We start from the raw sequence: 120,447 nt of genomic DNA, 5'->3' as shown, positions 1-120,447 counted from the left end.
ATGAAATTTTCCATTATGTAGTCCCATAGATTGTCTATAGCATGGCAGTAAAGTTTTTAGAATTGTGCCAATTCATATTCATATTTGTTTTTAAATGAAATTAGATTGAATTTATGCCTATTCAGTGAAAAGAGCCTTACTTACCTGTGGCAAGAAGTCTGAATAGTAATAATGGTTCTTTCCCCTCAATGTTTGAAATATTTTCCTGAATTTTTGTCAGGAGTTTTCTCATAACTGATCAAGAACCTTTTGGTTTGTATCATAAGTGGTGATCTATCAATTATGTTTCATTTTTCAGGTTTCTAGAAGCTGATTGTTCTCAGCAATTACGCATGATGCTCAGTGCTAACACTACTCAGTTATGAATAAATGCCATTGTGTTAGGGCTTCATCTCTTATTTTTACCTTCAGCTAGAATGACAACTGGTCGTATGCTGTTTATTGCAGACCTCAGATAAATACCTCAGTTATTACCCACAATTTAAAAGCAATGAAATCAGCATATAAAGCCCAGCTTTATTTTTTTAAGATTGTATTTATTTATTTGACACAGAGAGACAGCAAGAGAGGGAACACAAGCAGGGGGAGTGGGAGAGGGAGAAGCAGGCTTCCCGCTGAGCAGGAAGCCCGATGCAGGGCTCCATCCCAGGACCCCCGGGATCATGACCTGAGCCGAAGGCAGACGCTTAACAACTGAGCCACCCAGGCGGCTCCCATCTTTAACTTTAATATCACAATTTCCACCTACATTAATCAGTAGAATGTTAAAAACAAGCATGTTACTTCTGCATTTTGTCTGAAGTCAGATGGAATCCTATTCCCTATTAACTGTATAAACAAATGTAGACAAGGCAAGCAAGAATTGGAGCAGAAAGTTGTCCAAGTTTAGAGGCCAGCATGGACAAGATCGAAGACAGAAGGCTGAGAAGATTGAAAGTGTGGTAATTGGAAGGGGGAGTATATTGAGATGGACATCTCAAATTCAGCAAAGACAATTTATGGATTCAATTACAAGCAATATAAAGGGGCTGTGATGCAATCGAAGCTGTAGGTGGAAAATAGTAGCAGTAGAAATTTAAGATGGAACATGTAGAAAGAGATTGTAGATCAAATAGAAATTGTAACATGGATTACATTCTGTGATTGCCATGGAGATTGAGCCAAAGCAAAGGGGTCATGGGGAGAGATCTAGATTGCTAGATCTGAACCACTACTGTTTTTGAGTATTTGAAGTTATTCTAATGTTTATAATTATTATTGTCACTTACTAGGTTTTGTATGATTCCAGTAGAGTTCAAGATCAAACAGGCTTTTGATTTAGCATTTGAAAGATGTGAGGTGCCCATAAGAATTGATCCTAAAAATAAGGAATGGCATAGGTGGCAAGTGGGCTGCTTATGATAACGGCTGAATTGGACAACTGGATTTTTTTAGAAAATAATTTTAGAATAGTTTTAGATTGGGGCACCTGGGTGGCTCAGTCATTAAGCGTCTGCCTTCGGCTCAGGTTGTGATCCCAGGGTCCTGGGATCGAGCCCCACATCGGGCTCTCTGCTCAGCGGGGAGCCTGCTTCTCCCTCTCCCACTCCCCCTGCTTGTGTTCCCTCTCTCGCTGTGTTTCTCTCTGTCAAATAAATAAATAAAATCTTTAAAAAAAAAAAAAGAATAGTTTTAGATGTACAGAAAAGTTGCAAAGATAATATAGAGTTGGCACTGGGTTTTTATTTGGAGGATGTGGGTGTTGGGAGGGCAACAGGGGAAGGATTGTATATATAGTTTTCTATTCAGCAGGACTTGAATGGAACACATTTGAAAGGGACTGGGCACAGCAAATATTGTGTCTAGAATCTAGCCACGCACGCATAGCCTAGGTGATCCAGGTATCAAGCCATGTAGTGATACCTCTAGATAACTGAGTTAAACTCATTTCTTCTCTAGTGGAAGGTATTTCCATCCTAGATTTGATGGAGACCTCATGATTTTGCAATGACCAAACATAGGCAAAGATAACCAAGCATGTAGAGAAACCACCAATAAGAAAGCAGAAAAAGTCCTATACTGGTTTCAGGTGTTGACATTATCAGACATTGTAAAACAAATATACTTATGTTTTCAAAGAATAAAAGATAAGCCTGAGACTATCACAGGAAACTATAAAATAATAGAACTTCCAGAAATGAAAGTACAGAAGTTAGAATGCACAGTCACAATGGCAGATTGGACACAGAGAAGCAGTGAACCTCAAAACAGACCCAAAGAAACTCTCTTACGCAGCAGAGACAAAAAGGTAGAAAATAGGAAGGTGAGGGTAAAAGTGTGGACTTAACATAAGACTAATACATGTTTGATCATCAGAGTTATAGAAGAGAAAGAATGGAGCATAAACTATTTTGAGACCATGATGCAGAATTTTCCCAAATTGATAAATGGTATCTATAGATTAAAGAAACTCAATTCTAAGTAAGAAAAAGTAAACACCCACACCTAGACTCATTAGTGAAACTACTGAGCACCAAAGACAAGGAGAAAAAAAAAAGTAAAGCGGTCAGAAAGAACATAGAATTCTATATTGAACATACCGTTCAAGAATAAAGGTGAACTTCCAGGTAACTGAAGTCATTGGTGGCAACCTAAGCTACCTGTTTCCCAATATTTCATTGCAAAATAATGCAAAGAACAAGAAGGAAAAAGTAAACCTACACAAAAGCCACACTCTCAGCGTAACTTGAAGTCGGAGAATTTTGAAACGTCAAACTACCTGAATAAAATGAGAAAAATCACCAAATCTTAGCATGTACTCTCATATGCCTGCCCCAGCACCACCCCAGTGCAAGGTTTTGTGGAGCAAAGGCAGAGGGAGATCAACTGCAAGAAAGACAGAAGGAGGATGCCTGTGCAAGGGCATTGCAGACGTTAGTCCTGTAATTACTGCCAGAAAGACCAAGTCCATCTTCAGTCTGAGTCTAAAAACATGTCCAAGTAGGGCGCCTGGGTGGCTCAGTTGGTTAAGCGACTGCCTTCGGCTCAGGTCATGATCCTGGAGTCCCGGGATCGAGTCCCGCATCGGGCTCCCTGCTCGGCGGGGAGTCTGCTTCTCCCTCTCCCGCTACCCCCTCTTGTGCTCTTTCTCTCACTCTCTCAAATAAATAAATTAAATCTTTAAAAAAAAAAATGTCCAAGTAGATCAGAGCACAAACTATAGGCAAGGGGCTTCAAAGTGAGCACAATTCACAGGGGGCAGGCATGATTTGAAGGGACAGCACTGAAATGTAGCTTCTGGTGGAGGAAAAAAGTGAAAAAGGAGAAGCACCCTTTGACAATTAGGTGATGAGAGGAAAATTTAAGAGTCTTGCAAGATAAATGAGTATTGCAAAATCGGAGCACTTACAGCCCCTCCCTATCACCAAAAGAAACCCACAAAAAACCCACTAAAGTGCCTGAATTTCACTAGCTTGATGGAAGAGACCTCAGACATGAAGCATGAAAATATAAATAACATATGGATATTGACAAGGAACAAGCAAATTTGTCATCACTTGCAGATTTGATTGTGCACGTGAAAAATACAAAATAACCAGCAGGTAAATTAGAAATAATAAGATAATTCAGTTCTACTTCCAGCTGTGGGTGAATTGGCTTGAAATAAAAAGACCTACCCATCAAGAACAATTAGAAAAGCTGGATTTAAAAACGAAACAAAACACTTGTTTGAAGGATTGAAGAAGTACTAAGGTACCAAGGACTTATGGGGTCGAGATCCTAGAGCAAAGGGAATTCAGGGGTGAACATGATAGTAAAGTTTCACCTTGAGGCATTTGTTGATTCATAACCGGTGACTGAGAGAGATACCTAGTAGCAGGGAGGTCAGTCAAGAGGCAGAGACCTCAAGCAGAAGCTGTAGGCAGTATCACTGGGTCGGGGAAAATACAAATTTGGCATCTATCAAGGAAGGGGGCACTGTTCAACAGGCTTTCAGTTAGGACACTTGAGCGGCTACATATTAGAAGCAAGGGCTAATCAGAAACAGACAAACTGGTACAAACCCAGAGTCCTACGTGGTCTTAGTCCCACCCCGGACTGAGTAAGCTGATGTGCCACTACTCAAACTGCCTGCACGAAGCAGCAGTAAACCGTCTCTGGAGGAAGATATCATCTGAAGCCTCAAATGATTACCACAAATTTTAATTTATAATATACAGCATCCAGCTGAAAGTTACTTCCTTCTGACAATATCAAAAGATGAAAGATCAAGGAAGAAAAATAGAAACAGTCCCATGGGAGTTACAGACTTTTCATGTATCAATCAGAAACTTTAAAATAATGGCAATGAATAAATTCAAAAAGAAAAGATGAAGAATTTTAGCAAAGAATTAAAATCTATTTAAAAGTAAGTTGAGGCTTTTGATTCCAGACAAAATGGAGTGGATGTATTTCTCTGCTATTCCTCCCAGTAAGCAGAGCAAAAAACCTCATGTATTGTATACAAAACAAATAAGACTCAGGACAGTGGAGAGAAGAATGCAGACCAGTTAGGGACCTCAGGATCCAAGCAATGATATGTGGTGAAGTCCTTGGGTTTTCTTTCTGACTCATATATCCTACAGTGGGCGTTGCATTATATATCCCATAATGGAGGAGCTGCAATCCAGAGACGCCAAATGTGCACACAAAAAGCCCAGGAGAAAATACTCTGTAGCCAAAGGACACAGAAAGGGGCAGCCTACCAAGATGGACTAGTTTTAGACAATAATTGCACTGCTCCAACCAAATGCTACCAAGAAAACTGAGGCCCATCTCTACCCCTTACAGCAATGGCTGAGCTGGAGGTGTAGACTCCACCCTCACCTAGCTGTAAAGAAGCCAGTGTGGTGGGTGGTGTCAAAGGAGGCTCAAGTCGGGGCGCTTGGGAGTCTCAGTTGTCTGAGCATCAGACTCTCGGTTTCCGTTCAGGTCATGATCTCCACGTCTGGAGATGGAGCCCACTTCAGATTCCGCACTCAGCGGGGAGTCTGCTTCCTCTCCTACTTTTCCTTTCTCTCTGCCCCTCACCCCCCAACACACACACTCTGAAATAAATATTTTTTAAAAAAAAGGCCCAAGTAGAGAGCCAGGACCTCCATCACAGCACAGTGGTTATAAGGCCCCCTGTTATAATGTCAGTGGAGGCCATCTGGGGAAGAGTCAGGGCACCTCCAACATACCACCTGGGTTATCTACAGAGGCCAGGGGAGAACCTGAACTTCTCTACTTCAACCTTGTGGCAACAGGCAGCTCCCCAGCACCCCCACCAGCACAACGTCAGAGGAGTTCTGCTTAAACAGAGTATATGAATATCCAGGGTCTTATAATACCTTAAAATATCCAGGACTACAACTTAAAAATCATTCATTATACCAACGACCTAGGAAATTTCAACTTGAAGGAAAAAAATATAATTAACAGGTGTCAATATCAAGATGACACAGATGTTGGAATTATCTGACAAGGACATAATAACAATATTTTAATGAGCAATTACAAATAAACTTAGAACAAATGATAAACAGAGTCTCAGCAAAGAAATAGAAGATATGAGGAACCAAATGGAAATTTTAGATCTGAAAAACACAATAATTGAAATAAAAAAACTCAGTGAATGGGCTCAACAGCAGAATGGAGGGGAGAGAGGAAAGATATGCCTGTCAGTGAACTTGAAGACAGAACATAGAAATTACCCCATCTGAACAACAGAAAACAGACTGAAAAAAATTAGTAGAGCCTCAGGGATATGTAGGCCTCTAGCAAAAGATCTAGCATTTGTGTCATCAGAGTCCCAGAGGGAGAGGAAAAAGAGTATGGGGCAGAAAAAAATATTAGAAGAAACAACGGCTGAAAATTCCCCAAATTTGGCAAATGACATAAACCTAAGATTCTAGAAGCTTGAGCAAATCCAAAACAGGATAAAACCAAAGAAATCCACACTAAGACACATCTTAATCAACTTTCTGTAAAGTAAAGAAAAAAGTTTTGAAAGCAGTGAGAGAAGAGATACCTTAGCTATAGTGGAAAAACAATTCAAAGAACAGCCTATTTCTCATCAGAACCCTAGAGGACAGAGGAATTGCACATTTTTTCCAGTGCTGAAGAAAAAAAAAATTGTGAACCTCAGATTCTATATCTGGCAACAATATCTTTCAGGAATGAAGGGGAAATCAAGACGTTATCAAATGAAGGAAAACTAGTAGAATCTGTCTCCAGCTGACCTGCTTTTTAAAAAATGGCTAAACAAAGTTCTTGAAACAGAAAGGAAATGATAAACGAAGGAAGCCTGCAACATCAGGAATGAAGAAAGAAAAATGGAAAGAGTAAAATATGGGTAAATACAGTCGGCTTTCCTTCTGCTTTTGAATTCTAGAAATTATCCTTGACAGTCGAGGCAAAAACGATAACATTACCTGGTGTGGTTCTCAATGAATGTAGAGGAAATCTTAAAGACCGTTATAAATGGGAGTGGGTAAAGGGACAGGTATGATTTAAACCCCTTTACGGGAGGTAACTTTTCCACATTTCACTAGAACTGGTAAAATGTGGACACAAACCGACTGTGATAATTTGTGTATCTATTTGGGTGGCTTTGGACAGCTGATGCCAACAGGTTGAAAGGGGGCAGGATGAGGTGCGTGGAAGCAGTCAGCACACACTTCAGGATGAAGGGCTGGTCTTGGGAAGAAAAGAGCCTGAGGTTGGCTGAAGACACACCTGGAGAAAAGGCGAGGGAAACAGAGACTTGCTTCTGACGATGACTCTCTTCTCAGCCAAGCAGCCAAGAGGGGATTAGCCGAATTGAGGGCGATGATGCGCGTTTGGGGCGCCGAGAGAGGATATGAGCACCAGAAGGACAGACAACTCAGGGAGCGTCTGGAGTTGACGGGTCTTCAGCCCCCCGCTCAAAAGCTGGAAAATGATGAATTGACCGCCAGGTGGCGGTGTCTGTGGAAGCTCACGTATCCCATCGGCCCTGGCGCCGGGGCGGAAGAAGGTGCGGAGGTAATTCTCTGGCTCGCGTCGCCTCTACTCTCCTTTCCCGACTGACGTTGGACAACAAAGATGGCTGCAGGAACCAGCAACTACTGGGAAGGTGAGGGCGAGGCGTCCGTGTTGGTCTCGCCAGGAGGCAGAAGGGCTGGGTGGGGACGGGTCTTGGGGGAGGCGGCAGAGGAAAGAGCCTGGCCTCCGGAGCGGCCGAGCCGACGGGTGGGGCTTGTCTAATGGGAGCCCCGGCCCTGGGGGCTGAAGAGACGGGACGGTCTGGGGCAGGGGGCTGACCCGAGAGGCAGCGAGACCTGAAGCAGGGGTTGGGCGGAGAGAGCGCAGCGGCGATGGAGTGGAAGAGGGTCCTGAGTCACTGGAGGAGAACTGGGTTGAGGGGCTAAGCGAACTTGGACGAAGGGGTTTGGGGCACGAACTCTCGAGAGGAGACGGATTTTGAACGAGAATATCCCGAGCCCAGGAGGCTGGAAGAGTCAGCGTTTTAAGAGTTGAGGTCACTCACTGTTGGACGGTTGAGTAGGGTAAGGGAAAGAAGGAACTTGTCAGTCCGGTCCATCGAGGGAAGTTATATGAACGAAATGTCTCCTACTGGGTCCCCCTGGGAGCTTCAGGCTAGGACTGCGAGGATTGGGTGTCGAGTCCCGTTTGAAGGCAGAGGAAATAACTTTACGCTCTGCTGTGGATATGAGTTTTGTTAAAAAGAGAACGTTGAGAGAACCAGTGTGAATTGTAATGATTGCATTTGCTATACCTCTTCTGCAAAAAAAACCCAAAAAACAAGAAACAACAACAACAAAAAACCGTCTTGTGATTTGACAAGTACGTTTATTTAATTGCTGAAAGTATGGGGGCGCCTGGGTGGCTCAGTCGTTAAGCGTCTGCCTTCGGCTCAGGTCATGGTCCCAGGGTCCCGGGATCGAGCCCCGCATCGGGCTCCCTGCTCGGCGGGAAGCCTTCTTCTCCCTCTCCCACTCCCCCTGCTTGTGTTCCCTCTCTCGCTGTGTCTCCGTCAAATAAATAAATAAAATTAAAAAAATAATAATTACTGAAAATATGTTCCGATAAAGTGGGCTCATGTAAAACTCACTCCTGGACCATGATGACGACCAGGGATCAGAGAAGGCTCATCTTTTTCTTTCAATTGTCTCTTTGCTTTATTACAATAGAAACTACTCTCCGAAGCCACTTGGAAACCACAAGTAAGAGTATTGTCACTATCAGCCCCTTGGTCTAAGAGCTTAATTCTAAGTTCATCCATATTTGCTTCTTACACTTTCAGAAGGCCTTTTACTTGATGTTTTGTATTAGGGAAGACAGTAGTTACAGAGAACCATGATTATAGTTTAAAACATGCATTTAAATGCCTATTTGAAATGTGTACTAGATAGAAAATATTTTTAAATTATGTACAAGTGACTATTGGTATCTTTAATGCTAGTCATTAGGCTATAGTTTTTTGAAGCGCCGTGCTATAATAATTATAGCAGCGTATTATTAACAACCTACTCTGTGCTTTAAGCATATGGTTACTAATGCACAGAAAAACCCTGAAGGTAGGGTCCTGGGATCCAGCACTATGTCTCACTCCGAGCTCAGCGGGGAGTCAGCTTGAGGATTTCTGTCCCTCTCCCTCTGCCCCTCCCCTGCTCATGCTCACACTTGTGCAGGCGCTCTCTCTCTCAAATAAATAAATAAATCTTAAAAAAAAAAGTGGAGGTTCATAGGTTAAGTAGATTTTCAATAAATCTCAGAGTCAGTTCTCGGAATCTCAGAACATTAGGGTGAGCTAAGATTCTGAGACTTGGTCGTCTCTGACAAAATATGCTCCACTATATTATACTGCTTCCTACTTCTGGTTGCTGATAAATATATTGAAATAATGTTTTGTAATCCTCATTCCTGAAAGATGAGATCCTTACAATATTCCTTTCTAAATTTCAGCCCTTTTATTTTGAGGTCCACTTCCCCATGAATGAGAGTACTCACGTCTAGATGTAGGTTTCCCGCCTGGGGCTTCTCTTATACCAATGTTTCTGTTTGCTTCTATTCTTTTAAAACTTAGGCCCTTATTTTGCCATACTTATATTTGACCTTGTTAGTCACATAGTTTATTATTAATTTAAGAGTCTCTAAATTTCTTTCAGTAAACTTACTGAAAGACCAATTTTTAATCCTTTGTTAATGATTATTTTTCTTTAAGCTTCAGTTGCTAAGTCATTCTACTAAGAATTTCATAAGCTTTGGAATATAAAGAGATAGGAAAATCTCTGTCAAAAACAGTGATGGTTTCTTTTTAATGAAGTTAGTTTATAAATTGATATAATGCTGGTCATAACCCATACTCAGTTTCTTTATGATTTGTATTCTCTTCTGTTTTCCCCCCAAATTACAGAATTTTAGGCATTGTTACAGAAATAATTTCAGAGATGTTAGAATGTTTGTTGTCTAGCTATCTTTGGAATACAGGTGAAATTTTCCACCTCCCACTGTTTCTCCCCTTCTTGACCCATCTGAAGTTTAAATAAGAGACACTTTGCTTTTCTGGGTAAGTCTTTGGCTCTCTCCTTTTAACACTTTTCTTTATGGGGAATCTAGATCAATATATGATTATTTTCATAGTTTGTTTTCTTCAGAATAGTTTTGTAATTTTTATGCCCGCTGATGGACTTTTGTGTTTAATTATTTACTTCTGAAATTTTGTTAAAGATCTCAGGAAACAAGCTCGACAGCTGGAAAATGAACTTGACCTGAAACTAGTTTCCTTCAGTAAACTATGTACAAGTTACAGTCATAGCAGTGCCCGAGATGGAAGACGCGACAGGTATAGGTACTACCAGATTCTGTCTCTTATGCCTTAAACCATAGAATGTTTTAAAAGCATTAAAAAATAAACTAAAATATATAACTCTGTAACTTGACCAATTGGTGAATTTTTGGTATTTTATTTTTTTGTTACTGTTTATTTTAGTGATTTATAAAAATTCTTCTTAATTCTTGAGACTAGCATTCATTTGGGATCCTTAGGCAAAGGTTGTGATGGTGTTAGGAGGAAAATGCTAAGGCTTAAGAATGAGTTTCTCATTCTTTTTCTAGTTCAGCCAGTGTATGGTATATGGTTGATTTGCCCACATTGTATTTCTTATATCTCCTGGTTGCTAACTGGATCTGAGAAATTACCCAAATGTAAAGTATACATACTGCTATTCTGGTGTTTTAGAATGAATCTAATGCAGTGTGCATCCTCACTATTAATCATCCAAGCTATTTTTAATTTTGGTTCTTTTTTGAGAAACCGGAATACTACTGTATTGAACATACGGAAAATGTAATCTTATCTTTGAAACTTAGGCTCACTTTAGGCCATCTACTTGTTTAAAAAAAAATTAGGAAATATTTAGGACACTTAGAGAGGTATAAAGAATAATGGATCCTTATGTGCCTCTCTCCCTCTTTAAGAAATAATCATTATCAGTTCAGTTGATATCACTTATCAGTATCCCATTTTCTGCTTCCCCATAATCTCCTTTTTTTTTTTTTAAGAAAGATTTTATTTATTTATTTGACAGAGAGAAAGACAGTGAGAGAGGGAACACAAGCAGGGGGAGTGGGAGAGGGAGAAGCAGGCTTCCCGCAGAGCAGGGAGCCCGATGTGGGCCTCGATCCCAGGACCCTGGGATCATGACCTGAGCCGAAGGCAGACGCTTAATGACTGAGCCATCCAGGCGCCCCCCCATCTTCTTATGTTTTTACTACATATGTTTGGTTCCTAAACAATTTATGGTATCTTACTATAGTCATTTTGCAACTTGGTTTTGTTTAACATTATCTTTGTGATTAAGCTTTGGATACATTTAACTGGTATATTCATTTGCTACGTATAGTATCATACTGTGATTGTGTAGTTGTGTATTGTAATCTGTAGATGGACATTATTTCTAATTTTTGCTAATAATAGTAATAATTTTAATAGCTGACAGTGTTCATCATGTATCAGGTACTGGTTTGTTTTTGTTTTTTAAGATTTTATTTATTCATTTGACAGAGATACAGCAAGAGAGGGAACACAAGCAGGGCGAGTGGGAGAGGGAGAAGCAGGCTTCCCACGGACGGAGCAGGGAGCCTGATGTGGGGCTTGATCCCAGGACACTGGGATCATGACCTGAGCCAAAGGCAGATGCTTAACAACTGAGCCACCCAGGTGCTCCCCCCCCCCTTTTTTTAAGATTTTATCAGGTACTGTTTTAAGCGTTTTATATGAAGACTGCTAAGAACATTTTTACCTTTAAAAATATTGTATATCTAGCAGTGGAATTGCTGGTTGCAGAGTCGTTAGTTGTTACCCTTTTTTTTTTATTTAACATACTTTTTTGAAGATTGGCAGTGGGTGGGATTTTTTTTCAGCTAATAATAATAGAACAATAAAAATTGAGCATGGGTTTGAACCCAGGTCTTTCTATCTCCAGAGCCTGTACTCTAAACATGTCTGTGAACATTCCAACAAAAGACTCATTTGAACACCATAGCCAAAGTATTGATTCTTTTTAATAAGGGCACACGGAAAGCCTGCTTCTCCCTCCCCCACTTCCCCTGCTTGTGTTCCTTCTCTCGCTGTGTCTCTCTCTGTCAAATAAATAAACAAAATCTTAAAAAAAAAAAAAAAGAATTTTAAAGAATTAAAGATAGCGAGGCCAACATATTGACTATAGGACCTAATAATAAGCCATTGACATGTCACATAGGTTTGACTGCAGTACATTGTTTTGGACTTACCTTTATTTAGCAAGTAAAGAAAATGAGGAAGGTTCTTTTGTATGTGTAAACTTAATTTTATCACTAGAAAGCATTTTTCCGAAATTTAAGTCTTCCACTTGACTATGCCAGTGAGTGTGCAATTTTAAAACTCTGAATTGTCAGGAGACACAATTACATGATGCTTTTTCTATATTTTCTGTGCTTCATGAACTTAATACTTTTACAACTCCTTTAAAGGGAAAACTATCTTGAAGACATTTCCTAAGAAATTCTACAGCAAATTGGGACTGACTTTGTAGATTCCTACGGCCCAACTCTCCCTTCAGTAAGAAGCCTAAGGCCGTGAGGATCAAGATCCAATGTTTATTTTAAAGTGTTTTGTTATTGCCCAAATTGCCCAGATTGTCATAATGCATAATCTTAGTGATGACCAGAATTTTTCATCTAGGAGTAACTTTTTTTTTACTTTCTGTATTTTGAGAACTTTATGGTCTATGAATCATCACATACCTATAAAATGAATTCTAAAATTTAACTGAATCGTAGTATTACGGAGAAGAAGTTTTTGACCATTTCCCTGGACTTGTATACTCTGAGAATGGTGAATATAGAGATTGTTTCCTCATTCATTCAAGTATTTAATGGGTATCTACCATGTGCCAGGCACTATTCTAGGTGCTTGCCATATGTCTGTGAACAGGCAGTTTACCTCTTCATGGAGCTCACAGTCGTTGGCCCATTGTTCTTTTTCATATATCTGGTAGGGGAGGATCTGTATTAGTAGTATTTAGAGCATTTTTGCCTGGGCACATTCTAAGAGATAACCACAGAACTTTGGGTTGGCTTTGAAATATAAAGAACTCGATATTTGGATATATTTTAAGGCAAGTAAATTGAAATATTTTAAGAAATACAAATTTGGACCTAATTAAACATCTTAAAGTAAAAATCCTTTATATTAGCTACTTTTTGGTTATTTCGTTGCCCATTACTATTGCTGTAGAATTGTATGTGGAGAAGGGAAATAGTAGCTAAAGTGTTTTTTTGATGTTAAACTGATGATTTAATCAGTTTTCATTCACCACACCCAAGCACTGTCACTGAGCAGGACAAAGTCTTCAGTAAGATTGAAGACCATTGTCATTGCCTGTCTACTTATCTGTGTTCAGTATAACTGAGATCTCTATTGAGCTGCTCACATGATAATGCATACCATTTGGGGACCAAATGAAGGTTAGTGGTTCTTCAGAAGAGGCAGGACAAATTTCCTGGACATCTGGTTTTGGAATTTGAATCTGTCAAACATAAGTTTCACTTGTAAAAAGTTAGATTTTTGACTGACTATTCAGGTTAGAAGACAGTTGACATTTTTGTAAAAAAAACCCTGAAACGATTGCATAATACAAGTGGAAATGTAGAGAGTTGGTACTGAAACTTACCTGCTGGACATGGCTATCTATATTAGACTTAAAGCCAGTTCCTGATTACTTAATAACTAGGTATCCAATCTGTGGATTATGTAAATCTCAATTTTATTTCTTTTTGGTTAAGAGTCGAGGAAAGAAGAGAGAACTTAATTTGAGGAACCATTATTGCTTTGGAGTAAAAATTTAAAAGATTGTTCCTCACAGATCCCATAACATAATCCATAATACCTTTTATGCCTCCTTTTATTTGTAGTACTACTTAGTTCTACACTTTTGTTTCACATACTTTTAGATTCAGCATTTAATTGGGCACTGCCATTGCTTAAGTTACTTTCATTTGGGAAATAATAAACAAGCATTTGGAATTTCTTTACATTATTAAGGTTAGATGTATGTGTTAAAGTTCAGGAAAATCTTATAATTATATTTTATACTGGGGGTACTTGGGTGGCTCAGTCAGTTAAGCATCCGACTCTTGATTTCAGCTCAGGTCATGATCTCAGAGTCATGAGATCGAGCCCTGCATTAGGCTCTGTACTGGGCGTAGAGCCTGCTTAAGATTCTCCCTCCCTGGGGCGCCTGGGTGGCTCAGTTGGTTAAGCGACTGCCTTCGGCTCAGGTCATGATCCTGGAGTCCCTGGATCGAGTCCCGCATCGGGCTCCCTGCTCGGCAGGGAGGCTGCTTCTCCCTCTGACCCTCCCCCCTCTCATGTGCTCTCTGTCTCTCTCATTCTCTCTGTCTCAAATAAATAAATAAAATCTTAAAAATAAAATAAAATAAAATAAAGATTCTCCCTCCCTTTGCCCCTTGCTGCCTGCCCCCCCCCACATGTATGCATGGGCTCTCTCTCAAAAAAAAATTATATTTTATACTGAATTTAATATTTAGAATGTGTGTGATCTTTATAGGAAAACTTCTGTAAAAGTTACAGCTTCTTAAACAGAGAATGTCTGTGGGGTTCCACTTGACTTCTTTAAGAATAATTACCTTATTATTTTAAGTATGTTTATAAAGGATTAGGTTTAAGTAATGGATTCTCTTTAATGGAACTTCTCTTTAGCTCTGACACAACACCCCTTTTAAATGGATCAAGCCAAGACAGAATGTTTGAAACAATGGCAATTGAGATTGAACAGCTTTTGGCAAGGGTAAGTACTTTCTGTTAAATGGCTATTTTACTAGTTAACTGTGTTAATCAGTTGTTAGATATGGTACTAGATTATATTAATGCAGACCTGTTTATTGAAATCACCCTTTCATCCAAGATACGTGCCTGCCCAGGCCCCTTGAATTTAGATTATAGCCATTCTCAGGTCTTATGGGTATTATTTTAGGCTTTCTGGACTATTGGGAGAAAATACTGAATCCTTATCTGTCATTTTGGCTTTGGTTTTGGGGTGGTTTTTTTGTTTGCTTTGCCAGTAGCTGAAAGAGCATACAGGCAAATAATTTACTTTTATCTCTTTATAGTGCTTTTTAAAATATTTTGATTGGTTTTCTTTTTCTTCCTCTTTTTAGCTTACAGGAGTAAATGATAAAATGGCAGAATATACCAACAGTGCAGGTGTCCCATCTTTGAATGCAGCACTGATGCATACGTTACAGAGACATAGAGATATATTGCAGGTAATATATTGGGCTTGAGATTTTTAAGTTATTGTAGTGTTTTTTTTAAATCTCTGAATAGAATGTGTATACATGTATTTAAGAGAATAAAGAGAAGAATCTTCTGAGATAATAATATTATGCTGTAGAAATTTGTCTTGTTTCACTTTTTTTTCCCTTGGTATAATAAAATTCTGAAAATATCTGATAGCTCTTGCTTTGCTTGGTAAAAATGAACAATATTCATCACTAGGTAAATATACTTCTACTCTGGGAGACCTTGCTAGCTAGCAATAACAGTGAAATAGCCAATGGTCATGCATAGGCCATAATATGTTGGTTTAGAGTATACTTTCATCAGGCTTTGAAGATAATGTGTGGAAGGGAGGTAATTTACTATATTCAGTATGTTGTTTGGGAAAATATTAAAAGTGTACCAACAAAATGAAATAAATTATTACATACAGATGTGTTAAAAATAGAGTAGTACAAATAGGAAGGCAAATTTTTTTTTTTAAAGATTTTATTTATTTATTTGACAGAGACACAGCGAGAGAGGGAACACAAGCGGGGGGAGTGGGAGAGAGAGAAGCAGACTTCCCACTGAGCAGGGAGCCCGATGCGGGGCTCGATCCCAGGACCCTGGGATCCTGACCTGAGCTGAAGGCAGACGCTTAACGACTGAGCCACCCAGGTGCCCCGGAAAATGTTTTTAATATTGAAAAAATTCAGCCATCATTTCTAATTTTTAAAACTCTTGTAAAAATAGGAGTAGGAGGATACTTTATTTACCTAAGGCAAAATGTGTATATCAAATTAAAGCTAGCATGATGCTTAATGATAAAGCACTGAAAGCATTCCCCTTGAAGAAAGAAACAAGATAAAGAGATCCCCAATCACCACAGATGTTTATTATTGTTTTGGAAGTTCTTGGTGGTACAGTTAGACAGAGATTTAAGTAAACAAGATCTAAATAGTGACAAAGAAGAGGCAAAACTTATATTATGTAGCAGTGAAACGATCTAACACAACCAAGAAAAACAACTAAAAAAAAAGAAACAAATTAAGATGGTAGATTATAAAATTAATGTATTAAAGCAGGTAGTTTTCCTACATAAAACCAATAACCTTTGAGAAAATATAATGGAAGAAACTAAAATCCTAGTGTATAAATTTAATAAGAATGACTAGGAGTTGCATGTATAAAACTTTATTGAGGAAAATAAAAAAAGATTTAAGTAAAGGAAAAAATTACTCTGCCTTTGGATAGGAAGATTTCTCTCTAAATCAACCTGTAAATTGAGTGCCTTCCAAATGGAAAAAGAGGTTTATGTTCTTTTTTTTTTTTTAATTGGCAAAATGACATCAAAGTTCATTTGGAATCACAGACATATGAGTGTAACCAAGAAAAAAAATGTGAGAATGAAGATAAGTAGTAAAGGATGCCTAGTTCTGCCAGATATTAAAACCTATTAAGATGGTAGAAGAATTAGGGGCACCTGGGTGGCTCAGTCCTTGGGCGTCTGCCTTCGGCTCAGGTCATGATCCCAGGGTCCTGGGAGCGAGCCCCACATCGGGCTGCCTGGTTGGCCAGGAGCCTGCTTCTCCCTCTCCCACTCCCCCTGCTTGTGTTCCCTCTCTCGCTGTCTCTCTCTCTCTGTCAAATAAATAAATGAAGGGGAAAAAAAAAAGAAGCTAGAAGAATTAAGACAGTTTGATTCTGGAGAAAAAAGATATACCAATAGAAGAGAACAGAGTTCACATGGAATTTAAGTTTCTGATAAAGGTGGTATTTTATTTAATTAATTAATTAATTTATTTATTTATTTTAAGATATTTTCTTTAAAGATTTTATTTATTTATTTGAGACAGAGAGAGAGTATAAGCAGGGGGAGCCGCAGAGAGGGAGAAGCAGGCTTCCTCCTGAGCAGGGAGCCCAACATGGGGCTCGATCCTAGGACTCTGGGTGCCTGGGTGGCTCAGTCAGTTAAGCATCTGCCTTCAGCTCAGATCATGATCCCAGGGTCCTGGGATTGAGCCCCACATCCGGCTCTCTGCTCAATGGGGAGCCTGCTTCTCCCTCTACCCCTGCTTGTGCTCTCTCTCTCTTTGTCAAAGAAAGAAAGAAAGAAAGAAAATCTTAAAAAAAGAAAAAAAGAAATTCTACATTTCTAAACAATACCTAGTAACAGAAACTAAGAAATGTCTGATTTGCTTAATGTACAGAGAACTAATAGAAATAAAAAGATAACCTAATAGGAAAATGGGCAAAGTATACGAACTGGCTGTTTACAGAAAATGTCCCAAACCATAAAAAGATGTTTCCACATGCCAAAAGGAAAATAAACAAATTAAAATGAGATAGGATTTTTCACCTGTCAGAATAGCAAATATTGAAACATCTGTAGCACATTACAAGAATATAGAAAAATGGACCTCATCCAGTATTGCCGGGAACATAAATTGGTGGTCTTTCTAGAAGGCAGTTTAGCACTATCAAAATTTAAATGTAAGATTCTTTGATCCACTTTTGTTAGGCACTTACTCTTTAAATACACTTTAAAAAGAGTAAGAGTACAGTAAAATATATATACAGGAATGTTTATTTTTCAAACAGCATTTTTTAAACAAAAACAGTAACTAAAATGTTTACTGGTAGGGAATTGACTAAACTATGGCAGTCATAAGATAGAATTCGGTACAGCTATTAAAAAGAATATAGATTTCTGTCTGTTAATATGAAAAGATTACTTGATACCTTATGAACTACTGAAAAGAAGGTATATAACAGAATACAGCTGACCCTTGAACAATGCAAGGATTAAGGGTGCTGACACCCTGCCTCTGCACTCCTGTGCAGTCGAAAATTTGCATGTAACTTTTGACTTCCTAAAAACTTAAGTACTGGTAGTCTCCTGGTGACTAGAAGCCTAACATAAACAGTTGGTTAGCACATACTTTGTATGTTATACGTATTATATACTGTATTCTTACAATAAAATAAGTTAGAGAAATGTTATTTAATAGTGATGAGGGGCTCCCTGCTCAGCGGGGAGTCTGCTTCTCCTTCTGACCCTCCTGCCTCTCATGCTCTCTGTCTCTCATTCTCTCTCTCAAAGAAATAAAATCTTAAAAAAAAATAAAAATGATAAGGAAAGGGGCGCCTGGGTGGCTCAGTCAGTTAAGTGTCTGCCTTTGGCTTAGGTCATGATCCCAGAGTCCTGGGATCGAGCCCCGCATCGGGCTCCCTGCTCAGCGGGGAGCCTGCTTCTCCCTCTCTCTCTGCCTGCTGCTCTACTTACTTGTGTTCTCTCTGTCAAATAAATAAATAAAAATTTTCAAAAATGGTAAGGAAAATGTATTTACAGAACTGCACTGTAAGAAAAATCCGCATATAATGGACCTGCGCATTTTCAAATCTGTGTTGTTCAAGGATCAACTGTAGTTTGATTTCTTTAGCATAAGTGAAAGAAAAAATAGGAAGCTTGTATACACAGAAACATAATTCCTGAAAGAAAATACAAGAAAGTGATCCGAGTTATGAGCTGTAGAGCAGGATGGTTTTTATTTTTGTTCCTTTTGGTGCTCTTTTAGTATTCTCTCCATGTTCATTTATATTTTTGTGTTTAGAGGGGAAGTAGGGGCTTTCTGGGAGATGGGATTATGATTTTCATCTTCTCTATACACATTTCTGAATTTTAAAAAGTAATGAATATTCCTTAATCTCTTAAAAGTATGGTAGTAGAAAGAGAAAGGAAAATATTTGAAGATTATTTTGTTCTTTACTTTTGGTTCTCTTCTTCCTTTGACTGGTTTAGGAATTAAATTTCTGTGGAAATTCCAAAAAGATGAAATATGAAAATAAGCCCCATTGGGTGTACACTAATAAGGAGAAAGAGCCCCTCAAGTTTTATCCTAGGCTATTTGGAATCATTTATCTTAAAGTTGTTTTTTTCTTTATAATTCTGTCCCGTAAGACAAAGTACTAGAAGATACAAAGGATAGTGATTTAGTGGTACTGTTACCCTAACACTGAATTGTTTTCATTTGAAAGAAATTGGTCACTCTTCAGGAAAGGGATTATAATGTTATTTTTACTTAACTATTTGATTCTTTTTTTTTTTTTAAGATTTTATTTATTTATTTGAGAGAGAATGAGAGAGAGAGAGCATGAGAGGGGGGAGGGTCAGAGGGAGAAGCAGACTCCCCGCCCGATGCAGGACTTGATCCCGGGACCCCAGGATCATGACCTGAGCCGAAGGCAGTCGCTTAACCAACTGAGCCACCCAGGCACCCAACTATTTGATTCTTAAATAGCAGTTTTCTTGACAGAAATTTATAATATGATGACAATACATAATTGGTTCAGTAAGAGGAAAATATATAATGAGCTTATGTTGAGATTGGATATGATTTATTGCAGGATTATACACATGAATTCCATAAAACCAAAGCAAACTTCGTGGCAATACGGGAAAGGGAGAATCTCATGGGATCAGTACGAAAGGATATTGAGTAAGTTACCTTTTATGTTATTTTGTAGGATGTTTATTCGGATTTAGATTTAGAGCATATCAGTGATTAACAGTAAATTAAGTAGCACAACCATGATTTCGATTTCAAGGTTTCTAATTCTCATTTTATAGAGAATTCTCTGAATCTCATTTCACTGTTCTTTAAACATTGCTGAATCTAATCTACTTTCCTGGTCTTCTCTCCAGCTTGCCCTAGTTTTATCATTGGCTCCTGCCAACCTTGACTTCACTGTGTTAATTCAGAGTCCTTAGATGCTATATTCACAAGTTTTTCTCTGATCTCCTAACATCCACCTTAATAATGATATTGCCAATAACTGAAGCTCTCTCTGTTTCCCTTTCTGATTACCACCTATCCCCCTACCCTCTTTCTTGCCCTAACACTTACATATATATGTATCTCAGAGTAATTTCAGTAACCTTTATTTCTCTGGAATTTGAAGTATCTGTGCTTTCCAGGTTTTATTCAGGCTTCATAGCCACATGTCAAATTATTTAAGAACTTCCAATGTTTTTATGTTAATCTCAATCCATAATTTTAAAGATTTGTTCATCCATCCCTTTACCTCACTGAATCTAACCCTTGATCTCAGGTTGTGAGACCCAGCCCCCACTTTGGGCTCCGCACTCAGCACAGAGTCTGCTTGTCCCTCTCCCTCTCCTTCTTCCCCCACTCCCTCCCTCTCTCTCTCTCTCTCAAATAAATAAATAAAATCTTTAAAAAAAAAAATGAAATGTTTTTCACAACTGAACACAACTAATAAGGTAAATCCATTGGGCATCTAATTAAAACTGAAGACTTTCCACTTTTGGACCATCTATTGATGCCTATCATTGTCTCACTTGTGATAAATTTATGATACTTACATATCATAAGTAATTATTACCTTGTGTTTCATAAACATATCTATGATATACATTACCATATCATAAGCTAATCCTAGAGATCCTTTATTTTGTTACAACAGTAAGACAGTTTTGCAACAGAAATAATTTCATATTCATTGCATTCATACTTTTTGCTCAAAACTAATCAAGGATTATCCAACCATCAGAGTTATGTTCCTATCCCCAGAAATTATCTTGGAAAATTAATTTTTGTTTGTCTCTGTTCTGTTTTTTTAATGTTTAGTCTTACGTACTTTGTGGAACATGTAGGAGTAAAAAAAACATTTTTGCCATAATTAGATATTTTGTAATATTTTTAGTTCTCAGGAACATGTAAGTCTTTTGTTTAATATCTGTACAGACTATTTATGTATGTATTTTCAGGTATACATTGAAAACCAGTGTAGGGGACAGCCTTTAATGTTTAGGCATTTTCCTCCCTCAAAATTTGTGGGAATTGTTAGAATATAGCCCACTGTAGTAACTTGCTTTCTGAAAAACAGTCATAAAAGGGACATGTTCATCCATTCATTAAACTGTTTCCTGATTACCAGCCATGAGTTAAGACTCTAGATCAGTCACAGTAGAAGCTAGAAATGAAAAGACCAACTTGGCCCTCCTGGAGTTTATAATCTAGGTGCTAGAAGGGAGTAAGACATGTATTCAAATTAATATAATATGAAGCAGAATATGATTAGTGAGATGAGATATAGTAGTAATAACTGACATTTTAAAGTTTTTTGCAGTTGTACACTACTTTTCCATATATTACCTCTTTTCTGGCTTCATATAGTCTTTTGGTATAGATAGAAATTATTAGTACCATTTTATAAAACTAGATATTAAGAGACTTGTATAAGTTTAACTGGGTAATAAATGATGCAAGTATAGATTTAAATCTAGATCACCCGTCTTCAGGGCACCTGCCTGGCTCTGTCAGAGGAGTGCGTGACTCTTGATCTCGGGCTTAAAAATAAAAAATCTTAAAAAAAAGTAAATCATCTGTCTTGCAAGTCCTGTGTGTTCTTGGTTATCTCATGCTGCTTTTCCTGGGGTTTTCTTTCCTTCTGTGCTTTGCAAATCAGCACTGCCTCTCAGCCAGTAGTTTAGTTTTATCAGCGTGACCCTCTTTTTTTTGTCTTACTATACATGTGTGCGGTTTCTTGAATTTTTTATTTTGTTCTTGTTACTTTAATGTGAGTAAAGAGCAGAAACATGAAAGTGGTGATAGTAACGATAAAAAGCATTTTCTTGTAAATTTTAGTGCATTTAAGGCCAAGACAGAAATCCTTAAGTATGCCAAAATTGGCAGATCTTAAGCTTCATTTTAGCTCTACAGGCTCTGGTTAATAGACTGCACATACCAATGTGAAGGAAAACATTCCATGGCAGTAGCTTCCTGTCCCATGGGCTATGTAGTAATAAGTTTAAACTTCTACGTCCACTTGGAGAAAGAAAATAAAGATATAATAATAGACAAAAATAATAATAATAGACAAAGGCAAGTAAGGTTTTTGTTTGTTTAAAATGTTGGGTTATTTTGGTGAAAAATAATAAACAGCCCTAAATTAGAGAGGCAATTATATTTATTTATTATGGATGTCATTTTTAGAAGATGAAAATGATCAAACATTTTAACTTCATTCAAAACTATGGAGAGGATGGGGCGCCTGGGTGGCTCAGTCGTTAAGCGTCTGCCTTCGGCTCAGGTCATGATCCCAGCGTCCTGGGATCCAGCCCCACATTGGGCTCTCTGCTCCGCGGGAAGCCTGCTTCTCCCTCTCCCATTCCCCCTGCTTGTGTTCCCTCTCCCGCTGTGTCTCTCTCTGTCAAATAAATAAATAAAATCTTAAAAAAAAAAAAAAAAACTATGGAGAGGTTCAATTTCCCTACTTTGGATATTACTAGAGTCAGTCACTTCTGTTTTGCAGTATCTGCCAAAGATGTTCTTGAATTTTCTCTATTTTATTCTAGGTCATATAAAAGTGGGTCTGGAATAAACAACAGAAGAACTGAACTATTTTTGAAAGAACATGACCACCTTCGAAAGTAAGTATTATTGTATACATACATACCATGCAGCTTCCCATACTTACTAATTCCTTTATTGACATAACAAACATTTTTTGTTTTTTATAGCAAGTGTTTTATCAGTGCTAACTCATTTAATTCTCCTAACGACCCTATTTGGTAAAAGTGGAATTGTAACTGTTCCAGCTATTAATTAGGAAAGATATTATGCTATCGAATATCCAAAATCTGCATTCACATCACTTAATTGTTACTTGTAATATATCTTTTATTGCCTTAATGTTTCTTTTCTTTAGCAAGTCTATCCCTCTAATAAATTTGTTCACTACTGTAGATTATTACTGTAGATTATATAGTAATGATGCTGATAATGACTTATGTTTGAATGGCCTGTTACCACTTATATATGCCAAGAAGCTTTATAAAGAGTAATAGGCTATACATCAAATCCAAAGAAATTATCTGATTATCCAGGAATTCAGAAGAAAATGCCTAAAAACTTGGATGAACTATGTATATGTTGTAAAACAAGTCACCATATTCTGTCCCTTTTTCGTGTATGTTTTTCTCTTCAAGCTACTGGTTTCTGTAATATTTTCTCTGTGTTTTGTTGTAGAACTTAAGGGTCAGAAAGTTACTTATCTCTATTCAGCCTCTAAGCCCTTGAGCATCTAGTATCCATTATAATTAAATGTTACAAATTATGTTGATATTTGCTGCTGAATGTCATAAATTAATCATGTCTGTATGAGCTTAATGTACTATTCAATTTATTTTTCTTTAAAAATCACTACTTTACATATAAGGTGTTGTAATCAGAACACGGAAAAATCAAAACCTTTGTAGAAGCCTAGGTTCTAAAAAAAAATTTTTTTTTTTTTTTAATTTAAAAAATTAAAAAATAGAAGCCTGGGTTCCTCTGGTGTTGGATATAGTTTAGTGTTCTTTCTTAATCTGTTGAATGTTATTGATTGGCACAAGGGGGCAGTCTTTCCTAGAGTATGTTTAGTTTATACTTAATTCCTAGCTTTGGTAGTTCTTTTTGTATTTGATAAAACCATCATAAAAGGAAGAAAGAAGGGGGGGAAATCGGAGGAGGAGTCGAACCATGAGAGACTATGGACTCTGAGAAACAAACTGAGGGTTCTAGAGGGGAGGGGGGTGGGAGGATGAGTTAACCTGGGGATGGGTATTAAAGAGGGCACGTACTGCATGGAGCACTGGGTGTTATACGCAAACAATGAATCGTGAACACTACATCAAAAACTAATGATGTAATGTTTGGCGATTAACATAACATAAAAAAAATATAGTCACCCAAAAAAAAAAAAACCATCATAAAAAAAGAATTTTGCATTACATCCAAAGCTATATTAATACATTCTTTATTTATTTATTTTTTTTAAAGATTTTATTTATTTATTTGCCAGAGAGAGAGAGAGAGAGAGCACAAGTAGGGGGAGCAGCAGGTAGAGGGAGAAGCAGGTTCCCCGCTGAGCAAGGAGCCTGATGCGGGACTGGATCCCAGGACTCTGGGATCATGACCTGAGCCGAAGGCAGACGCTTAACCATCTGAGCCACCCAGGTGTCCCAATACATTCTTTAGTTACAGAGTAAATTTAAAGGATAAGATACTCAAGTAGCACAAAATAAAGGTTAGATTGCATCAGTGTTTCTGTATTTATTGCCTCAAAAAGATGTTAAAAAGTTAGAAATGCAGTAGTTGAATTACTTTAAGAATAATTTGTTGCTGAAGAGTATACCAGAGTGATTATATAAGTTAATATCCTTTATTTCATAATTTCAGAACATACTGCTTATTGTAATTGTATATGAAAATTTGGAGTTTGCGTTTGTTTTAATAATTCAAAGAAAAGCCACCAGGAGTTTTATATTGTCCATTTTACAGGAAAAAATACATCAGTTCAGGGACATATAACAATTTAGGTTATAAAAATGATGAGAAGATTGGAAATCAAAAGGTGTTTTCCATTTTCCTGTTTTACATATGATATACTTTATATATATTCCTTTTAATATTCTTATAAGAAAGTTTGTATGTGCTCATTCTATACAGAGAGAAACTGAGGCAGGATGAATTGAATGGAATATGAACTTCTGATGAATTAGGGAAGTTGAGACTGAGAACAGGGCTCAGTCATTGCTTTCAATATTAGAACATAACTTCCAAATGCATTTTGGAAAAATCAATCTTTTGTGTGTAAATTATGAATATTTGTTAGGTAATAACGTAAAATCATGGATGATATGTGTACAAATAATATGGAAAACTTTTTCTGTTTTTTTCAATGTCATCTCTATGTCTTTGGCTAACTAAGTGCTTTAAGGAAGAATTGGCAAGATCTTTTCAGAACTTTTTCCATACAAAAGCTGTAAGTGCTCATTATAATAAAGTACTCAGAAAGTATGGATAACACAAAAGAGACAATTCAAATCACTCGTTAGTACAGATTCTGTAACCATTTTCATTCATCAGTAGATTGGGAGTCTTTTGCATGTTATTTGATTATTTGTTTGGTTTTGCATCTGTTTCATAATACAGATAAACCATGATGTAACCATTTCCCTAATGTTGGCCTTTTGGCCAACATTATATTCAGTTTTTATTATTATACATATTGAAGTCTTTACAGGTATCCATAATTATTTCCTTATGATAAATTCCTAGAATTGGAATATATTCATTTGTAAAGCTTTTGATACATTATTGGCAAATTTCCCTCTAAAGGTTAGCTGGAGTCCCATTAGTACCATATATATAAACATTCCCCAGTGCCCTCAGTAACACTGATATTTTGATTTTTTTTTAATTTATGCCAAGATAGGCAAAAATACTCCAGTAATAGATTTTTTTTAAATATAAGGGATACATTTTCATTAGAGAAAACATAGGTTAAACAGCCAAGCAAAAGAAGCATAAAGTAGTAGTAGTAGTTAAATTAACCTAAAAGTGATTATAGAAACCTATAGTGATTATAGATTATATACTCCTTCTGTAATTAATAGGCCAGATTTGCTGCTAGGGTAGTTTTTATTTTGATCTTCCGTGGATAAAGGTTTTTAATACCCAATAACTGAGATAATTAGTTTGATTTTGTACAGTAGCATTGGACTTTTTATGGCTAGAAGCATATGTAGATTTTTATTTGATTCTTCATAACATTTTTTATGGTAATTAAATTTCTTGTTTCAAAAGTACATATTTTTGCCTTGAAAGAGAATAAAACAATTTTTATAAATGAATGCCAAACTTTAAAAAAAAAAACAAATCTAACTTTGTAACTGTTTTTACCAGTTCCGGTTAACACTTTTTGTCTTAAAAGTTAATATTGTTGGCTTGTGACAATTTATCTTATAAAAGACAATAATTTCTCTTCCTGTGGATAAAGTAGCTTTCATTTTTGAGTCGTCTTTCTCGGAGTCTGTTTTTAGTACATCAGTCAGAAGAAAATGGCTGACTTTGAATTAGTGTCAAGCTTGTAGTTATTTGTTTTTTACTGGGCTATAGTATAGATGCATTTCTATGAACTCTTTGCTTCCTATTTAGATTAATTTCTCTTCCTTTATTTAACCATTCTCTTTCATTGCTCTTTTATATTTTCCTTTTTGAAAGAAGTGTCTGAATTAGTTTTGTATTTTAAAGTTCTTTTTTTTCTTAAAGAACTTTTACCTCTATGATGTCTCTCATCCTTTACTTTTAAAGGATGTAGTTTTAACAAACATGTATATATATGTATACACACACACACACACACACACACACACACACTGGTTTAATTGCCCCATTATAGTCAAGATACAGAACATTTCTGTCCCCCCAAGTAAGTTTTATGCCCTTTTATAGTCAATTCCTGTCACCTAGTCCCAGGCAACTGCTTACCTGCTTTCTGTCGTTAAAGATTATTTTACCTTTTCAGAATTTCATATAAATGAATTCTTACAGTGTATACTTTTCACTTAGCATAGTGTTGCTAAGATTCATCTATTTGTTTTTGTTTTTTGTATCCGTAGTCAGTTCCTTTCTGTCACTGAATAATTTCCATTGTTGATATACCTCAGTTAGTTTATATATTCACCCATTGTGGATATTTAGGTTAATGTTTTAGTTAAAGCTAGTATAACCATTCATAGACAAAATATCATGTGGCTATATGTTTTCATTTCACTTGAGTAACTACCTAGGAGTTGTATTGTTGGGTTCTAACGGCAAGTGTAAGTTTATGTTTCATTTTATAGGAAACTGTCAGATGTCTTTAAATGGTTTTATCATTTTTGCATTCCTGACAATCCCGTATTGAGAGTTCCAGTTGCTTTAAATCCTTGCCAGCATTTGATGCTGTCAGTCCTTCTATTTTAGCTATTCTGATAGATGTGTAATTGTATCTCATTGTGGTTTTAATTTGCACTTCTCTGGTGACTAATGATAAGCATCCTTTCAAGTGCTTATCAGTCATTTGTTTATCTTTAGTGAAATGTTCATATATTTTGCCCATTTTTCAATTGGGCTGTTTGTCTTTTTACTATTGAGTTTTGTTTAGTTTTGTTTTTCTTACTATTGAGTTTTAAAAGTTCTTTCTGTATCCTGGATACAAGGTCTTTGTCAGAGGTTTTGCAAATATTTTCTTTAAGGCTGTGACTTACCTTTTTCGTTTTCATTATGGTGACTTCCAAAAGAGCAGAGGTTTTACATTTTGATGAAGTCTAGTTGATCAGTTTTTCTTTTATGGTTCATTTATTTTCAGTCTAAGAAATCTTGACCTAAGTTTGCAAATATTTTGCCCTTTGTTTTCTAACAGAAGTTTTACAGTCTTAGAATTTTTACTTCATTTTTGCATCTAGTGTGAGTAAGGTCGATTCATTTATTTGTCACATGAATGTCGTGTTGTTTCAGCACTATTTGTTGAAAAGACTCTACTTTCCCCCACTGAATTATGTTGGCACCTTTTATTGAGAATTAATTAACCATATGTTACTTGGTTTATTTCTGAACCCTGTTCTGTTCCAGTTGACCTTTTTATAGGTCCATCCTTATGCCAATACCTTAACTTTTGATTACTGTAGCTTTAAGTCTTGAAATGAGGTAATGCAGGTCTTCTAACTTTGTTCTGTATTTTCAGAATTGTTTGGCTCTTCAAGTCCTTTGCATTACCATATAAATTTTACAACCAGCTTGTAAAAAAAAAAAAAGCCTGCTGGCATATTAAATAGGATTACATTGAATCTATAGTAGAACCATTTGGGGAGAATTGCCATGTTAACAATAGCAAATCTTCCAACTCAGGAACATGGTATGTTCTTCTATTTATTTAGGTCTCCCTTTATTTCTTGTAGCATTTTATGGTTTTCACCATGCAGGCCTTACACAAATTATGTCAAATTTATCTTTAAATATTTCCTCTTTGGGGATGTGATTATAAATGGAATTTAAAATTTTTAATTTTCTAATTATTTTGTCTAGTATGGAAAGTAATTGATTATTGTATATAACTTTATCCTGTGACCTTACTGAATTTACTTATTATAGTAGTTTCTTGGTAAATCTTTGGGATTTTCTATGTATGCAGTCCTGTTATCCAAGAATGTAATTTTATTTCTCCCTTTCCAATCTGTGTTCCTTCTATCCCTTTCCTCATTGCACTGGTAAAACCACCAACACAATGCTGGATAGAGGCAGTTAGTGCAAATATTCTTGCCCTGTTTTGTATTTAGGGAGAAACATTTATCCTTTGATATTAACAGGTTTTGTACATGCCCTTAATCAGGTTGAGGAAGAACCTTTCTCTTCCTGTTTTACCAAGAGTTGCTTTTTTTGTTGGTTAGGCTTTTTAGCTTTTTATTTTGAAATAATTTTAGACTATAGAGTAATTGCACAAATAGTACAGAGAATTTTTGTATACCCTTCACCTAGCTTTCCTAATGTTAATGTCTTATAATACCTTAATACAATTATCAAATTCAGCAAATTATCATACAACAATATTAACCAAACTACAGACTTCATTCACCAATTCTTCCACTAACGTTCTTTTTATGTTCCAAGGTCCAGTTTAGGCTCCTATGTTGCATTTAGGTGTCCTGTCTCCTTAGTCTCCTCAGATTGGTGACAAAATTGTCTTACCTTAATTGTCAAAAGAAAATGTCAGACAAACCCAAGTTAAGGGACATTCCACAAAAATAACTTCTCTAAAATGTTACGGTCCTGATTTTACACAGTTTTGGCAAGAATACCATATGGTGATGTTGGGCCCTTGGGGCATCATGTCAGGATGTATGTCATGTAATATGCCTTGTAATGTTAATCTAGATTGCTTCAAGTGGAGTCAGTCATGTTTCTCCACCGTAAAATTGTTTCCCATTCTCTGCAAGATTTTTCCACTGATTTTAGCATCACCTAGTGAATCTTGTTTCCCCAGTTATTCCTGGGTTGTTTGCCTACTGGTGATTTTCTATTTCCATCAGTCCTTGTACATTTAATAGTTGAGATTCTCTAAGGCCCCTTCTCCATTATTTATTTTACTTAATTATTTATTTATCAATGTAGATTCATGAATATTTGTTTTATACTTCGGGTTATAATCCAGCACTATCATTACTTTGTTGTTCACATTGTTCCAGTTTGGCCATTGGGAGCTCCTTCCCTTAGCTTCTGTCATTTGACATGTCCCATCTTTTTTTGATCACTTTCTTTACAATTTGTTACCACACAGTTTTCATGGCTCTTGTATTTTCCCTGCCTCAGCCCTGGAATTAACCACTTCTCCAAGCAGCATTAGTTCCTATTTTTGGAGAATGGTTCAGAAACTAAGAACTGGGTGCTAATTGTGCTTATTGCCATTGAAGTGTTACTGCTTCTAGGCTCTCTCTTGCTTAAAGTTTTTGTCATGGATAGGGTTGAACTTTTTCCATATCTTTTTTGCATCTATTAATGTAATCAGTTTTTTTCCTTTGTTGCTGTAATATGGTGAATTACATTGATTATTTTCAGACATTAGAGCATTCTTGATTCCTAGAATAAACCCCTTTGTCATGATATACTTATTATCCTTTTGATATATTTTTGTATTATGCTTGTGAAGAATATCTTTAGTTTTCTTTTCTTGAGATGTCTTTGGCCCCATTAAATGAGTTGGGAAATGTCCCCTGTACTGTTTGCTGAAAGAGTTTGTACAGACTTGGTGTTACTCCTTCCTTAAATGTTTGATGAAATTTACTAGTGAATCTGTCTCAGCCTGGAGTTTTCTTTGTGGCAAGATTTTTAAATTACAAATGCAGTTCTTTTGGAGATACAAGACTGTGGCTCTGGATTTATCCCTGGGGTGGAAGTGTGGGAGGCTGGGAGGGTTACTCTGATTGGCCCAACTGGTCACAAATCCATTCCTGTGACTTAGAAAGTCTGTTATCAGAAGATAATGTTGTATATACAGGGCTCCAGAGAAGTTATCAGCCAACTTAGTCACTTCAGTTGGGTTTACTATACTCTCTTCTGTATTCCAAGCCATAAACATAGAAATACTTGGTTAAACAAACTCTTTTTTCCTAGTGATATTTATTGAGGTGGACTTTTTTACTTTTACCATTCTCCCCCCCCACCACCACCACTAATGAATTAAAAAGTTTTTATGGGCCTATGGAGCCCTTCATGATCAAAATCTCCAACTTCATCTCCATCCCTTCATCTATATTACTCTTTCCCTTTACTTATCAGGTACCAGCTATACTGGCCTTTATTCATTTCCTTCCCCAGAGATACTAAGCCATTTCCCTTCTCAGCCTCTTTGTACTTATATTTCGTTCTATCTGCTTAAAGTACTCTTTTCTTAGCTTTTCATATGGCTTATTCATTGACATCTTTATAGCCTAAGCTCACTTGTCAGCTCTTCAGAAAGGACTTTTTAAACTATCTTATCTAAAATAGACTTTCCTGGGGCGCCTGGGTGACTCAGTCGGTTAAGCGTCTGCCTTTGGCTCAGGTCATGATCCTGGGATCAAGCCCCTCATCTGGCGCCCTGCTTAGCGGGGAGCCTGCTTCTCCCTCTCCCTCTGTGTCCCGTTCCCCTTGCTTGTGCTCTCTGTCTCTGTCAAAAAAATAATAAAATAAAATAAAATAGACCTTCCTTTTTTATTACATAAAAAAGTGGTTTTTTGGCTTCTTTGATAGCATTTATGAGAATCTGTAATAATTTGTTGTGGTTTTTTATTTTTTTTATTATTATGTGACTCTCCTTGAATGTAAGTTTCATAAGAGTAGGGGACCTGGTTAATCTAAGTCTAGTTCTTAGCAGTGTTGTGTCCCTAGTTCCCGTTATATCATAGACACTTAATATTTATTTCTTGTATAAATGGATGTAAATAGAAGGTATTAATTTTTGTTTCATATATATGTATATGTACAACACCTGTTTCATTCATTTACTTATTCCCCAAATACTCATTGAATACATACTATGTATACAATATTGGTCTAGATGCTTTATATACATATGAAATCTGATTTTGAGAACTAAAGGGGATATTATTAATGTGATGAATTATTAAAAATCAAATTCTTCGGGGCACCTGGGTGGTTCAGTTGGTTAAGCGACTGCCTTCGGCTCAGGTCATGATCCTGGAGTCCCGGGATCGAGTCCCACATTGGGCTCCCTGTTCAGCGGGGAGTCTGCTTCTCCCTCTGACCCCCCCCCCCCCCCGCTCATGCTCTCTCTCTCTCTCATTCTCTCTCTCAAATAAATAAAATCTTTAAAAAAAAAAAAATCAAATTCTTCTATGGTATATACTAACAGTCTTTGGCAAGCATCTCTCTTATTTATGGATAGGAAATAAGATTCAGAAAGACATAGGCCAAGGTTTCGTAACTATTCAGTAATATACTAAACCCACATTTCCTAACCTATTTCCATATTTGTCCCACATCATACTGCCTTCCCTGTGACTTGCTGCTTTAAAATTTTATTTTTCTTGTATTAGGGATTCAGCATGCATAACGCTTTTGAGGTTTGAAAGATCAGCTGCTTTACATTTCTCTGAAAAGCATGTGACCTGGCCTCTCTGTGTCTGTTTTTGGTTTTTTTTTGTTTGTTTGGTTTTGGTTTTTTGTAATGGGATCGTAGCTGTCCCTTTGTATTACATGATTTTTGGGAAGAATGGCTTAAGAGTTAAGGCATTTTACAAAATTAAAAGCACTTAAAAATTTTGAAGAATTTGTTTCACATAACTTCAAAAACAGGACTGTTGTATAAAGCAAGTTACACTTAAATAAACAGGATCAGTTACAGTATTGAGAATTTGTTTTGTTTTCATTCCATTGACTTCAGCAGATACGATTGTTATCCTCTGAGATGGCACACATATCTCTATTGTAGTTGTACACATATGTCCATGAGCAAGTAAAGAATTATTATATTGACAGAGGCTTACCTTTTCTCTGCTAACAATTTTTCTTATGACCTTTCTTTCTTAGCCTATGTTTAGACTATTAGTATTTTGAATTTTTTTAATTCACCAGCCTGGTCATTTAGGTTAGGTGATCCAAAGTTGTGGTAGGGGAAATATTTTACATAGGCACTTTATTATATTTATTTGTTTATTTTAAAGATTTTATTTATTTATTTGACACAAGCAGGGGGAGTGGGAGAGGGAGAAGCAGGCTTCCCGCCGAGCAGGGAGCCTGATGTGGGGCTCGATCCCAGGACCCTGGGATCATGACCTGAGCTGAAGGCAGACATTTAATGACTGAGCCACCCAGGCGCCCTACATAGGCATTTTAAAAACAATGATAATGGTTTCACTTTTTGTTTGTTTCATGATTTTAGCCAGATTTCTCTGAGGTCTCACAGCTAGTAAAAGCTGAGATGCAAACCCAGGTGCTCTGCTTGTGTTGCTTCTGTGATAGTGCACAGCCTCTCTGAACCAGTTCTTACAGTATCCGCATCACAGAGTTGCTAAGATAATGCACGTAAAAAGCTTTGTAAACTGTGAGACACGTCTGTATAAAGCAGAACATAATGAAGGTTTTCGGAGTAAGAAAAGCAAATACTAAAGAAGAAAACCTTTTATATACACTGTCAGTTTACATGTCTTAAATATAATTTGAAATACTTTTGATGCCAGGATAGTCTTTGTGAAATTAAATTCTAATTTTATTAACGAACCATGACTGTATTTGAAAAGTATGAGACATATGAACACCATAATTTTTTTTTAAGATTTTATTTATTTATTTGACAGAGAGAGAGAGGGAACACAAGCAGGGGGAGTGGGAGAGGGAGAAGCAGGCTTCCTGCTGAGCAGGGAGCCCGAAGTGGGTCTCAATCCCAGAACCCTGGGATCATGACCTGAGCTGAAGGCAGACGCTTAACGAATGAGCCACCCAGGCGCCCCATGATCACCATAATTTAGTGACTTTTACAAGTAGTGGCTTTATCCCAAAAGTTTTTGTAATCATATATACATTTATTGTTTAATAAATAGCATATGACTCCAATTAAATGGATGGTCAGATTATAACATCTGTGAATGGGATAATATAATAGACTCCTGGTATTTAGGATTTGACATTAGCTTTCTCAACTATTCATGAAACCTAAAGGTTCATGATGTATAGTTTTGTTGAGATACAAACTTGAATGTTACGAGCTAATGAGCTGGTGTTGAAGAAGTCACTTGGCTAACAAGTATGTATAACCTACATTTACACTTCATCTTCACTTCTGTGTTCATATTTGCTGCTTGTTGTTATTTACTTGGTACCTACCTGAAATGACTTATACATACACATACATATACTTTTGTTTTTTTGTGAAACATCACTCCATGGAGAAGACACCATTAATAGGTAATGCCAGTATTTTATATATTTTTTATATTTATATTTTTTTTATATAAAGGTAATGCCAGTGAAGTGAGCCTACAAAAAGTGGTGCTCCTAAGTAGAAAAATGGGAAACTTATGGAAGAAGCTACGTGTATTAGTAGTAGCCATAAGTATGGGAATATGCAAAGATCTGGAGATATATCCCTTACCTATCTTAGGGGTCTTTCGTATAATAGTTAAATTTTTAACATATGAGGACTGGTAGCATTTGATTATTTCACTGTGTTATCTATCATTTCATTTGTGGGATATTTTAAAATTACATGTCAAAGCCCCATTTGTCTCAGGTGGTGCATCTGTCTGCCATATTGAAATAGATGACAAAGCAAATTAATAGAACCCTGAATAATACTTATTTTTATATTCATGTGGTAATAGAGTTTTACAAGGCAAAATAATCTAGTTTGAAGCTTTTTTTTAAAAAGATTTTATTTATTTATTAGAGAGAGAGCACAAGCAGGGGGAGCAGCAGGCAGAGGGAGAAGCGGGCTCCACCCTGAGCAGGGAGTCCGATGTGGGGCTCGATCCCAGGACCCCGGGATCACGACCTGAGCTGAAGGCAGACGCGCAACCGACTGAGCCACCCAGGCGCCCCTCTATTTTAGAGCCTTTATACAGAACTCATTTTTCTTCCCCTGGAGCACACTGAAATCAAATCTGTCTTCAGTTGGTATGTGGCTTTGTTATACAATAAAACTTGAATTGGAGATGCTCTGCTATAGTGAGGAATTTTCTCTCTCCAGATATATGTTTGCACAATGTGACATATATATCCTCTTTCTGCCCCCCTCCTGTGGAAATTTATAAATTAACTCTGTTAACTCTGATCGATATTTTATTAATCTAACAAGTATCTGCTACTCATTTACTCATTCATTTATCAAGCATTTAATGAGTGTCTCCTGTGTGCTAGGACTCTAGACACTAGACTCTAGGGAGTCAGAGATGAATTAGACTCAGCCTCTGCTCCCTGGGAATTCATTCTGGTTGGAGAAATAATAAACATAATTATGGTATCTTGTGAAATGTTGTATTTTTAAAGTTTTTTTTTTTTTTTAAGATTTTATTTATTTATTTGAGACAGAGAGAATGAGAGAGAAGAGAGCATGAGAGGGGGGAGGGTCGGAGGGAGAAGCAGACTCCCCGCCGAGCAGGGAGCCCGATGCGGGACTCGATCCCGGGACTCCAGGATCATGACCTGAGCCGAAGGCAGCCGCTTAACCAACTGAGCCACCCAGGCGCCCGTATTTTTAAAGTATTAAATGAGATAACATATATGAAAAAAACTTTGTAAGCTTTACAAATTTAAGATATTTTTCTTCCACTGCATAGTACAATGTCTGATGTATCTTAAATGCTTGTTTATTCTTGAATGAATTGATAAAGAACAAAGAACAAGGAGAGCATAATATTATAGTATAAAGAAGAATTAGTTCTGCCCAGGTGTATAGATGATGGGAAAGGCTTCACAAAGGATGTGACTTTTGAGCTGAACTTTAAAAATATAAGCAATTTATGTTGAGAATCAGGTAAAGGGATTCCAGGGCAAGAGAAAGACTAAGACCTGAAAATGCCTTGATCTATATCAACCATATATGTGAAGGCTTATACAGTTTACAAGATACTTTTGTTTACATTATCCCTTTTGAGCCTTATGAAAATTTTGTGTAGTGAGTTCATACAGCCAAGCGCTTGAAGCCTTGACAAGAACCCAGGTCCTAGGGTGTAAGAGAGAACAACTAGCCATTTTCTTTATAGTTTCATGAATGTCATGATTGCTAGTATTACTGAATTTCTGTGGTTATATTTATGAAAGAACTGTTTTCTCAGTTATAAGTAAGTGGGAGAGAAATATACATAAAATGAAAAGTATAGTACCATTTTTATGTAAGCAGATTAGCATATATTGATACATGAGGGGGGTTTTTTAGAGGTTTCAGAAACATTGGAAAATGCTTCTTTTTTTTTTGGAAAATGCTTCTTTAATATTTCATAGATTCTTTGTGACTCAGGTAGTATTTTGGGATATTCAATCTTCTTAAACCATTTATCTAAAGAACAGACAATGGAAACTGCCATCCCCACATTCTTTCTTAAGCTTTCTGTTTCTGCTATAGTTGAACAAATTTGTTGACATTAAAAAAATTTTTGCACCAAAATGTTTGGTTAAAATACTTTGAATAGGGAAAAAGAAACAAAACTCCTCCATTTATTTTGATTTCCTCTTGTATGTATATTGTATGTTGTATGTAATCAAGACATTGTGGTATTGGTGAAAGAATAAATCCATCAATGGAACAGAATAGAAAGTTCAAAAATTGACCTACACAAATACAATCAACTGATCTTTGACAGAGGAACAAAAGTAATTCAATGGAGAAAAGAGTTTTTCAAAAAGGTGCTAGAACAACTGGATATCCACATGCAAAATACATATATTTATATTTTTATATATATATATATTAATATAGACACTGACCTTTCACATTTCCCCAGAATAACTCAACAGATCCTAGACCTAAATGTAAAATACAGAACTATAAAAAACTAGGTGATGTTGGGTTTGGCAATGAGTTTTTAGATGCAACACCAAAAACACCATCTATGAAAGAAAAAACTGATAAGATGGATTTCATTAAAATTAAACACCTCTGCTTTGCCCTACCAGAGATAGTTAAGAAAATGAAAAGACAAGCCACGGACTCAGAATATTTGCAAAACACATATCTGATTGTCTGTTACCCAAAGTACACAAAGGACTCTTATAACTCAACAATTAAAAAAAAAAAAGGCAAAAGATCGACAGTTCATCTGAGAAGATTAAGCAGATGGCAAATAAGCATATGAAAAAATGTTCAGCATCATGTCATTAAGGAATTGCAAATTAAAACAACTAGATACCACTATATATCTATTAGAATGGCTAAAATCCAAAACACAGCACCAAATGTTGGCAAAGATGTGGAGCAGTTCCTACTGTAGGAACTCTCACCAGTGCTGGTGGGAATACCAAATGGTACGGCCACTTTGGAAGCCAGTTTGGCAGCTTCCTTAAAACACTAAATACAGTCTTACCATATGATCCAGCAGTCGCGCTCCTAGGTATTTATCTAAATGAATTGAAAACTTATGTCCAAACAAAAACATGTGCACAAATGTTAATAGCGCTTTTACTCATAATTGCCAGAACTTGGAAGCAACCAAGGTGTCCTTCAGTAAATGAACAGATAAACTACAGTGGAATATTATTCAGTGATACAGGAAGTAAGCTAGCAAACCCCAAAAGACATGGAGGAGCCTTAAATACTCTAAAGAAGCCAGTCTAGAAAGGCTACATGCTGTATAATTCCAACTATATGACAAAAGGCAAAACTAAAGACAGTAGAAAGATCAGCCTTTTCCAGGTCTTCAGGGTGGGAAGAGGAGGAAGAGTAAGTAGGTGGAATACACGGGACATTAGGGCAGTGAAGCTCTTCTGTTTGACACTGTAATGGTGGATACATGACATTATGCATTGATAAAACCTGTAGAACTGTACAACACAAGAGAGTGAACCCTAATGTAAATGATGGAGTTTATTTAATAATTACCAATATTGGTTCATCAGTTGTAATAAATGTACCACACTAAAAGATGTTAATAATAGGCAGGGGAGAATGGGTACGTGGGAACTCGGTACTTTCTGCTGAATATTTCTGTAAACCTAAAACTCATCTAAAAAATAAGTCTACTAATTTTTAAAAAATGGAAAAAGTGACTTTCCAAGAACTCACTGCTAATAATTTAGCTTTTACTGTTCTTTTTTTTTTCCTCCCTCAATTAGAATTTTGAGTCTGTCAGATGCTTTACTTTTTGTCCTTAGGTAACTTCATGTAATTATAAAACAAAATTCCTGTGCCAAATAAACCATAAAAGAAACAAGTAAAGGGGCGCCTGGGTGGCTCAGTCGTTAAGCGTCTGCCTTCGGCTCAGGTCATGATCTCAGAGTCCTGGGATCGAGCCCTGCATCGGGCTCCCTGCTCTGCGGGGAGCCTGCTTCTCCCTCTCCCACTCCCCCCGCTTGTGTTCCCTCTCTCGCTGTGTCTCTGTCAAATAAATAAATAAATAAAATCTTAAAAAAAAAAAAAAAAAAAGAAACAAGTAAAGATATTCTTGGTCTACCCAGACTGGAAGGAAATAAGCCACCATATTAATGAAATAGGGATTACAAATAATTTATACTTTCATCTTTGTTTTTCTGTATTTCCCAGATGTTATCTGTAAAATAAATATTTGTTAACACTAAAACAGTTTTTGTAGTCTATTGCAGCTTAATTGTATTCACTTAACATGTTTTAAGAGATATATATACAGGGGCACTGGGGTGACTCAGTCGATTGAATGTCTGACTCTTGGTTTCAGCTCTGGTCATGATCTCAGGGTCCTGAGATTGAGCCCCACGTCGGGCTCTGCGCTAAGCTCAGAGTCTGTTTGAGATTCTTTCTCCCTTTCTCTCCCTCTCCTGCTTCTCCCCCTGCTTGTACTGTCTCTCTCTCTCAAATAAATAAAATCTTCTAAAAAAGAGAAATATATACAGAAATAAATAAGACATAGATCTTAGGGGTCTAAGTAAAAGATTGCATCACCACAGTGTTTGATGTAAATGATACGATTGGTTGGTGACAGCCTCACCAATTGCAGTTTACAAAGGGATCAATTTTAAAATTGTTATTTATTATGTACTTGGTTATTTTCTTATTTATTTATTTGTTTATTATTTACTTATTTACTAGAATAAAAGAGGATTCTAATTGTGATCTAAGTGATTTTGCCAAATTCTTATATTTTGTTGGCTTAAATTGCTTTAAAATATGTGCTTGAAATCCCATTTTTATTCCCGAAATTTGTGCCATTTGCAGTATGTGTGTTGGGGGAAATGAATTATTATTAAAAAGAGGATTATTTTGGGCGCCTGGGTGGCTCAGTTGGTTGGGCGACTGCCTTTGGCTCAGGTCATGATCCTGGAGTCCCTGGATCGAGTCCCGCATCGGGCTCCCTGCTCCGCAGGGAGTCTGCTTCTCCCTCCGACCCTCCCCCCTCTCATGTGCTCTCTCTCTCTCAGTCTCTCTCTCTCTCAAATAAATAAATAAATAAAATCTAAAAAAAAAAAAAAGAGGATTATTTTAATGTGGCTTTAGTGATTCCTCCATACAACCATTGTTGATGAAATTTGGCTCATTGTTTTCAGCTAGTTTAAATTGGTCTTGAGAGAAACAGAAACTTGTTGCTTAATTACAGACTCCAAATGACTTTATGGAATGCCTCTGAGCTATTATGAAGTACTGGTTTAAGAAGGATAATTCCACTTGATTGTATATGTTATGCCCCAAAGGAAAGCAATTTTAAATTCAACTTTTACTAGATTATGCCACCTTTATGGAGCCACTCTGTTGTTGAATTGGTATCCACACTATCCAGGATGCTTTTAATGAATGGTGTTTATTCAGTGGAGGGCTTAGCTTAAATGAGTAAGGTCTTGGAGACTTTGGGCAATCTGAGAAGAAACTTAAAAATCACTGGACTTCCTCTGTCTATGCCACTATATAAACTAAGGATACCACAGGGAGGGAAGACCTCCTTCCTCCATAGGGTAGAATATTTGGGATTATAATTTTAGTTTTCTATGTAAGTAAAGCCTATTAGTTTGGTTTCCTTTTCAGGGGAATCCAGCAAACTCTTTTCTTTGCAGTTCAGATGATGCTATAAAATTACCATTATATGAAGATAAATTGTGAATTTCAAATATATAAAATGACCTATCTCACTGAAAATGTATCCTTTTAAGACCTATTATTGAAAATCTAGTTTTGGGGCGCCTGGGTCGCTCGCTCGCTCTCTGTCAAATAAATAAATAAAATCTTAAAAAAAAAAAAAATCTAGTTTTATACCAAAAAAAATGGAGAATGAAGGCATGAGTATTTGCCTCGTAAGATTTTTAATTTATGTAAATAGAATGGTCTTATTACATTTAAAATATGACTTAAATTGGCCAAAATGTTACTTTCAGAAAGGATACCTTTTAAGGAACATACTCATTGCATTAAACAAGGATTATATCTGTGTGCTACAAACAACATCAAAGAATTTTCTTCCTATGAAATGACCCAGATAGTTGTTCCTTAGTGGCCATTTCAACCTCACTTCTTTTTTTTTTTTTTTAAGATGTTATTTATTTATTTGACAGGGAGAGACACAGCAAGAGAGGAAACACAAGCAGGGGGAGTGGGAGAGGGAGAAGCAGGCTTCCCACGGAGCAGGGAGCCCAATGTGGGGCTCCATCCCAGAACCCTGGGATCATGACCTGAGCTGAAGGCAGACGCTTAACGACTGAGCCACCCAGGCACCCCTCAACCTCACTTCTTCAAGGACATTATCTTTGAATAGAAAACACAATCACTTTGTTTTCCAATCAAAGTCTAGTAGTTAGGCTGATTTATTAGCTAGTGTAGTGAACTTCAGCTCTGACATCTGTGGTTGAGAACAGATACAAAAGAAATGCTATTATATTTTCAATCTTACAGAAATCAGATGATTTTAATAATGAAGTGTATCTGGCTGATTTTCTGAAGATTTGTGTGAAATGCTTAGCTTTCTATTTTTTCATTGCTGTCTAGGCAGATTCACTTGAGTTTAGTTAGATAGAAATGTATTGTCCACATAGTAGTTTCTCTTGTTTTGTTTTGTTTTGTTTTAACACTGATTCACCATTGTATACTACTTAAGGTATGTACCTTTATATTCAGTCTAACTTGGAATTGGGTTTGTGTTATTACTGTATGATTTCACTCATATGTGGAATTTAAGAAACAAAACAGAAGATCATAGGGGAAGGGAGGGAAAAATAAGATGAAATCAGAAAGGGAGACAAACCATAAGAGACTCTTAACTATAGGGAACAAACAGGGTTGCTGGAGGGGAGGTGGGTGGGGGGATGGGGTAACTCTTGATGGGCATTAAGGAGGGCACTGGATGTAATGAGCACTGGGTGTTATATACAACTGATGAATCACTACACTGTGTGTTTAAATAAAATTTAAAAAAAGAACAAGAATCTAAATGTAAAAAATACCTAGTTTTAAAATTATTTTCCAGAGCACATTTAAATAAAAACTTTAAAATTTTACATTTTACATTCCTGCTAATAATGTGTGAATGATCTAGTTTCTTAATATCCTCACCTGCATTTGATGTCACTTATTTTAGCCATTGTGACTTCAATTTCTATCTCCCTAATGGCTAATGATCCTGAACATCTTTCCATGTGCTTATTTGTGGTCTTTCCTCTGGTGAAATGTCTCTTCATGTCTTTTGCCCATTTTCTAATGGGATTTTTTTTTTTTTTTTTTTTTTTTTACTGTGGAGTTTTGAGAATTCTTTATATTTTCTAAATACTAATCCTCCATCAGATATGTGGTTTGCAAATATTTTTTTTCTCAGCCTGTAATTTGTCTTTTCATCTTCTTAACGGGGTCTTTCCCAGAGCAAAAGCTTTTAATTGTGTTGAAGTCCAAAGACTTTCTTTTTTGTTTTTGTTCCCTTAAAAGTTTTGTGATTTTATGTTTTACATTTAAATCTATGATCCATTTTCAGTTAATGTTTGTGTAAGATGTGAGACTTAGGTCAAGGTTCACTTTTTTGCCTATGCGTGTCTAATCGTCCCGACACGATTTGTTGAAAAGGCTCTCTTTCCGACATTGAATTGTTTTGCATTTCTGTCAAAAATCAGAATTGTTTACTGGGTACAGTTTTCTGTTAGGGTGATAAAAATGTTTTAGAACTAGACAGAGGTGGTGATTGCACAACAATGTGAATGTACTCTAAATGTCACTAAATTATATACTTTATAATGGTTCATTTTATATTACATGATCTCACTTCAGTTTTTAAAAATCAGCTCTTAGATATCCACCTCAAGTGTTCATTATGAGATCCAAATGAGAAAAAAATCAGTTGGACTTATTTGTGTGGGACTGTTTCTGTTCCATTGATCTCTGTGTCTGTCCCTCTGCCAGTATCACACACAGTCTTGATTACCATAGCTATGTAATAAATACTGAAATTGGGTACACTGATTCCTCTCATTTATTCTTTTTTCAGAGTTGCTTTAGCTATTTTAATTCTTTTGGCTTTCTTAAAATTTTACAGTAATCTTGTCTATATCTAGGAATTGCATTAAATTTGTGAATCAGTTTGGGGGGAATTGACATCTCTACTATGTTGAGTTTTCCAATCCATGAATGTGGTGTGTGTTTCCATTTATTTAGGTCTTTGATTTCTTCATCAGTGTTGTATAGTTGTCCTATACAAGTTCTATACAGGTTTTGTTAGATTTACACCTATGTTTTTCTTCTTTGAACAGTTATAAATGGCATTGTCTTTTTAAGTTTGGTGTCCACATGTTTTTTGCTAGTACATAGAAATACAATTGATTTTTGCATGTTTATATGGTATAATGCAACCTTGCTGAACTCACTTATTCTAGGAGTTTTTATATAGATTATTTGGGATTTTCTATGTAGACAATCTTATCATCTGCAAATAAAGTTGGTTTTATTTCTTCCTTTCCAATCTGTATGCCTTTTATTTCCATTTGTTACTTTATTGCATGGCTAGAACTTCCAGTACTATGTTGAATAAGAGTGGTGAGAATGGAGTTCCTTGCCCTGTGCCAGATCTTACAGAGAAGTGTTCAGTCTTTCACTGTTAAGTATAATGCTACCTGTAAGTTTTTGTAAATACCCTATCAAGTTGAGGAAGTATCCCTCTATTCTTATTTTTCTGAGAATTTTTCTCATGAATGGCTGTTATGTTTTGTCAAAAGCTTTTTAGCCTGTTCATATATGGTGGGTTACATTGATTGATTTTTTAGTAATTTTTTTAAAGTTTTTATTTAAGTTCCAGTTAGTTAACATACTGTGTAGTATTAGTTTCAGATGTACAATATAGTGATTGAACAGTTCCATACAACACCTGGTGCTCATCACAGCAAGTGCACTCCTTAATCCCCATCACCTATTTAACCCATCCCCCCTCCCACCTCCCCTCTGGTAACCATCAGTTTGTTCTCTATAGTTAAGAGTCTGTTTCTTGGTTTGGCCCCTCTCTCCCTCTTTTCTTCCCCTTTTTTATTCTGTTTTGTTTCTTAAATTACACATATAAATGAAATCATACAATGTCTTTCTCTGACTGACTTATTTCACTTAGCATAATATTCTCCATCTAGCTCCATCCATGTCATTGCAAATGGCAAGATTTCATTCTTTTTTATGGCTGAGTAATATATATATAAATATTCATACACACACACACACACACACACACACAAATATCCAAGACTGGATACCATTCTCATCATTTACAGATAAACTGAGACTGAGGGAAGTAACTTGATCATCGGTCACACAATTAATAGCAGAAGTGGGATTCATATTCAAGCAGTCTGACTTCAGAAATTCGGCTCTCACTATCTCAATAAATGATAGCTCTCTTCCCCTCTTTCTCCACAGTCAGTTTTAGTTTCCCTTACTACTTCTAGATTATGACTTGTCTCTACTTTAATAAAAATCTATACTCTTAAGGTTCATTCCATCTCTCTATCCTTCCCCTTTCCTCTCATCTAGCAACCTCCATGTCAGTGGAGGATCTCTCCATTCTAAATTTTATCATTCTAGGAAGCAATTTAAATAGCTACAGAGGACAGACTATCCATATTCTAGACTCAACAGTTCTTTGACCCTTCACTCCAAAGAATGAACATATGAATGCTCTTATAATTTCTTTAGTCTTTCTCAGATTTGGTAACTTCTTTCCTTGTTCATAGTCATCATTCAATTTTTGTCTTTTTTTTAAGATTTTATTTATTTGAGAGAGAGTGAGCAAGAGAGAGAGGGAGAGCACACAAGTGGGGGGAGGAGCAAAGAGAGAGGGAGAAAAAATATATATATATATATACATTCCACATATAAGAGAGATCATGTATTTATCTTGCTCTGTCTTGACTTATTTCACTTAGCATAATGCTGTCATGGTCCATCCATGTTGTTGCAAAGGGCAATGTTTCATTTTTATTACCACTGAATAATATTTCATTGTATATATCACAATTTATCCATTCACCTGTTGATGAACTTAGGTTGTTTCCATATCTTGGCTTTTGTAAATAATGCTGTGGTGAACATGGGGATGCATATATTTTTTTGAGTTAGTATTTTTGCTTTCTATTTTTTGCTTTTTATTTCAGTTCCTAGAAATGAAATTGCTGGATCATGTGTTCTATTTTTAGTTTTTTGAGGAAATTCTATACTGTTTTCCATAGTGGCTGCACCAGTTTACATTCTACCAGCAGTGCACAAGGTTTCCCTTTTTTCCACATCCTTCCAACACTTGTTATTTCTAGTCTTTTTTAAAATAGCCATTATAACAGGTACGAGGTGGTATCTTACTGTGATTTTGATTTGCATTTCCCTGATGATTATGATGTAGAGCATCTTTTCATCTATCTTTTGGCCATTGGTATGTCTTTTTGGAAAAATATTTATTCAGGTCTTATGCCATTTTTTATTCAGATTGGGTTTTTTGGTTTTGTTTTGGTACTGAGTTGTAGGAGTTCCTTACATATGTTGGATACCTCTTAGCAGATACATGATTCGCAGATATTTTCTCCCATTCAGTAAGTTGCCTTTTCATGTTGTTGATGGTTTCCTTTGCTGTGCAGAAATTTTTTAGTTTGGAAAAAAAAATTTTTTTAGTTTGATGTAGTTCCTGTTGTTAATTTTTGCTTTTGTTGTTTTTGGTGTCAGATACAAAAAAATCATCACCAAGATCTATGTCAAGGAGCTTACTGCCTGCATTTTCTTTTAGAAGTTTTATGGTTTCAGGTCTTATGTTCAAGTCGCCAATCCATTTTGAGTTAATTTTGTGTAGGGTGTATGATAGTGGTCCAGTTTCATTCTTTTGCATGTGGCTGTCCAGTTTCCCCAACACCATTTATTGAAGAAATGGTTCTTTCCCCGTTGTGTATTCTTAGCTCCTTTGTCATAAATTAACTGACTATATATGTGTGGGTTTATTTCTGGGCTTTCTCTTCTGTTCTATTGATCTATATCTGTTTTTATGCTAGTACCATACTATTTTAATTACTATAGCTTTGTAATATATAGTTTGAAACCAGGGAGCATGATGCCTCCAGCTTAGTTTTTCTTTCTCAAGATTGTTGTGGCTATTCAGGGTCTTTTATGATTCCTTACAAATCTTGGGATTATTTGTTTCATTTCTGTAAAAAAAATGCCATTGGAATTGTGATAGGAATTGCATTGAATCTACATATTGCTCTCGGTGGTATGGACATTTTAACAATATTAATTCTTCCAGTCCATGAGCATGGAATATCTTCCCATTTATTTATGTCATCTTCCGTGTCTTTTATTAATGTCTTGTTTCCAATATATAAGCCTTTCACCTCCTTGGTTAAATATATTCCTAGGTATTTTGTTCCTTTTGATGCAGTTGTAAATGGGATTTTTCTTAATTTCTCTTTCTGATAGTTCATTATTAGTGTATAGAAACAACAGATTTTTGAGTCATGGGTTTTGTATTCTGCAACTTTGCTGAATTCATTTATTCTTTTTTTTTTTTTAAGATTTTATTTATTTATTTGAGAGAGAATGAGAGAGAGCACATGAGAGGGGGGAGGGTCAGAGGGAGAAGCAGACTCCCTGCCGAGCAGGGAGCCCGATGCGGGACTCGATCCAGGGACTCCAGGATCATGACCTGAGCCGAAGGCAGTCGCTTAACCAACTGAGCCACCCAGGAGCCCTGAATTCATTTATTCTAACAGTTTTTTGATTGAGTCTTTAGGGTTTTCTCTATATATAAATAAATGGCTATATGTAATATGTCACCTGCACATAGTGACAGTTGCTTCTTTCATTCCAATTTGGATGCTCTTTATTTCTTTTTCTTGCCTAATTGTTCTGGTTAGGACTTCTAAAGCTGTATTGAATAAAAGTGGCAAGAGTGGGCATCCTTGTTTCTGATCTTGGCTTTTAGCTTTTTATCGTAGATGATATTAGTTGTGGGCTTGTCCTGTATGGCCCTTATGTTGAGATACATTTCCTCTGTACCTGCTTTGTTGAGAGTTTTTATCATAAATGGATGTTGAATTTTGTCAGATGCTTTTTCTGCATCTGTTAAGATGATCGTGATTTTTATCTCTCATTTTGTTAGTGTGATGTATCCCATTGACTGACTGTAGATGTTGAACCATCTTTGCATCTCTGGAATAAATCCCACTTAATCACGGTGTATGATCCTTTTTTAATGTATTAAATTTGGTTTGCTGACATTTTGTTGAGGATTTTTACATCTGTGTTCATCAGGAATATTGGCCTATACAGTAGTCTCCTCTTATCTGTGGTTTCACTTTTCATGGTTTCAGTTACCTGTGGTCATCTGTGGTCCAGAGGCAGGTGACCTTCCTTCTGACATATTGTCAGAAGGTCAGTAGTAGCCTAACGCTACTATTCATTCCCTTCACTTCATCTCATCACATACGTATTTTATCACCTCATATTATCACAAAAAGAAGGGTGAGTACAGTACAGTAAGATATTTTGTGAATGAAAGATGACATTCACATTACTGTTATTATAGTATATTGTTACAATTTTTCTATTTTATTCTTAGTTATTGTACTCTCTTACTGTGCATAATTTATAAATTAAACTTTATCATAGGTATGTAGGTATAGGAAAAAAAACATCGTACACATAGGGTTCACTGCTCTCCATGGTTTGAGGCATTCTCTGGGGGTCTTGAAATGTATCCCTCATGGATAAGGGGAGACTAGCAGGGAGCCTGCTTCTCCCTCTGCCCCTCCCCCTGCTTGTGCGCTCGCTCTCACACTGTCTTTCTCTCTCAAATAAATAAATAAAATCTTAAAAAAAAAATGGTTTGGGGGCGCCTGGGTGGCTCAGTCGGTTAAGCGGCTTCCTTCAGCTTGGGTCATGATCCCAGGGTCCCAGGATCCTGGGATTGAGTCCCATGTCGGTCTCCCTGCTCAGTAGGGAGTCTGCTTCCCCCTCTTCCTCTGCCTGCCATTCCCCCAGCCTGCCACTCGCCCTACTGAGTGTGCACTCTCTTGCTCTCTCTCTCAGATAAATAAAATAAAATAAAAAATGGTTTGCTGAGATTGGCAATTTAATTATTTACTTTCATTTATACTTCCTGCATCCTAAAATGTCTTTTTTTTTTTTTTTGCCCTTCAATACACTAAAAGGCTCTAATGAGGACAGTCAATCAAAAACAATTGTGTTGAACAAGGAGATATTAACCCAATTCTAGTTAACCACCCCCTCTTTTGTGAGTTTATGACGACCTTACGAAGACACCTGTAGGTGTATATATTGTCTGTCTCCATAGTACGGTCTGTAGAAGTTAGTACCTTATCTTTGTAGCCCCTGTCTGATGCAGTTCTCTTCCAGGGCACTTCCATACACATTTGTTACCAAAATAAATGCATACTTATCAATAGAAATCACCAGAACAGTGAGTTTATATGGAAATTTATATCAACTTTATGCTTAGATTTAGAATTAGTCCATAGTTACTGAGAAACTACTGTAATAATAGCAAAAAATACTTAGTGTTTACCATGTACCAGCTACTGTTCTAGTCACTATATATAAACTTCTCTAATCCTCTTAACAGATAGGGCTTTTTTTTTTTTTTTTTTTTTGCTTGTCTGTCATTCCCATTTTACAGGTGAGAAAATTTAGCCATAAAGTAATTTACCTAATGTCAGATAGCTAGTAAGTAGTAGAGACAGCATTCAAAAGCCACATAGTCTGGCTCTTAATTCCTCCACTATCTTTGTAATTTTTGGAAAAAAAAAATTTTTTTTTTTAAGAGGGGGAGAGGGGTGAGAAGGAGCAGAGGAAGAGGGAGAGAGAGAATCTTAAGCGGGCTCCATGTCCAGCATAGAGCCCAACTTGGGGCTCCATCTCATGTCCCTGAGATCATGACCTGAGCCAAAACCAAGAATCAGATGCTTAACTGGCTGAGCCACCCAGGCTCCCCATGTTATTTTTGAAATTCTAATCACAGGGCTTATATAAGGTATTTATGACGTTTTTTAAAGTTCATCTTTGTCCGCTAATTCCTACAGTAACTTAAGATGAAAATTATGTATGGTAGATGAGTTAAATTTATTTCAGAGCCTAGAATATTCTCCAGATGCTTTCAAAAGTCTTGGGTATTCTGTTTATATAAGTGGCTAAGAAGTTAATCTCTAAAATGTAGAAAAATTGGGGTGCCTGGGTGGCTCAGTCGTTAAGCATCTGCCTTCGGCTCAGGTCATAATCCCAGGGTTCTGGGATCGAGCCCCGCATAGGGCTCCCTGCTCGGCAGGAAGCCTGCTTTTCTCTCTCCCACTCCCCCTGCTTGTGTTCCCTCTCTCGCTGTGTCTCTCTCTGTCAAATAAACAAAATCTTTAAAAAAAAAATAAGTAAACAAAATTAGAAAAATTAAGTACAAGTTTTAAATGTGCCTTAATAATTTCAGAATTTTAATTTCCATTTTATTTGCAGCTCAGATCGTCTGATAGAAGAGACAATAAGGTAGGAAAAAATTTTTGTTTTACTTTAGTGTGTTTTTTGTTTGCTTGCAACATAAATGAACAGATTAGGTTAACCCTGTAACTAGAGTTAAAGTTAATTTATCATTCTTAAAGATGGGAATTTCACTGGATTGTGATGTATTTTTACTGCATCCTTCTCTTATCAGAGACATTTGAATCCCAAAATAATTGTTTCTAGAATTAGGCTGATTTACCTAGGTTAATTTTTCTGATTAATTCATACTCAGTACTTTCAGCTTCAATTTTTTCATTCTCACTTTTTAATGGAAAACCATCTTAGACGTGTAATTTGGTGTCTTATTTATACCATTTATGTAGATTTGGTTTCTGTCGCAGCAGCTACAGAAAATCTTCTGCAGTAAGATTTAGTATTATCTGTAATAACACTGAAGTAGTTTATTGTTTAAGGTAAGGGACATTCATTTGTTGGTTTGAACTGCTTTAATTCTCTAGGTTTGGTGAATTTTTAGATACTATCTTATGACAGTAAAAAAGTAAATGAACTAGATCTGATCTCTACAGTTTAGAATTCAGCAATGTCTAAAGCATTTTTCAGGAAAGGTATAATAAAGTACATGGAAACTTCAACAAACATATGTACCTTTACCGGAGGCCATGGTATTGTGCTCAAGTGCTTTACATGCTTTATTTTATTTAATTTCTTCAATAACCCGTGAAATAAACACTGTGTTCAAAACAAAAAAGAAATTAAGGTAAGTAATTTGCCTTTGATCACATGACTGATACATTGTGTTGAGGATTCAGATCCTCAGATCTGAATCTCTATAATTCTAGAACCAGAGCTCTATCTAAATGACTATTATATTTACCACCTTGTAGAAAGAGTACAAGCTTTGGAGTGTGATTTGGTTTGTGCCACTTATCAGATCTCTGTTGGATAAGTTACTCCGGGCCTTCATTTGTTATGTGTTTAAAAACAGGGATTGATGATAATACCTACCCTAAAAGATTATTTTGAAGATTAAAGATAGTATGAGGTAAAATGCCTAATACAGTGCCTGGCTGATAGTAGGTAATCTGTAAGTAGTAGCTGTATTATTAATGCAGACTTTTTTTAAACTTTTTATTTTGATATTTCAGATTTCAGAATAATTCCAATAGTACAAAGAATTCCCATATACCCTTTACTTAGATTCCCCACCTTAACATTTTGCCACATTTGCTTTTTCACTTTTTTTTCTGAACTACTTAAAACTAAATTGCAGACATGATGCCACTCTACCACTAAATATTTCATCGTTCATATTTTAAATATGTATTTATATTGATAATGGACTCATGGATTCTTATTTTATTCAGTAGGTTATAATGTTTCTATCATTATTTAATAAAGTATAATCTCTTACAATAATACACAGTTATCATATCTGTGGAGATTTTGTTTAAATTACATGCACTGGGTTGTCCATCTGAACAAAGTTTTTGCACCATTGGCTAATTGTCAACTGAAATATCTTCCTTGTGACTCCTTTCCTTTCATCAGCACATAAAGTGAAACACATTTGCCAAGGTTTGTTTGTTTCTAAAGATTTTATTTATTTATTTGACAGAGACACAGCCAGAGAGGGAACACAAGCAGGGGGAGTGGGAGAGGGAGAAGCAGGCTTCCCGTCAAGCAGGGAACCCGATGCGGGGCTTGATCCCAGGACCTCGGGATCATGACCTGAGCCGAAGGCAGACGCTTAACGACTAAGCCACCCAGGCACCCCTTGCCAAGGAATTTTTACTTAAAGTTTCCCTATTATCCTTTTCCCTTTTTTCTTCCTTTTATTTCCTCCTCTTTCTACCTGATCTTCTTTGGACCAGGCTGCCTTAATTAAGCTTTTCAACTCAAAGCTGGACTACTTAAGGGCTGGTAATTATGAGTATAAAAATTTGGAATACTTCCTAGCATAAGAACATTTGAGAACTGTTGAATCACTGCTACTGCTATTTTGCTAATTAAAAAGCAAAAAAATGTAATTATAAGGTTTTTTTTATTTTACTATTTCCCTTTATTTCAAAATCTGGTAGGTATCACAGGTGAAATTTTATTGACTTTTTTTTTTTTTACATGGTCAATGGTCCTTTTAATAGAAAAGGCAATAATATACAGTTGCTTGCACCAACTAAAACTCGCCAGAAAGTATCAGTTTAGGGTAACAATTCAACAGCCATTAACAAGTGCAAATGTCTAATTGCCTTTTAGTGACATGGGGTCCTTTCAAAGCTGTTTTTAAATTATTTATATGGTTTAGCATATTTGAAAATACTTTTATAAATAAAGTTTACAAAGAATATAATTTTCAAAGGCAAACTTTTTCAATAATCACCATTTTTTTTTTACTAGCATAACATTAGAATTGACTTTTTGTCTTGCTGACAGAGCAACTAAGAAAGTACAGTTGCATTGGGCGCCTGGGTGGCTCAGTTGGTTAAGCGACTGCCTTCGGCTCAGGTCATGATCCTGGAGTCCCGGGATCGAGTCCCGCATCGGGCTCCCTGCTTAGCAGGGAGTCTGCTTCTCCCTCTGACCCTCCTCCCTCTCATGCTCTCTCTCATTCTCTCTGTCTCAAATAAATAAATAAAATCTTAAAAAAAAAAAAAAGTACAGTTGCATTGACCATATTGATTGTGAACAAAGCAACCATCAGTGGGACTCTGCACCATATATTTTCAATATTGACCTCCTACTTCCTTTTCCATGGCTTTCTGGGTTGGCTATTGGATTTGGACTGCAGTGTAATAAACAGCTAAAGTTTAATTAATGGTAAATGAATACAAGACATAGGTTATGACTTTAGGGAATTGTTGAATTAAGTCTGCGTTGGAATGCAAGGCAGTACAATATCCAATAAAAGGACTATGTATGTAATTTACCTGCAAATGTGTTTCCAATACCGTCAAAGTGAGTTTAAATAAGTAAGATATATGAAAGGCGACTAGGAGAGATTTCCACAAGTTAACACTTTATAGTTTCAGAAAAGATTTCCTTATTGTTGAGAGAGAGTATCTTCTAAAACTCTGATAAGGGCCTGGTGAAAAACAGGAATAATTCTTCCCATGTGCACTTTTACCAAATCTACTCCCTAGTGGGCATCCACGCTGGTAAACTCTACTGTCCCATTATGGCCTTTTCTAGGATTTCCTGATGCTCTTTGTGGTTCACATTGGGACATTATCTGTAGCAAAGTCCGTAATCTGCAAGATAAACCCGATCAGGATTTCTGTAACCTAACAGTAGATTCGCTGCTTTTATATCACCATGAACATACTCAATTTCGGATACCTAGCTGCAGGACATTGACTTTTTAAAAGTACCATTCTGGTCTGAGATCTTCTGTAAATCTATTCCTGGTCTTTCCATTACCATAAATCTGTAACTTCTGCCCTTGAATTTAGTAATACCGGATCCATAAAACGGAGGAATTCCTAGATAATCAAGTTGTTTGAATTCTATCCAGTTTTTGATATAGTCTTTTTTTGCAGCTCTTTGATAAAATTTAAGTTCTGAAAATAAAGGGCCACTTTCTTGATACTCCACTTTTACTACATGTCTTGCATCTTTATCTGGTTTATTTGTGGGGAAAGCTAAATATATCAGTCCAAATCCTCCAGAGCGAATCACTTTGCCTAGCATCCATTGCTTTCCTTCCATATCATCCAGAACCTTGCCTTCTGGAAGTGGAACAGGAAGTTTGTATTTCTCATTTCTTCTTGGTGGCATCACTTCCCGACGGCAGCTCCTCCCGCGGCACGGAGGGGCAGGCGGAGAGTGGGCCACAGAAGTGCCGCTCCACCCTATGCCCAGGACTGGGAAGGAGAGAGGGCTGGCCCGGCCCTGGGTTTCCCTCACCCGAAATTTTATTGACTCTTAAGCTAGTTATGATTACTTATAGATAATATAAAATTTAAGTGTCAGACAGTATTTTTGCATATTCTGTATGTAACAATTTACTTTTTCCTTTTGGAGATTTTAAGAATATGTGCACAACTGAATATAGACTCTGGCATCAATTAATTGAAAAGAACTAATATTTTTAATATTTATTCTTAAGCTTTAAATGTATAACTAGTATTGTCTGTTGTTGAAAAAATAAATGTCTGAGTTTAGTTTACAGAGCAGGTAAGAAAATTCCAGTAAGCACATCAATGATTTATCATTTTAAAAGCATTATATATTATTTGGAGCTTCTGTTTTGCCTCTGAGTATTTGACCCTTGAAATAACAACAACCTAGATTTCACTCAGTGACTCCAAATGATGCAATGAGATGAGAAAGTATGTCTAGATATACTGTGTGTGGTACTGGCAATCATGCATATTCAATAAGATAATAACATAATGTATGATGATCATATCCATTCTCTAAGGAATACAAAGTGCTTTGTGGAAATTATTTTTTAATCTTCTTTATCTACTTCTGAGTCAAAGTGCATGGGAGATGGTGATAGTCCCAGTGTAAAAAACAGAGGCATATATGATTCAAAGATTGCCTTCAGAAGCTCAGCCTCTCTTTAAATGAAATTGTGTTACTTTATACAAGACCATAATACCCGTTTTAAAGTACATTATAAATTTATGTTAAAACAACCACATTTTAAATGTATCATATTCTATCACAGACATAATTATGAATAAGAATGATGCAAAGGATGTTGTTAGTTTGGACTCTTGTGTTCTTTTTGGTTTTTGGATCTAAAATTCAGTGTAAAATTAACATAGCCAGCTTCCTTCTGTTTTACTCTTATCCGGTTGTTCTCCAGGCCTGCTCCACTGCACTGGTCCTGGGGTGCCCTTTTCCTGTTGCCTTCAAATAACCTCCTTTATTGGATCACCTATTTCTTGAATTTAGTGTCTTCCATATTCTTAGTTTATTCCCTCATTATGCTGGACCACGTTCTTTAGTAGTTTCCTGAGAAAGAACAGGAGGTACAATTTTAAACTTTTCACATCTATTCTTGATTCATTGTTTAGCTAAGTTAGAGTTCTAGGTTAGAATTAATTTTGAAATTTGTGAAGGTGGCTATTTTCAGTACTTTTTTTTAAAGATTTTATTTATTTATTTGACAGAGAAAGAGCACAAGCAGGGGGAGTGGCAGACAGAAGGAAAGGGGAAGCAGACTCTCCACTGAGCAGGGAGCCCAACACGGGGCTCCATCGCAGGACCCCGGGATCATGACCTGAGTCGAAGGCAGACACTTAACTGACTGAGCCACCTGGGTGCCCCTTCAGTATTATTTTTTAAGTCCAGTGCCAGTTAAGATATCTGGTCCTTAGTATGTGATGAGCTTTTTTCTTCTGGAAGCTTTTAGGGTCATCCTTTTTTCCCCATGTTTTGGGTGTTTTTTAACCTCCCCATAGTGAGTTTAGCATGCATCTTTTCCAGTTCATTGCACTGGGCATTGGGTGGGCTCCTACCATCTGGAAACTCATCTTCAGTTCTGGGAAATTTTCTTAAACTATCATTTCCCCACCTCCTCTTTCACTGTTTTGTTTTCTGGTTTTTGTTTTTAATTTTAAAAGGTAATAAATGTGTTGGACCTTCTGTTTTTCCTGTCTTGTCTTCATTTTCCATTTACCTTTTTTTCTACTTTCTGAGGGGTTTACTCAATTTGTCCTTTCAACGCTTCTATTACGTTTTAATTTCCATTCTTTTTTTAAATTTACACCTGCTCTTTTCTAAGGGGTGAGTACACTCTTACACACACATATACACATGCATATATACATGTATTTATATGTTTATATGTTTCATGGATGTGATGCCTTCTTTTCTCTCTCTGAAGACATTAAATATAATTTAATTTTAGACTTTCTTGAGCTTCTATTATTGCCTCTGTTTCCTCAGATTCACTTTTCTGTTTGCTGGTTGGTTTGTTTGGATCTCTGTCTTTCATTAGAGGCTCTTCTCAAATTTGTAGTGATTCTTTGTTCTTTGTTCATATTTATTTTTTTTTTAAGATTTTATTTATTTGACAGAGAGAGAGAGTACAAGCAGGGGTTGCAGCAGGGAGAGGGAGAAACAGACTCCCAGTGAGCAGAGAGCCCGACGTGGGGCTCGATCCCAGAACCCTGGGATCATGACCTGAGCTGAAGGCAGACGCTTAACCAACTAACCACCCAGGCACCCCTCTTTGTTCATATTTAAGGGTAAGGCTCCAAAATCCAGTACTTGGAAGCACATTCTGTGTCCATGGGTGGTGGGACACTTGCCAAGTAGTAGGCCTCACAATGGATGATCAGAAGGGGGCCTGGCTGTTTCATTGGGAGCTTCAAAGTGTCATTATCTCTGAGGTCTCTTCTAGGTTAGATCTTCTACTGAACTGGGGGCAGTCACCTGACCTCATGATTCAGGGAGGGTAATATAGGGGTCTGGCAGTTCCTTGTACAAATTTCTAAGGATTTCCATCTCTAGCTGTATTCCACAGTTTTACCTTCAGAGATACCTGATCCCCTCAATTCTTGATCTTTTCTAGGATCTGAGAAAAACTTTTATAAATCATTGCTTGATTCGTAGTGGTACTAAGGTGAATAACTGCAGCAGATTTGGTGCTGATAATGTTATTCACATTTCTTAGTCACTCAAGTGGAATTCCTGCAATTTTCTTTTCAATTTCCTTTATTAGATATGTATGTTTCAGAAAAGTACAATGTTCTTATTGGAACAGTTTAAAAGTAAAATGTATAAAAAGTTCATCTCCTGGTAGTGTCCCTCCATTCCTATCCCCTGAGTAACATGTATTAACTGACAGTTGTTAATGTCTTTCAAATATGCTCTCACTGTCATACAAACATATACAAAGATGTTTTATTGCTTTAAATGAAAAAGCATTCATACTTCACACATTCTGTGGCTTGCTTTAATCATTCAGTATATCATAAACATTCCTCCAGGTTAATAGAAAAATGCCATATTATTCTTTTTAATAACCAAATATTATTTCATAGTATGGTTATATCATAATCTGTTAAACCATTCCAAAGTTGTTTCCATGGGAGGGGGGGTGTTTTTGTGTGTTTGTCTTTTACTATATCAAACAATGTTCTAATATATATCCTTTTATCTATCTCCTCACACATTTTTGTTTCTTCTTCGCCTCCTTCTCAAATCTTGAAATTTCAGTTTTGATTTGCCATTTGCTTAGAGTACTCCCTCTAGCATTTTCCTCCAATAGGATACCTGGTGTTGCCTGTTCAAAAGTACTTTCAGTCAGCTCCCAGATAGGTCAGGCTATTAGAGACCCCTAAGCAGAGGCATAACAGGTGGTAGTGGATGGCCCAGCAGTTTTTTTCTTCTTCAGGGCTTGGCATCACACCAGCTGGTGGACTGTCAGCTCTCAGCTTATAGGTTCCTCTGGTTGTGCATAGCAGCCCTTTATCAGCTGCAGGTACTGGGAGCAGCTCCGTCCATCACTGCAGCTCCCATGCATGCAGGTCCATCTCTTCCACTCTCTGGGCTCCTCACTATGCAGTGAAACCTAGGTCTTTGCCCCAGGCTTGAAGGAAAATCTAGTCTTCCCTGCCATCAGTTCCTTGGTTCTTCCCTTGCTTGAGAGAGTATAGCCTACCTGGCTTTCTTCCCTGGAGATTTCAAAAGAACTTGGGATCTCAGATGGACCCCTCCCCTTCATATCTGCCTTGTTCTTGTGTTCCTCCATGGAGGAAATTAGACCAGAGATGAGGTCAGGAATATGTGCTCTGATCATCATCTTCCCAGAATCTCTTCATCTCTGTTGCTATTTTTTTTTTAATGTTTCATATATTTTCAGAATTATTCAAGAACATTCTGTTTCCTGCTGTTTTTATAACGTCAGTATCTATAGCACTCCCCTGTGTGTTACGTATCAAAATGGATACTGACCCTGCCCTCTAGGTTTCTAATGTCCAGGGAGATAAGGCTGTTGAAAGTTAATCCTGGCAGTGAAAGTAAAAAAAATTAACTGAGATTCTTTTAAACAGTACATCAGAGTAGTCACGTGGAAGAGACTGTTCTCTTTGTAAGAGAAGGGACTTTACCCCATCTCTCTCAGTCATTTAGTGAATGTGTAACCTTTGTCAACTGGTTTGGAAACCCAGCAAAATGTTGAATGTGTCTCCTAAAATCTGCCTAGTTGGGGCGCCTGGGTGGCTCAGGTTGGTTAAGCGTCTGCCTTCGGCTCAGGTCATGATCCCGGGGTCCTGGGATCCAGCCCCTCATCAGGCTCCCTGCCCCACTGGGAACCTGCTTCTCCCTCTGCCTCTCTGTCTCCTCCCACTCCCCCTGCTTGTGCTGTCACTGGTGCCTTTGGCTCAGGTCATGACCCCAGGGTCCTGTATTGAGCCCCATGTTGGGATCCCTGCGAGAAGCCTGCTTCTCCCTCTCCCTCTCCCACTCCCCCTGCTTATATTCCCTCTCTCACTCTCTCTCTCTCTCTCTCTCTCTCTCTGTCAAATAAACAAATAAATAAAAAAATAAAATCTGCCTAGTTGGTTCCCAAGTAGAATTCTGGAACATAATCTTTTCATAAATTAAGGACTGGTTATATATGAATATTTTGTGATGTGTTACACTTTTGGTTCTATTTTTATGATCGTAATTTCCTACTTTCCTCTCAACAGTTCCTGATTAAGGATATTTTAGTAGCTGGCCCTTTGAAAACCATTTTTTTTTTAAAGATTTTACTTAGAGAGAGAGAGAGAGAGTACAGAGGGAGAGGGAGAAACAGGACTCAATCCCAGGACCCTGGGATCATGACCTGAGCTGAAGGCAGATGCTTAACTGATTGGGAAAAATCACAGGAAATGGCCTACTGCCTTGTCCAAAAAGACATCAGAGGATAGCAGCGGGGCTGGAGTCGTCATTTGGGAAAAGGACAATGTGAAGGTGACTTGGGAAATGATTTTTATTTTTTGCCTGTGCTTTTCAAGGTGATGTTGCTTATCTTAGTTTTCTGTTCACTTTTTAATAAGAGTATGGTGGATCCATGCAGGGTAATTTTAAATGCCAATGTAATTAATTATCTTCTCTTTTACCCCTTCAGCATTGCTATGGCAACAAAAGAAAACATGACTTCCCAGAGAGGAATGTTGAAGTCGATTCAGAGCAAAATGAATACTTTGGCCAGTATCCTTTTGAAAGTTTGAAGTCTCTAGTTTTTGGCAGGGGGGAGGTGTCTGTGCTTGCTTTTTTTTTTTTTTTTTTTTTGGTCAGGTTGCCATCATCAGCAGTTGAGGCCATTAGTAATTACATAATATGAATATGCCTTGAATTCCTACTTTATAAAAGTTGATACTGTTTAGTGCCATTTGTAAAAGATTATACACGAGAAGTCTGATATTAGTAGATTTAGAAAAAAATTATAAATGTGAATTTTCAAATTACTCAGAAAATTATTTTACATTTTAAAAGCTCTTGAATCCACGTTAGAACGCTACAATATATATTATTCTTACCTCAACATTGTAAATGACATGCTTTTTCTTCTTTTTCCAGTTTGGAGAATTAAGTCAGTGGCAGATGCTTAGAAGAAGGAAGGAGACAGACAGCCATGCACATAGATGAGTTGTAACTGCCAGTAGAGTATTTTCATGTGACTCTTCATGCACAGGCTGAATGCTAGGATAGTTTATTGTGACCTCTACCTTTTTAATTCTTGAGTTTCCTGATTACTGAATTAGGATTACTAATATTTCCATGAAACCCAGTGGAGAAACTGGTAAGCCTGCTACTCTGAAACATTTTGTTTACTCTCTGAAAAGTCAAGCCTTTTGGAGGAAAAAAGCTTTCTTTCCCAATTACTAAGGGAGGAAGGATCTATAATTTTCAAAAGTTGAGTACCTTCTGGTCCAAGATAATTTTTTTTTTTTTTAAGATTTTATTTATTTATTAGAGAGAGTGAGAGAGAGAAAGAGCACAAGAGGGGGGAGCGGGAGAGGGAGAAGCAGACTCCCTGCTGAGCAGGGAGCCCGATGTGGGACTCGATCCCGGGACTCCAGGATCATGACCTGAGCCGAAGGCAGTCGCTTAACCAACTGAGCCACCCAGGCACCCATGGTCCAAGATAATTTAAGATCACTTTTAGTTTGATACTTACTTGCCTAAGGAGTATCCTGAAGTGTATTGGTATTTTCCAGTTTTTTGTGAATTTTGTTCCTGTTCCATTACCCTAAGTATAAAACCACACATCCACAATCATTTGTATTTTATATAGGGCTATACAATTGACAGAGTACTGCTATATACACTGTATCATCAAATTATAATACTTCCAGAACAATGTGTGTTCAAAAAAATCAAGTAAAATGGGTATTAGTCAGGACTCCATAGAGAGGTAGTAACAGAAACCCAATGCAGACTGACTTAAGGAGGGAAAGGAGGGAATTAATTTGTTTATATTTATCTAAAATTCTCGGGTAGAATTTGGCTTAAGGCATGGATCGATTCAAGAGCTCAGATTTTATTGTCAGATTTTATTATTAATCTGCCTTTCCTCTCTCTTTTCCCCCTACCTACTCCATCTCTTCTTTCCTGTGGTTGGCCTCATTCTCAGATTTTCTCCTCATGGTGACAGAGATGGCTATACGAGTCGCCTTCTGTTAGTTCAGAAATCCCCATGGAAAGGGGGGTCTTTTCTAATAGCTGTGATAAAAGTCTCAAAAAGACTGTAGTTTCCCCAGCTAGAGTCACTATAAATATTCTTCCTAGCCAATCCTGAGTTTGTACATATACCTGATGGCAGAGGACAAGGTCAGCCCACACTATTACATGGACTGAACTAGATTACTATGTAGGAGAAGGAGGGGGCTCCCTAAAGGTAAACTGGACAGAAAGGTGCCCATTAGAGACAGGGCTTCCTAATGCCAGAAGTTTGCGTACTCCTTATAAGGGGATTGTTGATCCTTTTACTAAGCAAAAAAAGATTAAGCATTTGCTCTATTTGAGATTCGTACCTTGTAAAAGTTTTTTTTTTTTAAGATTTTATTTATTTGACAGAGAGAGACACAGAGAGAGAGGGAACACAAGCAGGGGGAGTGGGAGAGGGAGAAGCAGGCTTCCCGCCAAGCAGGGAGCCCGATGCAGGGCTCAATCCCAGGACCCTGGGATCATGACCCGAGCCGAAGGCAGATGCTTAACAGGCAGATGCTTAACGACTGAGCCACCCAGGCTCCCGATACCTTGTAAAAGTTTTTGCCTATTATTTCATGCTTCCTGTTCTTGTATATTTTAAAAAATTATTTCTGCAAATTTTTTTTTTCGTCATTTCAAAAAACACATTAATGCTTACGGTATGTGAAGCTCTATTCTGGGTAGACAGGGAAATTCAAGATTAGTAGAAGACATGGTCCTAATCATATAATATGTAGAATATATAAGTGCACGAATATAGTCCCTGCTGAGTAGTTTAGTTACAGGAAAATGCAATCAGGATTCACAGCGTGGAGGTATTATTCCAGCTGTCCAGTATTGTAGGTGGTTTTTGTTGGTGGTTTTTTGACTTCGATAGGATATCTCTCTGTTAAAGAGGATGCACTGCAGGTATATTGTTGGACGTGCAAAACAATACAGGATGCGCAGGCATTTGCTTTGGTCTACAACATACAAACTAGAGTATGAAGATACTTTGAAATACTAAGTAAAATATAGTTGTGACTGTTTTTAAACCTTTAAAATTGGAAATTTCCTTTTTTTATGTTTCCCAAGTAGGACAGCTAGAACAGTGTAACCCACTTTCCTACCATATCCTACCTACTGCTGCAAAGTAAATTAAAAAATTTAAATAATTCACCAGCAACTGATTTATTCAGACCCTAGAGTTGGTTCCCACCAATTGTCCAATTCTAAGGGGGTTGTCACCCTGAAAGAGAAGATCAGTTACTTCTTCAAAACTCTTCTGGCAAAATTTCCTACTCTCCTCAGAGAAGGGGGTTTAAAGAGCGATGGAGAGGTGGGGGAGGGGGAGGGAGCCGAAGGAGGGAGTTGGGGGGTGCGGAACAGGGTGGCGGCAGTGGGAGGTGGCTGTTACCTGTGCCTCCCTGCCCTGCATTGTTCCTCCATTCACACACTGGCTCCCACCCTGACCTGAAGCTTGGTAGTAATTCCTCGATTTGTTTGGGTCCTTGTTTAGTAGGACACCCCCAGCTGGGGCATATGTTTTTTAAAGACTCCCTCAGTGTAATTTTCTTCCCCTGTATTTCTTCTTCTTATTTATTGTTTCTGGACTACACTGATCTCTATTTTTGTGACTCCTGTGACTTTTCACTAAAGAGGCTTCTTTAAATATGACCTTAATAAAGATTTCCCAAAGATCATTTTCCTGCTGTGAACAGCCTGATCCAGCGGATCAATCTGAGGAAGCGGCGAGACTCCCTCATCCTGGGCGGTGTCATTGGCGTCTGTACCATCCTGTTGCTGCTGTATGCTTTCCATTGATGGAACATCTCCGGGGACTCTGGACAGCCACCACTTTCCCACCCTGATCTGGAATAAGGAAAAGTAGGAAGGAGAAGTTGATTGTCCTGATGATTAGCCTCACCAGCAGGATTAATCCACGACTGATAGCCCTGGACTCTGTCACGTGGTCAGATTGAGCTGAAGCCACAGCTTTTCTGTGCTCTCTTTTCTAACACACATTTCCTTCTGTTTTTAGTTTAAAAAAAAAAAAAAGTTTTCAGTTGCTTTTGTCCTCCCAGGAGGTAAGTAAACCAATCAGAAACAGAGTTTCTGTGCTTCAGTAATTGTGTTGAAGGCTGATGACAAGCCAGGTCTTAGAGCTGGACTCCTCAGAAAACCAGGTTTCTCTGTATCCAAAGACTGCTTTCCTTTTAGCCCCCAGATTGGGTTGTGAATAAAAATAGTTCTTGTCCTTTTATTTTACACTCATGATGAGAAATCACAAGTCATTTCTTGATAAGCTGTGCTATAAATTTCTACTCTGCATCCCTGTTTTGGTATTCAAGGAAAATTACATTTTTCACAGATTCTTTGAGATGCCAACAGGTCAACTTCAACACAGTTGAGGTTGTCTGAAACAGAAGACAAACACTGCAAAAAACCTTTTTTTTTCCTTCTTCTTTTTGTAAATTGTATGCACACTAGGGTTGACTGTATTACTGGAAAAGCATCAAGAATAACAGGCTTTTTTTGTCAGTCATTGTTTTGATTTTTTGTTTATATCTTCCATTGGATTAATATTTCCTACTACAAGTAAATGAAATTTCGGTTCTACCATGATAAAAGTAACTAATAGCCAGTGTCTGTCATTGCCCCCACCAATTCCTCATCATGTCAGGATTAACCCTGAATGAGGGGACTGCTCAGTTTTCAGTGAGATCTATTCAACAAGTCACATGTAAAAAGACATTGATTTGCGGGGTCACCATCCAGATAATTCCATTTATAAATGCTCCATGATCTAGGAGCAAAAGTTTGAGAACTACTGCCTGATGTATTAGGAATTCTGAGTTTTACGAAGATCTATTTACTCCAAATCTGTTTTTTTCCAAACATCCAGAGAATGGTTTTACTGTTGAAGGTGCATGTGACAGAATCTCTCTCTGCACCTGTCTTCTATCATCTGGACAGTGACAAAATTTTAAACTACCCACCAGAATTCTTTTCAGGTTTAACCATTTCTCCGTTTCTGTAAATGTATGACTTGTCTAACTGAACTACCACAAATAGCTTGAAGACTTCAACATCTGCACTCCTCACCAAGTAAGAAGGTCGCTCTTCACCATTGGAATTGACTCTGGTACTTACAGTATTGGCTTCAGACTGTGCCACAGGGAATAAAATGCTATTAGCATGTAGTTCTTAACTGCATTACAGTGTGTAGGTGATGACATTCAGATGAACTTAATACACAGGCTGATGGCTATGCTAACCGCTGGTCTGGTACAGAAACTGAGAGGTTTTTTCTTCTGGTGTCTAAGTTTTATTATGCCCTGGGTATGAAAGGCATTTGATACCTTTTTTTCTTAACTATGGGGTTTATTTTTCTAAATATGGGTTGATCGATCAGTTACTTGATTGGGGATGCCCTTAAAAGAAAGTAAGTTTTCCCAACGTGACCCTTAAAGGATTAGAGAAGTTCATTTATTAAATTCTCTGTTGGGAGAACAAAACTTCTCTCCCCTGACACTTTATTATTATCTTTGATTTTTCAAAGGGCCTTGATTGGTGGTTGTGCCTCAGCTAGAATCTATGGGACTTTCGTTGCTGTATGGTTGGCATTTATAAAATCTGAAGTATCATAAATAAAGTTATTTATTTAATTATACTACCAGTGTTTTTTACTGGTCTGATTATTTGGTACAGTCATTAAAGCTGATTGTGTGAGAGTAAACTGAGGACCTGAGCTAATTTAGCTTGCTGCACTAAGCAAACACATACTTTTGATGGGTGATGAGCCTTTCAGTTAGGGTTATGCTTAAATGAAGTAATAGAATTATGTTGGTTATTTTCTTTATGAAAAGAAACTAGTTCTTCCAAGGAAGTTGAAAAGGCTTGGTGTAGATGTTGGTGTCAGGTAGGTCTGTCTGACTAACCGCCCAGGGCTGCAGCCCATAGTGAGGTGACCCAGGGCAAATGTAGATAGCTAGGACAGGGCTCATCCTCTCCTCTTACAGTTCCTTCATTCGCAGAAACAAGCCCTGGAATAAGGAAATAGAAGTATGCCATTTACAGGAAGAGGATTTGAATCCCATGATAGCTGATTTGAACTCTTTCAGTTTCGTGCCATTCAACTTTTTTTTTTTTTTTTTTTTAAACCATCCTGGTTTCCTCCCCTTTCCTTCTGCCCTTACAGACCTGCTGCTAGGCTCAGGGGCCAACTGTAAGTTGCTATTTAAAGCTGGGAGGTCAGAAGGAAGTTGCCTCTTAGGGGAAATTATTCTCCCTCAGCCATTTTCTTATATAATAATGGCTCTTTCCTTTGGGATCATTTTAGTAACTATTCAGAACTATCTTTTTCACTAAGAGGTATGAAAAACCGTGGCAACACAAAGGACAAAATTCCCAAAAATATACTTCTGAGATTTTGTTTTAATGTGTGCTGATAACTTTAGTTAAAAATATTTAATTGACTAAATTCAAACCCAGATCTCCCAAGTTCTTCAGTTGATCTGTCCTGGCTCTCTCTATGTTCTTCTTAGTGTTTTAAGGATGCTGAAGGATTCCCTGTAACCTGCATTGCTCACCCTTTATTTTTCTAGTGTTAGAAAAGGGCTTTCCTTCTTCGCTATTCCTCTCTCCTTTGTACCAAAATTCACTTGTATAGAGAATGCCTTTTTCCCTACTGCAGATCAGGCATGGAAGTAAAATCCTAAGAATTGAGACAAGTGAAGAGAGGAGACATCACGCGGGCACTTTTTATACCTGAAACCAAATAATATTTACTTTAATTCTTTCCTACTGGATGCTGAATACATCTGACTAGGAAAATGTACTTACTGAGCCTTTTGATGTCATGACATTTGGCCTCTATGGAACTGAGGCACCTTGGACTTGCATTCCCACCATTGATTTCCTATTTCACTGTTGTTAATCTCAACCTGATGAAAAGGACTTTAAAGAACTGGACTAACCTTTCTGGTTTTCTAATACCTCATGTTTGATCATTAGCCAGATATGATTTCTTAGAAATTGACCCAGTTCTCTAACTTGCTGTGGAGGATAAATGGCCATGTCTAGGATGATACCAAAGTCTGTGGCAAATGTAACTAACGCACAAATGGATTCCACTCAGAAAAGTAAAATGATTGCGCTCCATTCTCCTTTTGGGTCAGAGATTATTTAGCCTGGTCTCTACTCAGATGCAGGGCTTTTCATCATGGTCTTTATAAACCAAGCTTGTCATTCTTTTATAAACCTGCATATCCTTAAGCTTCTCTGGGAAAAGAAAATAAGGAAGGACTAAGTGACTGAGGGATGTTTATTGGATAAAAAGCTGAGACAAAGCTGAGCCATGTCTTGAGGGATCTTAATCAATTCCAGTCACACTTTACCATGATGAAAGATGTTTCCTCATGAAAAATGCCAATACAGATTTTTAAAAATCTATTCCAAATGCACTTTCTTATGTTTTTGCTTTTAAAATAGCTTCTTGGAACCAGATTTATTGTATTTGTACTTAATTTTTGTTCTCATCTAAATGTGCATTTTCTGACTGTATAGGAGAAGCTTTGTTATGTAATTTAATAATAAATTAGAAATCTAAATGGTTGTGTCTGTGGTTGTTTATATTGAAACGGTACCATCGAGGCAGTTTGCAGTAGTAATTATGAAATCTTTGGTATCTGTAAGTATTTCTCATGATGTCCTAAAACCCAGGGTGAAACACCACAGGTACTGAAAAGCTGCCCATCACCTATTGTTCGAAAACATCATAGGAATATTCCACTGATAACCCAAGAAATGAAGGAGAATCTCTTCTCAAAATGAAACTTCAGAAGGTATGGTGGAATGTAAAATTGTAGAATTTAGCAAGAGAAATGGGTTTTTATCCTCCCTAAATAATGACTTTTTACACTACAGACCAGAACTTGATTCTCTACCCCACCAGAGAATTTGAAAATCCCTCATGTTCCATTACCTCTCCAAAATGTCCTTATTCATGTTTTCTGCATCCTTTTTTAAAATAACAGTATAATTGAAATAAAATGCATGTACTATAAAATCCGCCCTTTTAAAGTGTACTGAAGGGTTTTAGTTACTATTAGTTGTGCAACCAGCACCACTAACTTCTAAACATTTCATCATCCCAAAAAAGCAGCACTGTCCCCATTAGCAGTGACTCCCCACCCCCATCTCTGGCCTTTTTATCCAACCAGACTGTTCCGTTTTGGCCACCCCAGTTTTTTGCTCTCATCCATTCACATGGTTTCCAAAGTACCCCCTTCTTTCTTGAGATCCTAACCTTTTGGCTATGAACCTGTGCCCAGCCCTGTATGTGTGCATCCCCACGTAGACCTACATGAAATCCAACACCACTCTTAGTGAGGTGAGCCATCCCTTTTACAGATAAGGGGACAAGCCCAGAAGGATTCAGTGATTTGCTCAAAAGCAGAGTGAACAGTAAGTAAAGCAAGGATTGAATCTTGAGGGCTTTTTGATGCCAAATACTGTGCTAGTTCCGCAAAATACCATTTAATCTGTACTGCATGATTATGAGAGAAGATAGGAAAGAACCACCAATTTTGCCTGGTTTTAAAAGTGATACATTAAAATATTTAAAGTCCTACAGCTTGATTATTTTCAAGGAATACTAACTAGTGGCTGAGTGCTTAGTAAAGAGAATTTGTTTGTAAATCACTTCCTTTATGAGAACTAATGTAATGCATTGAAGTTGTTTAAAAAAAAAAAATGGTTTTTAGTGGCTTTAATTGGACCAAACTTCCTGTTCAACTCTTCCTACCTTCTAGTGTAGAACCTCACAGTTCTTCCTAGAGATGGCCAACTGGCCGAGGTATGCTCCATTTTCCTTTCTGGTTGGAATGGCTTTGATGGGCTGCCACTCCTATGGAACCTGCCCTTTCCCTGGGAAAGGATCTGAAGCCCTGCCCCAACATGCCTTGTCTGATGGCAGAAATGCCTAGAATTTAAATTTTAAAAAAGGGGGGTGGGTGGCTGGAGAATCTCACTGAAGATATTATCAGGACATTTTCTCTTGTTTCTCTACAGCAAAAGCCAGGAGAAAAACAAGTATAGTCATCCTGAATATATTTGCTGGCTGAATTGGAACAAAGAGGAATGCACTTTAGCCTGATGCCTTCTGCTCCGCCCAGCTAAGATTCCTCAGCTTGCAGAGCTCTTTATTACTAAGCCTCCGAAAACACTTAAAAGCTAAGAAGATTGGGTGCTGAAAATCTGCAACTGCTTAGAGGAATCCCAGAGATCACTTGACAATGTTCTGCTGCCCTCGTCAAATTATCATCTAATTTGTTATCCTGATCTGTGGTATTCAGTTTCCCTCTTTGGGATACAAAGCTCTTAGGAAACCGACACTTTCTCTTAATTAGTGCATTTCTTCTAGATATTCTCAAGCATCCAATTAGTTCATGCTTTTACTGGTGAAATTGCTTACAGCTTGAGGGTGAGCAGGCAAATATGATTGGTAACTACTTTTAAATCACTGCTGAAAAAGTATGGTTTAAACATAATCATTTCCCCCAAAGTGACTAGTTATCTCTATGAGTGTGGCACATAATTCATAATTCTCCCGGATGTATGTGCACTCATGGATAATGTGCTAAGAATATGGCATTGTGTTTTTCACTCTGGAATAAGTCCTCAGTCCCCACCTTGTCCTGTCCTGTCCCCCATTGCATGTCCCACAAGCTAGGGCCCTATTGTTCATTACTAACCGCATGTGACCGTCCTGAGCTGGGTGTCCTACCTCTCATGTACCCTCTTTCAACGTGCTCTGCACACAGCTGCCTGGTTTATCTTCCTGAACAACTTCCAACCTCTCATCGCTCTGTTCAAGAATATCTGGCAGCTCCCTATTATGTTTGCCAGTGTGTTATAGTGAGTTAACACTCGGAATGTACACCCAGCACTTTGCTACATTCATACATCACACAAAATCCTGTTCACTTCATGAGGTAGTAGTCTTTTACAGATAAGGAGACAAGCCCAAGAGACCAGAGTACTCTTTTTTTTTTTTTTGAACACCACGTGAGCTTTATTTGCACAATCTGTGTAAGATTTCTGAATCTATCCCGATGAGGGAAGAAGGGGCCTTCTCACACCTGTTAATTAAACTGCAAATTAATTGCTGATCAAACTTACCGTTGACAATTTTTAGCCCGCTTTAATTACTGTGATCATCAAGGGGGGAAAACCTTTTCGTAAGACACAGCTGCAAAGGGCAGGCAGCGTGGGACCCGCCCTCAGTGATCCTGCGCCGCCCTGGAAAATGCGCCTTCGGGCTCTTTCCCGCCCCCCAGGGCGGCCGCAAATCCTGCCTGTCGCCTCCTTTTGGCCAAAGCCGCCAGAGATGTAAAAGTCTTCGCTCCGTAGACGGCTCCATCCGCAAGTACTGTTGCGCTCCGCCTGGCGCTTAACTAAACGGACAGTGAACGCTGGGTCCTGGGAGGCAGCTGTCATGGGACTCATCCAGAGTGTCCCCGCGTCCCTCTTCAGTCTCCCTGCTTTGGCGCATTCCACAAACGCTCCGGCCACAGCTCTGAGCGCCGGCCTGAAGCACCGAACCTTCTTGGCCGGGAGTGCCGCGCGCCCTGCAGCCCCTGGACCCGCGCGTGGCGGCCAGTGAGGCGGCTCCGCAGCCAGAATTACGCCCCCACCGCCACCCGCCCCCCCCAGCCCAGCCCCCGCCATCCGCCGCCCTTTGCCTTCGGAGCGCTTCCCCATCCCTGGCGAGCTGCACGCTGCGGGGCCGCCCAATGCACTAGCAAGAGCAGCCGTCCTGTACGGTGCCACCGGCTCGGACACTTCTAGGCCATGGGCCAGGGCACTGAACCGCTCTCAGTTCAGCTTGCTTATCTGCAAAATGGACTCTAGCAACTTCGCGCAGTTGTAAAGATTGAATCAAGTAAAAGATAACAATGGTACAGAATTCCTCAGAATGTCCTCAAGAAATAATGGGGGGTGGGGAGAGGGAGTTTTCCAGACGACCGCAAGTCCCTGGGGAGCCAGGGCAGCGTCTGTTCCTTAATACCGTGTGCATGAACTTTATGCAGAAACTGTCACGTAACTCTGCTAAATTCAGCTAAATCTGACTCAGGGCCCCATCCTCCGGGGCTTAGCAAAAAAAAGAAGAAAAAAATAATAATAATCTTGGTCATAATTGAATCTCCTTCCCTTTGCCTCTGGGTCGTGCAAAGCTTCCAAGAGTCTTTCAATGTCCAGAAGGTGCGGAGCAGGCGCTCTGATCCACACTGAAGCCCACTGATGTGTGTTCACTATCTGAGCCCACAGAGTCAGTCCTCCTTGAAGCCTCCAGCCGCTTTGCCTCCACGTCACCTTTGGGCACACGGATCTTTGCCAAAGAGCTCCTGGGCCTGGGGCTTAGCCTCCCTGGCGCACCCCAAACCACAGCCATTGCCCTGAGCTGGGGGCACTGTGAGGGAGGGGGACACTGGCAGAGGACGAGGCCCAGCTGGTACCAGGGACCACCCCCCCACCTCCCAGTCTGCCAGCGTGCTCCCGAGGTTCCCTCGCTCCTCCCACCTTCCTCTTGCCCCTCCCACCCCCCACCCCCACCCCCACCCCCACCCCATGAGATGCCACTCTCCCAGACACAGACTGCTGAGGTCTCCTCTGTGGGCTGGTGAAGTGAAAGAACGAGAGGCTAGCTCCCTCAGGCGCTCCTCCCCCGCGGTGGTAACCTCAATACCTGGCACAAGGTAGGCATTAAGTGCTTGTTGAGTAAATGGAGGAAGGAATTAAAACAAAAAACCCCACAGTTTTAACCCTAATTTGCTGGGTCTGGAAGCTCAGGACCCACACCCCAGCTCTCAGGGGTAGTCCTGCCCGTGTCTTCTTGTCCCCACACGGCTCAGAGGGAGGGCCTCCCAGAGCAGCCTGGGATTGGGCAGTACAGAATCTGAGTGCTTCCAGGCCCCTCCCTCGCGGGACATTTAGCAGTGTCTGCAGACACCTTTGCTTGTCACAACTGTGGCCGTTTGTGGGTAGAGGCCAGAGATGCTGCCAAATATCCTACAGTGCACAGGACAGCCACCCCCACCTGTGGCAAAGAATCACCCAGCCCCAAGTGCCAGGAGCGCCAGTGTTGAGAAACCCTGGCTCAAACTGAATTCATGTTAAAGTTGACAGTATCCCTCCAGGGATGAAGATTACTCAAAGACGTTCCCTAACCACCGATTCCTCCTCACTGCCCTTGGCTGGCTCCAGCTGCTTATAGGACAGAGCGGGCCCCGTGATCTTCACTGCCCCTTGTTCTACCTTTCCCTCCTTCACCCCATTCCTTCCTCAGCCCCACAGCATACACACTGTCACCATCCCGAGTGACTTGATGTGCCAAGGGCTTTGTAAAGTTCCTCCTTTGGAATGGCTTCCTTTCCAAGCCTGCCTGTGAAACACGTCCTCCTTGTTTGAAAACCCTACCTGTGGGAAGTAACTGCTTAATGGGTACGGGGTTTCTTTTTGGGGTGATGCACTGTTTCAGAACTACATAGAGGTAGTGGGAGCACAATGATGTGAATACACTAAATGCCATTGAACTGTACGCTTTAAAATGATCTGCGTTGGGGCGCCTGGGTGGCTCAGTTGGTTAATCATCTGCCTTCGGCTCAGGTCAGGATCCCAGGGTCCTGGGATTGAGTCCCACATCAGGCTCCTTGCTCAGCAGGGAGCCTGCTTCTCCCTCTGCCCCACCCCTGGCTTGTGCTCACTCTCTCTCTCTCTCTCTCTCTCTCTCATAAATAAATAAATAAATATTTTAAAAAGTGAACCATTTGATCACCATAATCAAGATAGTAGACATATCTATCATCCTCCAAAGTCTCTTTGTGCCCCTTTGTAAATCCCTCCCTCCAACCCTTCCTCACCCTCTCATCCTCAAGCAACCGATGCTCTGCTCTCTATCTCTATAGATTAGGTGACATCTTCTAAAGGTTTATACCAATGGTGTCATACAATATGTACTCTTTTGGAGTGGGTCTGGCTTCTTTCATCTAGCATAATTATTTTGAGATGTATCCATGTTGTGTGTACCAATAGATCATTTCTTTTCTTCTTGCTGAATAGTATTCCATTGTATGAATGCAGGACAATGTGCTCATCAACTTCTCTGTTGTTGGGCATTTGGGTTGTCCCCCGTTTGGGACCATTACAAATAAACCTGCTGTGAACATTCACACACCTGTCTCTGTATGGGCATGTATTTCCCTTTCTCTTAGGTAAATACCTAGGAGTGGAATGACTGGATCCATTGGCCAGTGTGAATTTAACTTTTTAAGAAATTGCCAGGTTGGGGCGCCTGGGTGGCTTGGTAGTTAAGCGTCTGCCTTCGGCTCAGGTCATGGTCCCAGGGTCCCGGGATCGAGCCCCGCATCGGGCTCCCTGCTCGGCGGGAAGCCTGCTTCTCCCTCTCCCACTCCCCCTGCTTGTGTTTCCTCTCTCGCTGTGTCTCTCTCTCTGTCAAATAAATAAATAAATAAAATCTTTAAAAAAAGAAATTGCTAAATTGTTTTCCAAAATGTACAATTTTATTTTTTTAAAGATTTTATTTATTTATTTGTCAGAGAGAGAGGGAGTACAAGCAGGGGGACGGAGCAGAGGGAGAAGCAGGCTCCCCACTGAGCAGGTAGCCCGATGTGGGGCTCCATCCCAGCACCCCAGGATCATGACCTGAGCCAAAGGCAGACGCTTAATCGACTGAGCCACCCAGGTGCCTCCAAAGTGTACCATTTTATAATCTAGTCTATGAGAGTTCCAGTTCATTCACATCCACATTGACATTTGGTATAAGTCTGTTAAGTTTTAGCCATTCTCATGGGTGTGTAGTAATGTCTCGTGGTTTTAGTCTACATTTCCTTAATAACTAATGATGTCGAGCTCTTTCATGTGTTTATTTGTCGCCTATATATCTTTCTTGGCGAAATGTCTGTCTAAATCTTTTGCTCACTTTTATGGGTTATTTTGTGTGTGGAATATCGGGAAAGGTATTGGAGACGGTAGGAGCTGCCGCCTCTGGGAAGCAGAACGAGCAAACTGGAGGCCACAGTCGAGAAGGACTCTTCATTTCTCACCCTGCATATGCTGCATCTTATAATTGTTTATATTTTTTAAAAGGGAGATAGGCTGCTTAGAAAAATGTCACTATTGAAACCACGTTTTAGAACGGACGGATGGGGACTGTTCTGTTTAGCCAAGAGCAGTTCAGAAACTCCACACTGGTAGGAAATTGGAGCGCTGAAGCCTTAATGGAACCGTGAGCTTTTTACATCACATCATATTTAATCATTCCTCGTGACACACCAGTAGCGATGCTGCTGTCTGGGCCAGGACTCCTCTAAGACCCCATCAAGCAGGGCTTGGTATGTATGCTTCTGGGTTTGTTTTTTAGTTATAAAGATTTTATTTATTTATTTGTCAGAGAGAGAGCACAAGCTGGGGAGAGAGGTGAAGGGGGAGGGAGAAGCAGACTCCCAGCTGAGCAGGGAGCATGACGTGGGACTCGACCCCAGGACCCTGGGACCATGACCTGAGCAGAAGGCAAACGCTTAACAGACTAAGCCACCCAGACGCCCTGCTTTGTATTTATGTTTAAGCGGATATTGTTCCAGCTTGTTAATTTCCTCCTTCTTCCCTGCTGAAGCTGGCCTATGGAAAGAAAACCCAAGACTGGCTCTCTCCCCCCTTGTCTGTGATAGAAGATTTGGTAAAGTCTCCTTCCCATACCCTGCTTTCCACTTCCAGCCCTGCTTCCCACCTGGGACATGACTTGAATTTGTAGGTGTTCTGATCCAGGGGAGATTTCCTCGTCCAAGTTCATGTCCTTTTAAGAAAGCAATGGTGAATTAATAAGAAATGCTTTATCTTCTAAGACCTCTATGTGACTCTATTCTGGTCCTGCTCTTTGATCCAACCCACTAATCAGTTCATAAAAATTTCACATAAACTAAAATTCATCTCCTAGGCTGGGCTGGGCTCTATCAGATTAATATTTAACTCCAAGGAAGCATGGACATTTGCCTTAAAGAAGTTCTTTATTGTAGAGAAGGATCTACATTGTTGTCATTATTTGAATGTCATTGACATTTTATTTCAACCTACAACTCCCTGTATTCCTCTGTTGAAAATGGGAAATTCTTATGGAATTTGAATTGTCACTGCTTCAGCATCTAAGGGTTTTTGTATTAGTTTTTTCCTGACAAAAGAAATGTGCATTTAGGGACGCCTGGGTGGCTCAGTCGGTTAAGCGTCTGCCTTCGGCTCAGGTCATGATCCCAGGGTCCTGGGATCGAGTCCCGCATCGGGCTCCCTGCTCTGCGGGGAGCCTGCTTCTCCCTCTGCCTCTGTCTCTCTCTCTGTCTCTCATGAATAAATAAATAAAATCTTAAAAAAAAAAAAAGAAATGTGCGTTTATTATGGAAATAAGGATCATTAGAAAAATTCAAAGAAAATAAAAATTCCCTGTTTCATCAACATTCTATGATAACGACTAACACTTGAAATGTTTTTCATTTTTGAAAATATCTGAACACTTATGTGCATATTTTTTTAAATTTGGGATCATGTGGTACATATTGTCAGAGTTTTTTCACGGACTAGAGCATACACAGCTTCTATATGATTACATTTGCATATGCAACATACTTTTCAGTGGCCGCACTGAATTTCATTACGCAGACACCCAACTCCTGATTGTTTAATTATACAAATACAACCAACACCCTATTTTTTAAATTTTTTATTTTATTTATTTATTTTTGAGAGAGAGAGAGCACAAATGGGAGAGAGGGGCAGAGAGAGAGGAAGAGAGAATTCCAAACAGACTCCACACACAGCGCGGAGCCCAACACGGGGCTTGATCTCATGACCCTGAGATCATGACCTAAGCTGAAATCAAGAGTCAGACACTCAACTGACTGAGCCACCCAGGGACCCCACCAACACTCTGTTTTTTAACTCTAACATGGTTTCCAGTTTTTACCCCATTATAGATAACTGAGCACACTTGATTTTTCTTTTTAAAAATCTTGAAAGAAGGAAACATTCTGCCAATTCTCAAGACATCTGTAGCTTCTTGGCTTCTTTCTGTGTGTGTGTGTGTTTGTGTGTGTGTGTGTTTTTAATTGGACTTAGTTGAGCTCTCCAATTTGCCATGAAGAATGTCTAGGCTATTTCTTGTGGATATAAACAAAAGAGATCCCAAGGAGGATGACACCAGATTAGAGAGAGTAGCACTCGCCCATTTAGAATAGTTTTCATGGAAGAAGGGCTGCAGAGGACCAAATGACCTCCTCCAAAAGGTTCCTTTTAAACTCTAAGTCTGGGGTGCCTCAGATGGTTAAGCATCTGCCTTCGGCTCAGGTCATGATCTCAGGGTCCTGGGATCGAGTCCCGCATCGGGTTCCCTGCTCAGTGCAGAGCCTGCTTCTCCCTCTCCCTCTGCCACTCCCTCTGCTTGTGCTCTTCTGTCTATCTCTCTGTCAAATAAATAAATAAAATCTTTTAAAAAAATTAAAAATAAAAAAATAAACTCTAAGTCTTGGGGAGCTTAGGTGGCTCAGTCAGTTGAGCATCCAACTCTTGATTTGGGCTCAGGTCATGACCTCAGGGTGGTGGGATCAAGCCCTGCTTTGGACAAGGAGCTCAGCAAGGAGTTTGTTGGAGATTCTTTCTCTCCCTCTCTCTCTGCCCCTCCCCCCACTCGCTCGCTTGCTCTCAAATGAATAAGTAAATCTTTTAAAAATAAATAAAATAGGGGCAGCTGGGTGGCTCAGTCGGTTAAGCGTCTGCTTTCGGCTCAGGTCATGATCCCAGGGTCCTGGGATTGAGCCCCACGTCGGGCTCCCTGCTCAGCGGGCAGCCTTCCTCTCCCTCTCTCTCTCTCCATCTGCCCCTCCCCACCGCTGGCTCTCTCTCTGACAAATAAACAAAATCTTCAAAAATAACAATAAAATAAATAAAAATAAAAACAAATAAATAAAACTCTAAGTCTCATGGTCACTGCCTGTTCTTTGGAACACTCCCCCTCCTATTTGTTGGTTCGTTACTATGACCATTCTCCAATCCTTGTTGCATACTGGAATCATTTGGGAAAGAGGGGTTTTAAATATACATATTTGCCAGATCTACCCCAGTTGGACTTGGGGTGGAGCCCAGACATTGGAATTTTGTTTTCATCTCTCTAGATGATTCCAACTTGCAGCCAGGACTGAGAGCCTCAGCTTTTATGGCGTTTTACTCCTCCAGTGGGGCTGGAGGTGCTGCCCTTGGTGCTGAATCTCTTTAGGCCACAGGCTACTCTCAGGGAGTCGCCACTTCCCACTTTGCTCTGCCAAAGTCATAAGCAGCTGTTTCAGAAATGCTGATGCACAGAGGAAACAGTATCCCAGCTCACTCCTAGTGATTAGGGTGGAAAGATCAGCATTTCACTACAGCTGCATCCACCTCCCTAGACAGCCAATTAGCCACAGAAACGGCAGACACTGCCTAAAGGAGCTCTTTCAGGGCTGAGCTTCTAATGCCCAGAGCACATTAGGTAGCTAAACAATACTATATTCACATCAGGCAAGGCCATCTTGCTTTGGGTTTTAGTATTTGCTTCCTGGAGAAAGGGGGCCTCACCTTAGAGGTGGAACTTGGTAGCACCTGGATAGATGGGGAAGAGGGAGGGGCGTGCCTTGCATTGTGGGGACATGGCCGGCTGTGAAGGAGGGAACGTTAGACCCAGAGTCGGAAGATGTGGGTTTGAATCTCCTCTCTACTTTTGTCTAGCAGCAGGACCTTGCTAACGGTCAATTCCTTCTCTACAAAACAACAATAAAGATGGGCGCCATAATTGTGCGCTAATTATGTTGTCAGAGTTATGGGAGGTAACGTTCATAAGCATATCAACAAATCCAGGGGTGCAGGGCTGACCTGACAGAAGAGAGATTTTTGAGTTTGTACTAATGGTCAGAAACCAGGCCTCTTATGCTTCTTCAGTCCCCACTCTTGCTGATGTGGGGGAGGAGAGAATACGCAGGGGGTGGCGGCAGCGATCTTCAACAATAGTAAGAGCAGCTAAGGGGGAGAAATGTGAGATCTATTCTGTGTGGTGGCAGGGGAGAGACAGCTGGAGGCCAGCAATCAGTAGTTTAACAAGCCCTCCAGGTGAGTCTAACACACACAAATAGCTGAGAACCATTGCCCTGGAGCATTTCTTTGTATGGATACCCACATTCTGTTTAACCATCCTACTGTAGATGGATAATTGTTAGTTTGGAACTGTTACAAAATGGGCTGGTCTGAACATCGTTGAACATAGGTTTTGGGACACATATGTACACTTTTCTGCTGGTTATATATACCTAGGAATAAGGTTGTTGGATTATAAGTTTATAAGTATATTTAGAATACTTAGCCTTAGGATATACTGTCACAGTTTTCCAAAGTGATCATACCGGGTTTCCATCCCCACCAACGATGTATGAATATTCCAGTTTCCACATCCTCACCAACACTTGGCTTTGTCAGTCTGAATTTGCATATGATCCAGCAACTCCATTTCTTGGTATATGTCCCCAAAGAATTGAAATCAGGGTCTCTAAGAGTTATGCATACACTGATGTTCATAGCATTATTCACAAGAAGCAAAAGGTGGAAGAAACCCAAGTATCTATTGATGGATGAATGGATCAACAAAATGCATTATGCATGTCCAGTGGAATATTATTTAGCCCTAAAAGGGAAGCAAATCCTAACACATTCCACAACATGGATGAACTTTGAGAACATTAGGCTGAGAGAAGCCAGTGACAAAAAGACAAATACTGTATGATTCCACATATTATATGAGGCACCTAGAGCAGTCAAATTCTTAGAGACAGGAAATAGAATAGAAAATAAGTGGTTGCCAGAGGACTCGGGGAGGCAGAGGCGGCAACGTGGAGTTAGTGTTTAATGGGTGCAGAGTTTTAGTTTTGCAAGATGAAAGGAGTGCTGGAGATGGGGGGTGGTGGTGGTTGCCAAGAGGTGAATGTATTTAACACTACTTACTGGACCGTACACGTAAAAATGAGTAAGATGGAAGATGGGTGCTTGATTTGGCAGCGCGTAGACTAAAATTGGAATAAGGGAAGATTGGCATGTCGCTGGTGCAAAGATGACATGAAAATTCATGAAGCGTTTCATTTTTTCAAATGAGTAAGATGGTAAATTTGATGTTACATGTATTTTACCACAATTAAAAATGAAGAATAAACACTGTGGGCTTAAAACTGAAGAGAGATTCTCTGCTGTCAGGGTCAAAGCCAAAGATGTCATTTTCATTCTGCAGTGCTCCTGGCTGTGTGTAATCACAGTAACTTGGACATTTATAAACCTTTGTGTTCTCATCTGTAAAATGGGAAAACGAATTCCCCTTTAAAAGAGGTTGTCATGGGGATCAAATGAGTATATAGGAAAGTAAGTGATACATAGTAGATGTTCAGTAAATGTTAGTTGAATGTGATTTGTTCATCTAAAATAGAGCTTCTGGGAGTGGAATTGAGGATCTTATGATTTGGTAATTGGCATTAAGAAGGAGACTTAAGTTGTTTTTTTTTAAGATTTTATTTATTTATTTGTCAGAGAGAGAGCACAAGCAGGGGGAGTGGCAGGCAGAGGGAGAAGCAGGTTCCCCGCTGAGCAAGGAGCCCAATGTGGGACTCGATCCCAGGACCCTGGGATCATGACCTGAGCCGAAGGCAGATGCTTAATCCACTGAGCCACCCAGGCATCCCCAGGAGACTGAATTTTTTAGTGAAAATGAAAATCTGCAGTTTGCTATTTAACTCATCTGTGTGCTCTACTAACCATCTGTAAAGGGGGTGACTTCTTCATGTCTCTTCTCTCCAAACACATGCCCATGTCCCCAGATGGAGGGTTTTCTTAATTTCTGCCTCACTGAATTCCTACTTTGAGACAGGAGAAGGCTCAAGGGAGGTGGTTTTCCTTCCCTGCAGGACCAAATATCCTCCTGAGAATGAGCCTCCAGGGCTCAGCTTCCCCCAAACATAAGCCCCACCTCCCTGCACCCCTGATCTGCCCTGGGAGATTCCCCTGAGCCAACGGAGGCATCCTGGGGCAGAGGGCTCTCAGGACTGCAGCTGCTGGGGCATGAGTTTTTCAGGGAGGCTTCTCTGGCAGGCAGGACTTTGCCCTTGACATGGGTGGGCCAATCAGAGCTGCCACTGGGGCCAGAAGTGGGCTGGAGGAAACCTTTAAGAACAGATTCCCCAGAAACCCCAGAAACATGAGCAGCAATCCAGAGTTGAAAACTCTAAGGCCTCTCATTAAAATGATGCTTTGGCTTGTGAAGTTCTCGTATTCTGGTTTCATAAGAGCTGATGGCTGTAAGTGATCAGAAAGAAGACTGAGAGCCTCAGAGGAGGCAGCTGGGAAAGAGCCTGGATTTGGGGAACAGAAAGACTTATGCTGGATTTTAAACTACAAATTGTCAGGAGCTGTTGTGTTGGATCACACTTGTGAACTGTTGCTGGTGGGAGACAGCAGGTGCAACAGTCATCTCAAAACCTGCTCTGAGATACTTTTTGGTTTCGAAAGAGCAAAGATCCAGAGAGGTAGGGAAATTTATTTTTAATTAGCAAGTGCAATTGACAGATTTCATTTGAAGTGAACTATTACAATTGGTGAACTTCTACCCTCTCTTGCCTACTACCATCTCCTGTGGGTGATCACAACTGAGTGAAAACCTATACATTGCCCTGCATTCATTCATTTGTCGGATATGCAATAAAGCACCTCCTCTGTGCCCAGCCTTTTCCTGGGCCCTGGGCATTAACTGGGTACAAGAGAGACTGAAGACAGATTTTTGGGCTTCTGTGCAACTCAACTTATATACACTGCATACACACAGCCAACCAAACAAAAACCTGGCAGCAAATGCTTTGAAGAAAGGAAGAAAGAAGAAGAAGAAGAAGAAGGAGGAGGAGGAGGAGGAGTAGGAGGAGAAGGAGACGAAGGAGAAAGAAGAAGGAGAAAGAAGAAGAAGAAGAAGAAGGAGAAGGAGAAGGAGAAGGAGAAGGAGAAAAAGAAGGAGAAAAGAGGTGCCTGGGTGGCTCAGTCAGTTGGGCATCTGCCTTCAGCTCAGGTCATGATCCCAGGGTCCTGGGATCGAGCCCCACATCGGGCTCCCTGCTCATTGGGGAGTCTGCCTCTCCCTCTCCGTCTCCCTCTGTGCTCTCTCTCCTTCTCTCTCTAAAATAAATAAATGAAATCTTTTTAAAAAATTAAAATTGAAATTAAAAAAAAGATTTAAGATTGTGGTGGGGGAGAAATCGACAGTAAACAAGCAAAACAAATAAATCAGTAAGATGAATTCAGAGGATGGTAAGTGCAGTACTGACAATAAGCCTGCTGAATGTGAGAAAGAGTGACTAGAGTATGCAATTTCAGGACATTTCTGTCTTGTTCATTACACTTTCTGCATTTTCCAAGTCTGTCACAATGAAGTTGTATTAATTTTGTAATCAGAATGAAATTAAGGAAGGAAGAAACAACTGCACACTCCCAAGAAGTCACCCAGAGGGAGCACAAGGCAGCCCATACACACCCAGCTGGGGGGGGGGGGTGGTAAGGGGTTTTTCCCTCTCCCCCCGCCCACCTTTGAGGCTGTCGTCATTATAATGAAACCCTCTGCACAGGGAGCCCAAGTTGGTCTCCTCGGCGCCTGTTTACCTCCTGCCTGTTTAACCAACAGAAGAGCAGCTCCCACGGGTCGTGATCAAAACATGAGTTCATCGCGCGTGGTTCCTCTGGGAGGGTGAGCTGGCCCGCCCTGGAACCGCGTGTCTCCGTCTCCGGGGGATGTCCTGAGACCCTAGAGGGAGCCTGGCCTGGGACTTCCCTCAGCTTCCCAAAGTCCCCACAGATGGATGGGTTTGGAGAGAGCTATGAGGTGGTTTGAGGGGCATAAAGAAACCACAAGGGCCAATCCAGGTTGAATCCCATGACATGGACTTTCCAGCATCCAAGTTGTCCCTTATGTGGACATCTTGCTATGGCCACAGGCCCTCAGAAAGCTTGGCAAATAGAAAAGGGCCTCTGACCTCAGTAGGGGAAGGAGGTACTGGAGGTATCTGCCTGCAGCTGGGGCAATGGGAGGGCAGGGCTCCAGCAAAGGGAAACTGGGGCGGGGGCTGAGAGAAGATTTGAGACGAGAGCCAGACAGAAGCATCCAGTTCTAGGTCGGGGGCCAAGAGCAAGAATTGAATCTGAAGCAAAGGTCGGAAGAAGTAAAGCCTGGAGAGGTCCCTGGAGGCGATGCCCAGGCCAAGGGAGGGAGGTTTTCTGGAGATCAGCCCAGTCAGTCCAAGGAGAGAGAGAGCTTCTCTGGGCTTCCAGCCCCTCGGAAAACAGCCACCGCATCCCACCCGCATGGTGCTATTTTGTGGATCCTTTCAGTCAGGTGAGGCTGGGTGAGGAGGCCATTTTGCAGGAAATGGAAGGGGGCTGCTACTTAATCCTGCAGGGGCCAGCTCCCGCGCCAAGGGCCCTTAGCTGAGCCCTTTTACCATCAGGTAACTTACTGTGTATCGAAAACAAATTCCTTTCTGGAAGCCTGGAAGAAAAATGCTCAGGTATTCACATTGATTGCCTCAGCTAATGGATTATGGGGAAGACTGTTTCCTCCCTCCTACATTCCTATTTTTTAAAAAAATTAAATTATAAATTGTGCGAGTAATATGGAAATAAGTGCTTGTTGTGAGAGTCTGAGGATACAAAGGCTATGGATTAAAAACTGGGAGGCTGCCTCTCTCCCCTCTCCGGGAGTGCCTGCCGATTTCACTTTGGGGTGTATAACTTGTATCGTTTTTATGTTTAAAAAAATGTTAAAGAATGAAGGTTACCGGGGCTGGGGAGCACAAAGTTCTTGTGGAGGAGGGTTGCTGACCACATTCGTGGTGCCTGAGAGGCCTCTGGGATGCTGGTCCTTGGGCCATGCACGCTCCTCCTGCTCACTGTGTTCCTGTGGGGGGGGGTCCCCAGGAAAACCAGGTCTCCTCTCACCCAGAAACGTCAGCCTCTGACAGCCACTGTGCACAAGGGTATCCCTGTTAAAATGTCCTTGAGGAACCTAGAATTCAAAGCAAATTAAGACATCCATAGAAGAAAATTCTCCATCCGGGGAAAACAAGCAGAGAAACTTTGGAGACATGGGAGGAAACGGAGACAAGAATGTGGGCTGATCGACCCCCAGCCACCCACCTGCCCAGCTCCTGACTTCCGCCACCCACTTTGCCCCTCCAGGCAAATACGATGGGAGGAAGAGGCTTCTGGCTGCCAGTCCTGGCGGCCTGTGGGTGCTGGGAGCCATGCAACCTTGCTGAGCCATGCCCAGCAATGGGAGAAAAGATAAGCAAAGAAATAAATGATGGCTTATACATATTATACAGCCACTAAAAAGGATGTTCACAAAGAGTCTCTAATAACACAGGGAAATGTTCGGCTCTGCGAATCTAAAGTAGGTTTTCAAGAAAATGCTCCTCAAAGAAAGGGCTTGGCAGTGCATTAATTTTAGGAAATACCGCATCTCTAGCCTCTCGGAGATTCATGTTGCAGGTCAGCGTCTTCAAGGCTCTGAGAAGTCTTCCAGGCAAGTGCCTGTTCTTTGCCTTATTTAATTCGGTGTTTTCCTCATCTACTTGATGATAGAACCTTGGTCTGTAGACCCCTCTCCCAGCCGTGGGATCAAGGCGTGTCACCCTGCCTGCCTCATTGTCTCCCTCCTGGGTGGTCACTGAGTCTCCAGCAGATGGTTGGCTCCCCCTGCGGCTCCAGAGGCCCCAGGAGCGCCTTGAAGCATGGAGGCTGCATTTCCTTCCTCCCCCTCACCTCTAGTTCCCACCGCGTGGCCCGGCACATGGGAGTTTGCCGTAACACCTTCTGGAATTAGAGTCCACGTTTACTTCCAGTGTAGATACTGATCACCTGACTTCTCCTTCCTTCTTCTTTAACTGTGTTTACGATGGGTTTTATCATCATAGGGTGAGCAGTCAATCCACCCCTCCACTGTTACTGATTTACCTATCATTAGGGATTAATCACCTACCAGGCAGGAGCAGGTGCGGTAACTGGCCTTCCTGACATTGCTGTATGATGAACCCAGCACTTTCCCACCTAGTCCTTGGCCCCTGCCAAAAAAAGCTAGTCTCTGCCACAGAAACTAATATATTGAGTGGGTTTAGAGCAAGGGTGGGCAGACTATGGCCCATGGGGCAATTCTAGTCCACTGCATGTTTTTTTTTTTAAAGATTTTATTTATTTATTTATTTTAAAGATTTTATTTATTTATTCATGAGAGACAGAGAGAGACAGAGAGAGAGGCAGAGGGAGAAGCAGGCTCCCAAGGAGCAGGGAGCCCGATGTGGGACTCGATCCCAGGACCCTGGGATCATGACCTGAGCCGAAGGCAGACGCTTAACCATCTGAGCCACCCAGGCGCCCCTATTTATTTATTTGAGAGAGAGAGAATGAGAGACAGAGAGCATGAGAGGGAGGAGGGTCAGAGGGAGAAGCAGACTCCCTGCTGAGCAGGGAGCCCGATGTGGGACTCGATCCCGGACTCCAGGATCATGACCTGAGCTGAAGGCAGTCAGTCGCTTAACCAACTGAGCCACCCAGGCGCCCCCACTGCATGTTTTTGTAAATAAAGTTTTATTGGAACCCGGCCATACTCATTCATTTCTATGTAGTATCTATGGCTCCTTTAGGACTACTCTCTGGCCCCTTACAGAAAAAGTTTGCCAATCCCCAACTTAGAGGATTTCTCAATATGTTTTATTTATGATTCACCTTGAGTGATAAGGAAAGGAAAATTATCAAGTCTGACCGTATGTTGCAAATACTGTTTCAAAGCAAGAAAGAAGCAACTTGTACTTTTCAGCAATTACTAACTGCCAACTAGCTGCACATATAGTAGTAATAATAATAACAATGCTGGTTTTCATGTTGCTCATCTTAGCTCTTTGTCTTAGCGCCCTCGGGAAGATGAGCAAAAAAAAATTTTTGAGCAAAAAAATTTTGCTCAGTTGAGCAAAAAAAAAGGAAGCATCTGCTTCTGATCTGGCCACTTGAAGGCAGATAGCTCAGTGAGAAGTCAGGCCCCACTAGAAAGACGTTGTAGTTAGGGACAGGCTCCACTTAAGACAGAGGCAAGAAACAGCAAATGTCTTCAAGGATGGAGTCCTGGACACAGGCAGCCACTCCCAGCCTCCAGTGATGGGTCGGGTCCTCCCCACCTGTCTGCTGTCACCCCTCCCAGGCTGTCCAACAGCATGATGTTCTCTGTGGCACAGACCATGCCCCTCCAGACCTCTGGGTCTTTGCTCAGGCTGTTCCCTAGGTCGCCCTTCCTCACCCTCTCTTCTTCCCACGCCAGCACTCAGCTCAGCCCAGAGCTCAGCTCCACAGGGAGCCCTCTGACCCCTCCTCAACGCTGCTGGGGTTCCCTCTGCTTATCCCCATCTTCACACAGCCCGGACTCTGTCTCTGCCTTCTTTATGAGCAGAGACCACACCCGCTCTCCTCCTGTAGGGCCGCTCACATAACTAGGAAAAGCCTTCAGCTCAGTGTATTTGTGGCAGAGTATTACTTGGACATATTAACCACATTTTCCCCTGTTCTTGTATTTCTTCGAATCAGCATTTCCTAAGAAAAATCCAGGAAGAAGCAGGAAGCAAAAGGAGCCAGTTCTTGGCTTGTGAGTTTCAAAAGCCTGGTCTTTTGAAAGCACTAGGGGCTTAAGAAATAGATTTGGAAGAATAAATGTCAGACGAGCCAGAGCAGGGCTCCTACCCCAAGAATCTCTGGTCAGAAGGGAAGTGAGAAAGGCGGGGAGGGGTCCTATTTGCCATTTCCCGCAGGCTGAGCTCCCGTGGTGGTGGTGAGGGGCACACAGCGCAGCTATCAAGTGGGTTCATAAAATGCAAGAACAGAGGGGCTCTGAGCATCTTCCTCTGGTTGAGCAGGTGGAAGGAGAACAGGGCCCCAGAGAAGATGAACACACAGTGGGTGTGGGCAAGCAGCACCTGGGGCAGAGCCATCTGGATCCCACAGAGCAAAGGTGGTGGGAAACCCTGGTCGCTGCCCAGTGTCCATTCTCACTTCCTTCCTTACAGAACCTTGATTTTCCTTCGGGCAGCAGCATAGCCAGTTAGAAGACTGTGTTTCTAGCCTCCCTTGCAGCTAGGGGTGGCCATGTGACACAGCTGTGGTCAAGGAATGTAAAGCAGAAGTCACTAGATGGCACTTGCAGGAAAGCTCCCCAAATGGAGCCCACCCAGCCTTCACTGGCCCTTTTGGCCCTCCCCGCTTCCTGCTTCTCGCTAGCAGGAACAGCCAGAGCCACGGCAGCCATCCTGTGGCCACGCAGAAGGTGGGATGCTGGAATGCATAAGGGCAAAAGCTCCAGGCTGGGATAGTCAAGCAAGAAGACTGCAGGTGCCTGGATGATGACCCCATAGGGCACTGTACCTCCCTGGGCTGCCTACCTCTGGACTTCTTGTTAAATGAGAAAAAAGAACCCTATCTTGTATACACTGGTGTTTGGAGAGCCTCGACCAAAGACATGTCTTAGTGGATTCAGTGAGGAGACAATGGAACCATCCGTGGACATGGGAGAGGGCGGAGGAGCAGAGGAGTGAGATCAGAGACTAAGGAGGGAAGGGTTGACTCGGCAGCCATCTGCAGGGACCAGACTGTTGCCACCCCAGTCCCCAACACCTCAGCCTGCTGTAATCCCCAGGGAAAGGGGAAAGACATCTGACCAGACCACTAGGACACATGGGGGCAAAGGAGAAATGACGTTTCTTGCACACCAGAGGTTGGTCTGAGATTATACGCTGTACGTTACCCTTCATAAACATGTGTTCAATAGAAACAGGAACCAGAACTGAGCCCAAGACCCACAGTGTCAGGGATGAGCTGGTGGACTGCAAACCCTGCAGTCCCCCTGCCCTTCCCAGGCAGCTTTGGGGGCCCTGAGACTGTTGTTTGGAAAAGTTTGGTCAGAGAGGGAAAAATCCCTGGAGGAATCTTGAATAATTCTTGTAATGATCCCCCCACACACACACACACCTCCTGCCCTCCGCGGCCAACCCCCCACCCCTGAGGCTCAGACTGCACCCTGCTCCAAGCAGACTTTTCCATCATCCAGCACTCACCCCTTCCCAGCTGCTGCCCTCGGCCTTTCGCCAAGACCCGGACAGCAATGAAAGAGCCACCATTTATCATAAATGGCATCAACATCAATAAAGGGCTCCTGTTTACGGAGCAGGCACTGCAGGTCAGGATGACGTTAGGACCATCAGGCATAAGGATCCAGCTCATCAGAGAAGTGAAAGGGCTCAGCATGGGAACTCAGGCCCAGTGACGCTAGCGTCCGGGGTGAGCAGCAGGAAGCATGGGCAGGATGGGTCACCTGGGGCTGCAAGCAGCTCTGTACCAGTTAGGCCGGATTCAGAGCCACCCCAAACCTGCAGGGCCTTTCCTGGGCCCACCCGTGGGCAGGAGAAGAAACTTGAGATTCAGCAGGGCCTCCCAGGAAGCCCATTAAGCAAAGAGGAGTAAACCCTGAGCTGCTCGAGGTGGGAGGAGCCTGGCTGCCTCCAATTTGCAGTCCTCAGTGCTTCCTTCCCCAGATGAATTATTCATGTCCACGGCCAGGCAGCGGATCAATAATGCAGGAGGCAGAAGTCCCGGCAAGGCCCAGCTTCCAGCTGACCGGCTCTGCCCCGGGGCTCCAGGGAGGGACCCTCCATAGCCCTCCCGCAGCGGGGCGGTGTGGGCAGGCCTCCATGCCCGGATCTCTGAAATCTGTGGCTGAAACCCAGCTGTCCTCAGGGCTCCAGGCCAGGAGCTGGGCTGCAGATATACCCAGGAAGGGGACCTTTTTTTTACAATTTCCATACCTCCTCTGCCTGGAGGGGCCCGTGTCCCTCAGCACAAAGGAACCCTGTGTACGGACCCAGCCCTGGGAGTAGGAATTCCTGTCGCAGGATGAGGGTGCAAGAGACATCCCCCATTCTTCCTCTAGGGCCCAGAGTCTGGCGGGTAGAGACCCAGGAGAGCCAGAGAGTTGTTTCTGGTTGCGAGTAGAAGTTTTCATCCAAGCTCTAGCTTGAAGACACCTGTTTGACTTTCTCCGGTCGCTAGCAGGTTCTAGCAGGTTCTAGCAGGTTCTAGCAGGTTCTAGCAGGTCCACAGTGGGGAGGGCCAAGAGGCTGGGGAAGTTTCGTGCTTCCTTGGGAATGGTGCCTTAGAGCCACAACCACCATGATGACCCTCTGACTCACACACACACACACACACACACACACCCATGCCCCCTACACACAGGCTGCCTCCTCCACAAAGGGACACAGCCGCACTGGCAAACACTCTGGGAAGAGGGGTGCAGACCTCTGCTGTGGTGAATTGCCAAACTTATGTAGGGTTTCTCTCTTTGTCCTTCTCTTTGTTTCTCAGTCTTGCCTAGATTTTCTCAGTTTGTTACAATAGATCCTTGTAGTAAGAAAGAAAGGAAAATGACTGCTATTTTTGGAAGGGAGATAAAAGACCCACTGGAGAAAGTACACCTGAGGTCAGACTAGCCAGCTCCCCTTCAGGCACCCAGACCAGAGGTTCCCCAACCTTAACGTGCAAATGAACCACCTGGGGATCTTGTTAAAGGTAGATGTTCTTGTTCAAGGTCAGGTGTGGCCCGAGTTTCTGCCTTTTTGCCCGCTCCTGCCGATGCCCAAACGATTGGTCCAGCAACCACACTCTAAGTAGCAAGACTAGAGTCTATCCCAGTGGCTCCCAACATCAAAAGACCATTGGGATGACCGCTGGAAAGCTTTTAAAAATCTAGATGCTCCAGCCACACCCCAGGCCATTTGAACCAGATTCTCTAAGGGTGGCAACCAGGCATCAGCATTTCCCAAAGCCTGCAGGTGATTCCGTTGTGCAGCCGGATTGAGAAGCCTGCTCTAGACCAGCTTGTCTCACTCCTTTACTTGAGGAGACAGGTCCAGAAAGAGGCTGGGGACCACAATGACACAGACAGTGAGGGAAAGATTTGGGGCCTGAGCCAGAGAGCTTTCCAGGGTACATGGGGTCCTCTCCTCTCTTGTGTCAGGGAGTGGGGAGGAGGCAGGTAAGCCTGGGGATGGAGGACAGCGGGAACTCAAGGGTCAGCTCGGGGTGCCCAGAACCACCCAGACTCCGGGACGCTCTCCAGGCTGGGGCCAGGCTGTGCTCCCCACATGGATCGAGCCCTCACGTTTCACCAAGGAGGGCCATCAGGCCTCCAAGAGCCCTGTGGGTGTGCAGAGCAGATTATCACCCCGTTTACAGATGGGGAGTTGAGGTTCAGCGAGGCCAGACCCCTGGTCCCAGGGTACAGCCATCTGTCATGTGAGGCCTTCTACATTGCGGAAGCTCTAACTTTTCCCTCGCTGATTGTAAGACATGTGTACCCCCTTCCCCTTCAGAGTTTCTAGAATTGGGTTGTGTCTGACGAACGATGCTTTCAGGTCTCTACTCCAGGCACTAAGGGGACACGATTGTGACTGGCAGAGCCCATGCATAGGAGGTGTCCATTCACCTGAGTCTTACTAAATTAGTAGCATTACAATGGTGGCATTTCATCTTCATTTGGATCGCCGGGCGGTGCTTTAAATATCTTCGGAAAGATCAGCTGAGGCCACCTTCCTGCCCTTGGCTCCCCTGACCTCTGTCCCAGGTTCCCCTTCCTGCTGTCCTCATCCACCCAGGGCACCCTCTCTTACCCTGACCCCAGCAACGAACTCTCTCCTTCTTTCCAGAACTTTCCCTTTAGGTAAAGGTCCTATGGTCCAGAAAGCCTGTCCTTTTCATCTTGGTGTCCTCAGGGTCCAGTACAAGGCCTGGAAGCTGAGTGAGGTAGAAGGCCTGCAGTGACCACCGGGCTGAGTGCAAACAGGCTCAGGAAGCGACCCACCTGGAAATGGCCATAGGCCCTAACTGACCAAGTACAACCAGGCGCAGTTCCTAAGATTACCAAAAAGGAGAAAATTCCACATGTTCCCATGCTCCCTCACTCCGCCCTGTAACTGTGGCCCCCTCACCACCACCTCATCCCAGAGTCTCTCCCTCGCTGTCATGCCCGCTACCCCCTCATGGTGTATTCCGTAAACTTCCATCTCCTGTGTCCTGCCTTGGGTGAATCCTTTCAGCACCCGCACCGCCAGCCCCCATCCCCACATTTGGTGGCCCCCCCATCCGATCAGAGCGCCCCACACTTAGTATAAGTTCGTGGAAGGACAGAGGACAGCCCAGCCCAGGGTCCTTCGGGGGACCTCCCTCCCACTCCCAGGCAAAGGCTGCTTCTCCCTTCTTGGCTCTCCCAGTAAGTACCCCCTGAAGCACCTCACACTGCCCTGGGTCTGAGCTGTGTCACTCCCTAGTTCCCGTGTTGAAATCCTCCCCCTCGAGCTGATGGTATTAGGAGGTGGAGCCTTTGGGAGGTGCCTAGGTCAAGAGGGTTCTGGGATTAGTGCCCTTATAAAAGAAACCCCAGAGGGGGAGGGGGAGGAAAAGAAGAAGAGGGGGGTCACTCTGCCCACACTCACCTCCCTGCTTGGCCTGGCCTCCTGCAGCCTGGGAAGTGGATCCCCAACCCCGCCCCGCCCTGGCAATTTGCCTTCCTTCCACAAGGCTTTCCTTTCTGCGTAGCAAAGCATGGGGGCAAGAAGCCAACTTCTGGGTCAGCCCCAGAGATAGGGTCCGTTCACCAACATTTATTCAGTACCTCCCGTGTGCCAGGCGCGGTGTGACCTGGGACAAATCCCTGAACATCTCTGAGCCTCCATTGACCAATCTGACCCGGGAGCTCACACCCGTGTGTGTGAAATGCCCAGTATGTGCCAGGCTGTGGCAGATGTCGTGTTCCTGCTCTCTTCTTTCCGTGCCCTAGGTCTTTGGCCAGATGCAGAAAGGACCCCAGAGGGAAGGTGGGTCCGGCATTCCTCACTGGAGAAACTGAGGCCCCGGGGAGGACAAACTTGCCCAGGGGAACACCTCGAGCGTGCCCAGGCTTCCCACTGCCCAGCTCCCAGCCCCAACCCTGGAACCAACAGGCTGAGTGCATTCCCCCCTGCCCCCTGTTGTTGGGGACCCCTGGACCCCAGCAGCACAAAGACACAGACCCATGGTGCACGTGCACTTTCAGCTTTATTTCTTTCCATGCCAAGCAATACAGAGGAGCCAACTGGAGAGTGTGGTGCTGGGTGGTGGCGGGGTGGGGCGGGGGTGGGGTGGGATGTGGGGTGGGATGGGGGAGTAGTTCTCGGTGCTTCCCCTGGACACGAGAGAGGCTCTGTCAGCACCCCAAGCTGGAGGACTACTGGGTTTAGGCAGCCAGCGGCGGGACCCATGATGGAGCTGGGAGCAGGGGGTGAGGCCTTGGGGTGCCAGGCTGCCTGTGGGTGGAGGCAGCAGGGGAGTCAGGGACCCTCCCTCCCAGTCAGATCTCTGCAGGGTTCCTGGTCCTCAGGCTTGTGCTCCTCCTGCCAGGGGGATCAGGCTCCTTCCACAACCCTCAGCGCCTCTGAGCTCCGCCCTTGGTACAACTAGAAGTTTCCCAAGTTGTCCTCACTTACATCGATGGGTGTCGCAGCTTCCCTCTTTCTCTACTGTTCTGGGCTTTGAGTGCGAACGAGCGTGTGTCAGTGCGGGTGTGAAATGCGGGCATGACTGTGGGGGCCCCGGGGCAGGTTGGGGTGTGTATGCCGGTCACAGTGCGCACAGAGTCCACAGATAGAGCCCCACCCTGGCCATCGTTTTCCCTACAAGACCATGCCTAAACCAGCTGGTTACTTTCTCTCTTCTCCCTGGGGTGCTGAGGCTGGGGCCCCCAGGGCTGCCAGGAGACCACCAGCTCATGAGCCACCAGTTCCATAGACCTCATGACTCACCTCCTGGCCTGAGCTGCCTTCACAAGTGACACAAATCCTCTGGGCTCCCTCCCTCCCTCCCCCAACAGAAGCATCTCTATTGTGGCCTCAAAGGTCTTGTAAAGCAAAGCCAGCCCCTCCTTTAGGGTCCGGAGAGGCTGGAGTCTGCTCCCCAGGTGGGGAACTGACGCAGGAACGCAGGCCCCAGAGGGACCCACCCAGGGCCCCTGGGCCCTACACCCCTCGCCTGCCACGAAGGCCCTCCTAGAAGGCTCAGAGCTGCACCTGGGACGCCTCCTGGTAGACAGAGCCTCTGTGCTAACAGAGTCCCTCCCAGGAGTCTCTGAGGAGCGTCGGGGAGACAGGCAGGGGCCCTGAATGGGTGTCCGGGGAAACAGTCTTTGCCAGCCTGGGGCTAGTCTGGCTGCGGCTGGGAACATGCCCTCCCAGCAAGGGCAGTAACCCTGGCTGCTGGGCAGGGCCTCCCAGGGCGGGAAAGCCTGGAGCTTTCCTGTCTGAGGGTCTGGGAGCTGAAGCCAGCGAGGTAGGTGAGCAAAAGAGAGGCCCCTGTGGGCAGAGCCTGCGCCAGCGGAAGTCTGGGGAGAATCCCAGGGCCAGAAACCAGGCAGGAGGTCAAAGGAGCCTGCTCAGTCTTTTCAGGTGTCCCATTAGGTCCTGAGACAGAGGCCATAGTGTCGCCCCCTGCCTCCGGGCATGTGAGTGTATTCCCAAGCCCAGGGCCTCCCACTCCCCCAAAGACTGGCCCCTTCAGCCACGCTCTTCCCTCCGTCTTAGAACTCTCTAGACCAAATCAACAATAAACCTTCAGAAAAACCCTCTGGCCCAACCCCCTGCTTGCAGCCTGGGAGCTCATGGAAGTCCTCCCCCGAGAGGTGGTCCCAAAACCCCCTGCAGGGAAAGCTTTTGCGGTGTGTGGATGGCCAGGGGCACAGGGTAAGTAAGGCACAGAGCATCAGGTGCTGCTAGGCTGGGAGCCGGAGTCCAAGCCCCACCTGAGCCACTCCGCATGGGGCCCCAAGTGTGCAGCCTAGACCATCAGGGAGGCCATGCCTGGAGGCGAGCTTAGGTCCAGGCTGATCCTGGCCGGCTGAGCAGGGCTGGGGTCAGGCCCCAGGCGACAGCACAGGGAGGGGAGGGAGCGAGAGGTAGGCTGGGTCATCCTGGGAGACACGCTGGGACCAGAGTTCTCAGCAGAGAGGCTCCTGAGACTGAAAAGCTGGAGAAGTCTGTGGGTCGTGTCTTCACCAACATACCTCTTGGTGCCTCCACCTGTCATGCGTGTGGCTGTCACCTCTCTCCAGCTGTTCATCTTGGGTGCCCAAGGGGATCCCAGGGCGGACGCCGGGCGGCAGCTGGGCCCCTGAGCTGCGATCGCAGCAAGCACGTGGCACAAGGCATGCAAATAGTCTTTTTTACACCCCACCCCACCCAAGAAAAATACAAAAGAGAAAGTCCCACGTCTTGGCTCCCGGGCCTCAGACACGCAGGGAGTGTTGCTTCTCTCCTGCCACCGTCCGGTCCCTCTCGTCTCCGTCTCATCCGCGGGGCTGGTTCCTCCTCAAATAGGCAGTATGTGCTGTGTGGTGGATCCCAGGAAACGGTGGGGATGAAAAACCAGCCAGCGCACGGAGGCCAAATACCGGGCAGCATCCAGGAGATTAAACCCCATCCTTCATTCTTCGCACTTTTCACATCTGAGGTGGGCTGACAGTGGGGAGACCTGGGGGCTTCCCTCCAAGTTCGTGCTTTGGGAGCGCAGGGATGTCACCATCCTGTCCTCCTGCGGGAGGGGGGGGCAGCGTGAGAGTGGAGGCCTCCGGGGGGCCAGCCTCCGCCTGCGCAGCGCCCTGGTCTGTTTTATTTCTTCTGCACTGTAAAGAGAACAGTCACGGCAGAACAGAGCTTGTTTGGAGGATTTGGGGTTTTGTTTCCAGGCACGAAACGGCACCAGGGTCGTCTGATTGGGTCTCTCGGTGGAAATGAGCCCCCACCTGCGGCAAGGCATGGGTTCACAGCGCCACGCGACCCCCAAACAGAGAACCATCGAGGCCTGAATTTTTTAAACAATTCCCTTTGCCAATTTGAGTTCAGTAGTGGTCATTTGCCGTCGACAAAGTAATGGTGAGCGTGACAAGCGGCGGGGGGCCGAGGGGACTGAGGCACATAGAGGGTGCTCCCGAGCTAATGCCCGTGCAGGCCCCTGCCCCACAGAGAGCACGGAACGCACTTCATTTCCGACACTTGCACAGTGGGGGCCATGGATTTTGAAGCCGGGCGGGCTGATTACACACCTGAGCTCGTCTTCCCTCTCCAAAGTGGCCAAGGTTGCCCATGACCCCACCGCTGAATCCCAGGCTTTCTGCCCCAGGTTGAACCCCCGTGTTCTATAGCTCAGTGCCTCCTTTAAGGCCCGGGCCTGGAATCGTATTCAAATGCAGATTCTGATTCAGTGGCTCTGGGCCCGGGCCTGAGACTCTGCATTTCTGACACATTCCCGGTGTCAGCAGCCGCTGGAGTAGCGAAGTCTAGGGGAAAAGCTTAGACTGACCAGTGCAAGAGGCAGAGAGGCTTGGGGGGGGCTTGCAAGGCGGGTACGTGCAGGGAGGGAAATGGACAAACCGCCCCGCAGAGCCCAGACACGCGGAGCTGCGCCGGCCGTTGAGCAGCTGAGAGTCACCCTTGAAAATGGTGCCCCTGCGGGGTTCACTTCCCTTGGCCAGCTCTGGGGCTCACAAGAGTTACTGCCAGACTTCCACCACGTGCGTTGGTTATGTCTGGTCTGTGCTGGCCGTCCCAACAGGAATGCTTGCAGGGCAGGCCCACCATTCACCAAGTGGCATCACAACCATGATCTTCGGTGACGCTCACAAAACTCAGCCAGACACAACACTGGCCCAGGCCGCAAGGCTCTCAGAGCGGAGACTGGAGCTGGCCACCTCGGCTTCCCAGGCCCCCGGCTCTTCCCACACCCTTTCCTAATGATCCGGGCATAAGGCAAGGCAGAAGCCAGTCCCACTCGGCTGGGCCCTGCCGGGGATGGGGTCGCTTCTCAGAGAGGATCAGCCCGTGTCCCCCACAGGCTCTTACCCCATTCCCACCGCCCCCTCCCCAAGGAGCTGGGCGGCACCCTTCCGTGGTCTTCACCCCAAGCAAGCTGGCTCCCTCAGCTCCATGTGGCTGGGCCTCACCTGTGAAATTGACGGTCACGGCCACAATGATGATGATGATCCCCATGATGATGAAGGTGATGCTGAGCAGGCGGGCCAGGTGGCCCAGCCTCCGGGCCCCGTCCAGGTCCCCTTGTTGCACGCTACTTCGGGACTGCAGAGAGACAGTGGCAGAGACCTCGGGAAGGCTGCTCCCAGCAGACCTGTGGGGGGCCCCTTGCCTATGCCTCCCGAACCCACCCAGCCCCCACCACAGCCCACATTGCAGCACCCACCTTGGGGACGGGAAGCAGGCTTCTCCTGCAGAACTGGCCTGGATTCCCACGCCCCTTGTGGGAACCCCCAACCGAGCCTGCCCCTCGCTGGAAGCAGAACCGAGCAATGCAGGGCATTTCCTCTCAGGACGGTGATGAGGCAGGTGTGCGGGAGGATGGGCCGGGGCCAGGCCATGCTGAGCTGGCAGGAGCAGATGAGCCAGGCCTCCCTGGACCCCTGCCCAAGGCTCACTGCTATGACCACACTAAAATGGCCCCTTGGCTTTTTCCGTGGCCTGAAGTGCCTGCCTCTTTTCCTCTGTGACCCCTCTTCCACAACAGGAAAAAAGTATAATTGATCCTACCTTCTCTCATTTCCCACCCAGGAACCACATCCCTATTCAAACAAGCCGACTTCCCAAATCACATCAGAAAGGCAGGCATCTTGGGCTTGAACTAGAGAGGCTGGGGTGTGTGGGGAGCCTCGCCGGGCTTCACAGGGGCCCATTTGATACTTTACTCTCTCTCAGTGAGCTCGGGTTTTCTCAGCCTTATTTAATTTGGTGAAAGCAGGTGGGTGAGTGTGGGGATGACCAGAAAGGATCTTGGGAGGCCCTGGAGTGGCTCAATAGGAGGTGTGTCCCAAGCATGTCCATGGAGGTGCCACACCCCTGCCCGGGATGGTTCAGGAGTCAACCTGCTGGCCGGGGCTGGCCTGTGACCTCCAGACTCCTTCAGCTATGGAACTCTCTGATGCTTCCTGGACTTCTAGAACAGCTACAGGCAGGAGTCCCCTAAAGGTGTGACTGCTTTCAAGGTCTAAGGCCACTTATTTGGTTATCTTATTTTCCAATTATTGGGGGCTCCTGAGTTCAGCATGGAAATGCAGCTGAGTCCCTTGATGATGGTGGTGGTGGCGGTGGTGATGATTTATTGAACTCTTACTTTGTGCCGGACAGCTTGCTAAGGACGGTACCTGAATGATCTCTTTGAGGGATCTCACAATCCTTTGCGGTTGGCAGTGCTGTCCACTTTTAAAGAAGCTGAAGTTCAGGGAAGATACTTTTGCCTCTCTGTTCTCTTCATGAGGGCACCACCCTCCCCCAGGTCCTGTCCTTTTCTCCTCGCAGAAACCTAACCAACCCCCTACCCCACCCCATGGCTCCCTATTCAAGCTCCTCCCAGGACAGAGCCACCTCCTGCCAGTGTTTGATCCCACCAGATTTGCTTTGCCTCAGATCTGCTCCTGGCCTTGTGCTCCTCGCCCACTTGCCCCATTACTGGTCACAGCCTGGAGTCCTCCCATTCGGTCACAATGCCTGTCCCATGCCGCCCAACCAATAAGTTTCCTCTCCTGGTCAATTCCATTGCAGTCCTCCCTGGCTGCCTTGCACCTGCCCTGGGTCCATGCCACTTCTCACTCAAGCCAGCACAATGGCCTCCTGAAGATCCAGCCTCCAGCTCTATGCTCTTCCTCTCCAGGCCACTGCCCACACCACCATTCCCCTCCACAGAGATTGATGCCGGGCCCTGTGCTAGGCCCCTGGCATGCGGTTGTGGGGCAGGATCAGAGAGGAGGTGGAGAGTCGGGAGCTGATGCTCGAGTTTAAGGAGATGATGGTGGCTTAGCCAGTGATCCTGCCCAGCATATTCCACGGCCCCCCACTGTCCCCAGAACAAAGTCTGAACCCAGGTTAGCTTTGCCCTTCCAGATTTTATCCTTTTCTCTTCCACAACCTCTGGGCCCAGCCAGTCTGAACTCTTCTAGGGTCTGAACACCTGCCAGTGCAACTCTCCTGCCCGCCTTCCCGCTCCCCCTCAACCATCTATGACATCCTCTCCATCCTTCGAGGACTGCCTCCAATGCCACCCCCTCTGGGAAGCCTACCAAGACTCCTCCACCTCCACCAGCATAATATTAATAATAATCCCTAACCTTATTTAAACATCTACCTTGGACCAGGAACCGTGTTAAACCTTGCCATCCAGCAGAGCATTAGAGCATCCTAACACTCCTATGAGTTAGGGAGTGTTCTTAGGCCATTTTATAAATGAGAGGCTGGAGCACAGAGCATCATGTAGGTGTGAGAGAAGCAACTGGAGAAGGGAAGAAAGGCCAGGTCAGGAAGGGCGCTATCACAAAATGGAATCTGGATTTTGTCTGGTAGGCATGGTTGGGGGGTGGTGCTAGAACTGGGTGAGACAAATAGAGGATTTCATCAAAACAGGAAAGAAAAAGATTCAGTCAGAGGAAGAAGCTGAAAAGACCAAGAAGTGATTGGTGCCCCAATGTCCCAGGGCAGCAGAGAGAGAGATCTGAACTTGAGCACAGGGATGAACTACAGGCAGCAGAGGAGAGAGCTACCGTCCTTGGAGACTGGACAAATGTGGGTACAGGTGGTCTCACACCTCAACAGGTCTGCAGGTAGGTCTGGGCAGAAAGTTGTGAGTGTCCATGCCTCTGGACCTCAGGGTGCCCAATGACAGTGGACGAGTGTCATCCAGTGAGAGATTAAAGAGAAGGTGGGTCTGGCTTGAGGAGGGGCATGGGCAGGGGCTCAGGCAACAGCCCATCCTGAGACTCACAGGCACACCTGGACCTGGCAAGGACTCGACCGGGGGCAGGTGTAGCTGGGCAGCCCGGAGGGGAGCACAGGTCTTGGAGACAGACCTCCTGGGGGCCTGTCCCCACCCTCCACAGCTGTCCCAGCTGCATGACCCCAGGTGAGAGGCTTCTTCTCTGTCTCTCCTCATCCTCAAATACAATCAGGTATGAGTTCCTGACCTTTCTAAGGTCCCTCAGATCTGTCCGTACCTTTCCAGCCAACTCCACTGCCCTAGCCCACTCCCACGAGAGATCTCATCTAGACACTACACCAGCCTCCTCCTCACTAGTCTCTTTGCTCCAGCCTTGCCCCCAGCCGACCTCTTCTCAACAGCCAAGGTCAGCTCTTTAACCCAAGCCTGGTCATATGACACCCCATAAAATGGATACATTTTTTAAATTAATTTTTTCTGTTTCTTTTTTCAATTTTTTTAAAAAAAAATTTAAGTAGGCTCCATGCCCAACATGGAGCTTGAACTCATGACCCTGAGATTAAGATTAAGGTCGCATCCTCGACCAACGGAGCCAGCCACATGCCCCAAAAGAGACACATTTTTATGACTCGGTGCTTTTTCGTGGACTGCTGTCTCTGCTGGAATGCCTTTCCTCATTACCGTGTTGCTACCTCCGTAGCTCTTCTCACCCTTCAAGAGTCGCCTCCAGTAAAACTTCCCTTGGTGCCCACAAGCAATTAATCAGCCCCTCCTTGGGGCTCCCGTAGCATCTTAAACCATGCTCTTTTCCTCCCTTCCCACTTTGTGTCATTAGTTCTGTGTCAGTCTCTTGCCCTAGACTTGAAGACAGGGACCGCACAACCTCAAGCTTGGGGTCCCTCTTATGTAACCTAGGGACTGGCCCTAAGAGGCGTTCAGTAAGTATTTGAGGAAGTAAAGATTGAAAGAAGAGAAAAAGAATGAGGGGAGAGTCTGTTTTCTAACTGCTGAACTTAGCCAGTGGAATGCTCCAAGTTAATAGAAGATTCATGAATGAAATAAAGGCAATGGGTCCCACAGGAAAGATATCTGTTATCTGGGTTTTGGCCCCACCCACTAACCCATGCCACCTCCGGCTCTCTGCATGGCCAGCCCAGGTCACTGAACAAAGGACTTCGACACCAAAGCAACACCTTCCTCTTGGGAGGAAGCGGAGGCAACATACAGAAAAGCTTCAGGAATTTCCAGGAAGTTCGGCGTTAGAAATTCTGGGGCTACCTTGAATCATTACCAAGAGACTCATTCTCAGCTGTAAGCATGGCATGCTTACATGCCATGGGGAGGGCCATGGGGAGGGCCACAGGGCTGGAGATAAGTCCTGCTCCTCACTTGCCAGAGAAATCACTGTGCATTGGGCAGGACATTGGTTCAGGACCGTGGAGAGAGGTGCACGTGTTGTTGCTTGGGTATCAGAGGTGGGGAGGGGAAGCAAGAGAGGGAGAGATGAACTTTTCAGTCATCTAAACCCAACCAACCCCTCTTCTTTATCCACAGAGCCATCAGCCTATGCAACCCAGTCATGCATGTTCCTTTGAGCCTGAGAGACAGCGTTGAGGGAGATGCACTGGAAAAGACCGAATGAGCAGGGCAGACCTGACTGCACCTGCTTTGTTGGATCATACACTTTACCTGTCATACGCCGTCCAATGTAAACCTCACAACTCTTCTTTAAGTCTTAGTTTTCTGATCTGTAAAATGGAGTCAATAGCTGCCTTGAAGAGTAGAGCCCTACTTTTATAGATAGAAGTTGCTTGCCACCAGCTGGCACTCGTTTCTGAAGTCCCCCCATTAGTTTCCAAGTGAAAAACCCATCCCTGGACCTCAGGGATGGAAGAAGACCCTTCATTACTTTTTATGAGTAAATTACCAGCTGCATTTCAAACCCCACTTAGTGGCATCCTCTTCCCCTTATACAAAATGGCTCAAGTTGAAGACACAATGATAACTGCAGTGATGGTTGTAATGACTGTGAATTAATAGATCATTTGTGATTGCAATGGTTGTGGGAATGGTAAGGGAGAAAATGAATTCGGGTTAATAGGTCAGTGAAGAAAGGCACTGAAAAGAGTCTGAGAGCTGGTAGGGGGTGGGGAGGGAAGTGGATGGGGTAAGGAAGGTGCTGGGGAGAGCTGCCAGGGGATGAAACCAGCCAGGGGAGGGTGGTAACAGAACTTATCAGGAAAGAGTTTCCTCCGCCCATGAGGCTCTGGTCAAGCCCTAGCAGATCTGTGGAGAACTGAAAAGATGTGATCAGCTGCTTGATGATCAGCTATTTGTCCTTCCACAGAGATCAAGCAAATCCGGGCAGGTCAAAGCCAAGGGATGTGCCTCCCCATGCCCCCTTCACGTCCCTCTCTCTACAACAATGCAATTCTTTCTGGAATGCCCTGATTACAGGGTTAACTTCAGTTGCTGGAGAGTGGGGAGGTATGGGGGGGCGTGGTCCTGGGGAAGGAGTCAGGGCAGCTGCCATGTGGTGGGTGGGAGTGGGAGTAGTTGGGGATGCTTAGGACCTGGAGACAGCAACTGTTTGCCAACCCATTCAGAAGTATGTCAATATTCTCAGCCGCATGTCTGGGTGCCAGCAAATCATCAGTGCTGGTTGGGGCTCAGTGCTCCCGCAGGGTGAATGCATAAATGCATGAAAGGGAGCCTGCAGCAGGTCAGTTAAATAACCAGGTCATCCCGAATGCCTGAGAAAGGAGGTGTTGAGCCACTCTGGACCTCTTTCACACTCCTGCATGGGGTAGGAGGAAAGACAGAGAAGGGGCTGCTCGGAGGCTTCCACCAAAACCACAGACAGGGCTGCCCCTCCCCCCGCAATAGTGTCATGAGGACTGACACTCCAGTCTCCCCCAAATTGGCTAAAGTCAGAATTGCTTGTCCACTGGGGATCTGCCCTTTCCTCTGACATTACAGTGTTTCATTTAGCATTAATGATAACTGTAACCGCTTCCATTTTCTATGTGGCAGGCTCTGTGCTAGGTGTTTTCACACATATTAACCCAGTTAATCCTCCGGCCAGATTTATGGGGTTGACGGTCTTATTACACCTATTTTATAGATGAGAGAACTGAGGCTATAGAAGGCGGTTGAGGGATTTGGACATGGTCTCATGGCCTGGGAAGCACACCCGGGTCTATCTGATACTGGTTTAAGCACTGTCGTCAGCTGAAGGCCTGGGGTCCAGCTCCCCTTGTGGACAGGAGACCTTGCTGGCATTGAGGAACATGGCCTTTTCTCAGCCTGACCCAGGAGTAGAATGGATGAAGCCAGGTGCCCTGGCCACCTCGGGAGGCTCAAGGGAGGCGGCAGTGCTGAGCAGGGCTGGGTCTGGATACCTGGGATCCCAGCCCCTCGGGTTGAGCTCCTGTCACAGCAGGCCCCTGTCTGAGTCACAGTGGGAAGGACGCTGCTGGTCCATTAGTCTCCCACTGGTGGAATCAATAGGGGTGGGGAAGGACAGCGGGTGGGAGGGGGGAGAGTGGAGAGAAAGAGGGAAGGAAGGGGATTCTTCCCTCCCTGAACAAATGCCCCAAAGTTTTGGCTTTCCTGGGAGGGACACACCATCCTTGTCCCCAGAGGTAGATGCAGGGCGGGGTCATGGAGACAACACTAGATTCAGCATCCGGCTGACATGCCTCTTACCAGTTGTGTGACCATGGGCAAGGCACTGCTCAGGTGTCTCTGTTGCCTCATGTGTTAAATGAGAACAATTAGCCCTTAACACGGGGCTTCCTCAGGCTCCTTCTTCCTGGCTTCTCGCGGTTCTCTTTGGAAATTCATTTCCACAGCTATACTCTCCCTCGCCACTACCCCACACGGCCCCTCTGCTGAAATCTCAGCCCCTGGTGTCTCTCTCACGCCTCTCTCACATGGCATCTGTCCTTCAACGTCTTTGAGCCTCAACCTGCGACCCCTCCCTCTCCTCCAAGGTCATCACAATCTTCCCAGCCTCACTCCCTCCCAGTCCAGCCTGATCCCTGAGTGTGCCACCTCTGTCCCCCTCACCAGCATCATTCTGTGCCACTGGGTCTGCCCTCATGGCAACTCTGCCATCCTCAGCCTCAGGTGGGCCCAATGTCCCATCTGTGACTCCATACCTATAGCTGCAGAAAAAATGCACCACCACGCAGACTGATAACAACTCAGACCCATGGTCTCCAGCCCCAGCAGAGCCCTCAGGCCATTGACCTCTCTGTTCCTTGTCACCTCTCCTCTCCCCTGTCACCAGGCCCTTCTTTCTCAGCAAATGGCCTTGCCCTCCACATCCCTGCTGGCATGAAGTCCATACAGCATAAACCAACTCCTTTTCCTTTGAGTATTTTTATCTGCTTCTGCCCTCATGGCCTTTCCTGCAGGCTCCCGGGGACAGGGTCCTTCTTCGGCATCCCATCTCTTCATGAAACTCATCAGTCACCTCTCTCCTTTTTGCCTAACCCTGTCCATCACCAGGGTAACCGAGGGTCGGTAAATGGCCCAGCCAGTGGACACTCCCATCTTTATTGGACCTGACCTCTGCACTGCATGTGACCATCCCTCCTCCTTTCAAACTTGCTCTTCCCTGGGCGTCTCCCCCTCTCTTCTATTTAGCCTCCCACCCCCCCCGAAATATTCTTTTCAAAACTCCTTCCTGGGGTGCCTGGGTGGCTCAGTCGTTAAGCGTCTGCCTTCCGCTCAGGTCATGATCCCAGGGTCCTGGGATTGAGCCCCGCATCGGGCTCCCTGCTCAGCGGGAAGCCTGCTTCTCCCTCTCCCACTCCCCCTGCTTGTGTTCCCTCTCTCGCTGTGCCTCTCTCTGTCAAATAAATAAGTAAAATCTTTAAAAAAAAAAACTCTTTCCTGTCCACTTCCTTCTGCCCACCCCTTAAATGCCGCAGTCCCCAGCGCTGTCTTAGAGACAGCTCTATCTTGGAGTTGGATAATCAGGAGTGTGAAGAAAGTGCTGTTATTTTCTCTTCAACAATTCTCTCATTGGTGCCCTCCTTCCTAAGCCACTGCTTGGTCCATGCCTTCATCAGCCCACCTGGACTGTCTCAAAAGCCTGCTATGGGGTCTCCCTACTCCCAGTCCTGCCAGGTCAGCTCATTTCCCACAGTGCAGTTGGGTGTTGGTTTTAAAATTTGAACAGACCACATCATGCCTCTGCTTAAAATTTTTCAGGGGATGGGCGCCTGGGTGGCTCAGTCGTTAAGCGTCTGCCTTCGGCTCAGGTCATGATCCCAGGGTCCTGGGATCGAGTCCCACATCAGGCTCCCTGCTCGGCAGGAAGCCTGCTTCTCCCTCTCCCACTCCCCCTGCTTGTGTTCCTGCTCTCGCTATCTCTCTCTCTGTCAAATAAATAAATAAAATCCTTAAAAAAAATTTTTTTTTCAGGGGCTCCTTCAGGGCCACTGGGATAAAACTTAAATTCCTAGAGCGGGTCCCTGCCCACCTCCTTCCATCATCATACCCTTGCATCCTTTGGCCATGTCAAGCAGACCATGTCATCCATCCTCCCAAATGCCTAGCATGGCACCTCATTGGTAAAAGAGGCATATTCATTCAAGGGGGACCTAATCATTCTCTACCATTTAGTTGCCTCCAAACAAGCAACTTGCCAGTCAAGTGAATGATTGACTGAGTAAATAAATAAATGTTCTGTGTTAACAACTCTTAGGTTTCCAGAAACCCTATCTGCCCCTTGCCAGGGCCTTGGTCCAGACCTCTTCATCTCTCACCTAGTGTTCCTGCAAAGGTTCCTTCTCCCAACTGCCAGGCTCAGAGAGGCTCCTTCCACCCCTCCTCTTACCTGCTCCACCAAAATGGAAACCTGACCACACCTTTCTTTGGCTCCGGGCCCTGTGATGTAAATGCCAGGTGAAGCTTGCTGCTGGTCCCAAAGGACCACATGCTGTATGATTCCACCGGTATGAACTGTCCAGAAGAGGCAAATCCATAGAGACAGAAAGATTACTGGTTTGTTAGGTCTGAGAGGGATCAAGGGAGAGATGGGTTGATTAAAAAAAAAAAAAAAAAAAAAAGGATGGGCTTTTCTGGAGATGAGGAAAACGTTCTACAACTGACTATGGTTATGGTTGCATGGATCTGTGAAGATACTAAAAATCTTTGAATTGTACACTTTGAACAGGTGAATTGTATGATATGTGTATTATATGTCAAAGCTCTAAGAAAACCCCAAAAAACTCATGATGGCTTCCCACCCCCGGCCAGGGAGACACTCAGGTCCCACTCAATTACTGCTAAGGTGTAAGAGCACTTGCTCTTCAGCCCTTCGTGCAGCTCATCTCACTTCACCCCCACACAGCTCTCTAATGTAGGTGTTATGTGACACCCATTTTGCAGATGGGAATACTGAGAAGAGAGATTTCAGTGACTTGCCCAAGGTCCCACGATACGCTGAGGTTTTGTCTAGCATGAGCACTTCTTGCAATGGGTTATAGGATCTGTTTACAAGTTTCTCCCCACTGGACTGGAGGCTCCTGGGAATTGGTGATGGGGTCTGGCTCTGGCTTAGCACTGGATTCCCTGCCCCTGACCCAGTGGCCTCCGGAACTGACTAAGGAACCTGAGAAGGCTGTAGAAATGCCCTGGGGGCGGGCTCAGTGGTCTCACAGTCTTGGATGCAGGCGCCTTTGACAAAGGCAGCGTCTACCCAGCCTGCACCCTGCTGCCCCCACAAGGAGATGGATTCCAGCAACTGTTCTCTCCTGGCCCCTGTGTGGCTTCCCTCCCCGAAGCCTATCTCCCCTCCTGGGGCTTCTCCCTGTAACCAAGAGGTTGGCCCTGCCCAGAACTCCCAGCTGCACCCCTGGGAGCTGGTTCTGCCCCCAGCCACCCCCAAGTACAGCAGGCAGCACAGGAAACTCCTCAAAGACCCGCCCCCCACCCCCGGCCCCTGCTCAGCCCTTCCTCTTGTGCCCATGCCAAGTCTCAGGAATGCCACCGGGGTCCCCTGATATCCTGGCAGGGGGAGCTAGATTTGATGGGGGGTCAGGGAAGGCATCCCTGGCTGGACACTGGGCCTTCGTGAAGTGGAAGGAGGTGTTTGAGGAGACAGGGGCTTTCTCAGAGGACAGCCCGGGGGCAGCAGAAGTGACCACAGCTCCTGAGGACTCGGTGATAGATGACTCAGCAGGGGAGTCACTCCAGAGGGAAGCAGACAGCATCTCCCCACCCTGTCCCCCAGCCCTGACCAGCCTGGGGCTGGGGGTTTACTATTCCCACTTTCTTTTTACCTTCTGGAAGCCATTGCCTGCCCGGTCTCTCCCTCTCACCCTCCCCTCCCTCCCTCTTCTTCCTGGACCTCGAAAGTCACTTGCCAACATCTACGGACATTTCTGTGGATCTTCTATAAGTAGTTCTATCCAAATGGCTTGGTTTGGGGACAACCTAAGACTGTTTACTAGGAAGCTTACAGGACAAGTGTGTGAGAAGCAAAGACTAGCCCACATGCTCCTCCTTGGCAGGGCCAGCCATGTCCTCTGACACACATTTTTCACCCACGGCCCAGACCTCCCCTACCCTAAAAACAGACTAAAGACAGATGCTGAAATCAGTGTGACACCAAGTCCAGAGGGCCCCAGCAAAAACAGCCTCACCTCCCCAAAGGGGCAGCCTCAGGGGAGCCAGGCCCCAGGGCCCCCGGCGCATGGCAGGGAAGCCACAACCAGCTCTTGGAAACCAGAGTTGGCAAAGGCCTTCGGAATACCCAGGGGGCCCGGGGTGAGGGGTGGGGTCAGCTGGATCCCCTCCCAAGAACTTGGGGTCCTGAGCCCCCACGCTGGACAAACCTCTACTGACACACAGCCCTGCTCAGGATGACTCCTCAGGACACCCCCCTGCAAAAGGCAAGCCCCCCAACTTGCCTGCCTTTCTGCAGTGTAGAGTTTGGCTCCAGGTGGCTCCCTGGGTCCCCTCCCCAGCAGGGATGTGTGCAAAGTCAAGCTGTGACACCGAAGAGCAGAGAAGAGGGAAGACAGCAAACAGAAGTTCTCCTGGCCCTGGCCCCCTCTCCAACAGGGGCAGTAGGCCCGGTGAGAAAGGGAGTCTGCCCCCAGCCCCCAGCCCCCAGCTCTCTCTTCCTCACGCCCTGAGCAGAGGGTCTGGCGTCTGCCCAGGGAACACACCTGCTGAGCCCTGGAACAGAGAGCAGCACTTACCATGATGGAAAAGATGAGGGGGATGAGGTTGAGGGGCCACACGGGGCAGAAGCAGGAGGCAATGGCAAGGATAAGGTAATCTTTGGGGACTTCTTGGTCCTGGGCAGAGGACGCAGTGGCAATGGAGGACGCCCGCCTAGAGCTGGCCCGAGAGGCCGACCAGGGGAGCGTGGCGTCCTGGCGCCCCTCGGATACCACCTTGAAGGGCAGGCCGTGGCCATTCTGCTCCAGGTCCAGGGCCCTCGAGAGGGACTTGGACAGCTTCAGCGGCTTGTCATCCTTGCCTTCCACCTTCGTGAGGAGCATCTCCATCTCCGGCAGGTCCAGGGGTAAGGCGGTGCCTGGCTCCTGGGCTGAGGGAAACTGAGGCTGCAACGGGTTGGCCATGCTGGCTTGGGCCTTGGGTTGCTCCAGCTTCAGGCTGAGATGATCGGCTCCAGAGAGAGCTCAGCACACCATTCCTCTGCCCAGACTGGGGGCCGACAGGCCAGGGGCAGAAGCGTCCCCCAGGGGAGCAAGGGCTACCCGGGAGCTGGCCGGGGTCGGCTTCTCCGGGCCAGCTGAGTTCGGAGGCTGAGGCAGGCCCGATGCCCCCGCGGAGCTTCGGGAGGCTGGAGCCTTCAGCTCCGTTCAAGTTTGAGGCCAACTTTGCTGGTGCTGCTGACAGCAGAGATGGGCGGGGAAGTAACAGAAAGCAGCTCGAGGAGCTGAGCGAAGACGCTCCTCTCCCGGGTGAGGCTTAGGCTAAGTCAGAGAGAGAGAGAGTATACCGCACAGCCTCCCTCCCCCCACCCTCCTCCGAGATGCTTTTCCTTTTCAATTCCCCACTCCCCTGAGAACTGCCGAGCAGCCTGCTGCCTGGGCCCCAGCCCAGCCCAGCCCAGCCCAGCCCAGCCCAGAGGGACTTGGGTGGGCCTCTCATTCCCCTGCAGCCACAGAAGTTGCCTCTCTGGTCTGGGGGCTCCGGATGGGGGAACAGACACAGTGGGTCACAGAGGGGTGTGTCTTCACTGTCCTGGGCAACGGAGTCCTCTGCTTCTCTGCCCCTGGAGCAGGTCACACTTCCTCCTATCTCTGTCTTTCCTCCTCTCTGTCAGGGAACGCTGAGCCCTGGACCTAGCCTAGGGCATCCCACCTCGACCCTGACCTCCAGCCCCCAGAGGTGTTCTGGCCACAGCCTGGCTCCAGGAGGAGAGGGGGACTAAGCACCACCGGAGGATCCTGCCTCAATGGGTCTCTGAGCACCTCACCACGGGGTGTTAGGGAGGAAGTGTGGGCTCCATCTCATGCCTATCAGAGCTTTTCTGGGGTGTTTTTATTAATTTTTTTAAAGATTGTATTTATTTATTTGAGAGAGAGAGCATGAGCAGGGGGAGGGGCAGAGGGAGAAGCAGACTCCCCACTGAGCAGGGACCCCGATGCGGGGCTCAATCCCAGGATCCTGGGATCATGGCTTGAGCCGAAGGCAGACACTTAACCCACTGAGCCACCCAGGCGCCCCAGGGGTGCTTTTATTTTTTTTAAAGATTTTTTTTTTTTTTTTTTTTTTTTGAGACAGAGAGAATGAGAGAGAGAGAGCACATGAGAGGGGGGAGAGTCAGAGGCAGAAGCAGGCTCCCTGCCGAGCAGGGAGCCCGATGCGATGCGGGACTCCATCCAGGGACTCCAGGATCATGACCTGAGCGGAAGGCAGTCGCTTAACCAACTGAGCCACCCAGGCGCCCCTCCCAGGGGTGCTTTTAAAGAGCAGCAAAGACACTTCTGTTCAGGAGCTCCCTGGGGGCAGACGCCAGCCAGCTCCGAGGGACCTCAGTCCTGGTCACCTGTCCTCTCTGATTCTTGCTGTCTCTCTTCACTCCCTCTCCTGTCTTCTCCCTGTTTCAGCCTCCTCCTCTATGCTCCATGTCTCCTCTGTGTCCTTGATCTCTCTCCTTACAGTGTTTCGGAAGCGTGCCCTGGAACCACTGGGTGTGTGCATGTGTGTGTCTGGGGGTGGGGGGCGGCGGTGGAAGAGGGTAGAGGAAGGAATCTAAACCCCTAGGGTAATGCAGGATGGGGGGGAGGCAGAGGTGGGATGGGGCCTCAGAGGTTGTGAGGTTCAGATCCTCTGATATTCCAGATGGGAAAACTGAGGCCGGAAATGGAGGAACACTCCTCTCAACCAGACGTCAGTCCCTTGTCCAGGTCCCGGGGCCGGTTTGGAGCCCGATGAGCCATTGCAGTGGAAAGAAAGAGCTTTGGTTGGTGTGTCACCCTGGCTTCAGGCTTCAGAAGCGCTGCTTCCACCAAGGGCTGTGACCAGGCGGCTGCGAGAGGGGAGAACAGACCACAGAGGGAGGGAAGAGCCACCTGCTAGGGGTTCAGGGGGAGTCTGGGGAGCTGAAGAGGCACCTGGAGGCTAATAAGTTTCGACAATAGTGTATGGCTTCAGCACAAATTGTCAAGTTTGGTAAATTTGACTATATTAAATTAAGAATTTTCGCTCCAGGGGCGCCTGGGTGGTTCAGCCGTTAAGCGTCTGCCTTTGGCTCAGGTCATGATCCCAGGGGCCTGGGATCGAGCCCCGCGTCAGGCTCCCTGCTCCGCGGGAAGCCTGCCTCTCCCTCTCCCACTCCCCCTGCTTGTGTTCCCTCTCTCGCTGTGTCTCCGTCAAATAAATAAATAAAATCTTAAATAAATAAAAGAATTTTCGCTCCATAAAGGAAACCCATTGTTGTTTGCAAAATGCAGGCCTCCAGGGTAGGCAGTGAGAGAGAGAGAGAAAAAGAGAGAAAGTAGGGACTCATCTCGGTTCTGAAGGGAGGCTCTTCCTCGCCCAGGCCAGAGGTGGAGCAGGAGAGTGAGCTGGGCTTCCCTGCCAGGGAACTTCCAAAATTTGCTAATGTCTTTTTAAACAGGAGACCTCCTGCTGAGGGTGGGAAGTTCGGGGCCTCCAGAGGGCCTACAGCTGCCCAGGCCAAAGATTCCATAGCCTCTGGCCAAAGGAGCCCCTGAAATATAGCTGGTTTAAATTGAAATGGGCTGTAAGTATAAAACACACTAGATTTCGAATACTTAGTACAAAAAGGAATGTAAAATGTCTCATGAATACCGTGTACATTGATTACATACTCAAGTGATAGTATTGTTGATACACTGAGCTGAATAAAACATTATTAAAATTCATGTCACCTCTGTCTCTTCACTTTTTAAAAATATGCCTAGAAAATTAAAAATTAAAAACAGGCAGGCGCCTGGGTGGCTCAGTTGGTTAAGCGACTGCCTTCGGCTCAGGTCATGATCCTGGAGTCCCTGGATCAAGTCCCGCATCGGGCTCCCTGCTCGGCGGGGGTCTGCTTCTCCCTCTGCCCTCTTCCCTCTCGTTCTCTCTGTCTCTCATTCTCTCTCTCTCAAATAAATAATAAATAAAATCTTAAAAAAAAAATTTAAAACAGGGGTTGTATTACGCTTCTATTGGGCAGTGCTGGCCTAGAACAGAATGAACCCGACATAAAGGGGTCTTTTTGACATAATAAAAACCCTAAGAGAAAAAGAAAAAGCCAAGAAGTCCCCGGGGTGGCTGGTGACTGTGAGGTGGTAGGGTGGGCTGGCTTTCCGGGTCCAGGGTGGGGGCAGGCTTCTCTGGCCAATATGCACGGCTGGGCTCACGGTGCCACCTAGTGGCCTGGTAATGAGGAGGGGAATGACCAGAGGTGGGGTTGGGGGTCTGGGAAGGGGAGAGGCGGGGAGGAGCCTTAGGTTTGGGCTCAGGGCTGGTAAGCCCAGCCCAGCCAGTTGCCCTGGCTTCAGCCTGCGGTTGCTGCCTCCCCACGCCCCCCACTCCCAACTGGAGTCTTCAACGGAGGCCCATAGGCCATACTCATCATGCAAAATGGGTTTGGTCTGCACAGTGTTAATTCAATATGTGCTTTAAAAAAATCCATTTCACATAGACGTGGAGCTTCAGACTTTTCACATGAAGATCTGGGAACTCTGGGCCCATTTTCTGCAGAACAGCGAGCTGCTGGGCCAGCTGCAGCCTTCAGAAGGGGGCATGGAGCTCCTCCACCTTCACGAGGCCTGCCTGCCTTGGGGGGGGGGGGGGGGCGTTGAGCTGTGAGCCCCTGTGGCTAGACAGATGGATTAGCCTTTCTGTTCCAATGCTGTCCGGCCTGGCTGCTGACGAAAGTCACTTCCTTCTCTTCCTCACCTCCTGGCTTGGCTGTGAGGTCCTGGATGGGGCCGCTGGGCCCCCGGCTCCCTTGCCCAGGGTCTGGCCCAGTTACGGCTGGCTGGCTGAACCAGAGGAAGATGAAGACACCAACCAAGTGCCCAGAGTGTGTCCACATAGACACTAATTCCTACCTCTGCCTGCCCTGGGCTAGGCTCACCCCGCACCAGGGGCAGATGCCTCCTTCTGGAATCTGTGCACACACATGCGCACACACACACAGTACGAAAAACTTGATGTAATCCTGCTCCTATCAGCAAGCACCCGGGTTTCACATCCGGTGAGGTGGCGTCCCTCCTAAGGAATCCCCTCGGGATATTTTGTCCTTGCTGTCCTTGCTCAAAACATTTCCCTACACCTCTTTGGAAGGCGCTCTGAGGAGACAAATCTTTCACCTTTAGAAAGCAATTATGAAGAACCTAAAAGATACTAACTCTGTTTGCATCCCTCCAAATTCTCTTAGGGTATGTTCATGTACCTACATGTCTGTCTCCAGTTATAATCAGTGGGCACAGACCATTTTGTGATCTGCTCTGCTAACTCACGATGTTCACTCTGTTAGAACTCCAGAGTCAGCTTTGCCACGCCTCTATGGTTGGGCATTCGTATTATTGCAAATCCTTCCCTGTGCCGTGCCTCTGGGACTGCCTTTTTGCAAATCTGCTTTTCTTTTTTGGATTACTCCCTTGGAGTCTTTTTAATGTGATTTTGCCAATTTTTTCCTACCAGAAAAGGAACAGAGACACAGGACAACTAGCAAATCTATAAATGTACCCTTTTCTCCACACCCCTGATAACATCAGTCCTATTTTTGCTGGTATGTCTCCTTCATTGCTAGGCAGACAAGGTACTGCTCCCCGGGACGGAGACAACGGGATAAGGGAAGGGGTTAGAAGGCGCAAACTTCCTAAGGGAAGCCAAGAGACCGTGTGTATTGGAGCCCTTCGTGAGCTAAGAAGCTGCTGCGAGCATCTGTCATTCTTCTCTGCCCCCTCTCCTTCGAGGCTATTCCAGTGGACAGTCCCTATCAACCTTAGAGATACAGGATTTCTGTCTTTAGGTACACCAGGCCTACATATCTTTTTTTTTTTAATTTTATTTATTTATTTATTTATTTGAGAGAGAGAGAGAGAGAGAGAGAGAGAGCATGAGCTGGGGGAGGGGCAGAGGGAGAGGGAGGGAGAGAATCTCCGGCAGATTCAAGGTATTCTGGCCCAGGAGACCCTAATGTGTCAGGGAGTACCTGTTAGGTCGATCCATACACATATGCACACACAAATATTCACACATCCACACATCTATATAAGTACTCACATGATGTGTGTATGTCAGAAAACCTTTATGACAAAAAAAAAAAAACCTCTTTGAGGGGCGCCTGGGTGGCTCAGTCTGTTAATCATCTGCCTTTGGCTCAGGTCATGATCCCAGGGTCCTGGGATCGAGCCCCGCATTGAGCTCCTTGCTCAGCGGGGAGTCTATTTCTCCTTCTCCTTTTGCCCCTCCCCCTACTTGTGCGCTCTCTCTCTCTCTCTCTCTCGTTCATTCTCTCAAATAAATAAATAAAGTCTTAAAAAAAAAACCTCTTTGAATACTAGGCAAACACCTAACAGCATGCAAATATACACATGTGTGCACCCAAACACATGGTCCTGATAAGAGAATAACTAGTGTGTTGTGGACTTACGTTTATAAAACACCTTCCCGGGCATTCTCTCTTTATAACAACCTTGTGAATAGAATATGTCTCAATAGCTTCCACTCAGTGAGTGCTCACAGGGCCAGGCACTACACTAAGGGCTTGAAATGCATTCTCTCATTTCTCTGCGCAACAGCCTATGACGTAAGTCCATATTTTAGCTCATTATACAGGGCGGAACACCAAGGCTCAAAGCCCTTAGGTCATTTGCCCAAGGTCACTCAGCTGGAAAGTGAAGAGACTAGGTACTTTCACATCCATCCCTCCGACCTCACACATCTCCTGCACACTCGAGCTTCCACCTGCAGGGGGCGCCCTCACCATGCCTGAGCGGCGCGGGCCACCGAGCCAGATCGCTCACCTTTTTCTATCCTGGAACTTAACAAGCAGGACTTGCTGGTCAATTTTATTATGTTTCCAGGGCATAAAAACCTGGAGCTGAAGCGAGGCAGAAGCTCTGTCCAAACTGGTCATGAGATTTTAATAATACACAAACAGTAACAATTGAAGGAACACCTTCTCATTGCCACAAACAGTATCTTATGAATGAATGTTAACCCTCCCAGCCACCTTGAGATGGAATCATCTGGGTCAGCGGTGAGGAGCTAGAGGTTTAGAGAGGCTAAGATAGGCCATGGGTCACGCAGGGAGTGAGTGGCTGAGCAGAGGTTGGACCCAGGCCAGTCTGGCTCTTTCCTTTCCATCATCAAAGAGCGGCCACGCCTCTCCACAGACGGAAGGCTCAGTGGGCAGGCCTGGGGCCAGATTCCCACATTTTGTTCCTGCCTGGACCCTGTGACTCCTCTGCCCAGAGTCAAAGCTTTCCTGGGATCTGTGCTGCAGACCCTTGCCCTGTGAAATAGGAACCCTAACACCTGTGGGCTAGGGACAGGATGCCAAGCGTGCCAGCCAGTGTCTTGCTTGCAGAAAGCAGAGATATCTTTAATTATGGCATTGAGCCTCACCTTGACTGTTTGGGGGACCCCTCACTCATCTCTGGGTCTACAGGCATCGCTCCAGCTTCCGTGATGTCCCCCATTCTGAGCTGGGTAACTTTTCTTCCCCTGGCTGGCAAGTGTCCAGCTCTCCAAGGAGACCAGAGAGCCCTCAGCCCTCCCCTGGCACATCTGGGTTCTCAGCCCAGCCAGCAGCAGCTGCAGCATCAGCCCGTCAGCAAGAGTGGGGCCAGAGATTAGCTCGGGAGTGCTCAGCTTAGATGTAAAAGCTCTCCAGACCTCTCTGAGAAGGCTGGTCGTGCCTCCCACTCTCTTGGCAGACTTGGCCTGAGGCCCTCATTCCCTTAACCTCTTCCCCATAATCTTTCCTGATTCCTTGTCTGCCCCTCATCATAGAGGCCCTGGCTGCACTGGACCCCTTTTCCCTGGGAGCTCCATGCACCCACGCTCAGGGTCCAGGCGGGACTTACTGGCCTCCAGGCCCTGGTCTGCCCGAGCCTTCCTTTCCTGAGACTGGCCCAGACTCTGCCTCCGTTGCAGCCTCAGAGTGGCTCACTGCAGGGTGTCCCGTCCAGAGATGAGATGGGCTGCATCCTGAGTCTCTTGGTGCCGCTCCCCCTCTTCAAATAATATCCTCTCCCACAGTGCTCCTCACAATGCTCAACCACACCTGGGGGCTTGCCATGAATCAGTGCCCCAGGCCCTTGGCCTGACATTCCACGGTGAGCTCCCAGACCTCAGGCCTTCCTGCCACCCTGACCCACTGGGCCCAGTGGACACCTGATAGCAGGCAGAGATGATAGCTTTTCTGTTTTTATTTAGCTCCTTCTGTTCCCTCTCTCAGATCACAGACTTGGGGTATGGGCACAGGCAGGGGATATGGATGCCACACTATCATGAGACCAAACCGGGCGTCACCCACACTCCCACGTACAAGTCCCCCTGTCCAAAAGCCCCCTTTCTCCTAAAAAACATCAAGAGAACATAGGGCTCAAAGCCACAGAAATGCGAAGTTTACTTTCCAAGAAGAGTCCATCAAGTCCAAATGGAAGAGCCCCAGCACGATCCTTGTTCCTTGCCCAGAGCCACCACCCCTGGTTGGGATCGGGGCGGCGGAGAGGGGTGCTGGGGAGTGCAGCCCTGGGCTCGAGTTCCTTCCCAACTGCCAAGGCTGCCTCCTCTCTCTATCGGGCCTCCTCGGCCATTCAGATTTTCTCGGTCCAGGACATGTTTTAGTAGTCTTCCCTTTTGTAGCCCTCCTGCCATTGGTTGCTCCCCGCCGGCCTCCCTCCAGGCGCACCGGGTCGCTCCGGGGCCAGTCAGCAGTGCTGGAAGCCCAGCCCGGGGCCCGCACGCAGGTGCCCCCGCGGCCAGGCGAAGGGAGCCCCGGGACCTCGGCGCCAGCTTCCCGTGGACGCCTGGGCCGCGCCCGGAGCCTCGGCCACCGCCCGGGGCCGTCCCGGGGGCGTGTGCGGGGAGCACGAGGCGCAGCGCGGCGCGAAGGGGCCGGCGGGCGGCGGGGCGGGCGGCGGCGGGCTGGGGGCCGCATCCCCGCTGCCCCCCGCGCGCGCGGCCTGGCCGTGGCACTCCAGGTGCCCGCAGGGCCAGCGGGGCGCGGGGCTGGCGCGCAGGACCAGGGAGAGCGCCGCGATGCGGTGGATGGCCCTGCGCAGCGTGGCGATCTTGGAGAGCCTCTTGCCGCCCAGGTCGTGCCGCAGCGCCCGGCGGAGCGCGTTGAAGGCCTCGTTGTAGTCCAGGATGCGCTTGCGCTCCCGCACGTTGGCCGCCATGCGCCGCGCCTTGGAGCGCACGGGCCGGGCGCGCTTCCTGCCGCCCGCCGCCTCCTCGGCCTCGCCGTTCTCCCTCAGCACCCCAAAGCTCCTCCCGGCCTCCAGGCAAGAGCCCCCCAAGTCCTCGGAGGAGCCCTCGGCCCCCTTGAGGCCTCTGAGGCCCCCTGGCGCGCCTCGGTGCATGGCCTTCCCCGGGCCTTGCTGCCCCGGCTCTGGCTCACGGGGCTGACAGTCCACGTTCTGAGCGTTGACTCCCGCAGGCCGGACACTCCCCGGACGGGCCCTCTCTGGCTGGGCTTTATGGCACCACGTGGCTCTCCACCCTTCCCATCCATCCATCTCCCTCCTCCTGCTTTATTACCTGCCTCCAGGTAAGCTGGCGAGGGAGGAACCGAGAGGAAGGAAACAACGAAGGGAGGAAGCATGCAGATTCTTGTACAAGGGGACCAGACGGGCAGCCCGGCCACGCCCGGGGCAGTGCTCCAGCCACCAGGGAGAACTGGCTCTGCCTCACTCCAGGGCCCCTCTCTGGCGACCAGATTGAACATTCTACCTGCAGACCCCAAATACAGTGCCAAATGTGGCCCCCGGGCAGGAGTGCTGATGGGGTACCGAAGGGTCACAGGGCTAGTTGAGTGTGTGTCACAAACCTTGAAAGTTCTTGTCAAGGCCTGTGAACAACACAGAGCTGTCCTTGAGGAAAGCGTGACTGTCCCAGTGGGGCCCACAAGAGAGGGACTTACCTGATACAGCAGGGCCCTGCAGATAACAGGGACCTAGAGCTTCTTGCTTTTTCAGCTATGCGAGTGAGGCTGACTGGGATTCTGGGTTTGGGTTTTGATCGGGCCTTACTCTACCTCTACCTCTCTTTGGCCCCCACTTCTGAAGGCAGAGCTGGACTGAGTCAGCAGCAGAGGGTGATGGAGATGGTCCTGTGGCCCTCTGGGTCCCTTTGTGGTACCCATCAGGGGCATCTCTTGGTATTCAGGGCCCTTGGGCTGCTCTGTCTCATGACACAGCACTGCCAAGTTATGAACTCAGTGAACCCACCGATTCCTGGGGACTTGAAGTTTATTTATTTTTTAAAAGATTTATTTATTTATTTGTTTGTTTGTTTGTTTATTAGAGAGAGAGAGAGAGTGAGAGCAGGAACACAAGCAGGGGGAGTGGGAGAGGGAGAAGCAGGCTCCCCACAGAGCAGGGAGCCCGACACGGGGCTCGCTCCCAGGACCCTGGGATCATGACCTGAGTCATTTAGCAGATGCTAAATGACTGAGCCACCCAGACATCCCGGATTTGAATTTTAAATAGAGTCTCTGGAAAAAGAATAATACTTAATCCTAGAGAAAGACCCTCAGTGGAAGTTCAGGCATCCACAAGTGAGTTAGTTGGAGCACCAAGCTCAATCTCATTCCCAGCCACAATCCAGAATGCCTCCAAAATGCAAAGGCTTGCTGTGGCATCAGCTGGGATGGGTATAGGGTTCACATCTATCTCACCAGAGAGCATGCCAACCACCCCATTATTTCAGACTATTCATTACTCCACGGAGGAAGAGAACAGGGCACTAGGAAACAAATTATGCATGTATCTGTGTGATTATTTGTTTTATTGTCAGTCTTGCTCACTAGACTGTAAGCATCCTAAGGACATTTGTATTTCTGGGGCTCTATTCTCCAAATCTGCAATATCTGTGAAAGTCAAAAGTAAATGAAGGCAGAGAGAAGTGGATGTTTTCTCCTCTCTACTCAACCCATCGCCCCACAACACACACACATGCACACACAATCACACAGAAATGCATGCCTCCAGCAGAATTCTAGACAAAGCAGAGGCCACAGATGGCTGAGCACCCATGTCTACCCATCCAGCTCATAACAGGATGTCAGTCTCACTGGGTCTCAGAGCAAGAGGTCAAAACCCAGAGAATCCGGTTTCTGAGTGTTACATTCTATGACCACCTCTGCTCCCATCCCTATCCATGTCCCTTAGCCCCTCCATGCCACTTGAGAGAGAGAATTGAGTCACTGCCCTGCTCATGGATTTGCCCAGCCCTTCAGAAAAGCCTGGCCCCAAGGGCCAAGGGTGGGCAGGTCAGGAGGTAGCAGGTGAGCATTTCAGTCCCAGAAGGGCCAGGTGGGAGAAGTGATTTGGTGAATGGAAGCCCTCTCCTGCCCTACCCCCCAGCCAGTGTCCCCTTCTGAAACTTCCCTTAGCCAGTGTCCCTCTCTGAAATTTCCCCCACCCAGGGCACAGTTGGGCATCTGAGTACTTCCAGAGAATTCCACTGGACAGGGAGTCAGGAGACCTGGTTCTAGTTCTGCTACCAACTTGCTACATGACTTAGTACCAGTCATATCTTCTTCTCTGTACCTCAGTTCCCTTTTCTTTGCAAAGAAGACATCCTCTCTACAAAAGAAGGTAGGCAGGACCAGTTACATAATTTGCAGGGCCTGGTGCAAAAGGAAAACGTGGGGTTGCTTGTTCAAAATTATCGAGAATTTGAAGATGGTGACAGCAGAGCATTAAACTGAGCTTGGGGCCCTTCTAAGGGGGGGTGCACAGGTCCCATGCCCATGAAGCTGGTCTTGAGAGCAGGACACAGTAGTGTAGTTGTAATGAGCACAAACTCATCTGATATTTGCTTCTTTCATAAAGACCTAGGGAAAGGCTCTGAACCTCAGTCCTCAGACCTCTAGGATACCAGCCTCAGAGGTCTCAGTGAAATGGGCCCCAGTAAAGAGTCGTCCTTAAGAAATGCTGCACCTGGTTATCTTGAGGGTAACCCCAGTCTGAGTGTGATCATTAACAGGTTTCCCCTCCCCCATGGTGTCTCCAGGGAGCCCATAGCCCTCCCCCCATCAGGAGGAAATAGATGGGCAAGCCCAGAGCCCCCACCATCTTCATAGAAGGATAGACATGACCTACCCAAGGAATCCTTCCCTTCCCACCGAGCCCCAGGGTAGCCCCACAACAATCCTATATGGAAGGCCTTGTTATTATAATACCCATTTTACAGACTGCGACCCAGAGAGAATTAAGTAACTTGCACCAAGTCAGAGGGCTGAGCTGTGGCAGAGCCAGGATTTCAAATAAGGCAGTGTGGCTCCTACTCAAAGATCAAGCTCTTAACCCCTCTGGGCTGGACCTGCCTTCTCAACTCAGGGAGTCCCCCCACCCCCACCAACCACCTGCCAGTATTAGAGGCTTGGCACCTGCCCTTTGAAACAAAAGCCATTAAGATATTCAAATAGTTTCAACCAAGTGTAAAAAATCAAAAGAGCTTGGCTGAAATATAGAGAAGGGTTGGGGTAGGGAGGGAGGGCCCCCCCCCCCCCCCCCAGTGAAGAAAGACAAGTAGGAAAGAATAGAGAATATAGGCTGGAAGCCAGGAAAAGTCCAGAGGAGCCCAACTGCCTGCCTCCTGGGCTGAGATTTGTTGCCTGGGGTTCCCTTGGCTAATCCTATTTCCAACACCAGCTGATCTGATGACTGCCGGGACCCCAGGAAGAGCACAAGAGAGGAGGAGTGACAAACCCGTGCCCCCCTGCTTACCTTACTGCAGGTGAGCAAGGGCCCAGTAAGCCAGGAGTAGCCCCAGGAGAGTCAAGATCAGCCTGGAGCTCTCTACGCACACAGGGTGGGAAGGCCAGAGTTCTGGATGGAGTTCTGGTTGGAGGTCAGTGGACTGCAAGGGGTCACTAGCCTCTGCAGCCACTTCTAACCCTTTCTCCTCTGTGAAGCCAGCCCCGAGCCCTTCCCCACAGGGCTCCCTTCTTTATTTTTATTTATTTTTTTAAATAAGATTTTATTTATTTATTTATTTGAAAGAGAGAGAGAGCAAGAGTGGGGGGGGGTGGAGCAGAGGGAGAAACAGACTCCTGCTGAGCAGGGAGCCTGATGTAGGGTTCGATCCCCAGACCCCGGGATCATGACCTGAGCCGAAGGCAGATGCCTAACCGACTGAGCCAACCAGGCATCCCTGTATTTTTATTTTGTTTAAAAATCAATTAACATACAGTATATTATTAGTTTCAGAGGTAGAGTTTAGTGATTCATCAGTTGCATATAACACTCAGTGCAGTGCCCTCCTTAAGGTCTATCACCCAGTTACCCCATCCCCCCACCCACCTCCCTTCCAGCAACCCTCAGTTTGTTTCCTAGAGTTAAGAGTATTTTATGGTTTGTCTCCCCCCACCGATTTCGTCTTATTCTCTTTTTCCCTCCCTTCCCCTATGTTCATGTTTTGTTTCTTAAATTCCACATATGAGTGAAACCATATGATATTTGTCTTTCTCTGACTGACTAATTTCGTTTAGCATAATACCCTCATAGTGATTCGAAGGGGCATCTGCACCCCAGTATTTATAGCAGCAATGTCCACAACAGTCAAACTATGGAAGGAGCCCAGATGTCCATCGACAGATGAATGGATAAAAAAGATGTGGTGTGTATATATATACAATGGAATATTACTCAGCCATTAAAAAGAAATCTTATCATTTGCAACGATGTGGATGGAACTAGAGGGCTCCCCTTCTTAACTCCATCTCAGAATTTAGCAGGTCATATTGTACTTTTATGTTTATGCTGGGTCCACATCTAGGTCCTCTCTGTATTCCCAGTCCTAGCACAGTGCCTGGTACATAGCAGGTGCAAGGAAACAGTTTCTGAATATTGAATAAATGGTGCAATCCCTGATATTAAGAAATTTATGAAACTATGGAAACTCCATACTGGTCTGATTAAACAAGCTCTATATTCAAATCCAGTAAACATTTATTGAACATCGACAAATACCGGGCTCAGTGGTATAGGCTTTCACGTGTGTTGACAACCACAAATGTGTATTACCTTAAGTTTATAGAAACTCAGGATTAAAATAGAAGGAAACAAACTGTGCAGCCACATAGAAATGCTTTGGAATTCCCCACCCACCCCATTCCCTGGGGGGAATTTGACAGTTGTCTAAGCTGTGGTTCTCTGGGTACCTGGCTGGCTCAGTTGGTAGTGCATGTGACTCTTGATTTGGGGGCGGGGGTGTAAGTTCAAGCCCCATGTTAGGTGTAGAGATTACTTAAAAATAAAATGTAAAGGGGTGCCTGAGTGGCTCAGTCGTTGAGCGTCTGACTTTGGCTCAGGTCATGATCCCGGGATCCTGGGATCGAGTCCCACATCGGGCTCCCTGCTCAGCGGGAAGCCTGCTTCTCCCTCTCCCACTCCCCCTGCTTGTGTTCCCTCTCTTGCTGTGTCTCTCTCTGTCAAGAAAATAAATAAATAAATTTTTAAAAAATACAATAAAATCTAAAAAACAAGAAAGAAAGAAAAGGCTGTGGTTCTCATAGTGTGTTGTATAGGCAGCAGCGTCGGAGACCTCATCCCAGATCCATGGAATTCAAAGTTCTGTCTTAACAGCAACGTGGTTGGAATGCTCAGAAGGATACATTCGTTCCTCCAGAGTCCAGCTCTGCGGCTATTACATTTTGGCTTGCGTAAGAATGACTGCTGAGGGTTATTTACATCATGCCTTGCATACCAGAACATTAGGTTTATTCAAGGGTAATTCTGATCACATGCAATTTTCTTCTCACGCATTAACTTTAGAAATCCCTACCCATGTGTTGGATGGAGGGAAAATTTATGACAAGAGACAACTATGGGTCTCAAAAGGAACAAAACAGCCATAGAAAATCAGCAGGGAAAAAAAACAAACAAACGAGATTGAACCACCGACTTCTCTTCTGGTCCCCTAACATGAACCCTCAAATCGACCTTAAACCGAGGTTAGGAAAAGCCAAGAAGGGCGCCTGGGTGGCTCAGTTGGTTAAGCAACTGCCTTCGGCTCAGGTCGTGATCCTGGAGTCCCGGGATCGAGTCCCACATCGGGCTGCCTGCTCGGCAGGGAGTCTGCTTCTCCCTCTGACCCTCCCGACCCTCCCCCCTCTCATGCTCTCTCTCACTCACTCTCTCTCCAATAAATAAATAAAATCTTTTTAAAAAAATTAAAAAAAAAAAAAGGAAAAGCCAAGAAAATGCCCAAGCAGCCCCAGTTCCCAGGCCTGAGAAGGGGCCCGCCCTCCCAATCCCCGTCCCCCGTCCCCCCTCAACAGTTCTGGCTTATCTTCCCCGCGTTTCACACATTTCCAGGCCAGCTCCCCGCCCCACTCCGCGCCCTCCCCCGCGCAGATCAGGAAATGGCCCTCGGCTCCAAATTCATAATTCTGAGCCACACTCCCCTGACAAATGGCCGGGGCCGCCGGAGAGAAGCGCCTCCGCCCCGCTCCCCCCCCCCCACGCCCCGGCCCGCTGCCACGAATCCCGGGATCCGCGGGGCCTCGCTGGGTCCCCGGGGCGCGCGGCTCCGCGGGGCGCTCCGGCGCGGGGAGCGCGGGCGGTGCGGCCGGACTTCAAAGGCGGGCAGCGGGACACGTCTGTCCGCGGCACCTGCGGCGGCGGCCGCGCCCTCGTGCCGCGCGGCAGGAGCCCGCCCCCGCCCGGGAGCGCCGCTTCCCCGCGCCCCGCCGGGCGGAGGGAGGAGGGGCCGCGGCCGTGATTTAGGGCCAGGCGCTTCCGCCCGCGGCCGCGAAGGTGCCTATTACCGCTCGGCTGGGCCTGGAGTTCAGGAATTCCCGCTCTTCCTCTGGAAGTTCCGGCGCCGCTCGCCCGAGGGAGGGCAGAAGTCCCACCTGCGAGAGGAAGCCCGGGCCGGGGACGGGCTTTCCGGAGAAATGGAGCCCGCGGGGTCCTGAGAACTCGATCACGCCGGGGAGCCGGCCTGGGGGAGGCCTGCGGACTTCCTTCGCCTTCAGGCCGAGATCCTCAACAGTCCAGTTCCGACATAGTGCAGGGGTCGTTTGGAATCTGGCAAATTTGGGCTCAGTTTCAGGCGCTGCCCATTCATTCATTCATTCATTCAACAAAAGGGTATCGACTGCCCACTAGTTACTGGGGTACAGTAATGAATAAAACTAAAACCTGTCCTCGCGGGAGTCACATTCTAGTGCGGAGAGCAAATAATAAGGAAAAGAAGTCATTTATGGAGCAAATCAGTACTATTTTATAAGTACATTAGGAGGTAATAAATACTCCTGGGGAAAAACAAAACAAAAAAACTCCAGAAAAGATAGAAAAGTGGAGAGTGTGTGCAGGTTCCCGGGTTGGGGGAGGTGGGGTGAGGGAAAGCTCACCTGAGAAAGTGACATCTGAGTAAAGACTTGAATGAGACAAGGCATTGTGTCCATTTTGAGGAAGAGCTTCCAGGCAGAGAGAACAGCATGTGCAAAGGTCCTAAGGCAGGAGAGTATCGACAAGTTTCAGGAGCGTATGGACAAGCAAGGTGGCCAGTGAGGCAGGGGCAGAGAGTAAGAAGGGAGCTTGGGTTGGCGACATGATCATGTAGGCTACTGTAATATCTTCCAATTGTACTTGGGCAAGAGATGGGAAGCCATTAAACACTCCCCCCCCCCCCGCCCCACTTCATGGAGCTTTAAAAACAAAACAGGGGTGCCTGGCTAGCTCAGTTGGGGGAGTTTGTGACACCTGATATCAAGGTTGTGAGTTCAAGCCCCATGTTGGGTGTAGAGATTCCTTTTTAAAATCTTTTTTTTTTTTAAGATTTTATTTATTTGACAGAGCGAGAGAGCACAAGCAGGGGGAACAGCAGAGGGAGAGGGAGAAGCAGGCTCCCTGCCAAGCAGGGAGCCCAATGCGGGACTCGATCCTAGGACCCTGGGATCATGATCTGAGCCAAAGGCCGATGCTTAACCATCTGAGCCACCCAGGCGCCCCTAAAAAATCTTTTAAAACATTAAAATTTTTTAAAAATTAAAAATTTTTAAAAATTAAAAAAACCCCAAAACATTAACTTTCTCTTTCTCTGACTGCTGGATGAAGACTCCCTCCACCCTACCTCATCTCTTTGTGTTGGTGTCCTCCCTCCCCTGCCAGTGCTCTGGGGGCATGTCCTCTTCTCTCAGCCTCCACCCCACCTCTTTTGGGGACCTTGGCTCATCAGTTGCTGCTCCCTTGGCTTCATAGCTTTCCCTCTCCACTGGCTCCTTCCTTGGAAATACAAATGTGCTCAGGCTGCTTTCTCTGAGCTAGTCTTTCCCTACATCCTGCAATGACTATCTTCTTGGGGCGCCTGGGTGGCTCAGTTGGTTAAGCGACTGCCTTCAGCTCAGGTCATGATCCCAGGGTCCTGGGATCAAGCCCCACATTGGGCTTTCTGCTCAGCCGGAAGCCTGCTTCTTCCTCTCCCACTCCCCCTGCTTGTGTTCCCTCTCATGCTGTCTCTCTCTCTCTCCCTGTCAATTAAATAAATAAATAAAAATCTTAAAAAAAAAATGACTATCTTCTTCCTTTCTTCTCCTGGCACCAGTTCTCACCCCTCATAAACTGAATCTGGCTCTTGCCACATTCCATCCCCAGTCTCCTGAACCCCTCTTCTTATTCATTCATCTCCCCACCTCCGCCCCAGCCCCTCCATCTCAGCAAGCCTTTCCTAGTCGATTGAGTTACACATTTATTGAGCACCTATTTGCCAGGTCTTGGATTAGGTACTGAAGATACAGTGATGAACAAAATGGATAGGGTTCCTGCCCTCAAAAACAAACTATTTCAATAGCATGAAACAAAAGAAGGTTAGAAGTAATGCAGAGGATGGAGTGTGAGTTTCTTTGAGGGATCAGGAAAGGTTTTACAGGGGACATGATGCCTGAACTGAATTTCAAAGGATGAATAGGAGTTTGCCAAGCAAACAAGGGGTGGAAAGGCATTGAAGACTGAGGGAACAACATGTGGGAGGACCCAGAAGTTTAAGCCATCATAGTATGATGAGGACAATGCAGTAAACTGGCTTTGCCAAACCATGATATGAGAGACCAGGGAGTGGGAGATGAGGTTGGGGCTTACTAGGCATCATGCCAAAAAATTTGGCTTTTGGTCACTGTAGGTCCCTCGGTACAACGAAAGGATATTAAGTTAAGGAGTGACACAGTCGTATATGGATTGTAGCTAGAATTCTTTGGAGCGGTATGGAGAATGGATCTAAGGCAAACTCCAGTTAAGAGGCTACTGCAGGGGTCCAGGTGACAGGGAGGGGCCTGAGCTATGCAGGTTGGTGGGGGAGGGTGCTGGAGTCAACACCTGTTTGGAAAATAGCTT

The 120,447-nt window shown here is 43.9% G+C and overlaps 3 protein-coding genes, 1 long non-coding RNA gene, 1 other non-coding gene and 2 pseudogenes across 17 annotated transcripts; 3 read left to right on the top strand and 4 right to left on the bottom strand.

The window, feature by feature from the left end:
* Positions 1–6,985: 6,985 nt before the first annotated feature.
* GOSR1 (golgi SNAP receptor complex member 1) lies at positions 6,986–64,032 on the top strand. 11 transcript variants are annotated; one of them, XM_054510981.2, is made up of 11 exons: positions 7,035–7,117; positions 8,196–8,228; positions 9,422–9,574; positions 9,736–9,856; positions 14,270–14,357; positions 14,728–14,835; positions 19,238–19,329; positions 22,212–22,286; positions 47,783–47,812; positions 56,856–56,938; positions 60,120–64,032. In XM_054510981.2, exons 5-11 carry the CDS (start codon positions 14,313–14,315, stop codon positions 60,242–60,244), a joined length of 558 nt encoding a protein of 185 aa, XP_054366956.1. In that variant the 5' UTR covers positions 7,035–7,117; positions 8,196–8,228; positions 9,422–9,574; positions 9,736–9,856; positions 14,270–14,312; the 3' UTR covers positions 60,245–64,032. The 11 variants fall into 11 exon arrangements, with proteins under 11 accessions (XP_045745511.1, XP_045745510.1, XP_045745513.1 ...); XM_064583174.1 differs by lacking the exon at positions 9,422–9,574 and having other exon boundaries at positions 7,012–7,117; positions 60,109–64,032; XM_045889553.3 differs by lacking the exon at positions 9,422–9,574 and having other exon boundaries at positions 7,014–7,117; positions 9,736–9,850.
* LOC123854665 (serine/threonine-protein kinase VRK2-like) lies at positions 50,826–51,579 on the bottom strand (annotated as a pseudogene).
* A 1,910-nt stretch (positions 64,033–65,942) lies between the features above and the next one.
* LOC123854774 (large ribosomal subunit protein bL20m-like) lies at positions 65,943–67,104 on the bottom strand (annotated as a pseudogene).
* Positions 67,105–75,546: 8,442 nt separating this feature from the next.
* On the top strand, positions 75,547–75,649 carry LOC123854871 (U6 spliceosomal RNA). The gene has a single exon (XR_006793417.1). It is a non-coding gene; the product is annotated as a U6 spliceosomal RNA (small nuclear RNA).
* Positions 75,650–78,617: 2,968 nt separating this feature from the next.
* On the top strand, positions 78,618–96,034 carry LOC135363019 (uncharacterized). Its single transcript, XR_010408696.1, has 2 exons — positions 78,618–78,920; positions 95,963–96,034. It is a non-coding gene; the product is annotated as an uncharacterized LOC135363019 (long non-coding RNA).
* Positions 87,690–103,457, bottom strand: TRARG1 (trafficking regulator of GLUT4 (SLC2A4) 1). Of its 3 annotated transcripts, none has more exons than XM_045889559.3 (3): positions 102,631–103,433; positions 91,638–91,770; positions 87,690–90,229 (listed from the first exon to the last, which is right to left on the bottom strand). In XM_045889559.3, exons 1-3 carry the CDS (start codon positions 103,015–103,017, stop codon positions 90,138–90,140), a joined length of 612 nt encoding a protein of 203 aa, XP_045745515.1. In that variant the 5' UTR covers positions 103,018–103,433; the 3' UTR covers positions 87,690–90,137. The 3 variants fall into 3 exon arrangements, with proteins under 3 accessions (XP_045745515.1, XP_045745516.1, XP_064439348.1); XM_045889560.3 differs by having other exon boundaries at positions 87,690–90,320; positions 102,631–103,432; XM_064583278.1 differs by lacking the exons at positions 87,690–90,229; positions 91,638–91,770 and adding an exon at positions 95,224–100,384 and having other exon boundaries at positions 102,631–103,457.
* A 6,607-nt stretch (positions 103,458–110,064) lies between these two features.
* On the bottom strand, positions 110,065–112,307 carry BHLHA9 (basic helix-loop-helix family member a9). The gene has a single exon (XM_064582487.1). It carries the CDS (start codon positions 111,619–111,621, stop codon positions 110,812–110,814), a length of 810 nt encoding a protein of 269 aa, XP_064438557.1. The 5' UTR covers positions 111,622–112,307; the 3' UTR covers positions 110,065–110,811.
* Positions 112,308–120,447: the final 8,140 nt, after the last annotated feature.

This window comes from Mirounga angustirostris, unplaced genomic scaffold (genome assembly GCF_029215605.1).
Source record: "Mirounga angustirostris isolate CCGP_5_RB_7025 unplaced genomic scaffold, mMirAng1.0.hap1 SCAF_17, whole genome shotgun sequence".
Taxonomy (NCBI): Eukaryota; Metazoa; Chordata; class Mammalia; order Carnivora; family Phocidae; genus Mirounga; species Mirounga angustirostris.
This window is presented reverse-complemented; position numbering and strand designations above follow the sequence as displayed.

Bases quoted from the DNA above. Each gene is read 5' to 3' on its own strand.
- GOSR1 (XM_045889552.3), top strand. From the start codon at position 7,087: ATGGCTGCAGGAACCAGCAACTACTGGGAAG. The intron at 14,836-19,237 runs GTAATATATTGG...GATTTATTGCAG, and splicing joins GACATAGAGATATATTGCAG to GATTATACACATGAATTCCA. The intron at 19,330-22,211 runs GTAAGTTACCTT...ATTTTATTCTAG, and splicing joins TCAGTACGAAAGGATATTGA to GTCATATAAAAGTGGGTCTG.
- TRARG1 (XM_045889559.3), bottom strand. From the start codon at position 103,017: ATGGCCAACCCGTTGCAGCCTCAGTTTCCCTCAGCCCAGGAGCCAGGC. The intron at 91,771-102,630 runs GTAAGTGCTGCT...GTCTCTCTGCAG, and splicing joins CCCTCATCTTTTCCATCATG to TCCCGAAGTAGCGTGCAACA. The intron at 90,230-91,637 runs GTGAGGCCCAGC...CCCCTCCCGCAG, and splicing joins CGTGACCGTCAATTTCACAG to GAGGACAGGATGGTGACATC.
- BHLHA9 (XM_064582487.1), bottom strand. From the start codon at position 111,621: ATGGATGGATGGGAAGGGTGGAGAGCCACGTGGTGCCATAAAGCCCAG.